The sequence below is a fragment of the Anguilla anguilla genome, chromosome 18 (assembly GCF_013347855.1).
Source record: "Anguilla anguilla isolate fAngAng1 chromosome 18, fAngAng1.pri, whole genome shotgun sequence".
Classification (NCBI taxonomy): Eukaryota; Metazoa; Chordata; class Actinopteri; order Anguilliformes; family Anguillidae; genus Anguilla; species Anguilla anguilla.
This window is the reverse complement of record NC_049218.1, coordinates 18725301-18869479: the sequence shown is the minus strand read 5'-3', so window position 1 is coordinate 18869479 and position 144179 is coordinate 18725301. Positions and strand designations below refer to the sequence as shown.

At 45.8% G+C, this 144179-nt stretch overlaps 5 protein-coding genes across 14 annotated transcripts in view; 2 read left to right on the top strand and 3 right to left on the bottom strand.

The window, feature by feature from the left end:
- LOC118218167 (protein FAM53B-like) overlaps positions 1–6257 on the bottom strand; it is a 23556-nt gene extending 17299 nt beyond the window's left edge. The window contains exon 1 of the mRNA XM_035400620.1: positions 6054–6257. The gene's annotated coding sequence lies outside the window, so the exon portion shown is untranslated. The remainder of the gene's footprint in view (positions 1–6053) is intronic.
- A 2350-nt stretch (positions 6258–8607) lies between these two features.
- On the bottom strand, positions 8608–14844 carry eef1akmt2 (EEF1A lysine methyltransferase 2). The gene is made up of 6 exons (XM_035400414.1): positions 14692–14844; positions 14248–14313; positions 13903–14017; positions 13485–13592; positions 10749–10965; positions 8608–10049 (listed from the first exon to the last, which is right to left on the bottom strand). The coding sequence occupies exons 1-6, from the start codon at positions 14796–14798 to the stop codon at positions 9952–9954; spliced, it is 711 nt and encodes a 236-aa protein (XP_035256305.1). The 5' UTR covers positions 14799–14844; the 3' UTR covers positions 8608–9951.
- A 470-nt stretch (positions 14845–15314) lies between these two features.
- Positions 15315–25252, top strand: LOC118218044 (BRISC complex subunit Abraxas 2-like). 2 transcript variants are annotated; one of them, XM_035400413.1, is made up of 9 exons: positions 15315–15458; positions 17627–17717; positions 18700–18736; positions 18851–18917; positions 19367–19557; positions 20669–20788; positions 21335–21419; positions 21712–21829; positions 22539–25252. In XM_035400413.1, the coding sequence occupies exons 1-9, from the start codon at positions 15387–15389 to the stop codon at positions 23054–23056; spliced, it is 1299 nt and encodes a 432-aa protein (XP_035256304.1). In that variant the 5' UTR covers positions 15315–15386; the 3' UTR covers positions 23057–25252. The 2 variants fall into 2 exon arrangements, with proteins under 2 accessions (XP_035256304.1, XP_035256303.1); XM_035400412.1 differs by having other exon boundaries at positions 20666–20788.
- A 2634-nt stretch (positions 25253–27886) lies between these two features.
- Positions 27887–49839, top strand: zranb1b (zinc finger, RAN-binding domain containing 1b). Of its 4 annotated transcripts, none has more exons than XM_035400403.1 (10): positions 27887–28238; positions 31943–32814; positions 40209–40291; positions 42304–42457; positions 43030–43101; positions 43490–43688; positions 43983–44103; positions 45781–45910; positions 47052–47281; positions 48109–49839. In XM_035400403.1, exons 2-10 carry the CDS (start codon positions 32004–32006, stop codon positions 48325–48327), a joined length of 2019 nt encoding a protein of 672 aa, XP_035256294.1. In that variant the 5' UTR covers positions 27887–28238; positions 31943–32003; the 3' UTR covers positions 48328–49839. The 4 variants fall into 4 exon arrangements, with proteins under 4 accessions (XP_035256294.1, XP_035256290.1, XP_035256292.1 ...); XM_035400399.1 differs by having other exon boundaries at positions 40209–40396; XM_035400401.1 differs by lacking the exon at positions 27887–28238 and adding an exon at positions 28256–30614 and having other exon boundaries at positions 40209–40396.
- A 3290-nt stretch (positions 49840–53129) lies between these two features.
- ctbp2a (C-terminal binding protein 2a) lies at positions 53130–137370 on the bottom strand. 6 transcript variants are annotated; one of them, XM_035400682.1, is made up of 10 exons: positions 137023–137370; positions 101564–101711; positions 66610–66764; positions 63846–63990; positions 61681–61887; positions 60025–60239; positions 58965–59095; positions 57855–57982; positions 56839–56953; positions 54819–54999 (listed from the first exon to the last, which is right to left on the bottom strand). In XM_035400682.1, the coding sequence occupies exons 2-10, from the start codon at positions 101619–101621 to the stop codon at positions 54819–54821; spliced, it is 1335 nt and encodes a 444-aa protein (XP_035256573.1). In that variant the 5' UTR covers positions 101622–101711; positions 137023–137370. The 6 variants fall into 6 exon arrangements, with proteins under 6 accessions (XP_035256575.1, XP_035256573.1, XP_035256577.1 ...); XM_035400687.1 differs by lacking the exon at positions 137023–137370 and adding an exon at positions 56216–56292 and having other exon boundaries at positions 54865–54999; positions 101564–101621; XM_035400688.1 differs by lacking the exons at positions 54819–54999; positions 137023–137370 and adding exons at positions 55006–55466; positions 56216–56292 and having other exon boundaries at positions 101564–101621.
- Positions 137371–144179: the final 6809 nt, after the last annotated feature.

The following is a 144179-nucleotide window of genomic DNA, read 5'->3' as shown; positions in this document are numbered from 1 at the left end:
GACATCCCCCCCCCACAGACGCACGCCCCCCCCCCCCCCCCCCCCCCCCCCCCCCCCCCAAGACACCCCCCGCCACAGACCTGCAGGCCAGGTCAAGGAGAAGTGGGCGGAGTCAGGGAGGACATGGGTGGAGTCAGGGTAATGTAGGCAGAGCCGGTGGGGGGTGAGGGGGTGAGGGGGGGGGGGGGGTGGAGGGGATGGAGGTGCATGGGCGTAGATGCGGGTAGAGCCTCGGAGACGAGGGTGGAGTCGTGGAAACGTGGGCGGAGTCGGGGGGGGAGATAAAGCGAACAGGTTTTTCTCTTCGTCAGCATGTTTGCACCATGCTTCAGTGAAACAGGGCTGGGGATGGAAAGACAGGCACGCGATCCAAACTGAACCCACACACCCCGGCCAGAGAAGAGCAGAACAGCAGCCTCTCACACAGGACGCGCGTTTAGTCATCATTAACGAGGGACACTGGGAAGAAAAACAGCTGAAGAATGCCTCTTTGTCTTTCTTAACGCAAGTCATATGATGAGAAAAACAAGACCATGCCTGAGGAGAAGTGGAGGTCCCCAATTCACAAAACCCTACATAAATGTAATGTCATGTAATGTAATGGAGGGGGGGGGGGGGGGGGCTTTGCGCCATTTTAGAAGCGCGGGACCCCACCGGCGCGCCCCCATCAGCCCGCCCTTTCACACGCTGCGGGGCGCTACCATCCGAAACGATCCAGGTGGCTGCAGCTGCGAGGAAAGAATGTGACCAGCTCAGCCTTTTAAGATTTACAGCAAACACGGGCTACAGTTTAGTGCCTTTTTAAAGATTTTTTTTTTTGTGTGTGTTTTGTTTCCCTCTCGGTAGGTTAAGCAGAGCCAGAACGCCCCCAGGCAGAGCAGCTCTCTCTCTCTCTCTCTCTCTGTGTGATCGTTCCACAGACTGAGTGACAGTAATCAGAGACAGGCCTCTGGCCATAGCCCCCAGCCCCCAGCCCCCAGGCTCCTCACAGATAGTCACTCTCCTGCCACCATAAATCTTCCCAGGGGGAGAGAAAAAGAAAAAGAAAAAGAAAAAAAAAAAAACACACCAGTAGTTGAAGCACCTCCTCTGACAGGACAAGTTCCCTGCATCTGGAACAGCACCAGTGAGAACTCCACAGTGAAGTAACGATCAAAACAAAGTCAGTTAGCTTAAGCACACACACTGGCGATAAGCTTTGCAGGTGTTCTGATTAAAATGACGACCAAACAAAGATGATGAAGTGTACTCCAGTCAAAGAAAAACCAGTGCATAGGAATATTGCAGCAGGATTGTAGCCCGTGTCAGAATATTTGGCCGCTGTGTGTATGCTCTGGCATGTTCTATCCCGCATCGGACCACTGCAGAATGCTGACACTGTCAGTGTGTGAATGTAGATGCCATAAATTTCAAATCCTCACCAAAAATAAAAATGATGCATCTCTGTAAGTGACTGCAGCCCCTATAATGGCCATCACTCTTCATCCCTAAGAGTGAGTGTGACCAATAAGAGATGTCGCTGAGGATACATCCGGGGCTATTCGGGGTCTGCGGGGGTTTGCGGGCTCAGACGTTTCAGACTTCCAGACGCGGCGTTTCAGTCGGCAGCGACGCGCGGCAGAAACTCACTTCAGTCATCACAATACGCCGCGGGGTCACCACCGCTGCCCCGCTTTCAGCTGAACTGAGACCATACAGCTATGACTGGGGGGGAGAAAGAGCAAGAGAGAGAGAACATCATTAAAATGAAAATGAGCTGTGTCCTGGGAGGGTGGGGGGCAGAGACAGGCAGAACCGACGGGCCCCCTTTCTCAGCCCTCTGCATACGCTGGGGGCCCCCCCGAGGGCCCCGGAGCGCCGTGTCAGGCTCACAGGCACACAGCTGCCCCGGCAGAAAGGACCGCAGCGGGGCAGTTTACCATAAACACAAAAGGCCAGCGAGCCCCGGCATCTTAAACACACACCGGCCAGCCGGCCCTGCCTCGCTCTTAAAACAACTCCCTTTAATTACTCCATAAATTCAAAAGGGGGGAAAAAAACTCAACAAAAACGAAAACTTATTTGAATCCGGCGTTTTCTGAAAAGATGGGGATGTTTGATGGAGACACGGAACTTCACAGAAGGGGCACTCGCCAGGGAAACAGAAATTTACATATCAATGCCCAGCTTCTTTTTCATTATTATTGAGCATTATGATGCTGCATGGCTCGCATGCTTATGGGGAGGCTCTCCCTCAATAAGCTGTATGCAAATGCCGAGGGGGGGGGGGGGGATTGGGCTGGGGACAAGGTAGGCCCCAGACTGAGCGTGCTCAAGTTGTTAGCGCACAATCTGTTCATATGAGGTCACTTTCACAAAGCTTTTATGTACTTTAACCCCAGCACCTCCACAAATGAGATCAGGAAAACAGCACACAAAGGCCTCAGTTCTTGAGTTTGTGCTGTGTCAGCTGAAAAAACTACAGCTCGGAGCACCCCTAGCAGTTACACCCGATACGGACACACAATATTATAGGATGCAACACAGCCCGTCACACTTTCTCATAAATCACTCTACAAGTCGTACATGCCCACAATGCACATTCGGTCAAAGACAATCCCCTTTGCAAAGTTGGACACAGATTTGCAATGGTACCAAAGACAGTGCTGCAAAAAAATTGCAATTCTGACATTCTTGTGCCTAAATAAGGCAGACAAGATTGCAAAATATTGGCATAATTTGATCCCCTGTGGCCAGTGAAAAACCAGTAAAATCTGGTATTTCTTTTACTGACAGACTGTGCACAGACCTTTTGAAATAAAAATATTTGGGTTGTGTAGGCAGTATGAGGATATGACAAGAGGTTGTAAAAATAATCTTTATAAAACTTAAAGCTGTGAGTGTCTGCATAACAACCAACGCAGCAACTTTCTTCTGCTCACCTTTGAGCCACGAAGGACTCCTTATTAAACACAAAGCGATCAGGTTTTAACAAGTGTCAGGAATCCAGGCCTTCGTCAGTGATGGGTTCATATGCAGTATGTTAACAGCTCTGACAATGTGAAAAGTATAAAAGCAAAGTGGACATGCCTCTTTGTGAACACAGCGAGTGCTTTTCAGCATTGATACTGTTGAACAAAACTGAACGAACAGCCAACTCAAAACATGCTTCAGTGTCCAAAAATATTTAAAAATGTGAACAAATACAAGAAGGAAAAAGTATGAACCAACGAAAGACATCACAAAAAAAGCTAAGAATTAATGTTGTGATTTGGAGCGGTATGTTGAAATCAAACTCTAATCTGCCTACAATGGAAAAACTCCCACCCCCTCATTTAATACTGACCTGAATTTCAACTTGAATGCGCAGCATCCTTGCTTTTCAAGTAATATACTGGTGGGCATTGGCTTAAAGTTCACCCCAATTGAAAAAGTTCCAAAACCAGTAATCCTGGCCTCACAAACCCAACACCATGAGCCAATCCTGGACACACAAACCCTGCACCATGAGCCAATCCTGGACACACAAACCCTGCACCATGAGCCAATCCTGGACACACAAACCCTGCACCATAAGCCAATCCTGGTCACACAAACCCTGCACCATGAGCCAATCCTGGTCACACAAACCCTGCACCATGAGCCAATCCTGGACACACAAACCCTGCACCATGAGCCAATCCTGGACACACAAACCCTGCACCATGAGCCAATCCTGGTCACACAAACCCTGCACCATGAGCCAATCCTGGACGCACAAACCCTGCACCATGAGCCAATCCTGGTCACACAAACCCTGCACCATGAGCCAATCCTGGTCACACAAACCCTGCACCATGAGCCAATCCTGGACGCACAAACCCTGCACCATGAGCCAATCCTGGACACACAAACCCTGCACCATGAGCCAATCCTGGTCACACAAACCCTGCACCATGAGCCAATCCTGGTCACACAAACCCTGCACCATCAGCCAATCCTGGACGCACAAACCCTTCATCGTGAGCTAATACTGGCATCGCAGGCACTGATCTCCACAACACAGTTCTGCAGTCAGCTCCTAGCTCCACTTGCAACACAATGTTGTACGGTAGCTTTTTGTATGTTTTATTATTCAAGCAATGTTGTCTTGATGCATTTTGAGGCCTTATTACTATTGCCTGGCTAAACTGTTCAAAAATTTATATCCATCCAGCAGGGTTGCTAAAACGCAACCCAGTCTCACCTTCATTTCCTTAAAATAATTCTGATGGAAGTTCACGATGAACACATTGGATTACACTTGGTAAAAACAAATCATTCCATAGCCTGCACAATGAACGCTCCTATCTACTACAGACACAAGAATCGTTAATCATGTTGTATCATAGCTAACTAATGACCAAGATAATGGCTGGGTGATATACACTCACCGGCCACTTCATTAGGTACACCTGTTCAACTGTACCCGTTAACGCAAATACCTAACCAGCCAATCACGTGACAGCAACTCAATGCATTTAGGCATGTAGACATGGTCAAGACAATCTGCCGAAGTTCAAACCAAGCATCAGAATGGGTAAGAAAGGTGATTTAAGTGACTTTGAACGTGGCGTGGTTGTTGGTGCCAGGCGGGCTGGTTTGAGTATTTCAGAAACTGCTGATCTACTGGGATGTTCACGCACAACCATCTCTAAGGTTTACAGAGAATGGTCCGAAAAAGAGAAAATATCCAGTGAGCGGCAGTTCTCTGGGTGAAAATGCCTTGTTGATGGCAGAGGTCAGAGGAGAATGGCCAGACTGGTTCGAGCTGATAGAAAGGCAACAGTAACTCAAATAACCACTCGTTACAACCGAGGTATGCAGAAGAGCATCTCTGAACGCACACCATGTCAAACCTTGAAGCAGATGGGCTACAGCAGCAGAAGACCACACCGGGTGCCACTCATGTCACCTAATGAAGTGGCCGGTGAGTGTATATCAAAGCTTAAGTGTAACGGTCAGATTTGGTGAAGAAGAAAAGCTGTCTGTGTGGTCTGTCCGTCTGCTATAATTCATGCAAACTCTGAGAATGACTTTCCATCTCAGAACATATTGTGGTGAGCAAGAAAGGGGCTCCCAAATGAGACAAGACAGTGACATTACCCACTGAAAAACAGGGGGCTGATGCCATCGATATAAATCTATGAAATCACAAACACATGTTGGCATATATTAGCCACAGTTCCCCAACAAAACACACACTGAGCTCTGCTTCCACAACAAATCGTATTTTAGCATGCACGCAAGGGGAAGCGGAAGGAAGGTTCCACGAGAGAAGCCCAAGTTTTCGGTAGCCGTGCTTTCCCGATGAAGACTCGCAGCAGCAACTTTAGACACAGCGCAGCTTTTGTCCCAGTAAACGTGCGCGGCCCAGTAACAAAGCGAAACGATCTCTTAATCTACTTCTCTCCTCTGTGCCTCATCTACGGGACAGCCGCTGTTATTCAGGACAGACAGCCCAAACACAGCAGTCAGTTTTACAAACACTTTTCTTGTAGCTGATTGAAGAGAAAGAGTGAACAAAGAATTCGCCAAGACGGGCAAAGGTGTGCAGGTATACACTCGCATGTTTTAGCAAGACCATTAGTACTAGCTAAAAGAATGCGCAAACTCAATTGGCATAGATTCTAACTTGAAGTATGTCCAGGTGTATGCTCGGTTTAACTTGAAAACACGAAGTGGCAGAGAAAAAATAATGACACCAAACGTTGTCCATAAAAGTTGCGCAATTAACAAGATCTCAATCAATACATCTGCAACATGCGTCTGAATTGGCCAGGCCTAATTGTGTCGTTAGAACATGATACCTCTCATCGAACATCCTAGAAAACTAACTAGCTAGATCTAAAATAAACTTCAATAAATAACAGTCGCTAGCAAGCTAAGTAGCTACAAAGTACATGCTAGACAGCATAACTTTTCGAGGTGAAATATTGAGGTACTGTCGATAGCTGGCTACACACGCTACTAATTTGCTGTTCACTTTGTGTGTGCAGCAAATTAGCCAAGAGCTCAGAGACCAATTATCTTATTTTAACATGGTGAATACTCACGGGAATTAGCATATTGACATCCCGATTTGAGGGCGTAACTTTTCGGGATAAATGTCTGCCTATCTGTCCAACTGTCAGTCTGCTGAAGTTAGGTCATCCTCGATAGTTGCAGATAAGCGCGTGGGCTCTCAAACATTACTGTACATCCCTCCGTCCTAGGACAGGACTGACGAATTGTCCCAGAGCCAGGATCCTTTACTTAAACATTGTAACAATATCCGCACACAGCCGAACCATTTTTCCCAGAAGAGGGGGGTTTGGTACATTTAGCCATAAGGAAGTACGAATTGCAACTTTACACAGCTAATTCTGCCAATAAAGTTCCTAAAGAGCTTATTATAACTACAAATTCAACCACTTAATGAATAAGAAACAAAGGGTTTGAAACTTTATTAATTTAATGAACTACTTCTTAACCTGCACACTTGGACTAGTCCATCAATGCGTTCAGTAGTGGTCGGTTTACAGTTTGGACCACGAAGTAAAGGGGAACACGCACGTGCATTGTAATGTAGTGGGCAATGGGCATTTAATGCCGTGAATTAAGACGGTTTTTAAGCGGTTTTCTTTCCTGGCATTAATCGTTTCTCTTTCATTTCCACCACTGTACATTTACCATTTGAAACGTGCGTGGTCTTCTGGACTTTTCCCGAACAATAGATCTGGCACTTCCTGTCTGTTTGTTGCGTGTAAATAGTTTACAACTTGAGAGTATGCGCGCCTGTACAATTCACGATGAGTAAATCAATGCGATGCAAGTAAATTGAACATTCATGCTAGATTGTACGTCTACACACACACTGGCTCAAACACCCTGAAAAACAGCACAGCTCCTTGCTCAAGTAATTCAATCAGCACTCGAAAATCGTATTAAGATGTTTCTAACAGTTTCCTTGGATACAGAATGGGAAACATAAATATCACACTTGAGAATGAAAAGAAAGCCCTGTATTCATGGCGCTTGAGTTCAGAGCTAGCCCAAGCGTCAGCTCTCCAGTAACTTTAAATTACCGTGAGTGGATGAAAGTGCAAGCTTCACACGAGTGTCAGAAGCCAGATTTTTTTGTTGTTGCTAAAAGTGTGTTCTGAACAACATAAAAAAATGTATTATTATTATTACTATTATAGATTGTTGAACAATAATTACTAATTTAGCTAGCAAGTGTTCACATCTTTATGACATAAAGGAGTGAAAATAAGACTGCAAATTTCTCTCCAGCACTAAACATTCCCCTTGCATTTCATTGCAGCCACAAGTCACAATTAAAAGATTAAAAAAGAAATGTTATGAATGGATGCATTGCAAAGGGATCGTTTTCCATGTAAACAGCATAACTACCTCAAGACCTCAATCATATGGAACTAGAAAACCCACTTCTCTATTCCCAGTAGCAACACAAGGTTCTAGGCATATTTTAAGATTACACCTTTAAGACAAAGAAAAAAGGAATAAAAACAACACCACTCAACCACTCCCGTGTGTGTTTACCCCTTACGGCAAGTTCTATGACTCAATAATTAGCATATCTATCACCTGAAGATCCCTCTGACAATATATGCACCATAGTACTAAAGACCAAACGGAGACAGGCCATTTTGTTTAGTTTTGTAGAGGTCAGGTGATAGAGGGGAATTTCCAGTCTTAGCAACCAAGCCTTAAAATCCCATAACTTGTAAATTTCCAGTTAGTAATTCTCTAAGCATCTTGCCATCTTGCATGTGTAGCAACAGCAAGCCCCTGCGAAGAAGGTTGCTACTAGGCCATCAGCCCAGATTCCATTTCTGAGCTGTGGTTGAGTGATTTATGAGGAATTGACTTCGGAAATCACATGCGATTCCACATCCTGAATGCCGTTCAATTGCCATTTCATGCGCTGCATGGTGGAAAAGCAACATGTTTTGATGAAACTACGTACCAGAAATATAACACTTGCAGGAGTGCTGCCAACTCAGCCTTAGAGTTTGCATTTTATAGGGCCAAAAACCTACTTTAAAATACAGGTTTTACCTGCATTACAGGTATCTAAAAGTGATAACTAGCCACTTATCCTTAAGGAAAACTTGCAGACCTGATTATATTACTTTTATCTCAGCCATTATTCATTAAAAAAAAAAAATCTAACATTTAAAAAAAAAGTTCAGATAGAAACAAAAAGGACAATTTACAGGCTAATGAGACTAAAAAGCTGAAACCTCAAACTTATTGCAAAGGGACTTGCAATAAATCAGACAGTCAACATTTTCCATTACTTTTAGTTTTTTTGCACCTGTAACTTCTGGTTTACAATACCAACTGGGAAAAAGAGATGAAATGAATTTCAGTGCCACCCAAATGCAGTTTCACAAACTCATCCTGTCAATGATTAATATCGGCATTTAACTAAATAAATCAATGCAAGATGTCCTGCTATCCATCCAATGCATCCATCTCTCAGCACATTGATGGTAGATACTTAACCAATACACCACAAATGCCCTTTTATTAAAGTCATAAAAGCCATGAATAGTTAGTGAAAAGGAAGCAATGGGTCTGGATAACATTACTCACATACTATATGGTTTAGGAATGCATTTTAATCCACAGAATGCAAGTTTTGACACAGAGAGAACACAAAGGCCATTCACCTTCTTATGCCCCGACAATGGAGGATGACAGAGCAACACCACCACCTACTGTTCTACCACCACTGGCAGAGGTACCTGTACAGTCTCTGTCCACAGCACCCAAAGAGAAAGAAATTTGAGGGAATAGCCCATATTTAGCTTACATCTTAGTGAAAATAAGATGAGCAGATTGTTGGTACTACCTGTAGGGTTCAACATGAATGTTTTTCACACTTCCTTATTCAGGCAAGTGTTAAAGAAATCGACTTCCCCAAACTAAATTTATACTCGCCCAGCTATGGCAAAGGTTAGCTGGGGCATTACATTAATTAAAAACATAAAGCTTCTGTAATAATATTTCACTTATCCGGTATCATCAGGTAAAAAAAACAACCACAAAAAGTCATCTGAGATCAAGAATTAGATTTTAAAACTGAATCTACTCCAAACACTAAATAATAATATATGATTGGAGAGGGGTCTCAGAACCCAGCATGACCCCCTGTCTTATCTTCTCTCACAGCTCTGCTCCTGTGCTCATTTACAGGTGACAAATGGAGACTTGTCCTTACTGAACTGTGATTTAACCCTGAGCTGTCATTTCACTTGTTCCACACCTGTTTGTACTTGCCCCAGGCAAACATTATTGTTGAACCCTGAACTGGCAACACTGCTTCTTGCGACTTCAGTTTTTTGAAGTCAACATTGTTGTTTTGTTCAGAAACTGAAGGCAAAACGGCAGATGGCAGTTTCTTTTCCCCTCTCTCTGCATGTTTAAATATGCACAGCAGTAGAACGTCCAACTCTGGTATTTGTAGCACAAAGGCATTCACAGGCATACACAAATGCAATTTTCAGTAATATTAAACAACTTTTAAAATCCCCTGCTTGGTTGCTGAATTTTATTCGTTTGCCAATTTTATTAAATAGGCAGAGCATTATTACTGTGTATGATTCTGGTACCCTCAATACAAAGGTCATTACAAATGGCAGTCAGACAGTGGAAATGTATCTAAAAGGATTTTTCCTGGACTGAAAATCCATCTACCTGTTGTTGTCTTGCCATAACAAGAAACTCAAGCTTTTCTAAAAAGAAACTGCATAACTTAACAGGTTTACAGAAAAGTAAAAATGATGTGTGTGTGTTTCCATTTGATGTATAAATAAATGCCAGCTAGGCACTGTAAACCTCATACTTAATTGTCCAGAGGCACCAATTTTCACATTTTAACTATGTTACTCAAATATCCATGGAAACGTCTCTGTAATGGACGGCACATCCTGGACGTGTCTCTCATTGCACACGTTTGAAGGCTAACGCTGTCACACTGTGGCCGGTCTTCCCTCCGAACATGAAGCTGGGCGTGGGCAGCTCTCGATGGAACGCAAACCCTTCAAGAAAGAATCAACAAAAACCCAGCATTAGTGACACAAAGGACATACCTGTCACACAATCTTTTTTCAAAAGAAATCTGGCTTGATGTCAGAGTATTTGTACCATTCTTTGGAACTGCTGAGCATTACGCTGGAAAGGTTTCCATGACACTTGTTATGAACTACAGCACTAAAATACACACATAAATTACTGCTAAGCCTGCCAGTGCCTCATCTGGTTTATAACTCTGAACGCTTCACAGGCAGAGACTGTCAGGCTGACACATTGGGTTCAGGTGATCTTTGCTCCTGTGCCAACAGAAACTTGGGTGTTACTGAAGGTTACAGCAGCTGAATGTTTGCTTCGGTACTCTTGAATATACTGTTCTCACACAATGACCTAAAACACTTCCAGGAAAGTCCAGCAAGTTTAGTAGAACCTCTTTGTCAGACTTGGGCAGTACGTGTGCTTAAACTTAACACCTAAAGGTGCCTTTTCCTTAGCTATATATAAACAAATATTGTATTTTCTTTTATTTTTATACTAGCAATGAAGAAATGAATGGTCGCAATAGAGTGGCCATTTGTGTTCTGCAGTGTACAGTCACTGAGCATTCCTTCACTGGTGAAGTCCATATTGTCGTTGTTGTTGTCAGAGATAAATGGATTATTGCTACTTAATTTAATAACTTTTTGTCTGCAGAGAAAGCCACCCACCCTGCCTGAAGAAGTGGAGCAACTGCTCCTTGGTCCAGTTACAGGACGTAATGAGGAAGAGGCCTCCCTGTGTGAGCGCGCCCTGCAGGGCCTTCAGGTAGTGCGCCTTCCCATCCGCAGCACTGTCCGGGTTCAGGCTAATGGCATCGAAAGTGCCCTTGTCGATACACACGTCAAACCCAGTCAGCGTCCCAGCACAACTCAGGAAATCCACCTCCTTTGCAGAACAGACAGACACAGACAGTCTTTATGTGCAGGACTGCAGAAATAATTAGGACCAACAAGCTCGACTTCCTTGAAATTTACATTCATAAACTGTACCTCATGCCTTCCTTTAAACAGTAAATCATTATTTTGTACATTTTTAAACAGCTGCATGAATTTAAAAAGCAACTGCCCGTTTTAAATCTCCCCAACTTTGCCCTTCATGCTTTATGCATGGACGATACACTACATGGCCCAAAAGTATGAGAACAACCCTTCTAATTACTGGGTTCAGCTACTTCAGCCACACCCATTACTAACAGGTGCATAAAAACCAAGCATACAGCCATGCAAACTCCATAGACAAACATTGGCAGGAGAATAATTCGTACTTTAAGGTGACTACGGTCACATTCAACGTGGCACGGCTATAGGATGCCAGTTCCTCACATTTTTGCTGCCCCGGTCAACTGAAAGTACAGCTATTGTGAAGTGGCAATGTCTAGGAGCAACAAGGCCACACAAGCCATGTAGTAGGCTATATTTCACTGGCCAAAAGTAAAAAAAAAAAAAAAACGTGTGCATTTTTTCTTTGGCCACTAATTATCAGTATATCATGTATAACACATTATGTTTGAATATATGTTTGCTTACGGTTGAACCTTTTGATTTAACTGGAAGTATTTTACCTTGGCAATATTACGAGCAAGTGCTCCCCATGTCTTATGTAGCCTAATACATATATGAAAGGAAAAAATCTTAGGTTTGTTTTGTTAGGATTTTATTTGGGTGCAGCTTGGAACACTAGCTTTTTCAGCATTCGTTTGAGGCTCTTAACAAAACCAGCCGCACCTGAAACTGGACCCAGATCACATGAATAATGCTCAAAAGTGACTCAGACTTGATTGAAACGGGCAGATGCTGGGATAGAGAGATCACGCACATCCTCACATTCAAATTACATGCAGGTATTTAACAGACCCTCTCATGCCAAGCGACTTACACAGCAGAAATGTTTTGTTCGTTCACACAGTATGCTTTTATACAACCCCCAGCTCAGGGGAGGCAGGCTGCATTTCCTACCCGATGTGCAGGAGGCGCGATGTGGAGGACGGGGATACACACTGCAGCTCTGTTAACCGCACGTCAGTGCACTCCAGCGTACGGTCCCGCGGGTCGGCCACCCGACCACGGTCAATATTTACCTCGCTACCGCACTGCCAGGCCTCAGCTCTCTTTCACAGGGAAAGGGCGAACGCCGCGATCATGAAGGATACGCGCTGCAGCGGCCGCGCATGAGCGAACCGCACGCTCTGACTGGACGTGACAGAAAACAGGGGCCATGACTGTGCTGGAGGCGATGGGCCAGTCTGAATTCAAGGGGCAGAACTGGTGGCTTCCTGTGTTTCCCCCAACCCAAACATGGAAGACCTCAGCCCCCCCTACACACACACACACACAGCAATGTTCTGAAAGATGAATTGTGCTGCTAGCTGCTGAGGCCACTTGATATGGAGCAAACGTACGATGGCTTGGTGCACAGTCTAGATGCAAAAGGCCCTTATGAACGCAGTTATTAATAGCTGAGCATATGCTGTATATATATTGTGCATATATATTTTTTCATCTAATACGGAATGGCAGAAATGTGCTATTTAAAGATTTTTTTTATCCATCTGTCACATCTGAATAAAGCAGGGGCTCTAGTTTGCAAGGGTTTCACACAGTATCCTCACGTGTCAGCGGTGCTCATAGCATGCTCAGGTTTTTACTTTTTATGGTGAATTGCAAACCCGTCTGTACGTATATGACAACTATACATATAAATTGAGACAACTTCCAGTTTATGTTACACATTTAGAACACTGGAAAACATTAAAATTAAGAATCTTTTAAGCTTTACACATCAATTAGCTGCCATGTATGCCCAATATCATGTAAGGATTTATCCAATCAGCTTCTAAAGTGTCCGAGTTTGCCTGGTCAGAGCCTTGTAAACAGGCAAATACACATAGAATTCTTAGTAACCGCATCATGTTCCTACATTTGTTATTTAACATTGGTTATGGTGTAATATTGAGTAAAGTAGAAGAATCACAGGGATATTCAAATGTAATGCGTTCTACAATAATCTTTGTCAAAGACTAAGACTGCCACCAACTGTTAACTTGTGGAATAAATTTTGCCTCTATGAACATATTTGCATGACATTACAATTACAGTCAATAATCATTTCATGTGCAGGAATGCATTTGTGGTCCTGTCATTCCTGTCAGCACATACTTCCATTTTTAATCATAGATCCCAATGTGCAAATGCAAAGGTTTTTTGCAACAACAAAAAAAACTGTGGATGCAATTTGTTGGTAAAAACATTTAACACAAAACTCTTATTTTAACACCCAAAAAGTACTCTAATGTATTGATCCAAATTATTGATCTTAATTACTCTGATAAAGAATGGGAGCACAAAGACAGAAAACCATGCCAGGTCTAAAAACAGAGGACCTGGAATATTTGAGCATGGACCTACCTCAACTTTTATATTGGACAGATCATCTTGCTCCAGCACATTTTTGGCAAGTTCTACAGCAGCAGCAGAATAATCTATTCCAGTAAGGTTTGTGAATCCGGATTTAGCCTGAAAGGATAAGGAAGTATATTTCCACAGTTGGCTTAAACTGAATTTTACAAAGTACACTAACTCCCATAATGTAATACTGATCTTGAGCCATCTTCCCAAAACTCTGAAAGGATGGTTTACTGACGTGTATATGCTACAATACAACAAAACTAACAGGCATTACTGTACAGCAGGTGGTACTGCAGGTCAGTTATTTCTGCATTAGCCTGCAGTACAAGCAAGCGACTTGCTTTCAATAATAAATGCACGAGCCAGTAATGTGATTTAACCTAGGGGAAACTGCACAATAGCGGTCCTAAAATAGTACCAATTCAACAAGTAGACTTCCATTCCCTGTTCCAATGTCGAGTACGGCAGCATCGGCTGGGACGTTTTCTTTCCTTAGGCATTTGATCACGCGGTGCATGCTCTCTTCGCCGAACCTGCAAACAGCTTTGCAAATCAATGTGCTAGGCAGTAGTTATATGCTCACCGGTACAGTTATCGTGCGGAAATGTATCATTTAAATTAGAGAACGCTTTCACAGGACCTATAACAGTATTTCCGAACACACAGAGAAATTACATTTTAGAATTCGTTTGGCCGAGCAAACTATCTTGACATCAATATGTATGTATGACTCTTAAACAAATAACAATTAGAAACACGTTACCATATCTCGCCAACATCCCCGATGTCTTTGTAGGTCCGTAAATCTCTTTGGTAGACATCATCCCAACTAATGAGAAAGGCAAATACATGTCAAGTCTAATTCTGTTTTTAGTCAGCGCTTCCAAACCGAGTTATACCTAACCGGTTAGCTGATCTAATCTAGCTAACATACTGATAATGTGTATATTTGCTGGCGCTAGCTATAGCATCTAGGTAACCAACTTGCATTGCAAAAAAGTACTACTCACTGACGGTAAGTTATTGCGTATTAGAAAATGCAGAAATATTCACAGACCTAAGCATGATTAGTATAAAATGGGTTGCACGATAACGTTGCATTCCTCAATTCACTTGCTTGCTAGCTTTACCTATCATAGCGCTATATTCAAAGTTTTACCCAGCTAATCGGGTAGGGGAGTATGACAGTTAAAACAGAAGTACTCACTACTCTTTAGTTCCTAGCTCTGAAGACGTGAAATCCTGTTCAAGATATTGTTCTTCGTCGCTTTTGATCGTATCCTGATTACCATGTGCACTCCCGTTGGAATCCATACTGACAAGTAAGCAACACTCCTACCAACCACCTAGCTTTTACTACGGTAAGACAAAGGGGACAATTTTGTTGCACGCAAAAAAAAAAAAGTATATTTACAGTCTATGTAGCAAACAGCTGTCCAATGTGATAATTGAATTACTAAAGAGAATATAAACTACAGGAATGTTTAGACATTAAATCTCAATATTCATATTCAAACAGGTATTAGTTTTATCATGTTTGCAATTAATTGCTTGAATATTTAGGTATATCGTTGGACAGTTTCAGTTTATCAAGATACATACTTTTTATATCGACAATATCAAATGCTCACTAGTTAGTTGGATATTGCTAAATTGGGATAAACAAGATGTTTTAATACAATTTATGTATAATACTTGCAGACTTGACGTGTTACCTGTATTCATTTCAAATCACATGTGAATCGTTAGATTAAACTACTAGATTAAATTTCGAGGATCTTTGGATGCCGTTAAATGTAAACCTTCCTACATTTCCCAGGGACGCCAAAGCTTCCGGATTTTTGTGACGCACGTAGTCATGCAGCCGCAAGAGATTGTGGGACAGGTGGGGATGTTTTCATCATGGCGGCTTCCATTTCGGGTTATACTTTCAGTTCTGTCTGTTACCACAGCGCAAACAGCAACTCCGACCACGTAAGTACCCAAAACACCCTTTTTTAAACAGAGGAGACTAAATATCATTGTTTGATTTATTTGGTAGTTCCATCCATCACGGCTGGACGCTATCGAGTTTCCACAGTGTCATCTTCCTGCACCTGACACAGTGACAGAGCTAGCTAGCTACACAGTTAGCAATCTAGCTAACGAGCCGAGATGAGAGATCGCCAAGTGTCCTGTCGGTATTCTTGTTTATCTGTGGTGTGACGTTAATTACCTGGTGACAGTAACTTTACTGGCGACAAAGTAGTGGTATAGTAATTCGTTTCTAGCTGGTTGCATAGCTGGCTGGCTAGCTAACTGGTACATGTTTAAGATTTCAATAAGTATGCAGCTTCAAGTCAAGTCGTTGCTTCAAGTTAGACATTTCCGTAGGTAGTTCGCTAGCCAGCGTAGCAGCAAGGGGAAGCTTGCTAGGTTATGCAAGGTTATTGACTGTTAAAGTGTAGCCGGGGGTGTGCACTGTTTGTGATGTGAAAGAGTACGTTAGCTCGGGGTTTTTACGGTTATGTCCTGTTAAATTGTACGTTAGTTTGGTGTGTGCACTCTTGTCTTCTGTTAAAGTGTAGCCTGGGGTTTGCGCAGTTGTGTTAAGTGTAAGTTAGCCTGGGGTATGCGTGGTGGTCCTGTTGTTAAAGTGTAATTTAGCCTGGGGTGTGTTTGGTTATGTCCTGATATAAGCTGTTGCTAGCTGGTTAAGAACTTGCCTTTGGCTTGGCTGCATTGCGTGATGTAGATGGTAAGCTGGCTTGATGATTTCCATATCCCTAAGATATTTTTCTTTATTTTACATAGATTTTATGTAGCCATCCAGCACTTTTATTTGACATGTACAAGCGGATACCTAACACTGAATCTGGAAGACTTAGTTTTATGTAGCCTATATGTACATCATTGTATCACTTATGTGGCTACATATATAGTCTGTATTTGGCATGGTTTAACCAGAATTACTGGTCATGCGTTGGAGGCTGTTTCTTGCTTGACCACATTCTTTTCATGTCTAAAGAATTGTGGATGCTGGTGACAAAAGTGACTCGATTGTGCATCACTTGGGTGTGGGCAATACGTAAGCTAATGCTTAGACATAATAGAGTATATTGAAACATTTTGGTAGCAGCAAATTAATTTAGCAAAAAGCAACTGTTGCACTTTACTTCCACTGATAGCATAAATGTTTCTAAAACAATTATCAAGTGCATATTTGTTTTTTGATTGGTAAATTAAATGTTGTCATCTTTAGGTCACTGCAGTTGGAAGGAATTGGGTTAATTAATGCCAAAACAAACACAAAATTAAATAAAGTTTATAAATCTATTATACACTACATTTTGACCCGACCATTCAGAATTTCAGAGTCATAAACTACACTATCTGTAGCATTAAAGAGGTTTAACAGGTTCAGAGTTCCCTAAGTAGCGTCTATGACAGATTACTATGGGAAACCTTTGGTTATGGATAACTGTTACGTAATGAGTATTGTGTCTTATCAGACTTGTGTTTTGTAGTTGTTCCAGTGCGCTTCGGTATGCTCTTATTGCTTTGGATAAAACGTCTGTCAAATAAATGTAATGTAATGTAATCTTTATTGTCTGTTTCCTTGATGATAGTTACTGGGGGAAAAAATTAAAGCTTCATTAGTTATTTCTTTTGTTTTAAGTTTCTGTAACCAGATAGGTCAACTGAAAAATGACTTCACATTTTCATTGATGACCTGGGGAATGAAAGTGGGTGGAGAATGCAGGGATTGTTTGTTTGTAGGGGGTGATTAAGTGAGCAGATTTAGAGGGCCAGTTTTGTGAGGATCTTTGGTTTACCCTTTTCTCCTACTCCTTTCAAACTGTGGGATCATGGTTGTATCTCATCCTAAGGATGGTATCTTTTGCTGTACAGTATGGGGAGGGGGGTTGCTTCATTTTATTTGGTACTTAGGGAAGAGTGCCCCCTACTGGCCATCAGCACCATTTCCAGCAGCAGCGGCATGGAGTGAGAAGGCTATGGATGGTCTCGCTACATACGCTGCAGAAAATGCCTTTGAATGTGTTCTGTTTTGCTGCTGTCAGTGTTCATTTTCATGTTTAACATATAAGTTGTGTTTTCAATATGCAGAAGCAATGTTATTTTATTTGTTTATTCTTTTGTAGGAAGGCTTTCTGTTGGGAGAAGTGAGGCAAGAGGAGACTTTTAGCATCAATGATTCACAGATCAGCAACACAGAATTTGTTCAAGTAGTAGGTAAGGACCTGCGCTCATCTCCTGAACACTTGTTAGAAAATTGTTCTTTTTTTGTTTTCAGGAGGTGTTTTCGTATAAGCTGTAAGGTCATCAGCTTTCTGTCCCTTACAGAAATGGAAAAACACAGCAATGTGTTGAAACTACTTAGCTAATAAAGATTTTGCTAGACTACATGGGAGAATACACAACGTTATTGCCATTTTCAGGTAGTGAAGTGTAAAAAAGCATTGCATATATTTGTGAAATATATTTATCATTACATTTTTCAAAACTTTGGGAGGATTAGGAAGGATATCTGCAGTGTTTCATAGGCTTACTTTGAGTTGGCAGTCTTGTCACTGATGTTGGTTACCTTGTAGTATGTTTTGGGCTTAAACTTGCTGGTGCTGGTGACTGGAGTTGTGTTCCTGAATAGTGTCTGTATTGTCATTGTCACTGCATCAGTCTTGACTGTTATGGGCACTGTGACTGTGGATCTCAGAGGGCAGTGTCAGTCCTGACTGTAATGGACACTGTGACTGTGAGTCCCACAGGGCAGTGTCAGTCCTGACTGTAATGGGCACTGTGACTGTGAATCCCAGAGGGCAGTGTCAATCCTGACTGCAGTGGGCACTGTGACTGTGAATCCCAGAGGGCAGTGTCAGTCCTGACTGTAATGGACACTGTGACTGTGAGTCCCACAGGGCAGTGTCAGTCCTGACTGTAACAGGGACACTGTGACTGGTGGCCTTTATGCTTTATTCTTAGGCTTTCTGTGTGACTGCATCTGAATTTTGTTGCAGGTGTACCTTAACTCTAGTAACCAAATCTGTCCAACTTCAGAGTGCATGCCTGTATTGCATTAGTATAACAATGCTCTTTGAGGGTAGAGCCTCAAAGCCTTGTATTATCTGCAAGCATTTCAAGGTGTTGACAGTCAGACTTGTTGTGATATGCCTGGCATGTCTTTCGACAGAACTCAAAAATGCTCTTTTCTTCACAGAAATCCAGAACCATGAGCCTTGTACACATCTTTTTAGGTAAGAGTATTTTTTTTTCCCGTTGACAGCATTATTTAAAGGAGCTCTCTTGTGGTGCTGAGATTGTAGCTGGCCCACCATAATTTAGGCTTTTATTTTGCTTGTTTGTTCCAGCTTTTATGACTATGCGGGTAAAATTAATGAAGAGAGTCTCAACAGAATCCTCAGAGAAAGAAGAAAAGTAAGTCCGCCCTGTCCCCCACTCAGTATTTGATTAAGTTCTTGAAATTTTCCCAGAGCCCACAGTGTGCTTTCCGCTGCCCTCCTGTGGGCTGTGTGCAGTTACAGCCCAGCATCATACTCAAGTGCGACTGTCACAGAGGCCTGTACGGTCCAAACACAAACCTGTGCCAGTTTTGTGTTTGGACCGACATTACATTTTAGATTTTTAGTCCAGATTTAAATTCCTGATCAAGTTGCAGTTTGCTGCACATTTCCACCAAGGTAATACTTGGGCAAAATTGGGGAATGAGCTCATATAATTGTTAGAAGGCTATTTAAGCCGTTTTATCTGGCAAGCTACATATTGCCTAGGACATCCAAGCATTTCTGTGTCAATTGAATCCGTACAAGAAACCAAAACCCCAAGCAAGCCGTGAAGCTGAAGCTCCGTGTCACCGTTCCCCGCAGAACGTGATTGGCTGGTACCGCTTCCGGCGGAACACCCAGCAGCAGATGTCCTTCAGGGAGCTGGTGATCCACAAGCAGCTGAGCCAGATCCTGGGTGTGCCCGACCTCGTCTTCCTCCTCTTCAGCTTCATCTCCACCGCCAACAGCTCCACGCACGCGCTGGAGTACGTGCTCTTCAGGCCAAACGGAAGGTAGGCCTGGGGCCCGGCTCTGAGAATGGGCGGAGTCTGAGCCTGTCTGTCACCCACTGCTTTTGGTTCACTCTCCCTGGCATTATGCGTCAGCTCGGAATGAATATGCATTTGATTTTTATTCATCCTATTTTGCTGCGCAAAAAGGATTGGAAACCTGGCACATTCTTTGCAACTGAAAGGCCTTTTTAAATAAACGTTATTCTAGGCACTCAAAGTATGGGAATCGTTAAATTCATATAGTTCAGTAATTAAAAAAAACAAAACAAGAGGGCATAGGTGGACTTTAGGTCTTGTAGCAGAGGCACCCAATACCTGATGCTTGAAAGTGTGCCATTAGCTAAAGCTGATTTTAAATGCAGGTCGCGGGGCTTACTTTAAGGACGTTGGCAGCATCGCCTCGGTGCAGCTGTCAGCGTCTGACACATCGCCACGCTTGCATTTAAGCAGATGGGCATGGTCGTGTAATGGCACTCTCAGTTTCTTTGGACAGATTACAGAAATCAGGCCCATTATGTCAGTCTCCCTTCTGCTCTCTGCGCGTCTGCGCGTTCATCTTAATAAATCGCCTTCTGCAGACTTGATTAAACACGATTAAGATTGATGCTTTTATGCATAGACCCCAGGATCTCTCCATTTTATCAGCTGTGTAAATGAACACATTAAAAATGGGGGAAAAAGGGGGAAATATTTATTTGTTAATATTGTGGAAGTTTTGGAGGCCGTCCTCACCTGGAGAGAGTCATGGTAACAAACACATGTGATGCTGTTAACTTCGTAACAAGCGCAGGGCAGAAGTTTTACTGCAGAGAGGAAAGATTTGATCGCAGAAGGCTTTTTGGACAGTTTCCTTAGGGAGATTAAAGTGCAGGTGCTCTCAATGTGTGGAATTTTTGTGACAGGACAGAATGGGATAGGGACCTACTAGAAAATAGATTTCTGTTCACAGACATTATTGTTAGTTTCTGTTTTGATGGTATCAAAGTCGGAAAGTTTCCCCAACATGGTGGCTCGTGGCATCATCAGATGCGTAGTGCGTTGACCTGTTTGATTGACAGTGTGTCTATGGCAGTGGACAGTGTGAGACTGAGCTGTGTCTCTCCCCCAGCAGGTATAACCAGAGAATCCCTCTCAGCATCCCTAACCTGGGAAACACCAGCCAACAAGAGTACAAGGTGTCTTCTGTGCCAAACACGTCCAGGAACTACGCCAAGGTCATCAAGGAACATGGGTGAGTGAGGCCACTTGTTTTTGGGCCGGAAGTCACCGGGGCGATGACAGACAGGCGTAACCCGATAGAAGATCTGTGGACCCCACTGAGCTCTCCTGTCCTGACCGCACACCCCATAGCCTGGCCCCTCCCCTGAAACCTTTGGGACAATCCTGGTTAAAGGGATTAATGTCCAGATGTTTTACATGACATCAGGGATCTCTGCTGGGTTCAGTAAATCCAGCGGGTTTGTTCAGAATAGCCGGTGCTGGTGTCGAGTCACTGGCAGTGACATTTTATTCATTATATGTGGTCTTTGAAAAATGTCAGTTTTTGAAAGTTTCATGTTGCATTCTTTTAAAAACTTTACAGTGCTGTGAGTGTGACATCATTTATATGATGGTGTTTTTAAATCAAGTCAGGGAGTGCCTTCCTCATTGGTTTGCTTCAGTTAGTAACATGTTGCAAAGCCACTGGTCATGCTATAATGTTTTGTTTTAGAATTGAATGGGCCTATGAATGAAATTAATAGTATTCACTCGTTTCTGAAAATGTGGAATGTTGCAGGGCAGAGTTCTTTGACAAAGATGGGGTGATGAAGGATATCAGAACAATCTTCCAGGTATACAGCGCATTACAAGACAAAGTTCAGGTGAGTTACGCATCATTAGAATGACATTTAGCCCTTTATTGTGTTTATTGTATACGCAAATAAATGGCACACGTATGGCTGTAGCCTTCATAAGAAACTAGACCAGTTTCAAAATATTAATTATTTGTATGGCTGATTGTGACCACTGGGGTTTTATTTTTCATAGAAAGTGGAGATGTGTAGAGACTAGCTGGAGGGTTATTTATGTTTGCTGACAGTCTGTAAAGTTCTACCGTGAGGGAAATTCCTTGAGCTCTTGAGAAGTTGCTTTGAAAATTCTCTGCCTTCGCAGGCTGTGTGTGGGGAGGTGGAACAGAGCGAACGTGTGAAAGAGAAAGTCCAAGAAGAAGTGAATAAACTCAAACAGCAAATAGCTCTCAGGAAACGAAAGACTGCGGAGGAAGAGAGAAGTAAGCTCTTGTGCACCGCTCGTATCTGCATTGCATTTATTTGGCAGACGCTTTTATCCAAAGTGACGTACAATAAGTGCATACCAAAGGTCACTACAAACACAGGTCCGATAAGGTACAATACTTTTTGTACAGTTATTCATAGCCGTGAACACATTTAGTCCAGTTCACACAGTGAACATTACTCTGACCTAACCTATGCTAAGTCAAACTAGGAGGCATTACAAGCTACAACATCAAGACAATGATACAAGGCACAACAAGTGCTGGATACCTCATTCAAATTACATCTACAGCAGAACGCAGCCATTACATATTTACCTATCCCCCCCATTTCCCCCCAGTTTGACTTTGGTCTCATGGCGGTCCAGCTGCATGACAGTTTCCTAGCTGTGCGTTTTGCTGTGGTAACCCTAACCCTGACCCTAACCTTGACCCTAACCCTGACCCTGACCATAACCCTGACCCTAACATTGACCCTAACCCTAACCCTGACCCTGACCCTGACCATAACCCTAACCCTGACCCTGACATGACCATGACCATGACCCTGACCATAACCATAACCATAACCCTAACCCTAACCCTTACCATAACCATGACCCTAACCTTAACCCTAACCGTGACCCTGACACCTTGACATGACCATGACCCTGACCCTGGCCCTAACCCTGACCATAACCCTAACCCTAACTCTGACCTTGTTCAGGACTCCAAGAGGCCGCGGCAGCGCCGGAGAGACCGGTTCCGGTGGACGACTCCAACCCCTCGCTCCCGTCCCGGATGGCCTTACCCCGAGAGCGGCCCGGCCCGGAGAGGCCCGATACCTCAGACGCCCCGCCCACATACGCTGACGTGGTCCCGGGGGCCTCCCCCGCGGAGCTCCGCCCAGAGACCCACCCGGTCTACCTGCCCCGCCCCCAGGCGGTGGGCTCCCCGGGCCACGCCTCGCCCTCGGCCGCCGGCGTCAGCGAGTACCTGGGCAACGGGGACGGGTCCAGCAGCGACTCCCTGGACAGGCACGCCGCGGGACGGGAGGACGGGGACGAAGATGAGGACGAGGAGGAGGAGGAGGAGGAGGAGGAGGAGGAAGAGGACAGCAGTGAGTATGAGAACCTGCCGAACGAACCCTCGGAGCGGCCCCCTGTGGAGGTCCCGTCGGGGCCGCTGAGTCGCCCCGCCGCCCTGAGGCCGGACGGCCACGCCCGCAGCTCACAGACCTCTTAGATCTCAGCGTAGCGGTGCGGAGGGCACGCGGTCACAGGCCGAACCGGCTAAGGGGAACACCCGTACAAATCAAGGAAGAGGGGCACGCTTTCGGAAGAGGCGGTTCAGTGCTCGAAACTAAAAGGCATGCGCAGATGGTTCTGCTGTTGGGTTTTTTGGTTTTTTTCGTTTCTGTTGTTTTTATACAGTCTGGATTCGGCTTCACTGGAAAGGCCCAGCACTGAAGGCTGACCCTTGCAGCCTGGCAACCAGGCCATCAAGCATTTGTTGTCATGGTGAATGAAGAGAGGTTTTTTTCTTTCTTTCTTTGTGAAGAAACATGATATAGAGCAGAGTGAACTTGCTGTCGGTGCCACATTATCGATTTGATCGCACAAGCGAAACACTTGGGACAGCCTGGCCCTGCCTCTTATGGATTAGTTTGTGTGTGACATCTGCTACCAATTTAGATCATTCAATTGCACCATTACCTCTTGCACTAATTTTCCTTGTTTTGACATTTATTTCAAGAGAAAAGGGAAAATTTGTCTGCGGCCTTCAATGTTTTCTTTCAATGAGCCAAATTAATGGTTATTAAGTGATATCAGTTTTTTTTGTTCAAGCTTAATCATTACAAAGAAAAGAGATATATATTACGATTGCTTTAGCTTGCACGTTTCTCTTTGACACTTGACTAAGGACTGTCATTCGCAGTTTTTCCTTTAACAATCGATTAGTCTTATAATCATGTGGTTGCCTATCTAACAGAGGAAGTAAAATTCCACTTCGTTACAAATAGAAGTGCTTATATTTTATTTTCATGATGGTGAAATATCATGCCAATCAATGTTATAACAACATGTCATCTATTCACTCTTACGTAACTGACATTTGTCTGTTCTTTGCTCAACGTAACTTTGCTGAATTCTTTTTTGTGCTTTACTGGTACGTTTTAATTGTGCCACAGAAGTAGAATGCTTTTAACTTTTGGAGCGGCCGACTCAAACTTAATGTATAGTTTGGAATTTGAGGAACAAACTCTATGTAGCCGACTAACAAGAATCAATAGATTACAGTCTGTTGTCATTGAAGATTAGCGCTAAACAAGGAACTTGCATATCTCCTTTTACTGCTCCTCCTACTAGTCCTACTTACTACTGTTAAATGCTACAACTACTACTGATGTGGATATTAGCTCCTGTAGATTTAAGAGTTTCTGCTCTGTAAGTGCAGTGCAGAGGAAAGCTCTTCTGCAGTTCTCCTTCTGAATCAACAAACGGCATTCTCTTAATAATGAATAGACCTCATAGGCTTAAGAGAGTCAGTTCTCCTAAAGAAACGGCAGGATAACGGTGACCTTTTCACAGCTACGGTGCCTTCCAGTACGGCAGTGGTATCGCCCGAGTTCCTGACACAGGAAGTCAGGTACCGGAAAGACTGATCTATAAGAGGTGTGCAACACCAGACGACAGCACTGAATGGTAAATGCCAAAGGCTGGCGGCCGCCTGGAGACCGGAGCAAAGGCTCCTGGGAGACTGAGTGTGTTGTTTAACTGACTGTAGGCCACGGGTGTGCACTGAAAAACCACAAAACTGCTGTGCCAGCTACTGTCGTCCTGAAACTAAGGTGGTCAGGTGAAGACAGGCCAAAGCTTTTCTTCATCTTTAATGCATGAGGTTTCTCACATTAACCGGGGGTGGGGTGGGATGGGGGGGTGTCATGACCCTAAACCATTTGGGTACAGGTACTGAGTTGATGAGGGTGATAAAAAATCTCATTAAAAGTTAAAAGCGAGTGCTTTTTTTTAACCTCAGAGTCTCGCAACAGAACAAAAAGTAAAGAATGTAAAACTTCCACTCACTTGTCCATTAGCTGTGGAGCTGCATTAGCCGGTACTTATTTATTTCACGTTTGGTTTTTGTTCAGAATCACAGTGGCTGACGGTAGCGCTGAAGTGCAATATCCCTCTGTACAGCACCGCAACTCGGTGTGATTGGACCCCAGGGAGCCGGCTGTATTCCCAAGCACAAAGCCGCATCACCATTTATCTCACTGTTTACTCATTATATCTGTAACAAGGCTGAAGGGGGTTTGGTGCTGGCTGCGAGAGAAATAAAAATGAAACAACTGGAACATGTATTTCCAGATCTCTTTCCACTTCAGTCTTAACCTGGATTGTATCGGGGTAATAAAGTAAATATGGTTGTTTGGTTTCAGACTCGCTTCTAGTCATTTACTCTGTGATCTTGATTACAATGTGATTAGGTTAATGGCATGCTTGTAGCAATCCATTCTGGACTCAGCTGTTGGGATTGTTAGATTTATATTGTAATAGGCTGTAGGTCCTGTGATGTGTGGCTTTTCAATGCAAACATATCTTGATCCCTCAACTGTATACCAAAATATATTTCGTACAGGATTACTGAAAACAGTATACCTTTATGCCACGGTTTTAACGATGAATTCAAGTTGAATATCACTATAATCTAAATTGTTTTGGTTTTAGGTGCTCCCAGAGCTACGGACTGTACATTAAATGACATTAATAGTTCTGTTTGAAAGTTCTGTGCATTTTCTGTGCATATGGTATGTATTATCCTAGTGTGCTTTCATTTTAAGAACACCCTACACACCTGCACGTGCACACACATGCACATGTGTCTGCTCGTATCCTTGATATATGTGAGAAAAGAATTCTATATTACAACATACAAAAGGAAAATCAGTTAATAATTGTCTTGATATCTAATTGGAGCCAAATCTTTATTCAGTATCTCAGTGCAATGCCAAACTGTATGATAACCTCTCTGGCCCTTATGTTACAGTATAAGATACACAAGTGGTGCCCCCCCCCCCCCCCCCCCCAACATATTATAATGTTGAATTTATGTCATATTTTTTTCCTTTTTCCAGTTTGGTTGTTTTAGTGGCCAAGTGGCTTTCACAAGTCAGTAGCCTATTGGTTCACCTCAGTCTTTAATTTGATCAAAAATTTCTGATGTAATGTAGCATAAGAGGGTAAATAATCCCTCTAAACATGAAATTCACCTAATTAAGAAAAAGTTACTGCTTATTAAAATTCTGGGATTGCAATCTTTGTTGAAATAAAAACCAGCATACACAGGGGGCCCAGGGCCGAGTTTGGGAACCACTGAGCTAAACTATGTAGAAGGTCCTTGTGAAAAATAACTTTGCAGCCCATTCCTGGAAATTCTCTGTAATAGTTTGAATAGGAAATAATTATGTATCCATTAGCCTAACTTAAGACCAAAATGGATATAATATACAATAATGCTCCATGACCTTACAGACTACTAGGAAAAGCAATACTGAACTTGCATGGATATAGCTCATATACATATCTATGTATGCCAATGTAGGCCATATATTTCTTTTTGTTAGGGGACAAAAGATCTGGGAACCTACACCTTTCGCATCACAACCTTGTCCTTTTCCTTCATTAATTTGAGATAAACACCAGTGTTGTGTCCAGTTTTTAACACTTAACATTAGAAAATGGAATCATGATAGCAAATTTTACATCAGAAAATTAATGTCTGTGCATCACAAACCTTCAAATTGTCTGTGTGACGTAGCTCTGGAAACAGCATTATCACACATGATTTACGCAACTCAAGAATCATGTGAGGAGTAAACTATTCAGAGACAAATGGACACTACACAACATGTCCTTAACAGCATACTTTTCAGATCTGTAGAAAAGTGTCCGTGCCATCAGGATCTATAAGCCAGGAAAGGTCCTCATGATGTCATATCCTGTACGGACCACAAGCAATATTGGAGAACTATTACAAGAGGTATTGACTGATTAACTAAGTGTCCACATATAAATTTGAACTATGCTGAATGCAAAAAATGAATGCATTTGTGTTTCACCCCAGAAAACCTAATTTCAGTTTGCAAAATGTGATAGTGATATTTTTCAGTAACATTTTGTCTTCCTTTGACTTGTAGTGGTGATAGTGTAGTATAATGGTCAGGGAACTGGGCTTGTAACCCAGGGGTTGCAGGTTAAACCCTGAATTGCTTCAGTATATGTTCAGCTGTATAAATAAATATTACGTAAAATCCATTCACAATATACTAGGTAAAAACTGTCAGTTTCTTTGGATAAGAGCATCTGCTAAATGTCTAACATGAATGTAAATCGGTGGAAAGTTTCATAAAGATGGAACAACCACTGACAATATCCTGTGACTACTTAGGAACCCTTAGCAAATGTGAATACACTTTCAGGTTATTTTCTGTATACCATCAATAAGAAATCACAATAATAAAATTTTGAAACTGGAACCAAATAGTAAATTTACCATTCTCTTATTGTTGCTGTTGTTGCTTTTAATTCTGATACAGTTGAAGAAGTGTGTCTAAAAAGAAGATTTGGGGTTTTTTAATCTCATTATCAGTCATTCTGGATGTTGGACTTGGGCTCAGGTTTCTTCATTTTCATCTTAGAAATTTGTCCTTTCCCTGTCACTTCATTTTAATAAATAAATTCAATCGTTTTTTCATTCATTTATTTATTTATTTATTTATCTCTCACTGCAGATTTACTGCTGCAGCAGTATTTCAGCGATGACATCATCCTATTTGCACCGGTAAGCTTGAGTATGTGAATCGAACGCCATTGCGGCTCTGTATATGGGAAACATACAGCATGTTAAAATTCACCTTTTGAGCCAAGACGGCGACTATGAGCTGTTGTTTCATATCTGCTTTTTCAACGTAAAATATCTTTGAAGAAAACAATTTCTATTGGTAAGGAGAGAACAAGGCTGTGATAGGCCAGTGTGAATCGCACAGTAAAATATCCAATCAGCTTTGTTAGCTGCTCCAGGTGGTACCCCCGTTCCTTTGGTACGGTTTATTTGGGCTTCTCCCGTCTCCCCATCGCCGCCATTAGAGATATAGACGGAATGGCAGAATGGAAAATGGGGATTAAAATCATTTAAAAACCTGGGGAGAAGGAGGCGGAAAGGGGATCCCTTTCCCAGGCAGCCCTTTCCGCTGTCTTTGTCCAGGGAAAAGACGGGGAAGCATGAAATCAGAGAAGGGCTTTAAATAATCCGAGTGAAATTTGGATTTTGGTTGTAAAATCCCGACAGGACTTGGGGACCGGGCAGCTGGCGGAGGGTTTGTTGTGATTGAACGCCAGGGTGAAGAATATAAACACAGGAAAGGGTAAGGCCTCTGATCGCTCTCTGGCTGCCAAACACACATTGCTAACGACTAATAACAAATTACGTAAATTGGGCAGCTAGCTGGATAGGTCAGCTAGTGTTCGAGTTTGCTGCTATTTCCGACTCAAATAGCTAGCCAAGTTACTCGATTATCAATTTCGGGAATCAATGGGACCAACTTACTTCTGGTTGGTGAGCTAGCGTTACACATTTACAAAGTAACAAAGTAAGTGCTGCTGTCTGTCCGCATTTAGCTAACCTTAGCTGCATGACATTGGAAAGTAGACTCCGAGGTAGCAAGCTAGTTGTTAACAATCCAGCCATCCAATCCTCTTGCTAACTGCCTAGCCAGCACCAGCCACAGTCACAGTAGCCACAAACATTAGTTTAGCTCACACTCCGGGCAACCTGAAAGCAGCTTCCCATCCCCATGCTGAATTTCGAGAGAAGCTGTTATCTAGCGGTCTGTCCGTGATGTTCGCCTGCTAATGACCCTGGCTAATAACTTTACTGAGAGTGGCTAACGGTGGATGTTACCACAACGTATCGATAACTTGCTCACTAACAGCTGCAACTAACTTCACTAGCTAGACTACAGTAGACTAATTATGGTAAACGTTATCTCACTGCTAGCTTTTAATACAGTTCCTAACTTACAGTAATTATAAGTAACGCGATCTTATTGCGAGCTTTTAATACTCTCTAATTTACTGTAATTATTAGCTAGAGCTATTATAATTATTGTTAGCTATGAAATAATCCTGTCCCAACTTTATACTGGAGTTTAATGTGGTTAAGATAGCTGCGTATTAATAACGACTCAATTTTTAGTTTTTGCAAAATGTTTCTGATATATATATATTCTTTCCAGTAAATTGCTTGAAGTAAAGTTAAGGTGCATGTCTGGCTAGCTGGCGGTACCAAACGCTATATCTGTGTTGATAAGACAAATGGCAAGTGCAATTTCCTCTGTTCCACTGTCGCACAATATTATCCATCTAAAAACGCTGTGTAGTGATTAAGTCGGCTACAGTAACATTATTTCTCCCAATTTTTTTCCTTCGCTATTTGAACAAAGCTGCTTACCATCCTAACTTTTACTAAAGTTAACGTTAACCAGGCACCTGATTTAGCTATTTTTGTAATCCGCTAGCTGCTTGCTACCACTAAATGGCTACTTAAAATGCCCAAGATTGATTTATTTATCCAGCGATATTTGATTAAACATGATGATAGTCCACAGTGTGTAAATCTTAAAGTTTAAGCTCAGTGCATATCATTTCCCTGTCTTGCACAGCAGGCTGAGGAAATGATATGAACTGTCTGTATGTAACGTTACACGCGAGCAGTCAGAAAGTGACACTGTGACACAGGGTCTAAACTGTTGGAAGGATTCGGCCTGCATATTCAACATTCTTTTTTGTGTATTCTGCCCACAGTCTAGGTCAATACCGCTATTTAAGTTAACTTTAGCTGTATGCACTGTGCATGTAGAAATGGGAGGCCAGAAATGGCTGTTAAACGAAGGTGGGGTTATGTTTTCAGTGGTGTGAGGATGAACTTTGCACGACAAAAGGCTGATGTTCATGGCAGTTTGTGAACTTTTCAAGCCTTTCAAACCCGTTTTGCAAGAAGAATATCAATATTTTGCAATGTATTGTAACTCGACTTTCTGCACAATATGTTAGCCGTACAGCTAATTATCCACACACCTGGTCAGCTGTATGTCCAGTGTAATAGTGTCCACCTTCAAAGTTTTGCAGATGATTCGGCGTCAGGATTAAATTTATTGGAGGGAATGGTTGTGACCTATTCCTGACCTTCAGAATGCCAGAACTGACATGGCCTCAAATCACTTTAAGGTGGAGAGAATTCACAAACTGTATTTTTAAAATGGTGTGAGATAAGGCTTGGGCTATCAGTCTATGAAGTATGAACACGCTGTCATAACGTCACATTTTACTCTAAGTATTCTGTAAGATCGGAACAGCAGTGTTTCAGTGACTGAAATATGATATAAACATTTGCTGTGTACACCATAACACTTTCACAGTACTGTGTTTTGCAGTGGCCTTAAATTGAGCTAGAATGAATCCTGCCAATGTGGTGTGTGTTGCCCTGGTATTTAATTTCATTGTGCCCCAGTAACCAGGTAACACAGATTTAGTCTCCAGCAGTTTGTGGATTGGAGGAAATAGCCTACAAGAATTTACTTTGTCTAACCTCACACACAGGCTTTGGTTTGCTGAAGATCTGTATCGGTTCAAACCACTGTCATTTTGTAATGTAATGTAATGTAATGTAAAACCACTGTCATTTTGGTTGCTTTCACTGGTGTCATTTTTCATGTTGCTGAATACAACTTATCGGAACTCATGTAAGTCATTTTTCAGCAACTGTTTTTTTGCCAACCGTTAAATTGTCTGTTGTCTTTCCTTATCCTGATGAGGTTGCAAGATTCATTTTAGTGTGAAGTTAATCCTTTAATCTTTCAAAGACCAATAAAGTTTTGAAGAACACTCTTGGCTTTCGTAGCAGCGTGAGTTAACGGTATGTAAATGGCTGTCATTACATTCCTGTTTGCCCCTGTGTGTTCCTGTACTGTTTGTGTGATAGTGCTTTAAGTTGCTTTTCCACAGTGTGTTTGGATGCTAATTTGATGTTAACCCCACCGCCAGTTTGAAACTGGTTTGGTTAGCTTTCACACTGGCTTTTGGATTTGACTGTAGGCTTATTTTTTTCCCTCGAGGCATTGCCGTCTGTAGCTGGGTATATCTGGCTGCATTGTCATATGCATTGTCATCGCACTTCACAATGTCGCAAAAAGCCAGTGAACGTATTGGCTATGATCTGCTAAGTTGGCAGGGTGTTCTCTGTCCATTTTAATGCAGCTAGCATGTAATTATTAGACTTGACTAGAAGTATGCCAGTGATGCCGTCAAGGTGTCAGAACCTAATTGTGAACCCTGCAGCTATATTTTATAAATAACTGACTAGCTAATGAAGTGCTACTTGTAATAACAGAAAGCAGGTGACAGCATTTAGCCAGTATTGTTCTCAGAGACATTATCCTGGACATGGTCCACCAGCTCCACCTACCTAACGTGATTAGCTGTAATGCTGGGTTTGTCTCATTTGATATTGATTAGATTTAGGCTGCAGCTTGGTCTGTGAAGTGGATTGGGACTCTTCATTTTTTTAGTGTGAACCCACCTTTAGTCCGTTTGGTTTGTTTATGGTTTTTAAATGTTTAGGAGGAAATATTTTTTCAAGTTACCAAGATATAAAAGAACATTTCTTAACCAAATAATTCAATTATTATTTGGCTTAGAGATGAAGTTGATCTGAGCAGGGTTACAACAAGACTGGAGAAATTATTTTAGTGCAGAATTATCTGTACCGCTTCAGTTTTCCAAGTTAGTTTATTTTAGGGTTTTATTAAAATATATAGTGTGTTTCATGTGTTCAGCTCTCAAGGTGCTTGACGAAATGCTTCATCTCCTAACCGCAAAATGAGTTTACCTGAAATGAAGACTGCTGGTACTGTGTGGGGGTTTCACATCCTAATTTTAAAATGGCAACCCCCTCCCCCCTTCCCCAGTGGAGAAGCGGTTATCTGCACTGGCCTCATATTTAGTGTAGTGTCATGCGTGTGGGCTGGTGGTTATGCAGGCGCTCATGAATATGCATGCTCCTCTGTTTCAGCGGCCTGTTTTGTGCCTGCTCTGGAGACGGTGGCTGCGAGGCGCCGGGTGACCCTTCCACCATGACGGAGCCGGGGGGCAAGTGGTCCTGCGAGTACTGCACGTACGAGAACTGGCCGTCCGCCATCAAGTGCACCATGTGCCGGGCTCCCAAACCCGGCCCGGCCATCATCACCGAGGAGCCCTTCAAGAGCGTCACGGGCCTGGACACCTGCCGCGAGTGGGACCCCTCCAGCCCAGAGGGGGGCAGCACCCTGCTCATCTGCCCGGACTCCAGCGCCCGGCCCCGCGTCCGGACGTCCGGCACGGGCGAGGTCAGCAGCAAGTGGTCCTGCCACATGTGCACCTACCTGAACTGGCCCCGGGCCATCCGCTGCACCCAGTGCCTGTGCCAGCGACAGCGCGCCCGCAGCCCCACCGACTCCGCCCCCCAGACCTCGGGCTCCGCCCCTCAGCGGCCGGCCCCGCCCTCCCCGGACCCCTGCGAGGAGTACAACGACCGGAACCGGCTCAACGCGCGGCCCGCGCTGCACTGGACCTGCGGGACGTGCACGTACCAGAACTGGCCCAAGACCCAGAGGTGTGTGGTGTGCGACCGGCCCAAACCCTGCGGGCCGGAGCCCGTGGAGCTGGGCGAGGCGGAGAACGAGCAGGACCGCGCCCCCCGGCGCGGCGGCGGCTGCAGCGGGGGCCAGAGGCGCTCGCCCCCCGCCTCCGCCAGGGAGGGGGAGCTCAAGATGGACTTCCAGAGGATCGAGCTGGCGGACGGGGCGGTGGGCTCCAGGGAGGAGCTGGAGGTGGACTTTAAAAAGCTAAAGCAGATTAAGAACAGAATGAGGAAAACGGACTGGTTGTTTCTCAATGCTTGTGCAGGTGAGTTTACCTGTGGCAGGGAAAAAGCCTTACTCGCCTCAGTACCCATGTTGACATGTCCATGTGTACATATTACACATGCAAAAATGTGCTTTTAACGGATCCAAAATAGCAAGCAACGTCACCATCGTGGCTGTATTCTCTCTTACTACCACTATGATCTGCTGTTATGTATGGATTGTCACTGGAGCATTTCAGTACATAATCATTTACACACCTTCCCTTTTGTGTTCTGTTTGTTTAGATTAAAAGTCCTGTGGCACTGTAAATGCATTCAATGAATTTGCACGCAATAGCATGAGAGTATTTCTTTTTCCTCAGATTTCCTCTACTGATTTCATAACATTTTTAAAAATTTTCTTAAGCATTTATGCATTGGTCTTTAAGACCAAGGTCTTTAAGTATGTGGCCTGTTTGTAAAACCCGACTCTGGTAGTTACTCTCAGCCCAAAGCTGACCTTTTACTGTTGAAAACGGTTTGGAGACGTGGCCCTGCAGCTTGTTCTTTGTGAGTGTACAGGCACAGGAAATAGAAATGTGAACCGCCAACTGAAGCGCTCCATTTGTAGTGTGGGGTTTGGGGTATGTGGGGTGGGCGGGGCTGAAACTGGCAGCCAGCCAGTATAGCAACACAGTACATAGATCGACAGTGTTGACATGGCATTGTGCTCTTACGAAGCGTTTCGGTGTGGGGGCAGAATGCGTTAAATCACATTGGACGGTGCGGCTGGGAAGCTCCCTGCTTCTCCTGTAAGAACCCCAGCCAGAGACGTCAGCGTGGCACTTAAATGGTCTGCGCGTACATGTTTTTAATTAGAATGAGTTTTTTTTTTCTGCCTTTTTTTCTGCCTAATGATCCTCTCTGGTCAGACCCCCACTTGGTTTCTCAGCCCGTTTTAACTGTGTGTGAACATCACCACAGTGCCTAACTGAGCTGAAGATGCACTGGCCCTAACCACGCTAGGGCGTGACACGAATGACATCACGTCTGCTGCGTGTTCGGTCTCGGGCAGTAAACACGGTTCTACCGCAGACGGGCGTACGGTCAGCCCACGGCTCGCAGTTGAGGCAGAAGATGGCTGACGGTGGTGGTGTTGCGGTTTGACCTGTTTTTAGATTGACAGCGTCAGTGAGTGCACGTCTTCAAATCTTCACCTCTCCCAGCCTTCGAACGGCAGTCTCCTTGGCTTAGCTTAACGACATGAGGGCCCTGATCCAGCCTGCCAAGGGTCCTTGCTGTCACTCACAACTTAATTGACCAAATCAAATCCCCTCCCCCTAACTGGCGAATCATGTGGGTCCAGGGCCATGGTTGGCCATGTAGGCTATACACTGAGTAGCCAGCCTGCAAGCAGAGCAGACAAATCTAGAGCTCTTCTAGTGACTCCATAAGTGGAATGATTGGTGGAGGGGTGATGAAATAAGCTAATTATTTTTTTTCTTGGGGGGGGGGGGGGATTTGGCCTGTGTGGTTGTTTGGAAATAAATATTTAGCCTTTATTTGACCGGGTAGGTGAACTGAGACCTGTGCTCTGTAGTGATGACCTGGGGAATGAAAGCGGGTGGAGAATGCAGGGATTGTGTAGGTAATCAGCAGTAGGGGGAAGTTAAGTGGCCGATGTAGAGAAGTAGCCGCCCCTACCGTGGCAGTGGGCAGCAGGGACGGGCGTGTGGGTGCCCCCGGGTCCCTTAAATCTCCAGGCCTGGCTGCAGGCACTGCCCTGCCCTCAGCCACCTGAGGTAAAAATAACTCCCGTCATGTGCAGGAGACGAGAATAAACCGCCACAAACACGCAGTCCTGACCTCCGTCCCAGCAGCTGTACGGGCTGCGTGATTTCGCCCTGGGATGTGTGTGTGTGTGTGTTGGGTCTGTAGGTGTCTACGCTGCTTTCTACTGTAAACAGTCTCCCTCTCTCTCATTCTCTGCTGTGTGCTGTTATTCTATCCTTGATGTTTATGTGCAAGGGAAGAATGTGCGTAATGGATAATTGTGTCAATCTGTGCAGCAGAGAGCCGCTGGTAAATAGTGGAAGGGAAAGGCAAGAAATAGGCCCCACCCTCTCAGTAAACTTCTTCAGTGAATTCCATCTCTTCCCTCTTGCCAGCCAATCAATAGTTACCCAGGGAAGGCTACACAGAGTCAGTCCTACAACACACACACACACACAGGCAGTCTGGACAAGGAGAATCGAAGGATGAAAAGATAAACATCATTTTTTAAAAGAAAAGACCATTTTAAACAAGTATTCTCATTACATTTAAACACATTACATGTAGAACTGTGCCAGCTATGAATTTGGGTCCATATTTTCTTTTACATCTTAAAGGGGGGGGGGGGGGCACCCTCTTACCAAACTGCTCCCTGGTGTCAGATGAAATGATTCATTCCTTTTCTTGTCAGCACTGTGAAGGGATTTTATCTAGCTCCTCTTCAGCCAGCAGACCGCAGTGAGCCCATTGGAATTGTTTACTGCCGAATGCCTGCCATTCCCCTGGACCAAAACATTAGGGTGCCTTTCATGTTACGCTGCACAACTTCTGTCAACATTCAGAACAGAAAAATTGCAGTTGGGCGAGTGTCGGTTTAGTCTAACGATGTTCTAGTTTGAGGAATGCGTACAGTCTGAAAAATGTGAAGTATGAAATTTAGTTCCTTTAAAACGATAAAGTGGAACTGAAACCTGATCGCAGCACTGAAATATCTGCAGGCCGCGCGGTTGCAGCAGTGTGCGTCTGAAAGGAAGTCTACCTGGGGTTCGAAAACTGGGCGAACGAGCGCGTGTCTCGCAGAAGTAGCCCATTTATGGATGTAATTGCATTTCACGTTACACAAGCCCTAATCCTTCAACAAAAATATGCAGCCCTTTTCACCACAGATCCTTTTCCAAAACCCATAGAGTTTCTGAAATATGAGTAACCAAGAAGTTTCTTTTCAGTTGACTTTGGCACGTGCTCCATTGTGTCATGCCTAGTTAATTTGGAACGCCGTGACAAAACTATTTTCAGAGCCAGGCAATGGAAGCTTGCACTCTTCAGTGCATGAAGATTTAGAGAAGTGTCATATTTATATTCATTTTTACACTGACTAATGCATTGTGTCTTTGTGCTATACGGTCTTCGTCAGCACATTGGGCATGTTGGGACTCTAGGTGCGTTTCTCTTGTCCTTGAAAGGTTGTTTAACCAGAGCAGGAGTTCAGTGGCCTCACTGGTGTGTATCTCTAGCAGACCACCTTAAAATGCAGTCAAAGGTTGTTGCAGGAACCGGTTAGACATTCTACATTTCTGAGATAGGAACATGAGCATGTTGCTAATCATTATCCCACAATGGAAGATTTGCGCATGATCACTGACCGTAGCAGTATGGCTAAAACCATGTTTTTAATGCATGCACTGGTTCAAATGTCTACATTATTCTTTCTCTCTGTTTGATCACCCACACTGCAGTTAACGTACACGTATTTACAGAAATGCATGGAAATTGCAATGAATAACCACCGCAGCTGATAACAGGTTCGTGCGTCAGTGGTTAAAGTTAACCTAAAAACCACTTTCAGTCAACTTTTATTGCTCATCTTTTACTCATGCGTTGCACTTCAGTCCTGGCCTTAGGAATGTCATATTCTGATATTCTGATAGCAGGCAGCTGACCCCTGGAGAGCGGTAATCAGTCTCAGAACTGCAAAGTCCAGCAGTTATGCCAGAAAGATAGTTAAGGACCCATCTTCACACATTTCTTCATGGGATTCTGGATCCCGCTGTGTTGATGCAGCCTTGTCTTCACTAACAGCTCTTCTGTGCTCCGCCTGCTTATAATGAAGTACCGAGTCAAATGGAAAGCCCCTTTAAGCTTGTATTTAGCCTGTTCGGTCAGATAAGTTTTTGCGGGGGTCTTGAAAAGCATTGTTTTGAATGTAGAGGAAGGCAGCTGGATGAAATGAAATGGGGGAAGGGGGTTTTTAGACTAGAATTAAAAAGAAAGAAATTGATTATTGTTCATAGTCACTGTTCTATATTAAGTGTCTAGATAATACTTGTTTTAATAGGTTTTTCATTTAAAGATATATATGTATATTTACTTTTCATTCTTCCAGTCTTGGTTTTGTAGTGCGTGGTGTGTGTGTGTGTGTGGGAGAAAGTAACAGCGCATCTCTGTGTAAATAGTTTTCTTGTTCCTGTACGTGTGACGCACTTGTTGGTTCCTGAGATGGGAAATGCTCAGAATTTCGCTCTGATGATTGTCCGTGCAGTGCTGGCGTGACTTAAAAGGTTCAGTTTGAATGGTAACCGAAGGGAGCGAGTGGGCCGGCCCGGCCGCTGCTCTGTTTCAGGAAGTGCTGCGGTTTCCCGCTGTAATGCTCGGTGCTGTGCTCTGTGGCGCAGTGCCAGCCGGGTCACACGGAGGAAACGGGGCGCCATGGCGGGTTTGCGTCTCTGGCTCCGGCCCACAGGGCCGGACAGCTTGCTTGCGTTTTGAGGTGGAGGCCCACGGGGGCGATCACATGACCTGCGTTCAGGTTCGCGTCCCTTACAGCAATTGGCCGGCTGCTCGGGCGGTTCTCTGTAAGCTGAGCTGAGCCTGAGAGAGAGGTCTGAAAGCAGGCATCAGCCAGGACTGGAGAGCGAGGCATTGTCCCTGTGCAGGGTTTGCCCACGCTAGTCTCATCTCAAAGCTAGTCACTGCACAGCAAACCCAGCTGAGTTTTGGGCCCTTTGATCTGTGCGGTTAAAGATCAAAACAGGTGAGGTGGACAGACTTAGGGAATATTTTCCAAGCACGGTTTGGGTATACTTAAGGTCTATGTCAAATGTTATTGAATGTCTTTCAAGGATGCACTGTCCAGATTTCAGAGAGAGTGAACAGTTCCCTAATGATTTCAGGGGCATGACACTGGGACGATCCATGTGCAATACCACCCTTAGCCACCACATCTGACCCTGTTAAGCATTTATTGGATATTCTGGAATGATGCCTGATTCAGAATTTTACACTTCTATCACCCAGCTAGGTCAAAGTGGACTGCCTTTCCCAGGAAGGAATGCTAAAGCGTTCCACATGCTGGTGGGCACACGCATGCTAAAAGGCTAATAATGTAATGCAATTATTCAACACAGATGTTCGTTTGGAGCTTGAAGCAAATGTTCAGTTTTCTGGAAAACGTTAAAAAGGTTTATGTTTTTTACGCAACTCTGGAAATTTGGTCGACCAACTGCTCGTAAAATGTATTTCCTTTATGCAGCAGGTTTCTGAATCACTGGCACACCCACTCCAGCACTTTACTGTGTTTTATGTTCTAGAACTCTCTATGGGCCTCTTAACTGCAGAGACCTGATAGAACAGGTCCAAAGGTAATTTTTTTTCTTTCCCTAAAGCAACTTGGGGTGCTTATTTTAATTTTTTTGACACTAATTTTTTCTTTTTCCCACTCATGTCTACAAAACATTCTGGCATTTTATTCCACTTGCGTTATATGTTTTCTGTCTGAAATAAAAGGTAAAGGTGTGTAACAAAAAGGCTAATAAAACTGCCACCGCTCGTTTTGTGGAAGTTGGGTGCGGAGGTTAGGCAAACCCAGAGAGCGTCCTCACGGTGTGAGAGGGCCGGGATCATTCCGGTTACATATTAGCAGACTGATAGCACCGGAGAGCCAAACAAACCCTCCCCTGCGGGTACAGGACCCCACAGCTCCCTGACCGACTGAATGAGATTCATTGTCTGTCCCTGGTAGTTGTTGAATAATGACTTGCTTGTACATTTGAACAATGGCTGTCCAGGATAAAGCACAACATGCGATATGAGGCTTATTTGTCGACGTTCCATAAAATGGTGGCTAGCGCATACCAGGAATGTTACTTACCCTGCCCAACTTTTAGCATGTTTAGCCCTTGAATTATTTTTCGTTTCCGCTTGTTATCAGCGTCAGGAAAGGGAAGGCATAGTTTACTCGGACCCTTTGAAAGCTCCGGAGGGCTGGCCCTTTAAATTCTCTCCGGCTACAGTTTCTTAAAATGGTCACATGCATGTGGAAAAAAAACAACATTGTTAGTTAATTTTTTTTTGCTGGTCAAAATGTATCATCGCTAGTGCACAGATGGCTTGAAGCTGGAAAGAGAGCGGCGAGTCTGTCAGTGAAAACACATCTTCATTTTTGTGTCTGTCCCCTGCTGCAGGATGGGTTACACAGCGTCGGATAAACTTGCGCTAATCCTCCAGCATTACAGCGCGATTCGCGGTTCTGTGTTGCCTGACGGCGGAGCCCCCGTTCAGCTGTTGACTGCCTGTTGCTACGCGAGCCCCTCGCTGGCAGATGCACAGTGGAGACCGAACACAAATCTAATTTAGCGGTTTAAGTAAATGGAGCATTTTGTTGGATTTAGTGTGATTAGTATCTCTAACAGCTGAACCAGGTGGGCTTATAAAACTCTCCGCTGGCAAAGTAGCTCGGGCGAAGAACCGGCATGTTTTTAAACGGAGTCACTGGAGTCAAACGCTGCTTTGAATAGCTGCCTTCATGATGGCTAGCATAAATATTTAAATTTTAAAATAAAAACAAAAAAGCTTGTAAAGAACATTGAAGAAAATTAGCTCTTTTTGAGCGATGCATATTGCACGTTGGCGTAAACTTTATATTTAGGAATTTAGCCTACACTCTTATCCACAGCAACTTTTTGAACACATCTTTCATATTATTTTAAACATACTATCTGTTTATAAATCTGTATTTTTACTGGTGCTGTTCAGGTTAAGTACCATGCTCAACTATACAGTGGCAGTCGCCAAGGAGATGAAAATGAAGCTGATCACAAATTTGTGAAAATGATCTCAAACCATGTCTAGAGACATGTGTTTTTGTTCTCGTAAACAAAGGCTGAGAGGAGCGTGACAGGGCCTCTGTGGTGATCTTTAAAACAATGGGCTTTATGTTTTTGACCCCATGACTGTCAAAACAGGTGTCACGACTCGTGTGGCGTCTCATAACCTACATGTGATCATGAGCGAGTTATTTTGGACTGTCTGTGGGCGTTGCCATAGGTATAACTGTTGACCAATCGGATGGTCTTCTCTGTATTCTTATCCTTGAAAGTTCCACATGCCAGCTGCTAGCATTGAAGCATTCTAGTGGGATGTGTATAGTGAAAATTTGTAGAGGGGTTTGTAGCTGACCAAGTGCAGTTTCAGTAGACGTTCAGAAGCCTGGGAAACTCCTGTTACTCACTGGAACCTCTTGTAGTTAAGAATCGTGGAGAATGGAAATCCCCCGAGGGGCCGATCGTCTGGGCAGTCTGTAACAATGTCTGGCGTGGCTGACTGTGATGTATGAGTGGGCCTGGCTGTCTGAGCCTCTTGTGCGTGCGGGCATGGCTTGTTGACCCCGCCCCTTCCCGTCCTGCAGGTGTGGTGGAGGGGGACCTGGCCGCCGTGGAAACGTACAAGTCATCGGGGGGCGACATTGCACGGCAGCTGACGGCGGACGAGGTGCGTCTGTTAAACCGGCCCTCGGCCTTCGACGATGGCTTCACCCTGGTGCACCTGGCCATTCGCTTCCAAAGGCAGGATATGCTGGCTGTGCTCCTCACTGAGGTAAAGCCAAGGGGAGAAAGGGCACCTGCCGAAACTGACACGCCCACAGAGGGATGCGCAGCCCTCAGATTGGTAGTTCATCTTCAGTTAGCTTGAGTTCCCATGGTGATGCTATGGAGCAGCAGTGTTGGATTCCAGTCCTGGAGGACCAGATTCACTGTACATTTTTGTAGTTTCCTTTTAGTCAGCAGCCAGTTTAGGCCTTTGAACCAAGGTGCATGAACACTTTCGCCTGCTAGTGGGTTGGATTAATGACTTAAGTTCTGAATGAAACCAGCTGACCCTCCAGGACTAGATACACTCCTGTTACAGAGTATATAAGGCTCACCAGAATAGCATGTAGCACCATTTTCCTGATTGACATGCTGGAAAGGTGGCTTATTAACTTCACATTTAGAGTAAATCAGAAAAGGCCATCATTTATAATTTTGATACTTAAAACTGAAGAGAAAACTGGATTTTATGGAGGGATGAAGGACGTGTAAGACTAACAGCCTCCTGAAGAAGCAACCCTCTGTAATGCTGTTCAGCCTGAGTGCCTACAGTATGTCTTCCTGGATCTTAGCTGGGTTGGCTCGCGCAGTTAGCGGTAAATACGGGATTACTCAAATTGCTACCTTGTTGGCCCTTAGGAGCTGGCGTTGGCACAGAGTGGATTAGGCCAGTTTGGCAGATGATTATTAGCGAGTGCCTGGAAGGTCTTCTGCCCATTCTTCTTGTCTTCAGTGTGAAAACACACAAACCACGGCTTCGCAAGCTATCCTTCCCCCTCCCCAGGATTACTGCCTGTCATTCTAAGCAAAATTGCATTTCCCCAGGTGTAATGAGCTCTTAATTTATCTCTTGCCACGTCAGTGATCTGCCCTTTGATGCCACATTATAAATAGTTGCCATGGAGAATGAATATCCAGTAATTGGGTCTGTGCCAACGTGCTCATTTTGTGTTCTGAGGCAGGTCTTTTGAAAAGGGGGATGAAAGCAGTGAAATTTGATTGAATAGCAGTCTAACAGGTGTACTTAATGGCAGACACACACACACAGGTGCTGAAAGGTAGGGAGTCTGTAACTTCTGCCTTTGAAAAGTGGTAGAAAGCCAGTGATATAGACCCAAGTGGATTTCCAGCCATTATCTTCATGAAGGTGCTGCAAAATAGCATTTCTGTGTGTGTTTTCAGTTGCCTTTGCTGTAGCTAAAGCCACCATACATAGTGTAATCCAGCAGCTGTTAGCCCTAATGGGGGGGTAGGGAGCTCTAAATGAATAATAGAAGCTAAATCAGGGCTCCCCAACCCTGTTCCTTGAGATCTACCGTCCTGTAGGTTTTGATTTCATTCCTAATTATGTACACCTGATCCTACTAATTAGCAGCTCAACGAGATCTCTGGCTGTTGAATGAGGTGTGCTTTGTTAGGGTTGGACTGAAAACATACAGGATGGTAGACCTCCAGGAACAGGGTTGGGCATCCCCAAGCTAATCCATGAAGAGTCTCTCCTCTGATCTGGTATCGGTGATTGCTCTTATTAGAAGGTCATACGGTTGAGCCTAAACCGCGAAGAGTCTCTCCTGTGGTGACTGCTCTTATTGGAAGGTTTATGTGGTGTCATTGAACCAGTGAATGACCTGTCTGAAAAGTCTGCTGTCTCAGGCACAAAGCACCCTGCCCTTTAACCCTGTTAAGAGTAGGTTTTTTTGGAATGTTTTTTCCCCCCCAAAATTCTAAGTCAGTGTTCTAGAACTCCATTGCTTTCGATTATCAGAAGTGATTATCACATCAGCATTAGAATGTTCAGTTAAGAATATTCTAATCACACATCTGTGATCTCACACCCTAAAGGGTTAAGGGCCCTCCTTACACAGACAGGGGTGCGAGAGGGGGGGCTCACTGCCGTGTCTCTCCCCCCCCCAGGTGTCCCAGCAGGCGGCCAAGTGCATCCCGGCCATGGTGTGCCCCGAGCTGACGGAGCAGATCCGCAGGGAGGTGGCCGCCTCCCTGCACCAGCGAAAGGGCGACCTCGCCTGCTACTTCCTCACCGACCTCGTCACTTTCACCCTGCCCGCAGGTGCCCCGCCCCCCCGGCCCGCCCACACCGCCACGCCTCCTCAACCACAACGCATTTCTGTCCTGCAAGAGTCCGAACTCTTACAATGCTTTCATTATTGAGCCAGAGAATAGGGCCTTGTGTTCGCGAGCGTTTAGCATGCACGTTACACAGCTGGGGCAAAAATGTTTGACAACACTAAAAATTTCTAGTTTCCCATTAACAAGTTTTTGTTTTTTCGTTTTTTTTCCCCTCCTGCGGAAATGTATGTTTCACTTCTGGAAATGATTAGCATGTGAAGTCACAGGAGAAGTAACTGCTGTACTGATCTGGCCAAAAATGTCTGAACTGTCAGTGAAATAACAATGGTGAACATTTAGCTTGCTTTAGCAGCAGGGTTTGATTTAAAGGGAGAATGTGTAAAAAATGCCTGTTTTCCCATTACTTCAGTAAGCCTGCACTCAGGTCCAGAGCATGGCCAGAAGCCAGTTAGAGAGACCAGGCCTGCCTCGTTCATTCATGGACATTGTACATGACACATTTATTTTGTTTTTATATATTTTTAAATGAAAACCATTGTTTGTTGATTGCAGATATTGAAGACCTTCCCCCTGCAGTTCAGGAGAAACTCTTCGATGAAGTGCTGGATCGGGACGTACAGAAAGGTAGGAGGGCACCTAAAATAACACTTAAGACCCCAAATTAACTTTTTTGACACTTATTTGTCACAAGAGCCCCGCCCATTATTTAAAAATGACCAACTGGCACCACCTTTGCATTAATGTTACCCATAAAGAAAAGGCGGCAAACTGAAGCAGTTTTAATTGAGGCCTTACCAATCCCTTGGCTCGTGGTGTAAGTAGGCCAATAGAGTTTTAGGATGTAGGCTTATTGGATATCGCGTCCCTGCCTGGAGCGTTCTGATGCGGCTGGCGTGAGGTACCGGGGCACCATGTGACCCACTTACCCGTCTAAAGCAGGCCGCAGGGGGAACGTTCCGGTTGGTCGGAGGAAGTGAATGGGCGTGTAAGCGATGCGTTCTCCACCCCGCAGAGCTGGAGGAGGAGTCGCCCATCATTAACTGGTCCCTGGAGCTGTGCACGCGGTTGGACAGCCGGCTGTACGCGCTGTGGAACCGCACCGCCGGGGACTGCCTGCTGGACTCGGTGCTGCAGGCCACCTGGGGCATCTACGACAAGGACTCGGTCCTGCGCAAGACCCTGCACGACAGCCTGCACGACTGCTCGCACTGGTGAGGGCGCGGCCGCGGCCAGAGTGCGCCTGTGCGTCGCGTTTTACACACCGCTTCTCCGCCGTGCGCTTCCCAGTCTACCCTGGGATTCGGCTTTCTGCAAAGGCAGGCCTGGGACAGCTGCGCCAGAGAAAAGCCCCCTGGGTGGCTAATGAAGAACAGACTGGCTGTGATGTGCTGTGCTGGGTTGATAGCGATGGCTCTGATTGGGTGAATAATTTGTGCTGTACTGGTGTGACCGCGGTGGCTCTGATTGGGTGGATGAGCTGACTGAGCTGTGCTGATTGGCTGCAGGTTCTACATGCGGTGGAAGGAGTGGGAGTCGTGGTACTCGCAGAGTTTCGGCCTGCACTTCTCTCTGCGGGAGGAGCAGTGGAAGGAGGACTGGGCCTTCATCCTGTCCCTGGCCAGTCAGGTACGCTAACGCACGTGCACGCACACACACTAAACACACACACACACACACACACGCATACACACACATACACACACATGCACACACTAAACACACACACTAAACACACGTACATGCACACACACGCTAAACATGCACAGGCACGCACGCACACACGCCCACACATACACACACACTCACACACACACTCACACACACAAAACACACATGCTAAACATACACATGCACACACACGCAGTAAACACACACAAAACAGTACACGCTAAATGCACACACACACACACACACACACACACACTAAACACGCACACACACACACACACTAAACGCATGACGTGAGCCAATGCAGTGGACTTTACATAGACTTCAGAAAGAGATGAAAGAAGCCCTTGCCTTTGAGAGCACCTCTGACATGGGAGCAGAGCATTGTGTATGACTTTTACAGCACTGCCATGTTGGTTCAGCTGTTCTAAAGGCTAACTGACAGGAACAAGGCTAATTACACTGACGGGGGACTCGGTCCTCTAATGTTACCCGTCTCACTGGTTCTGTGAATCTTTTTCAGATCTGTCTGTCTAATGTCTGGTTAGCACGTGTCTGCTAATCCAGTATGCGCTGGTTGTTTTAATAAGAAAACAATTTAAATGTGACATGATCAACAATTGAAAGATTCTTACTTGATCTAAATTCTGCGGTTGTTGGTAGCCACAGTCGCGGGGGACATGCAAAGCGTAATTTAACTGTAGTCTTCTGAAATTTGAATACAGAGGCTCTTTACAGACCGGTCTTTCCTGAAGTGAACTGGTGCCAGTATAGAGTTGGAGATCACTGGCAGTGCAGCATAGCATAAATCCCTTTTCACACGCTGCTGGCTACTGGGTCAGGCGCACATTTTGTTCTTTAAACTGGTAATTGCTCCAAATCTGTTTTCTGTTTACTTGATGCACAGTCGCGCAATTATGAGACGATGACTCATTTGTACCAGTCAGCAGCTGTTTCCGTCTCCATTGCTGTTTTTCCTCTTATTCAATTTGCCCAAATTGTGCGGCGTTTGCTCGTTAGCTTGCTAATTATTTCTGGATGGGAATGGCGCTCTGCTCAGTTAGCCCTCTCCGTTCCGTCCGCTCGCTCCCTGGCTGAAGACCGGTTAATCTGCAGACTCTACGGGGTTTAAGTGCAGACATAAAATGCGCACGTTTCCCAAATTGAGTTTTAACCGCAGTCTGTGCCCTCTTCGTCCTCGGAGATTGTGCAGTGTTTCATCAGCAGGCGATTAACAAGTTAAAAGCATTGTCTGCGTAATGATAAAATAGATTTTTACTAGAGATAGAGAGGGATGAGAGGGAATTCTGTCACTCACGGAACAGATAAGACAAGTGATTATAAAATAATTAATCGATTAATTTTTAATCTAGCAAAAATAATTAAAACTGGTTGAGAGCAGTAACGAGCTTTAAGGTCCAGTTCATGGAAATGTACTGTCAGCGTGTTTACATCTAAGTGTGGTGTAATATTTTAGTCCATTTTCACTGAACATTTAAATATGTGAATCGTTTTCAAACCAGACTCCATTTAGTATTGTATAAATGTGATGTGTGATTGAGCTAATTGTTGGTATTTATTATTTTATATTAAATCTCTCTTTCTCCCTCCCCCTCTTTCTCTCTCTCCCTGCAGCCAGGAGCCAGTCTGGAACAGACTCATATTTTTGTTCTTGCACATATTCTTCGTAGACCAATCATAGTTTACGGAGTGAAGTATTACAAGAGTTTCCGTGGCGAAACACTAGGGTACACTCGTTTTCAAGGTGAGTGGCATAATTTGAACCTAAATGTTGGGGTATACTCATTTTCAAATTTAGCAGCTTCATTTGAAGCTAAATGTTGGGGGACTCTCATTTTCAAAGTTAGCGGCTTCATTTGTAGCTAAATGCTGGGTTACACTCATTTTCAAAGTTAGCGGCTTCATTTGTAGCTAAATGCTGGGTTACAATCATTTTCAAAGTTAGCGGCTTCATGTATGTTCTTACAGAGAATTTAGCACATTCACCCGTGATCCATGCTGCAGGGCACTCAGAGTTTTAAAATTTGCCCTGCATGTTTTAAAGAGAGTTTAATAAGACGCACCTGGGGATGGGAATCCTAGTGAGCCAATCAGAAAGCAGGCCCTGTGAAAGCAGCCTGGCTCCTAAATGACCCCCTTTAAAAACACACTCTGCCACCAGAGCTCCAAACGACCAGCGAGGAGCTCCAGCACGGGCACACACTGGGCTATTGTTCCCGGGAAACGGGGGGAGGAAACTGCAGTCTGATCTGTCCCCCGATTCTCATCTCTGCTTCAGTTATTTGTGCTGAAAAAAGTTTACTTAAGTGCTTCTGTTGAAAGCCAAAACATGAATGGCCATGTGGTGGGAAAAAAAGAGTTACCACTTCTCTGTGGAGCATTAGTTAAGTGTGCAGGTTTTTCATTTGTTTTTTCCCCAAATATGACTCTTTCAGTGTTCTTTGCTCCAAGACCTTTTTGGACTGCGTGTATTTGTTCTGTTCTGTTGTACACTGTTACTGTACCAAAGCTTTTATACTGCCCACTGCAGGTGAATTTGGCTCACTACAGTTTCTTTTGGAGACTTTGTTTCTTGCATAAGTAACATGGGATTTTATGTTTTAACCAATTATTGAGCTGCCAATCAGAAGTGGGCATGAATATCCATTACTGAACTGACACAGTCAGTCCTCTGGTTCTCATGTTTAGCAGTGACATATTTGATTATAGATTTGGGGGAAAAGTAGGTGCATTTCAGTATTTAGCGTCTTAGTGAATAAAAATGTGATTTTGCAGGGTCTCTAACTTGGTCACAGAATTTGGGAAGAGCTCAATCAAGCGCTAACACTGAAGTCCCAGAAGCCCTCTTGGACTGGATCTAACATTTTTACCCCCCATCCCCTCAGGCGTGTACCTGCCGTTGCTGTGGGAACGGAGCTTCTGCTGGAAGAGCCCTATCGCTCTTGGCTACACAAGGGGCCACTTCTCCGCCCTGGTTGCCATGGAGAACGAAGGCTACGACAATCGAGGCGCCGGCGCCAACCTCAACACTGACGATGATGTCACGGTCACCTTCCTCCCACTGGTGGACAGCGAGAGGAAGTTATTACACATACACTTCCTGTCTGCACAAGAGGTGAGCGCTCCTGCATGAACCTGGGAAGCTAAACAAGGTTTTAATGTTTCAAACATCCAGTGCGTTTCAGCTGTAAGCTGGGAAATAGAGAGGAAGATGGACATCCAAAAGAAATAAATGTGTGAATGCCTTCAGTGTAAATTGAACGCATATCCAGTGCAAGATAAACCATTCATGACACCATTAATGTTGTTTTGAAAACCGTTTTTAACCTTTTCAAATGTTCCCTTAAAAGTCATGGTCCTGCCTCCCTCTTGCTTTTCCCACTGATAAATGTGAAATACGTGACCTCTCAAATAAACAGTTACAGGGGAAATTGTAAATCAGGTCCATTTACAGTTATAAATATATTTGCCCTCCATATTGAAAGCCAGATTCAGTCAGAAGAATCCAGATTTGAAGTTCTCATGGCTGCAGTGGCCTAATGAGATTAGTTGAAATAGTCGTAGATTAACAGTAATTCTGAGCAAAGAGCTCTGCTTGTTGAGCATGACTCTGTCTCTGTGGGTTTCATGAATTGGATGCACCTGGAGTGTATAGACTCACAGTAGTTTTAGAATTTGGTATTTGTACTTTTCGTTCTTGGTTAGTATAGTTCACTTGCTCTAGTGCTTGAGTGACAGTGCGCCTTTACTTGGGGAGCGTTGTTTCGGGGTCTGTTGCTCATATAAGTCAGGTGAATGCGTGTTTTTCCTGTGTTGTAACTCACTGGATGAGAGCATCTCCGAATTGAACGTGATGTCATGCAGTGACCTCATGGTGGGAGTGTAAGAGCGTAACGATCCTCAGTGTGGCGTCGTTTTGAGCGGGTGCGTTGTCTTCCTCAGCTGGGGAACGAGGAGCAGCAGGAGAAGCTGCTGCGTGATTGGCTGGACTGCTGTGTGACGGACGGCGGGGTGCTGGTGGCCCTGCAGAAGAGCTGCCGCCGGAGGAACCACCCCCTGGTCACCCAGATGGTGGAGAAGTGGCTGGACGGCTACCGGCAGATCCGGCCCTGCCCCACGCTCTCCGACGGCGAGGAAGACGAGGACGACGACGATGAGTGAAGGGGAAAGTATCCACGAGTGTGTATCCCCCCCCCCCCCAGCTGGACAAAACGGAGATGCACAGGGGGGTTAAAAAATGGTCATCGTTCGCCATCTTACAGAAGTACTCAGAAAGGAAACTGTACAAACATCCACGCAAACCTTTAAATAAGAGGACAAACTTAAGACTGAGAGAACTATGTTTCTGCAAAACAGAATTTGAAATTAAGGATTCTGATTTCACAGAAATCACGGTTCATCTTTAAAATAAAATCCCTCTCCCCTCCCCGTATATAAACCCTTATCCATTAATATAATGCATGCGGTTATTAAAGAACTTGCATAATAGGAAAATACCAGCATCAGAAGGAACATGGAATCTTTGTATTAGTTCATTGTGGGCACTTAAAAAAAGCACATTTTTTTTCTCAAATAACGTTCTTTAGATTTTGGAAATTGTTTTCCGTTTTAAGTTGACGATTCAGCTGACTCACTTTTTTTTGGGGGGTAAAATCCAGCGTGGCATCCCTGCATATCCCTGCTCTAGTCCACTGTCCCACGAGGATATTGTATAGTATGGACACTTAATACTCGTACTGCACATTTATTAAAGAGGATTTCTATAAATTCTACAACTTGCTGAATCAAAAGGACATTTATGAAGTTAAGAGGAGGAATACCCCATTTCAGCATAAAGATCATATTAGAGATCACCGTCGTTCGATTCTTTCTTCTGCCCACCTTGGAAGTCCTTTTTATTCTGATTATGAATTCCATGAGGAGGTACTCTTTTGGTCCTCTGTGTTTGGTCACCCCCAATTTTATGTTGGTTTAACTGTTAACCCAGATCTTGAAATTTATGTTTCACACAAAAAAAATATAATTCTTGCTGTGACGAAAACAAATCTGTACAAGTTTACTTGCGTTTTGTGTGATTGAGTACCTCATTTTGATGTTACAACTTTTGGTGCTTACTTTGGGCTGGGGGTGGGGTGGAGAGAAGAGTCGCCTGACACATTCTCCATTCAAAACATTAATTAACATTAAATTATAATCACTTCGTGTCCCTCTCGTGTTGTCATATTTCTGCTTTTCACTATTTTTTTAACGTGTTCCATCACCACACCATCCTGCATATTTTTAGTCCTGTTTCCTTTTAATATGCATCCTCTTTGTTTTTGTGTTAGATTGAGTTTGAAATTAATGGATTATAATTCAGCACTGACAACGGTGACATTAACCAAAGCAAAGCCAAATCAGGTGTTTCTCTGTGGAGTGGGTTCAGTGTTTTGGTTCTGGTTCTGGTTCTGTTCCTTCAGCCCGTTCCACAGATTGAACATCACTGGCCTGTTGCTTTGTTTTTTAATGCATTAGATGTAACGTCTGTCTGAGCGCTTGGGTAGTCTATATTACCTGGTCATTTTCTATATTTGGGGAAGGATCTGGGTTAAGGAGAAACGGACGGGTAACTATGAATGACGACATTCAGTGTCATTTTTAACCAAACAATAAAATAACTGCTGTACAACAACAGGGAGAAACCATTGCCTTTTCTTAAACATGTAGATGATTTCTTATTAGCATTCAAAGCCAGAAAGCATGTTGCTTTGATACTTAATTTGGAAATCAGCTGGGTCTTAAAATAGTTTTTGTCACTGTTGGTACGAGATGCGTCCCAACATGCTCTCTGAATGTATTTGGCAAATGTCAGAAACGGTGTGCGGCACACGCTTCTCGTGATAGGCCCATCTGTCGGACACGGGCCGTACATGTGATATACAGCTCCTCAATCACACAGTCCGTACATGTGATATACAGACCGTCTATCAATCCGGCTGGTGTGCTGCCAGATGAGTAGTGCTGTCTGGACTTGGACAGTAGCATATACGATGGTATATGCTACTGTTCTCCCTAGATTGGCAATGTTTACACACTGGTTCTCTAACTCGGTCCTGGGGGATTCCTGCTGGTTTTTGTTCCAACCACAATTGAAAACACTTCATGTTTTCAGGGATTATTTATTCACTTAAGCCACATTATATCACAAATAGCTATGTATGCCATGAAAAATAAAAGTCCCTAATTCACATTGTGCATATTGTGCTATATTGCAAATGATTACAAAAAAATAATTTAACTGATCAAATTAAAGATTAAAGAACCACCATATTAACATGCATGCTTGTCAGCAGTTGCATATCAATTAAATTCGATCTGTGTGCCACTTTTTATAGACACACTGTCACAAAGACATTTTACAGATTTTAGATTTTACGTCTTTCGGATGACGTTAAACCAAGGTCCTAACTTGCTTGGTCATTAAAGACCACATGGCACTCGTTGCAAAGAGTGGGGGGTTCCCTGGCTACATTCCCAACCTGGCTCTCTCAACCTGCCACCTAATCATCCCCTGATTTAATTGACTAAAAATGCTCTCCTTCTCCACCTTAGCTAATGTGCGGGGAGTGTTCTGGCATAAAATGGCTGCTGTGCATCACCCAGGTGGGTGCTACACATTGGTGGTGGGTGAGGTGAGTTTCCCTTGATCACTGTAAAGCACTTTGAGCATCTGGAAAAGTTTTATATAGAAGCAATGATTCATTCATTCTAATATTTTACAGGTAAAGCAGGAAATGGGGAAAGTCTTAACAAAAATGTGAGGTTTCTTCCCGGAGGGTAGAAAGCTGGGGAAGATCCAGATTACGGAGGGGAGCCCATCCTCAGCTGGCCAGCCCAGCATCCATAATTAAAGCTGGGTAAACTGTAATAGAGAGGTAATGGGGAATAGAGTAAGTCACTGTGGTTGGACAAATTATAGCCCAGAGCATTAGGCTCACTGCTAAAATAGACAGTCAAAGCAAAAAATAAATAAATACAAATAAGAGAGCCGGGCAATACATCTACTTAAGGTTATGTCACCCACTGCTTAAACCTGGGATGTGTCCAAAACTGCTTATTTGCCTACTGTTGAGTACACAACTTGTATGCAACTTGTATACTCAATAGGCAAGTAAGCTGTTTCGAACACGGCCATCGTCTCATCGAGATCTTTGCAAGGCTTCAAAAGTTGGCAGTGCTTTGAGTCTTGGTGTGGCCTGCCAAATGCAGGTTAGATTCTTAGTCATGTTCATAGACGACAGAATGAATGTGTACCATGCCAACGCTGTTTGAATGTACATACGAGTGCCAACGCAAAGGAAACGCCAACCATAGTATCACTGAAGTCCCCGAGGGAACGTTCTTGATGAAACTGCCAACTCACGCCCTGGACTGATATTTACATTCAAATTCAGTTTCTTGGAAATTTTGCCTTGCATCTCAAACCAATGTGTGGATGTCACAATGGAGAATTCAAACACAGCTGCCCTCGGCATTTTCCTCTGAATTAACCTCTCTTCCTCATAAACCATCAACAGGTCCCGCAGTCTTAGTCACTTTGAGCATTCTGAGATGTTAATCGCTCAATTGCCCAATTAACCACACCTGTGTGGCGGCACCTGCTTGCAATATTCTTTTTATCTCCCATTTACCCAAGTTTATTTTGGCAGGTACTTATAGCTTTCCAAGAACATTTCTGTCAGCTGTCAAGACAAATAGGAATGCCTCTGTTTGAGGTTCCTAAAGAATAGAAACTGGAAGTTCAAAGGAAGCAGCAGTACTTGTAATTTTGGGCAGAGTTCCAGTAAAAAAAAAAGGCTTATACTCAAGAACAATATTTGTTTTAGGTTTATTTAAATTTAGTTATTGAATTATGAGAGATGAGACCTTGAGGGCTATGCAATACTTGCCGCACATAATCTTCCACCACACCTTGGTAGTTGGAAAAAAAAAAAGTGTGTATACCAACAGTCAGCCAGCAGCATTCTCTGTTGTCCTCTGGAGCACGGTTCCCCCAGCGACGCCCTTTCCCCGCCCTCTGTTTGAGGTTGCCATGATGATCTTGTTATAGCAGTGTGTGAAATCATGAAAAAAACAGCACCTGTCCCAGTAGGTAGAGTGAGAGCTATTTGAACCCACCCATTACTGTCGTCATGGCGATACCTGCAGTGGAGAGCTCCAGTGCCAGGTGTGTTTGCAGCTCAGCTCTGCTCTTTCCTTGTATAGCATGAATCTCAAACTCAAGTCCAGGAGGGATGCAGCGTCTGCTGATGTTTGGCATGTTTCAGAACTTAGCCAAGTCCAAAACTTAAGTCACTGATTGGATAAAGCAGGGGGGTCCAACATTATCCGAAAAAGGGCCAGTCTGGGTGTAGGTTTTTGTTTTAGCCCAGCACTATGACACCTGCTTCAACTAATTAATTAATCATGTTCTTAAAATCAAGACCTTCATAAATAGAATCAGGTGTTTTAGTGCTGGGCTACAACGAAAAAACCGCCACCTACACTGGCTCTCTTAGGATAAGATTGGACACCCCTGTTCTACAGCACCAATGATTATCAAGTTCCCTGTTCATTTCATTGCACCCCCTTGTGGAAAATGCACTTACATAAACCACAAAGTAGGCGTTCATTAAAAAGGCATGGTTCATTCTATTGTCATACTTAAAAGACTATCTCTTATGCAGAGTAAACAAATGGCAAAATAACTATCCTGAAGAATTTAAATATAATAAATGCACATATGTAAAATACCTGGATGCATTGTAAAATGCAGACAGTAATATCAGAGTTCAGACATTTAAATTTGAGGGATTAAGAAATGAGAAATGCTTTACAAAATAAGCAGAAATACAGAAGATCATTACTTGCATAGATGATGAATTCAAACTATATTATCAAAGCTCACATCAGAATAAACCATTAAGACACGGACATGAACATGGTACAATTTAAGAAGTGTATTTTTATTTGAACTGCACTGAATGCTAAATGTTCACCTTGTACAAGAAACAAATACAAATACTCACACTAAAAACCAAACATACTGCCGACGGTCTCCTCGCACTATTGTTGGGACACTAGAAGTATTATGCTATTGCTCAGAGAGTACACAGCGCCCTCCAAGAGCTCCAATGGGCTTTCATTTAGAACAACAACAAAAAAGGGGTGGTTCACATGAGACAATGTTATAAGAACAGTTTAAGCAATACAAATCTAGCAGAACTGCAAAACTTTAAACACCAGAAACATAGGATGTTTATTTTTTTATAAAAATACCACAATGGAGGAACAGGATGTGGTAGAAGAGAAAATATCCAAACTTTTTTTTTCCTTTTCTTTCTCAGACAATATTTTGAAGCAAAAAAAAAAAAAACAAATCTGCAAAATGTGTTTTCCTGAGTCAGTTTAGAAATGAACTTTAATTTAACCCTTTCCTGCCCAGACAGTTGTAATGGTATTTTCAGTGAAGAACCATTTAAAAACCTCTGTGACTCTCAGTCTCTGAAGAAAGAGTCATGCCCACATGTATCTTAAAAAGAAATTGGGGCCATCCAAAAAATATTAAATTCAGATATTTGGAAATTTAGTGAAAGCACCTTTAAAAAGGCTGATACTTCCAAAAACTGAAATAATTCCAACAGTCACTTGGTACATCAATTTCTGTACAAACCTAAACACTGAATGCATGAGAATACCAAACACTGACCACAGAAATCTGTCAATATTCAGAGAGCACACACCTCTTGACATTATAGGATATTTGAGATATCAGAGTTAGACATTTGTGGGTGGAGGAATCTGATGAAAATAAATCATTCTGTCTTAGGGGATGGGAAATCTCCACCCTTAACCCCACCTGCTGTGATGAATGTACATTCATAGAACTACACACTGAGCTCCATGGACAAGGAAAGGGTCAAAGTTCATGCCATAGATTGCCCCTTTACTTCCTTCTCCTGTTGTCTGATAAATATATTTTTTATAACTTTTTTTTCATATTTTTCACATTGAAAAACAAAATACAAATAGTTGTTTTTGGGATAAAAAGCGGAATAACAGATGTGAAATAGACACACATTTACTGGAAAAAATAAAACATGATGAGAGGGTCAGGGGCTCCAAGTTAGGGGCGGGGCTTAAGATTGTAGAGGTGGGGCAAAGTCAGTAACAGGTGATTTTCTTGTTCTGCAGAGCTCTCTGGTTGGTACATAAGGAAACACACACTCACTCCTACAAGGTGGGGAGAAGGTGGAGCATGGCTCATATAGCAGCCTGCCCCAACTGCATGGTATTGACAGGCATTTCCCCAAAAAAGTAATAAAAAATAAAAATAATAATGCATCTTAAAAGAACAAGTATATACTTATGACCCTTGTACCATTGACATGACCTCTTGTGGTGAAACCATGTTACTGCGTCCCTTTGATGGATCCAGATGGAGACAGACGGACATACATACAGACATACGGAACCAAATGCAGTACCCTCGGGGCGAGGGCAAAAAAAAATATATATATCGAAAAGGAACCGATATGAAATAGTAGAAATCTGTGGAACGTGCAGTGTCTCTCAGCAAGAGATTTCACTGTCTCTGGTCCCGCCTTGCTGTGGGAACGGCCCCTGGTTTAGTGCTATTGCTCGGTTAGGTGCTCTCTGGTGTCGCTGTGTTTAGAGGGCTGGTTGGGCGATGGAGCCTGGGACGGGTGTGTGCCGGAGGGCAGGGTATGGGCGATGGGCAGTCCTCCCGGCACCATGCCTTCCATCGTCCCGGGGATCCCTCCCGGAGCCACGCCCACCAGGCCGGGCGGGTACCTGCACGACAAGAATGCAGTCAGGGTCAAAGTGCAAGTCTCAGGGCTGCCGGGTGGCTCATCCTGTTAGGGCACTGATCTAGTGCGTGGATGAGCTCCACGGTCTGGTATGAAATCTGGGCCATGGTCTGGTATGAAATCTTGTGTAAAACTGAAACCTCCCTGAGTAAGGAGGTATAGAGGATGAAAGGCACACAAGGAGCTGACTATCTGGTTACTATAGATGATCTCGGAGCATGCTTATGAGTGCAGGTCAACCTAGTTACTATAGAATAACTGTGTTTGTGCTTGAAGAGCAGCACAGGGTCTTGGGCAGCAGCTGGCCATGTGACTACTATAGGGAATCTGTGTTTGTGCTCAGAGAGCAGCACAGGGACTTGAAAGAGTCTGGAGATTATTATAGACCTCTGAGATGGAAGACATGCCAAGTACTATACCACAAAGCCCAGAAGAATGGTAAAACTGGAGCTAGTTAAAAAAGGGAAAAAAAGAAAGAAAAGTGCTTTTCATCAGTCCAAACTCAAACAATTCTCAGTGATAACACCAGTAAACACCACGGTAAAAAAAAGTCAAAAAGCATTTGGAAGTAGACATGTTCTAGAGAGATAATCACACCACACATGTTCTTCTAGAGAGCTTTTACATCTGAAGTGTACAAAAGCACAAGGGGCAGGAGTAGAGGGGACTGAGCAGATGATCATGACTCCAGGAGTGGTCTGAGTCTGTGCTCAGCTCCAGACCATGTCATGGAAGGTTTACAGAATGGAACTGATGCCTCTGCTGCTTGGGAAGTGTACGGTGCTCTGTATGGTTCAGCCGCTCTTAACATTCGCCCTTAAGATGGACTGTGGTTTTGCAACCTGAGCACAATGGCAGGTCAAAAGGACCGTGTTTGCCATCCAATCTAGAGCCAGAACAAGAGGAAGCGATGGAAAAATGAGCATACTGACGACGACACACTGACCTCAAACCTGAATAACGGCCCTGGTTCTATTTTACACGGGCTCTGATAGACTCTCCAGCAGCAGAGAAACGCTGCATTTCCATGAGCTGCTAATGAATCAGCGTTTGGCATTGTGCTTGCACAGTTCTTTCTCTGTCAGGTACAGGGTGGTTCTGGGAAAGGTTTGGGTTGGAAAAGTAGCACTGGGTCATGCGGTAAAACAGGGAAGTGGGTACCCCCAGCCAATCACATGAGCCCGGGTCACTATATTTACCTGGTTCTGATTAAGGTCTATTGTTATGGTCTTGGACACCACCCGTTGCTACGGCCGGTAGGTTTTGGTTGACTCTGCTGTGTGAAAGAAGAGCCAGTCCATTTAAGACAATGGGTGAGTGGGGGATACACTACCTATGCTGTAAACTCCTACATATCCCATTTTCTGAATGTGGTAGTTGGAGAGAAAGTCCACTAGAGACAGGGGTCAGGGAGATACATGAGCAGGTGCATGTATAAACACACCCCTGTCTACATCAGCCCCCCCAAGTCCTGGAAAAGCCACAGAATCAGCTTGTTATCAGTGTTCAGTTCAGACCCAAGAAATCGGATCGTGTGAGTTAATCCGAGAAATTGGCTTCTTTAATTCATTAAGTGCTGAGTAGTGAAATATAATCTGAAGATTTAAATTAATGAATCAATATAGTAATTGCGTAATTAATTTCAGTGTGTAATAATTCTCAAAATTGATGTAAATATTCAGTGTACTTTTGCCAGAGTTGCATATCTCATGGATCTTCATACAATGAATTTAGAAAAATGCTGTGTGAGAAACTGACAAGTACAAAAGTAACAGGAGAATTCAAAATAAACCAAGTTCCCTCCTGCCTTTCCATAGCCTACCTGTAGGGGGCTCCGTTGAGCTCCGGATGTACTTGCTGGTCAATTACTGCCCAGGGCGCTGTGGTGACAAAGAACTCCTTGTTGACACAGTTTCTCAGGCTGTCGGGGATACGGCCTGTGTTTGAAGAGAGCGCACAGCGTGACTCAACATTGTTACACACTAACCAGACACACCTGGATCAGAGGAACATACTAACTCATCAGATCACAGGCAGAAGGGCCTATTATATGAACATTCAGACACATATATTTGTATTTATGATGTATGATATCTGTAAGATATAATGGGCTTTAAAGCTTTTGCTTCCCTCTCGGCCAGGTCCCAACTTTTAAAGCAGTTTCCTTATCTTAGGGTGTCCTGCTAAATTAAATGTAAGTGAATAAATATGCCTAAGAATGCAATGGATGCGCGTGAAACCTGGAGACAGGGAAAGTGAACCTCACTGCAGGCTGGTGAGTGTTTGAGCTGCGGTCGGGTGGACCGTAAACGCAGCTGATTCCGGTCGGGTGGACCTTAAACACAGCTGATTCCGGTCGGGTGGACCGTAAACACAGCTGATTCCGGTCGGGTGGACCGTAAACACAGCTGATTCCGGTCGGGTGGACCGTAAACACAGCTGATTCCGGTCGGGTGGACCGTAAACACAGCTGATTCCGGTCGGGTGGACCGTAAACACAGCTGATTCCGGTCGGGTGGACCTTAAACACAGCTGATTCCGGTCGGGTGGACCTTAAACACAGCTGATTCCGGTCGGGATGGACCGTAAACACAGCTGATTCCGGTCGGATGGACCGTAAACACAGCTGATTCCGGTCGGGTGGACCGTAAACACAGCTGATTCCGGTCGGGTGGACCGTAAACACAGCTGATTCCGGTCGGGTGGACCTTAAACACAGCTGATTCCGGTCGGGTGGACCTTAAACACAGCTGATTCCGGTCGGGATGGACCGTAAACACAGCTGATTCCGGTCGGGTGGACCGTAAACACAGCTGATTCGGGTCGGGATGGACCCACCTGTGATGGCCCTGCGGATCTCCGTGGCCGCAGCCTCCCTCATCTCCAGAGAAGCCTGCTCACTGTACCAGGCCGTGTGCGGCGTGCAGATCAGGTTGGGCGCGTCTTTCAGGGGCCCCTGCGCAAAGCTGCACCAGAGCGAGGGCAGGGAGAGAGGGAGGGAGAGAGAGAGAGAGAGAGAGAGAGAGAGAGAGGGAGGGAGAGAGAGAGAGAGAGAGAGGGAGAGAGAGAGAGGGAGAGAGAGAGAGACAGCGGGGGGAGAAAGAAGAACAGAGTGAGAGAGTGTGAAAGAGAAAGTGAGAAAGAGAGAAACGGGAGGGAAAGTGTCAGACACAGTCATTTGGCAGCTTCTCCTAGCTGTTGGCTGAAGAAAACCAAGGAGCTGCCTCCCTTTCAGAGGGCTGCTTCTCCGCAGGTCTTTGTGTGGTGCTCTCAGTGATGTGACGGGGCTAAAAAAGGCAGCAGGCTTCCAGGCGCAGACAGAAAGCGGAGCTGAGAGCTCTCCTGCTTCGCCGGGGCGAGTCGGATGGCAGAAACAGGGCTCGTTCTGCAGCTGCCGAATCCCCAGACAGATCCCACCCGAAGCACCAACCCCACGCACCGGCACGACAACACTTCACAACGCCTCGTTATTTTCACTCTGCTCAGTAAAAATCAAAAAGCGACGAAACGATCCCTAACCTGTTTTCAAACAGGTCTGTGGGTAAGGCTGCCCCCTCCCCATTTTGAGTCAGTCAGGCTGTTATTCTGGGATGTTTCTATTGGCTTCTGATGCGAAAAGGTGAAGAAAGAACAACTGAAGAACTGCTAGTTTATAATTAGGAAGGCTAAAAACCCACCTTTGACCTGTTGCCCTGAGCCTTATTACAGTAATGAGTGTGCTGATTTAAGTAAAGAGCACACTACTCCATGTCAGAGAGCTCTGTGTAAGAGGTCAAGGACAAGGTTAATAAAAACTGGGACGCATCTAGTACTAATCTGATGTTCAATTAGCCATGCAAACAAATTCATCTGCGTAGTACTGCTCTGACACCGATACGTGGAGGGGGGTCCAGACTGCCCCAGTTCTGTTTCATTAACCCAGCTCAGTCCCCGCCCCCCACTCCTCACCTGAAGGGCTCCGATTCGTGGACGTCCAGGGCCGCCCCGCGTATCCGCCCCTCCTTCAGAGCCTGGGCCAGCGCCTTCTCGTCCACCAGCCCGCCCCGCGCCGAGTTCACCAGGAACGCCCCCTGCCGCATCTGAGAGGAGGAGCAAGAAGGAGGAGGAGGGGAACAGAAAGAGGAAGGGCAGCATAATGAAAAACAGTAGAAGCCAATGCCACAGCAACTCCAGTTTCTAACATCACCGCCATTTTGTTTGATCACTCCAGCGGTCAGTGACGCTGACGTGCCCACTCAAGTGGTATTATTTATTTGGCTAAGTCCCACTAAAGTCCCACTAAAGCCAGCTTATGCAGCAGCAGACAAGAAAAGCAGAGAACTTGAACAGAAGTGACCCTGTGTGGTGACCAGAGGCTGGAGTATCAACAGAGGCTGTCCCCTAGAAAAGATGACCATCTCTGGTATGCACGCGGAGTGAGTTATTTCATAGTGCGTCGTGACAGAGCCTCCATGTTCTACTGACAGGAGTATACAATTTAAAACCGCCAAAAATATGGAAATATTTTATCATATAGCAGGGCGTGGGGTGTGGGGGGGATTGTGTGCCAAAAATGAAGCGAAAAGAAGAGAAATTAAATGAAAGCGCTTGGATGAAAGTAATCCCTTAATCTTGACAAAAGCTGAAATCCTGGGCATGGAAAAGCCTTTTGCTGCCAAACCCGCTTTTATCAGGTCTTTAAAAAAATCTCAGCTCCCGTCGCCACTCGCGCGACTCTTTGTTGCCGCGGAAACCTCAGACTGCTTGAAAGTGAAAGGGGACAGCAGATCTTTATTATGAGAATAAATAACGGTTAACCAGGTTTCTCTGTGTACGGGCTGCACTTCATATTTCAAAGGAGAGACTGAAGTCAACCTTGAATTGGAAATGAGGAGGTAATTCTGTGGCTGGGCCTGCAGGTGGCACCAGCGAGAGAGCAGGAGAGCGATACAGATTGTTTCAGCTCCAGGGCTCTGTGTGTTCCAGTGCGTTGGTGTCTCGGGGCAGGGAAAACGGGGGTGGGGCTGACCTGTTTGATGGTGAAGTCGTTGATCAGGTGGTGGTTGTGCTCGTTGAGGTTGCAGTGCAGGGACACGCAGTCGCTCTGGTAGAGCAGGTCCTGGAGGGTGTAGACGCGCTGCACCCCCAGCGACCGCTCCAGCCCGTCCTGCAGGTACGGGTCGTAGAAGATCACGTTGAAGCCAAAGGCCTTGGCCCGCACAGCCACCGCCTGCCCAGAGCGACCTGCGCAGACACACGGACAACTGCTCAGTCTGCGGGAACACACCTGCGCAGACCTGCGCAGACACACGGACAACTGCTCAGTCTGCGGGAACACACCTGCGCAGACCTGCGCAGACACACGGACAACTGCTCAGTCTGCGGGAACACACCTGCGCAGACCTGCGCAGACACACGGACAACTGCTCAGTCTGCGGGAACACACCTGCGCAGACCTGCGCAGACACACGGACAACTGCTCAGTCTGCGGGAACATACCTGCGCAGACACACTGCATAACAGTTCAGCAACTCAAGAGTCTGCAGGGGAGCTCACACAGCATGCTGGGAAAATTGAGGACTGACACGGACCTACTCCAACAGTCACACTGGGACATCTCAACAGAACCATACTCCTCTGCAGAAATGGATAGATTCATACTAACTCTGGAGGAATGTACACTACCAGGCCTGATATAGATATAGTACACATTGCACACAGAAAAACTACAAGATTATGATTATTTACATCATTACACTCTTCAGAACCAACACCCCACCACATTTTCTGACATTTGAAAAACAATAAAAACACATCAACCAAAACAAATATTCTGTGAATAAATCAAAAACAGCTCAAACCACAGAAGCTGAAATGCAAGCCAGCAATAAAAACTGCTGGATTTATGGACCGAGGAAGACGTTTTTGTTTCTGCTGTTTCTGCTGTTCTCAGAAATCTCTGTCGTCTCTGACAGAAGCTCTCAGCACTCCGTGTTTCCTGCACGACAGCCGGGGTGAACAGAACGGGCCGGCTGTGGTAATCACCGGGAGACGGGGAGCCAAGGCGACGCTCGTTCCAGAGTTTGGCATCTGGGCCGGTCGGGTCCGATGAGTAATGAGAGCGGCTGATTCTCTGATAACATCCAGACAGCTCCCCCGTGCTCACCCGCGCTCCCCCGCTCCATCTGTAATTAACCAGCGCACTTCTCCGCCCGCCTCGCTCTCAAGACCAAGAGCAACCGTCACCGGGGTATGATTTACCGTGACAACGAAAAGGCCTGGGAGTGTCAGGTGGCATCCATCGATCAATCCCCCCCCGGTGTGGTTGGACAAGCTCAATGAACTGCTAGCCCAATTGTAGCTCGGTGACAGACCTACCCTCCAATGTCAATCAATGGTAACGGCGAATACCGGGACTGGACTCTCTAACGTGATGCGGGCAGCAGCATTCAGCAGGCTTTGTCATTGGTGGAGACTGGTCATCACATCACCACCCTGTGGTGGAGGCCACCACACCTGTCAGGTTTTTTGGGCAGGCACACTGAAGATCAGTATGGCTGAGGTGATGGCTGCTCTGTCATTATGTGTGTGTGTGTGTGTGCGTGTGTGTGTGTGAGTGTGTGTGTTTATGTGTGTGTGTGTGTGAGTATGTGTGTGTGTGTGTGTGTGTGCTGTTGTTCCTCACCGAAGCCGATGAGCCCCAGGGTCTCCCCCCGGATGCGGGCGGCGCCGGACGCCACCTCGCGGATCTGCTCCACGCTCTGCACGCGCGTGCCCTCCCGCAGGGCCTGGTACAGCCAGGTGTTCCGCCGGTACAGGTTCAGGATGTGGCAGAGGGTGGAGTCGGCCGTCTCCTCCACCGCTGCCGACGGTATGTTACACACGGCGATCCCTAGAGGGAGCAATTCCATTATACGAGCAATTCAGCAACTTCTAGCAAAGTGCACTCAACCAAGATGGGTTAGACAAACAGACATAATCATCACAGCTAGTAAAACCAACAGACCGACCCAGACCAGGACCCAGAACCTTTTCAGAAAACACCAGGATGTGAACCCTGACCCCTCACACCTGCTGGCGGAACACTGGTGCTCAGTATGAGAGTACCTGCTCACCCCTGCATAAAACACGTTCCCAAAATACTACGGTTGCTTTGTGAAGAGTCAGTTCTGGAATCTGCCATTATCGCTGCCATCACACGATATCGGGCGCAAATGAATAAATATCCCACTGAGAACATTCTCTGAGTCTAAAAGCCCCTCGCTGTTTTGCCTTCAGTTGGTGAAAATGGTTTCTTACCCGTCTCACGTAGCGTGAGACACTCCCAGCGCTCAGTGCTGCCGGCTGTCTCAGGAACCGACTCCGCTCTACTCAAAGACCCGCTTCAAAATCACACGCCAGGAGCTGAGAGATGTCGATTTGCCGGAAGACATGACTGAGCTACAGTTTTTCCCCCCAGTGTTCAAAAGGATTTGCAGCTTGTAAAACGGTTCTTTTCTAAAACAGCCATCAGCTCCCTTTTGTCACAAGAGACATCAGAGCGCATCCCGGCAGGCTGAACCGAGATGAGAGTCCTGCCGCTAGAACAGTGATCTGGCGGAAACGCTCCTGCCGCGTAGCGACAGCGCCAGGGACTCCGCTCGCAGCGCTCTCTCAGCGACTCTGCTTCTCGCACAGGGGCAGCGCCTCAGGTTGACGTTTTTGCAGACTTCCTGTACCTGAACTTCCCGTTTGGCCAGGGATCCTTTTACAGGCCCCTCCGGAGGAGAGATCGCGATACGGGTTGCCATGCCAACTGCTGTCTTTGCTCAATAGAACATGCATACACCCACTACACTTATTTTATCATATATCACTGTGCCGATGTATTTGCACTTGTTCACATTTTAAAATGAGGATGGTGGAATATGAATCCTTTAAAAAACTGGCCAAATGAACAATGTGAATTGAGGACACACTATTTGACAGAAATGTATTTACTGATTAAATAGCTAGTGTTTCGGCGCCTCTGAGACTTTATCGATTACACACATCACCATTACAGGGACAAAGGGTTTAAGGACACTTTTTCACCACTGGCTCAATGTGTTCTCTGTACCACATACACACACCCTGCACTGAAAATGAAATCTCTTAGGTTACACACTAGCGTAAAGGTGACATTGTGCTTAAAGTTTTGGAATTAGGGAGTTCAGAAGCTAAGAATGATTCCATAGTGCACTGGATTCCAGGAAATGAACTGCAGTTGAATTTATGAACTAATAATATTATGGACATTTTTTTAATTCATAAATTGAATTTCAATTAATTTCCTTCATTGAGTGAAACTGAATTGGCCATAGCCCCTGCTGTGGGTATAGAGGGCTAGATGCACCATGGCTCATACAAAATCCAGGCTCACACAGAGTAACTAGGCCGACCGGCACATGGTGTGTTACAAGCTGCGTGAAGTCACACCGGACCAAATTTGTCCAAATGCTTGATTAGTCAAAATGTTTCTAATTGAAATCATTCATTAGAATAAGAAATAGGTTGTCTCTTTGGTCATTTAAATATACAAATAAACTAGTTTCTGTATCGGCTATTTTGGTATATGATGGACTTTGTTTCATTATAATACCCTACCACACACAAAAAAAAAAAAACGTTTTTCAGGGACACATAGAAACAATAAAAACAACATATATGCAAATAGGCAACAACAATCACATAATATCCTTCGACAGACAGACACACACACAGGCGCACACAAGCACACACGCACTGCACACACCAACACACACACACACAGAATCACAGGAGAACAGGAGACAGACAGACACACAGACAGACAGAGGCGAGCCCTCGTACCCAGATCACCGGCGGCCTTGATGTCGATGTTGTCGTAGCCGCTGCCGATACGAATGATGATTCTCAGGGCCTTGAATTTCTCCAGATCCTCGCGGGTCAGAGTGATGGTGTGGTACATCATAGCCCCCACCGCTTCGTTCAGGACCTGGAATGGACAGAGCACCAACATCGTCATCATCACCACCAACACTGTCATCATCATAACCACCTTCCAACACTGTCATCATCACCGCCACCAACATCGTCATCCTCACCCTCAACAACATCATCGTCATCACAGTCATTGTGATCATTATCATCATCACCAACATCATTGCCACCACTAACACCGTCATCATCATCAATGTCGACCACAAGTGTCACCACTGTCATCACCAAAGCTGCTCTCTCTTCCAGCAGCCAGCCCACAGAGTGCACACACACACGCACACACGCACACACACTAGAAAAAAACGATTGCATTTTTATTCTATGCAAACAAGGTTAAAGCAGGCAAGCGCAGTTCTAAAACAGATTGATGGAAATCCAGATATCACAATATTAAGCAAACGCTGTCAAGCGCTCCGAGTAAATAATAGCTTTAAATTCACCTCCAGCTAACTACATTAGCTCTGCCTGCCAGATTAGCTCTGCATTTCCATAAAAGCCTTTATTAGTGGCCCAGGAATCCCTGCTAAATGCTAATTCAAGGTTAAATCTCTCCCTACACATTCATTTCATTTCTTCAGTCATTTGCCAAAGGCAAGACTTACTGGAGGTGATGCATCCCAGTGTGAGTAATGACTAATGCAATGAAATGTTTTGCAAGAGAAATCATTTCTGAATACTGTCAACTTTAATGGAAAATCTGAACAAATGATTTTTTTAATAAGGATCTGGGACTCAGGAGCTCTTGGTAAGGAGCCAGTTTGGTGTAACATGAAGTAAAGTGTCTCAGTGTATTCCTTTGGTGTGCTGATCCTGATATTTACCTGCCTGCCTGCCGCCCCCCCCCCCCCCCCCCCCGCCCCCCTTCCTCACAGCCTGCAGGATTTCACAGGCATGACATCATCTCCCTGTTGTGCTGGGGGCAGGAGGAAGGTCACCTTCCTGACACATCCCAGGAGTCCATCACACATCAGCACAAATGCTGCTCACACTACTCTTCCACTTTGTCCTGTGAGCACGTCATTCATTCATTCATTCATTCATCCATGTATCCGTCCATCCATTCATCCCATTAATTCCACATGAAAGGCCCAACCCCATGGCCCTTCTGCAAGGCACACTAATGAATCATTCATTTAACAGGCTCAGTCTCTCGCTGTGTGAGGTGTGTCAGTAACTCACAGGGTTTTGTCAGTGCTAAAGTCCTCCCACAAGTGGCCCCTGGGGGCCGCGGGCCTGAAGCTGAATGGATTTGGAGTGAGTGGGCCCCGCCCAGCACTTGAGCAAAAGCACCAGAGTTCTGCCACATGCATAGTGAGAACAGAAACCCTGGGCTTGTGAATCATTTCTGTAGAGTGTCAGTACAGCATGGTCAGTGCTGCAAAGCATCAGAGCTGCACAGTCAGTGCTGCAGAGCATCAGTACTGTAAAGAGTCAGTACTGTAGAGTGTTAGTACTGCAGAGCGCTCCATGTGCTGAAGGTATCTGATGGGAACACTGCTAAACCCCAGACAGGCTACAGCAGCTAGTAACTTTAATACTTCCTTAACAACGAGTCTTCATTCTTAACTGGAGTGAAATGGACTCCTGTGGTCATAAGAATTGTGTAACCACTTTGATTAGAGTGTGGTATGGGGGGGCATTGCATTTCTCTCTCTGTCTGCTTCTCCCTCTCTCCCTCCCTTTCTCTTTCTCTTCACACCAAACAGCTCATTCATTTTGTTCCGTTCCACACCTCTCTCACAGGCTCCTGCTAAACAAACCACATTTGAACAATCATTTGAAAAACACAGAACCTACTGGGAGGGAAAATTACAAATAATGTTTTATGACACGTGAAGAGAAAATATGAAAATATAAAACAGCAGCACACCGCGCTAAACTGGGTTTGAGATCAAAATCCTCCAAAAAAACAAAACAAAAGCAGCGTCTGCACATTTCAGCCCTCCCACAAAGGAAAGGAACGCGGCGTGGGTGAAAGCCCGCGCCGTCACCACCGCGGTTCCGACCCAGCGCGCCAAAGAGAGGCCGAAACAAAGCCGCCGTAATCCCAGTTTCCTTCCACTCGCGTTACGAGGCCCTCCACTGCAACCGTCATGCAGCTGATGCAGGCACACTGTACTTTGGCTATAGGGTGACATTAAATGATAACGATCCCACTTTACTTTAATGCGGAAAGAGTATAAAAGGCAATATACTCAAAAATGAGCTTCGTGTAGCATGTGGTGAGGGAGCTGGGGGAGGAGAGGAGAGGCTATGTTCTGAAACCAGTTTCTGTTTGTCATTCAAGCCCCAGTTTTGCTCAGGTTGCCTTGGCTCTGAGCTCTGTTGCTGTGGCTCTGAGCTCTGTTGCCATGGCTCTGAGCTCCGTTGCCGTGGGACCCATGGGATGGGCAGACCTGCTTTGCCTTTGACAGTATGGTATGAGTCCCCATTATCGTGGACTTGCAGGATGCCAAATGCTATCTGGTCCTGTTGAAGGGTCTGGGACTGTTCAGTTACACAGGTGTGTTCTCCATGTGCCTTGCCCATATGTATGCGTATGCAGGTGTGTGTATGTGTGTGCATGGGTATGTGTGTGTGTGTGTGTGCATGTGTGTGTGCGTTTGACCACTACCTTCTCATGGATCTCCTGTGTGGACTGGGCATCGCAGAACGCCACAGTGGCCAGGTCTTTGAGGATGGGCATCTCCACAGTACAGTCCCGCCCGTCCAGAAGGGCCACCAGGGGGCGTGGCTGCATGGGGCCGTTCATAATCTGGGGCCGGATGCCTGAGAGAGAAAGAGAGAGAAAGAAAGACAGAGTGAGTCACATAGTACAGCCAGGGGACGTGAGGCTGTGGTGGAATTCTAAGAACAGGGTCCAGGAAAATCAAAGCAGGAGGATCAGTCAGACTTCACCCATGTGGAAGTCCACATGATCCTTACAACAACCAAAACAATGGGGGAAGATCAATGGAGCAGGGTAATTTCAGCCCCCCACCAAGACAGTCTCATCAGTAATACCGCTGGTATTCCCTGGTAAGGGGAGGGGGTCGGAACTCTTGTGATTGGCTACGAGGTAAGTTCTAAACGGAGTGCTGCTCTCTCCACCGCACGGCGCTGTCCATGATGTCCCGTAGGTGTTGCGGCCCGCGATCAAGCACCAGCTACACAAATGAACAGCACTCTCTAAATCAATGGGCTGACTGCAGCCAGGATTAGCCTGCGATCTCACTTACCGGCATCACTGCCCTCAACCTGTACTTCCTCAAACAGCACTCAATTACCCAGAAACACTCACCCCCTGCCTGCATAACCCCACCCCCTCCACTCTCACTCACTACCACAAGGAGGGCCCTGTCCTACACAACACAACCAGGAAGCTGTGCACCACCCCCCCCCCCCCCTCCCCCCACAGAGGGGCCCCTGTTCACTCTCACAGGAGCCCCTGGGGGGCCAAGACTGATGTAGCGAGCAGGCAGCGTGCTGAAAATGCGCCGTCGCATTTCCCCCTGCTGGGCTAACAGCGAGCGCCGCGGAACCAGCGCAGGAGCGTGCGGCGAGCGGGCTGCAGCTCAGCCAGGCGACCGCGCCGCGGAACCAGCGCAGGAGCGTGCGGCGAGCGGGCTGCAGCTGAGCCAGGCGACCGCGCCGCGGAACCAGCGCAGGAGCGTGCGGCGAGCGGGCTGCAGCTCAGCCAGGCGACCGCGCCGCGGAGACCAGATTCCAGATCAATCACACTCTCCCCGATCTCTCCCCGAGGCACGCTACACGAGCACCACGCGGGAAAATCACGCTTCGTCTTCGCCTGTTAATGCAACTGTCCTTCTCTGTCCCACACACTACTGTCCACACAGAAATCAGAACAGATCGAACCCACCCACGCCCTCTCACTGTGACTGCCAGCGGCTTCTAATATACAATTTATGAGTATTTAAGAGGAAAATATCAGCCAAAGAACAATTCAGAGTGACCTTTTTTTGCTTTTTTTTAATGGCTTTCATTCGTAATTGATCGAAGAATAGTTCACGGACCAATTTTCCCAACAGGTGGTCACATTTTTACATTTGCACTGGAATAACGTGCGTCAAGATGCAATTAAAAAGTCCCATTAAGTGACAGTCTTGAATCACATGATCTACGCTTCCGACTAGCTGACCCCACCTATCACTCCCCCATACCCCCTCTCCCCCCATCATAAAATGGCTAGAGAGAGAAAGCACTTTTAAGCCAAATCCAATCAGAGTGAGTCAGGCCTGCAAAGGTGCTGAAGTATTTCCTGTAACCACTTCCTGTACAGCTGAATCAGCCACTTAACATAATTCAGCAGAACCCCATCACATACCCCCCCCCCCCCACAACCACCACATCCCCTTCTTCCCAAAGTAATTATATAAGTCTAGTTCCATACAATTTTAATATGACCGGCATCAATATTCATGTCCCTGGCAGATTCATGTTCGGGCAGATTAACCAAGCCTTCCACAGTACATTATCCCATTAAAGTGTATAAAATGCACTCAGAACCCCACAGATTTGCAATGATCACCGTCTGAGAAGATGACCCTTACATAGACAAAGACCTTGCCCCACTCACCAAACGAAATATGAACTTTCCCACTGCCCATATCAACCTAGTAATTTACAGTGGTGCAGTATCACCAATCTATTGCAGATTGTTTCAGTTAGCTGACTGGCAGGGGAACATAGCTCTTATAGATAGAGGGGGGTGGAGAAAGAGTGAGAGAGGGGGAGAGAAAGAGAGGAAGGAGACAGAGAGAAAGAAAGGAAGGAGACAGAGTGATGGAATGACAACAGAGTGATATAGCAGACAGGCAATATACTGGGATAGAATGAAAGAATAGATGTCATTCCAATTATAGCAGAAACCAATGAAAATGTACAAGAAGCTGATTCAATCATTTTCAGAGGAAAGCACCTGTATGGTATTTTCAAAAAATCTTCCTGCAGAGGTCAGTAGTGAGCACTACTCAAACAACACAGAATGGGCAGATGAGGAGGGGAGGGGCAAATGGACAGTTCCAAAAAAGAAAATGAAAAAAGGTAAAGGAGCACATTGTGGCAGCACAATTACAGAACAACAGCCGCCATTCTACTCCCACCGACTGTTGTCATGGTGATTACCTAACTGTTTTTTCGTGAGGATTATAAAACACTTTATTAAGCGACATCTGTGCTACCAGCAGAGAGGACCGCATACATTTTTCTTCTAAATACAAGGCAGGTATGGTGATATTCTGGACTTGAATTAAAAAAAGAGCACAGTCACCAAAAGGTGAGAACACCCAACTCTTCCCTGTGGGGATGGGGGGGGGGGCAGAGGGGGAGGGGGGAAGGGGTGAAGCCTGCCCCTCACGCACAGAGTTCTGCCCCCACTGTGCCCAAGCTGTGACAGACATTGCATGTGGAGGCTGATGCTATGGGCTGGTAATGCTAGGATTGAGGCCAAAGTTCAAATGCCTGTGTGTGTGTGTGTATATGTGCGCGCGTATGTGTGCATGTGTGTGTGTGTGTGTGTGTGTGTATGTGCGTGCGTGTATGTGTGCATGCATGTGTGCATGTATGTGTGTGTGTGTGCGTGCGTGTATGTGTGCATGCATGTGTGCATGTATGTGTGTGTGTGTGTGTGTGCGTGTATGTGTGCATGCATGTGTGCATGTATATGTGTGTGTGTGTGTGTGTGCGTGTATGTGTGCATGCATGTGTGCATGTATGTGTGTGTGTGTGTGTGTGCATGCGTGTATGTGTGCATGCATGTGTGCATGTATATGTGTGTGTGTGTGTGCGTGTAAGTTGTGGAGGCCAAATTAGCAGTCTCCAACCAAATAGGGTTGAAGGGCCCAAGGGCTGGGCACTGCGATGGTGGAGAACCGCATCACAGGAAGTGGTCATTCCACAGCTAAAGATCAAATATGGGCACCACCCCCTCTCAGCATTCTGAACCAGACTTTGTGCTATCTGAAATTCCCTGAGGTGAGGGTTAAAGGTAAGCTTCTTCAAATATGAAAAACAGAAGTAAGACATGACGGGGAGAGCCGTGCGGAGCTCTGGATAATCACAAATCTAAAAGGACGGGCTGCAATTAAACAGGAAGATGAAAGTTACTTAGCGAGCGGTCAGCAGCCATCTTAATGCGCACACACTCATTACCCGGGCCATATGGCAACCTTCACCTCCTGTGGGTAGCTTTCTCTGAAAAACTCCCCGCTCCATCCTGGAAAGCGGTCTGTTGTCTCCGGGCAAGCACTCAGAAGCAGAGATGATATTGTGTAAACACTCAGCACAGGTGCTCAGCAGGAACCCTTAACCACAGGACTCTACAGTGCGTTATTCTGGAGGGCCTGCCCTTACAGATGTGACAAGTGTACAGATGGGAGCTGGGAGAAACGCACACTGAAATCATTCAGTGGACAAAAAAAAAAAAAAACACTGGGGTGTATTCCCCACCTGCAGCCGCAGCAGAAATCAGGACTTGTCACTTTACAGGTCTGTTTGCATCAGCAGTGTTCTGCTGTCAGTCATGTCCCACAAGCAAATGGTGCCGATTGAAATTCAGCAGGTAGACAGACATTTGAGTGACAGCTACCCACAATCCTCCCTCACTCTTCCACAGCTGTTTAAGCAGAAATGTGACCTCTCTATGCTCTCTCTCCCGCTCTCCCTCTCTCTTGCTCCCTCTCCAATGCAAATTCAGCTTTAATCAGCTCTAATAGCATGATAAATGTTACGTGTTAAGTGTAAACAAGCATATAAACAATGATATCAGGGCAATCAATAATGAGTGTAAATGGAATTACCGGTGGAACATTCATTAATAAATAAAAATTAAACTGCAACAGAAACAATGATAATGACTATAATAATTCAAACACTACACAGTAAATAATTTTATGGGCCTTAGCTGGTTCCTCACTGTCCTTCAGGCTATGGCAGGAGGCCAGAGGCAGCTGTGAGCAGACAGCACTGTGTTAGGTTTCTCCTCAATACTATAACTCAACATTAATACTATTAAAACTACATCTGTAACATGTTTTTTATAGATTTAGGCATGTCTTTGTAATTTGGGAGCAAAATTTCAGTCTTATTATTTTGGTTACTGTGCATTTAATGGTTACAGAGTGGGAATAACCAAAGTACCCTAAAACTGCCCCTCACTTATCTACCAATAAACTATGACTCCTGAATTTTATCCTTGGTCCACATTTTTTAATAAGTTACTGTGGGAATGTAGGATGGGATAGCCCTAAAACAGGCCTGCAGCCATGACCGAGTGACAGACAGACAGGCAGACCGACATATAGAGAGACAGCGATTCAGAGAGACAGACCGTGGAGCCCATCCACACAGTGGAACAGCACCTAGATACCAGACCGTGGGGCCTATCCACACCGGCACAGTGACTTAACAGGGTGAACCACCCGGCAACACATATTCGGCTTTTAAAATATTCTCTGACATTTATCTCTGAAAGCCCCAAGCATGAAAAGACACCTTATAGCAAGTGAACAAGGCCAACCTTTCTCACTGTTTCTTCTGGTTAGAATCATCGCTAGCAGAATGGCCTTATAAACGCACACAATCACAGACAAAGAGTCCAAACAGAATAAAGACAGCAAATGATCACAAGGCAAGAGTACTGCACAGCCTCACACTATGTAGGCAATGACAGTCATTTCAAAACAAACACAAAATACCTCTGACAGCCTAGTCAACATCTATCCTTCTCCCGACATTAGTTCAGGTGCCTTTTTCACCATAGAAGTGTGCAGCCTCTGAAGATATCACAATTTTAAATACACACTTATGCGATGTGACTGGATACAGCAATAACAGTTTGGCTGCCACTAACATGGTAAATGGACTGCATTTATATAGCGCTTTTATCCAAAGCGCTTTACAATTGATGCCTCGCATTCACCAGAGCAGTTAGGGGTTAGGTGTCTTGCTCAGGGACACTTTGACACGCCCAGGGCGGGGGATCGAACCGGCAACCCTCCGACTGCCAAACAACCGCTCTTACCTCCTGAGCTATGTCGCCCCAAACAGGTCTTCTTGTCCAAGTAGTTGTAGCTTCTAGTGGTGATGTGAGAGTCAAGGTTTCAATAAACCATAAAATGGGTGGGCTTACTTCACTTTAAGCTGTTATAAGTTGGTGAATGAATGAATTAATTTATTTGACTATTTAAAAATGTTAAAAAAGTTTTTCAATATACTGCATAGCAGACAGTTGACATTGGTGACTTTGAGCCAGTCATTGTATTTTGTAAAGCAGACAGTTGACATTGGTGACTTTGAGCCAGTCATTGTATTTTGTAAAGCAGACTGTTAACAGTGGTGACTTTGAGCCAGTCATTGTGTTTTGTAAAGCAGACTGTTAACATTGGTGACTTTGAGCCAGTCATTGTATTTTGTATAGCAGACAGTTGACATTGGTGATTTTGAGCCAGTCATTGTATTTTGCTGTGATTGGTTCAAGGATCAACAATTTGTTGTAGCTCCAACCAATATGGGGTTAACAATACCTAGTTTTAATCACCACTAGCCTGAGCTGGCTAAGAGGAAGGGGGGTGACGTCAACATCTAAAAGAAGCCAATCCGAAAGTGCAGTTGAATCCAGCATTTTAGCCTGTTTTCAATCAAACATGCATTCTTAGCTTTACCAGCCTTACTTTTTGCCTTCATCAACACTGTTGGCGAGTTGTTCATCTGGCCAAAAATAATCCTGCCAGTTTGAGTCTGTGATGACAAAGACACAAGTGCTTGCATTTAATCGTGGACCAGCATTAAATTGAACCCAGGCTTGTGCTACATCTCTGGTTGAGGCGTGAGTAGCATTATTTAAATGACATCCTCATGTGCACAGGACAAAGAGGGACAGAAGATAACCAGAGCTCACGGAAATACATAGCAGTTAATATGTATGTCTGTCATCCTTTGATTTAGTCACCGTTAAAAAACTGAATCAGAAAAAAAACAACATTAGCTAAACGATGAGTAATGTACTCACCTTTTAGATGAAAAATCAGAGACTGCAGTGAATGTGTTACAGCGTATGAGTCACACTTTTAGGAAACATAGCTTTCCGATTCAAAATGAAAAAATGCAGCTATTACTTTTTTCCCCTCGACCCTCCCTTTTGAAAATCTGTTTGTTACCTTTACATTTCACATCAGGCTGCTCTCCTTACGGATAGAGGGGGGGAAAAAAAGTCCCAGTTTTTTATTTTTAATTTTTTGAGAGGGCGATGCAGTCAGCTTAACTTCAAGCTCGATGACATCATGTGCGATAGCTCCCAACGGCCCAGCCGACAAAAAAAAAAAAAAAATCCAAAAAAACAAAAGGAAATGAGGAATATTTTCCGTAATGCTGGTGGTGTCGGGTCCCAGCGGAGGCCGGGGGGGGGGGGGAGTTTTTGTGGCGGCTCCTCTCTTTCCCGCCAAGCAGCCGGCTGGCGGCCGAGAACGCGGAGTCGGGATCCAGATCTCCGCCAACAGCTGGTTCTGGTTACCTAGCAACCCCAAGGTGCCGTGGCCACTGTTGTGGGTGGCTTGCTGGCGGGTGTGTGTATGGGGGGGGGGGGGGGTGCAGCTCACCCCGATTCTGCACCGGAGCCAGAACTGGCCCTCACAGGATGAGAGGCCAGCACAGAGAGCCAAGACTGTCCACACACTGAGAGTTCAAACCAAATTCACCGCCACAAACGCCCAGCAATAAATATTCCTCTCTGAAATAATAAGTTAACAGAGGGAAATTTGGGCAAAGGCTGTGAATTTACACAGCACATGCACGCACACACAAGCACACAAATACACACACAAATATGTCTGCACACAGACACACAAAAGTATGTACACATACACACACACACACACACAGATATGCATGCAGACAAACACACACTGATAACAAAAAGCCAGTATAATGCACCCGACTTGAGAATTAAGAACCAATGACACAATGCACAGATGTGCGGACGGGTGAAACAGCACTGTTTCTCTTCTCAAGAGTTTCCTCTCCTTACTGCTGGAGTTAAGCCAGTGCTGTCTGGAACACTGAACCAATCCAAGACACACAGAGTTCCTCTCTCGCTCTCTCGCTCTCCCTCTCTCTCACACACATACGCAAACACGCACACAAATATGCATGCACACAGGCACACACACGGGCCAGTTAGCACACTCAAACGCTCACGAGCCCTATCCCCAACGCACCCCCGTTCACACACAGACAGCGCGTTAGACCGACGGGTCGGGATGTGAGACACAGCGTAGAAGCAGGAGCTCCAGGCTGTGTGGACAGCCTCCACAGTGCACCCAGCCCCCCCCCCACCCCCCCCCCCCCGCCCCGCCACCCCCCAACCCCCCGCATCACACAAAGGCCGTTTGTCCTCCCCGCCCCGGCCCCGCCCGCGCCACCCCCCTGCTGCTGGCACCCGTCCCCTGGCTCCCCGGTGAAAGGACCCTTCTGTGCCGCCCCGCTGAGCCGGGCTCTCCGGCGCACACTCGGGGGCCAGAGACAAAAGCGCGCGTCAGCAGCGGCCGCCGGACTCGCCGCTCGCTAACCCACGGCGCTACGGCGCTCCGCTACCCAACAGACAGGCTCGCACCGCAGTACAGCACCCTGCTAAAAAGTGCAGCATCTGGCTGCCCAATCACGCACATACGTCTTCTCCGTCTTTCCCTCCATCTCTCTCTCTCTCTCTCATGCTTTTCCCCTAAGATTTCTCTATTCAGCTGCTTCATGCGATAAGAGGGGTGAAAAAAACCTGGGCAGTTAGAACACCCACGACCCCCCCCCCATCACTCCCCCCCCAACACATGCCAGACTTTATTAGACAAACAGAAGAGAGAAGGGAAACGTGCTCCTTGCCTGGAAAATGTTGTCTCCACATTCTTCTGATTAAGTGCTGCACATGGCAGAAAAAAAAAAAAAAAAGATTCTCAGAGTGAGTCCTGGGGGTATCTCCCCCTCCCTCTCCTCCTCCTCCCCTCTGCGCCCCCCCTCCCTCGCCCTGTTACTCCTCTCTCGCCCTCTCTCTCGGTCCCGTCGGCTAGGGAAGGGCTCTCCGGCTGAGTCCGCACTTCTCCCTGTTTCCTCCCTCCATCTTTAGACAGGTCCCTGTGGGAGAGGCGGAGACGGACGGCACTCCGCGAGCGGACGGCCGAGGGTCAGGAAAGGGCTTTTTTTGGGGTCTTTCGGCCCCCCTCTCCTCAATCCCGCCCTCAGCTCCGTCTCGTCTTCCCTGGTTTAAAAAAAGAAAAGAAACGGCACTTCTCCTTCCCTCCAGCGCCTCTCTCTCCTCCCCGCTCTGCACTTCAGCTCAGTCGCAAGAAAGAAGAAAAACAAAACCAAAAAAAAAAAGAGAGAAAAAAACTGGCGATCGCGGGCTTAGCACTCGGCGCTCGCGCCCTGGCTCTTTAAGGGATCAGCCTTTTCTCCAACCAGCCTTTTGTATGAAGCAGGAGAAAAAGGAGGAGAAGAAGAGGAAGGAGGGAAAAAACAAAGCGCAACGGAAGCACGCTCAGGAGAGCGAGCGACACGGTCTCTGCTCCAGCGCCAGTCTCGGCATGTGCTGCTGCGCTCCCGCCTTGTACCAGTCACTCTGCCATTCGCCTCGCTGCGACTCCACTCATTTTTCCTTCCCTCTTCCCTCTCTTCCTCCCCCCTCTCTAATTTTTTTTTATTTGTGATCTGGCCTCCACAGCATTTTAAGAACGCCAGCCCCTTTTTTCCCCCCTCTCTCTCACTCACACGTTCGATCTCCTCTCTCCTCCATTACACAGCAATTTCTCTCTCGTTCTCTTTCGCTCCTAAAAAAAGAACCCTCCCCGTTCTTTTCTTCCTCTGAACAAATGCAGAAATAAATCAGGCAAACATTTCTGACGGGATTTCTATTCAGCCGGGTGTCACCCCCCCCACCCCCCCCCATTTTCAGCTGGCAAGGAACAGCGCGTATCACAGCGTGGGATCATGCCCAAATACACATTGCGTTTCTTCACACAGTAACACTGCAGTAACAGCAGCATTAAGTCAGTGTGACCGGGTGAGGTTTGATTGCAGGGACAGGGTAAGTGCAAGTATGGCCTATTAAGAGCGTGTTTAACATACCCATGCACTACGACTCTCGCAAATGATCAGCATCAGGGCTGCAAAGCAAACAAACACCAACAGCAATGTCTGTCGCCGTAGTCATGAACAGTTTCAGAGACGTAGTCGGGTTAGTCTGAACCCCCGCCCCCCAAATATGCTGTGGATGTGCATAAAATATATGGGAAAGAAGCCAAAAACCCCCTTTGAAATACAAAGGTAATACAAATACAAAGGTACATCGAAGCCCATTACAGAAAAACTGGAAATGTAATCATTCACCCCATATGGAGTGTGTGGGCAAAATAATTTACACATACAATTTATATAACAATGTATTGTAGAAATTTACAAAAAAGGTGTGTTGCATACAAACACATCCTGTCTTAAAATACGCTCAGCTAATACTTATTATTCTGTCACTAGTGGGTGGTGTGCACAGTCCTGGAAACAGTCACAAATTTAGCTGCATTTGGCTTTTTCTTTTGAATGATAAAGGGGCCAAGAGTTTGTCTATAATGGGTCAAATTTGACCCCCAGGTGAACAGGCTTGGTCTACACTGCAAACCTCTATTGATCTCAATCGTGTTTGAGGACAATTAGAGATTATTTTGATTAACTGACATTGCTGGACAACAGACCAACTGACCGTTACATTAATAAAAGCAAACTTTTGGCTCAAAAAGAAAACTCCAAGAAAAAGAGAGAGAACTCATTTAAATATGAGCAGCGATGCTGAAGTGACTTTGACCTCACCCAGCAGCAGAGGGAAGCTGTGGACATGAGTGTGTGGGGGAAGCTAAGGGCTTCAGCGAGGTGAAAACAGGCCAGCCGGCCGCTCCCAGCCTGACCCCATCAGACCTGTCTGTGCACCGCACGGTAATGAAAGGCACTTAGCGCTAATGCAGAGCTCACAGCTCTGGAGAGGACGTCGCCCGGCACCCCCACAGTACGCACAGAACAGCACAGCAGGCCAGGCCTCCGCCGTGCACAGAGGGCCGTGCACAGAGGGCCGTGCACAGAGGGCCGTGCACAGAGAGCCGTGCACAGAGAGCCGAGCACAGAGAGCCGTGCACAGAGAGCCGAGCACAGAGGGCCGTGCACAGAGAGCCGTGCACAGAGGGCCGTGCACAGAGGGCCGTGCACAGAGAGCCGTGCACAGAGAGCCGTGCACAGAGAGCCGTGCACAGAGGGCCGTGCACAGAGAGCCGTGCACAGAGAGCCGTGCACAGAGAGCCGTGCACAGAGGGCCGTGCACAGAGGGCCGTGCACAGAGAGCCGTGCACAGAGAGCCGTGCACAGAGAGCAGTGCACAGAGGGCTGTGCACAGAGAGCCGAGCACAGAGAGCAGTGCACAGAGAGCTGAGCACAGAGGGCTGTGCACAGAGAGCCGAGCACAGAGGGCCGTGCACAGAGAGCAGTGCACAGAGAGCCGAGCACAGAGAGCTGAGCACAGAGAGCCGAGCACAGAGAGCTGAGCACAGAGGGCTGAGCACAGAGAGCAGTGCACAGAGGGCCGTGCACAGAGGGCCGTGCACAGAGAGCAGTGCACAGAGGGCCGTGCACAGAGAGCCGTGCACAGAGAGCCGTGCACAGAGGGCCGTGCACAGAGGGCCGTGCACAGAGAGCTGAGCACAGAGGGCTGAGCACAGAGAGCAGTGCACAGAGAGCCGAGCACAGAGAGCCGTGCACAGAGAGCCGTGCACAAAGAGTCGTGCACAGAGAGCAGTGCACAGAGGGCCGTGCACAGAGGGCCGAGCACAGAGGGCCATGCACAGAGAGCCGTGCACAGAGAGCCGTGCACAGAGAGCCGCGCACAGAGGGCCGTGCACAGAGAGCCGTGCACAGAGAGCCGTGCACAGAGAGCAGTGCACAGAGGGCCGTGCACAGAGAGCCGTGCACAGAGGGCCGTGCACAGAGAGCCGTGCACAGAGAGCCGTGCACAGAGAGCCGTGCACAGAGAGCCGTGCACAGAGAGCCGTGCACAGAGGGCCGTGCACAGAGAGCCGTGCACAGAGAGCCTCTCTCAGGGATCATCTGTTTGGCACCTTTCACTTTCAATCAACAAACTGAGTACAAACCCAAAGCCAAAAAGCTAACAACTTCAGAGGGTCAGCAGTATGAACAATACCTAGCCACACATAATAATAATAATAACAATAATAATGATTATAAATAAATAAATGATCTGAATAAGAATTAAACTCACTGTAATGCTCTGTGCCAGAGCTGATTTAATACTGTGTACATATTTGCTTTTTCCTCCACTGCGCCGTCGGGGTGATTTATGAGCTGAAGACGGTCGTCTCTGCTTTATTTCCCTCACGCTGAGCGACACGTAAATATTAATAAGCACAGAACAGATCCTCCGTTATGAATATCAGCAGCTCCGATCTCCGCAAATATTCATGGCCACATCTGTGCCTCCCCCCTTCCATCCCCCCCCCCCCCTCCCCTCCCCCACCCTGTCTTCGGCTCCGTCAGACAAAACCACCTGCAGGTCGAGGCGAGCGTGTTCCAGCAGATCCGAGCAGCCCAGCACGCCCACTCTCTCTCTCTCCCCGCTCAGACTGAGCCCCCCCCCCCCCCCCCCACACGCTCAGACCCGCGGCGCGATTGAGAGAGCTTTCAAAGGAAGTGCAGTCGACTGAACTCTGGCACATTCTCGGAGCCCCCAGCGGTGGCCGCTCTTTAGGGTCCGCTCGCTGGGAACTATAAACAGACGCGAAGGTCACGGCTCAGCGCCGCGTCCCCGCCGCCGCCGCGGCTCGCGGGAGGGCCGAGAGGAGGCCGTGACGCTCCCGCCGCCCGCCGCCCGCTCCCATTTCCACATTTCCCGCTAAAACATCTCTATCCGCACAAAGCGCCAAACCAAACCAAACCAAACTGAATTAAAGCTCCAGATTTGCTTTGCTTTATGTTGACGAGTCAGGCAAACGAGGGACGAGCAGCACACACAGCACAGCTTCCTGTAGAACAGCACACACAGCACAGCTTCCTGTAGAACAGCACACACAGCACAGCTTCCTGTAGAACAGCACACACAGCACAGCTTCCTGTAGAACAGCACACACAGCACAGCTTCCTGTAGAACAGCACACACAGCACAGCTTCCTGTAGAACAGCACACACAGCACAGCTTCCTGTAGAACAGCACACACAGCACAGCTTCCTGTAGAACAGCACACACAGCACAGCTTCCTGTAGAACAGCACACACAGCACAGCTTCCTGTAGAACAGCACACACAGCACAGCTTCCTGTAGAACAGCACACACAGCACAGCTTCCTGTAGAACAGCACACACAGCACAGCTTCCTGTAGAACAGCACACACAGCACAGCTTCCTGTAGAACAGCACACACAGCACAGCTTCCTGTAGAACGCCGCTACTGTACCCACCTCACTAAAGCGCGCGGTCGCAGCACCATTACGCTGCTCGAACAGGCTGCTGGTCAGCCTGACTGCATAATAACTGCCCCTGCAGCCGTGAGCCTCCGGAACGCAAACCCATCTTCATCCCGCAAAGCACTTAATAGGATTAAAGGAAATAAAACAAACCGAAAGATGAGTGCCTTGCCTTATACCCTTACAGGTCGCGCCATGAGGATCACATGACCCGTCAGTAACAGGACACTGTTAGAGGAGGTAGCGGAGGAGGCTTGAGCCGCTCCACGCGGGGGCTCCGTTTCCGTAGCGGCGGCAGGCCCGACGCGGGCGCGAGGATCTCGGCCACGCTGCCCTGCTTTAATTACATTTCTCTCCGTGCGCCTCGGGAACCGGCTGGACCTGGACCCTGCGCGCGTGACTGGCCTGTAAAAGGCTACACGCTACGGGGACTCGGTGCTTCTGAATGACAGCTCTGCTCTCTGTGCGTTACGCACGACTCTGTCAAAGCAGGAGTCGGCTTTCTGCTGTTCCAACCTGCTCCAGACTCCTCTCTCAAAGCCCAGAAACATCACTCTCACATAGAACAACACCGGCACTAAAAACACAGTCCCACAGCAGGAAAAGGAGGACCCTGAACCTCACTGAACTTCACCAGCGCTTCCTGTTCCTCTACAGAAAACACTCACTCAGATGTGCCCCTCTAACAATATGCATGGCCAGCTCCGACAGAGATGCTGGTGAAGAAGGAAAAAGTTGTTGTGCTTCGACTCAAACATGTCGGCCTAACTCAGTTCTCACCCAAGCCATTTGTTTTCCCAGTGACCGCCTGGCTGACAGATTTGTGCTGGCGTGACACAGTGGTCAGGGGAACTCCATTTGTTAGCAAGAGTCTGCCAGTTCGAATCCCAGGAGGGACACTGCTGTTGCGGGCACAGTCAAGGAATACACGTTTAAACAGATATCCAGTTGTAGAAATAAAAAATAAATGTCTTTTGTGCAATATGGAAGTGACCCCTGATAAAAATTATTGCTAAGAACAGCAGCATAATTCAAATTACAGATTCAATAAACAGGAAAGAAATGTGAAGTTTAACTGATAAAGTACGGAGTCTACCTCACAGAGAGTGAAGCTCAGAAACACACTGCCTCCATTGGGCCATGGTTGACACAACAGTCTCAGAAAAACAAAGAACAGCACTAGAGGGGCCCTGCCCCCCTCCCCCTCCCCTCCCATCTCCCCACAAACCCCCCACTGGAGGAAGAAAGAGCAAAGAGTAGCAAAGCGCATGTCACAGCCTATTATTACTGTCTGGAGACAAAAAACGCACCATTGCAAATGGAGTAATAAAATACAAGTAATGCCTGAGTACAGTGCAACCCCCCACTCTCTCTCTCTCTCTCACACACACACACACACACGCACACACTCAAATGCATACACAGACCCTGTGCCTTTACTCAACCTGAAGCCACCCCCCCCCAAATGTGGAGACATATGAAGAAAAAGAAAGAATTTCTTCCACAAATCACAGCCTAGAGAGAGAGAAAGCGAGAGAGAGGCAGAGACACAGAGAGATAGAGAGTGAGAGAGAGAGAGAGAGAGAGAGAAAGCGAGAGAGAGGCAGAGACACAGAGAGATAGAGAGTGAGAGAGAGAGAGAGAGAGAGGCGCAGCTGCAGGTGGGCCCCAGATGTGGAGTCACTCTGGGAGCTCGTCTCTGAGCAGCACCCCCGCCCCCCCCTCCATTCTCATGCCTCCCAGACTCCCCTTCGTCTCTCCTCTGTGACACGAGCCATCTGGCCTGGGAGAGGGATCCAAACAAGCCAAAAGCACACCCCCACCCCCACCCCACCACCCCCAGCAGGGTGACACTTCCCCCCTAACTCAAAGCACAGCCCGAAATTATGAACTGCAGTACCCCCCGCCCGCCATTTCTGTCCACCCCCATGCCCCACAACCTACCGCCCCACTATTAGTCCATCTCCCAGCATGCAGCTGGTGTCCATTACTATCCATACAGCCCTGCTCTGGCAAGCCACAGCTACAACAGCAGGGCAAGAGTTCCAGCATTAAAACACTTACACAGCTGTAAGTCTCGACCGTCATCTCAGTGCAAGCAAACACGCTCTACAGGTGATGTAACACGCACACCCCGTCAGCAGATGTGTCCCCTGCATGCTCCCTAACACCCTGGCCAAATTCCCTTCACCACCCCCCCATGCCCAATCAGAGGTGAGAGGGGGAATGTGTCACATGACCTGCAGCTGGAGAACCCCGCCCCCGGGAGAATGGGATTTGCTTCTTGGCTCCCGCAGCTGAGTGGAGAGGTTAAATTACAGTGCTCGCATTCGGGGGAATAAATAAATAAAACAGCAGAACGCCAGAAAGCATACACACAGGGAAACATCAGGGCTGGTGTGAATGTTAGCATGTAGTGCACAAATATACACATGCGCACACACGCATGCATGCAGGCACGCACGCACACACACACACGCATGCGCACACACACACGCACACGTGCGCACACAAACACACAGGCCAACCTTAGAAAACAGTAATTGGATTCATTCTACAATAGGCCACGAAGAGATTGCTATTTGGGTTTAACAGGGCACTTTAACACTCTGTATGGAATCCATTAATGTAATTTAACTGCTCCAGATCTGCACAACCTCCACTATGCACAGTTTTCTATGTGTGACTGAGATAAACATTCAATAACAAAAACCTGCACAGATTCAAGGTTATTTTTTATCCTCAAGAAATATTCTCAATGCATCAATTTGTCTGCAGGGAACAAACATTTCTGGCATTAAAAATAACTATGGAAGTAAAGAAAATAAGGGCACCAAACTAAGACACCACAATTGTTGAATCCATTATAGGAGATTATTATTATTATTTTATAATTAGGGACGATCAAGGAAGTGGTGTGTTTCAACTGCACAAACACAGAAATTGTTCAAAAGGAGCTCTTGTGTGATTGACATTTCCAAAGCTTTGGATCAGAGAAAATTGGTGCTTTTCTTAAGCATGGCAAGCCATTAGCACTTTTCCCAGAAGTCTGGCATTTTGTGCAAAAGAAGACAACCTTGAAAGACAATGGTCCAAGGGAGGAGATTCAATCAACATATTGGGTTTTTTCACGAAAATACCTATATTTACAATGTCATTGATGCTGAGTATTATTATTATTACTATTATTATTATTATTATTATTATTATTATATGATGTACAGTTTGCATGATCTATTCCAGAGACTGTGACCTTCAGTTTCCTCTTTATATTAAGACAGAGCCAGATGCTCCCTGGTTGGTACTGAAATAATCACATAGTGAATGTCCAAAAGACATGCTCATAGGCATGGGGAGGGAAGCGAGGGGGGGGGGGGGGACAGACATCATTTAGGTTTCTGCTCACACCTGCCTGCTTGCAATGATCACCTCACATAGAAACACTGACTGGCCCAAACATTACTTGAAAATTACAGGGTGCTGTGCAATAAAGTAAAAACTATATATACGCATATACGCGCATGTGCACGCGCGCACACACACACACACACACGCACACAGCGCAGATGCCTGTGTGAGACCACGCACCGAGAGCTCCTGCAAGCCGCACCCCGTGACTCTGTTTCACAAAACACAAGGTTAGCCCGGCCGCCACGGCACGGTAACTCAATATCCATGAGGTTTTCATTTTCGGTGAATGAATAATTCAGGGTGACCGGGGAGTGGCTCCGAGAACCAAGCAGAATACAAAGAAAGGGTGTGTGTGTGGGTGTGTGTGTGTGTGGGGGGGGTAGTATGAGGGCAGAAGAGCCTCATTCTTAATTTCTTTTTCATCTTTTTCCTTTTGGGACAATCCCAGCAGTCTCTGCCACAACATGCGTTTTAAAAAGGAAACCGAGACGAGTCCTGCTTCCCGGGGTGCAAAAAAAAAACATCATAATAATCACAGCATGAAATTAAGAAGGAAAAGAAAAAAGAAGAAAAACAGAAAATAAAAAGAACTTCAGAACCTTAAGGCGGAAAGTAGTTTGTGGCGGAGAGAGCACTCAGTGGGGTCAGCTTTAAGAGAGCATGGGAAAAATGAACCCCTAGGAACCCTCTGTACAGGGTCCCCCTCCCCACCTTTGCTCCAGGTCCAAGGATGAGGGGGGCAAATAGCCAGTGTGGGTAGGAAGCCATGTAAGGGGCTGATGCTTCTGTGATCGGTTCGCTCATTCAGGTCCCCAACCACCGACCCCCACCCCAATAATCTCATTTCATCCCACCCCTCATGAGTTGGCTCACTTTGCAAAGCTGTTAATCCCAACACACAGCGATGGAATGATTTGTGGAGATTAACAATGAGAAGGAAATCTGATGAGGTTTTGGAGGAAACTGCAAAGCTAAAAGAAAAACCTTTTCCATGCTTTCTTTGCAACAAAAATTGGACCTCACTTGCTTCTTGAGTAAGGTAATCCATACAGAGGTTCTGCCACCGTCACTCTGACATTTGAGCCGGCCAAAAAATGAAGGACGAATGTCAGATTCCGCTGCTGAGAAGCATGTCCACCCGTGAGCCATCAAATTACAGTCATAATTCTGAAGGGAGGATTATCTGTGTTCATTCATTCTATTGGGATTACACGGTGACGCAGGGCTGAACACCCGTTTCCTGCTTCCGTGACCTCCCTCCCACTCCTCCTCGACACTACAGATGGTCGCTGGGATTTTTCCGCGCTAATCCCTCAGATCTGCCCCTCCTCCACTTCCCCGAGAATACAGCTGATTTGCACCCACAACCGGCATGCCAAGGAAGACACTGAAACTGCTCAATTAGCAGTGGAGGGGCATAGTAAGAATGCTTTCATTTGGCCTCATTCTCTCGCTGTCCCCACCACCCCACTTCCCCACCCTCCCTTCAGATCCAGAAGCTATGGTAGCTATGGTAGCAATGGTACCTTGCAAAACTACCAAAGCTATGCTAGCAAAGCTGCGTTAGGTAAGCAATGCAAGCAAATGTACGCTAGCAAAGCTGCGCTAGGAAAGCCATGCCAGGACAGCCACGCTAGCAAAGCTGCAGTGCAGTTTGCTGAAACAGGTTGGATGCTACTGCATCCCAGCAGAGGCCGGTCACATTCCCTGGGCTTCCTGCTGCAGGCAGGGCTGTCTGGGAAGGAGGGAATCGGTATCCTCTCTGCCCTCTACAGAAATCACACAGTCAGCCAGCACACTCACACATAGATACAGGCTAACATTTAGCCAGAACTCATTCACTGACACGCACTCTCACACACGCACACATAAAGCATTTATATTTACTTGGCATTTTCACATGCACATACAAATACATTCTCTTTCTCATTCACTCTCACACTACCTCTTTCCCTCTTGCACACACACACACAGGTGAAACACAAATGAACACAAGACGAAGAGAAGGAAGTCCAGGTGAAATGTATAGTATGTATTACACTGAACGACAGAAGAGCAACAACATACTGTTAAAAAAGGTATCCTAAAAAAGGTATTCTACCCCTTTCCCCGCTAGCATAAAGATGAACTTTCTTTGAAAAAGAAACCCATATCCAGGGCTTTTTTTGTTGATGTGGACATTATTCAAATTAATTCACTCACGGGCACACGCAGAAATAGGTGCGGGAAAAAACTAACGTGCAATGAAGTACATCAGAGAAGGAGAGGGGGAATGAATTCCTGGACAGGGGAACAATAAATGGACCCCCTCCTCTAGCCCCTCCCCCAGGGATGATATCCGGAAAGGTTATGCAATTGTCAGGCAGAGCGGTGGCTTCCTCTGAGGGGGGGGGGGGGGGGGGGGGGGCGTTGGGGGGGTGGTAGTTGGGGGCGATTAACCCTTCAGCTCCTCCCATCTCCCATAGCCTCCTGGCGTGATGCCAGGGAGGGTTCGTGTACCTTTCCCCCTCACTAAATCCTGGTCTCCCACCCCCATGGCCAGCGAGAGAGGATCGGCAGAGGGAGTGCAGACCCGCTGTTCGCCTAGGCGAGCAGCTGTCCAGAGAAACCGCAGTTAAAAACGCAGGACCTGCGGACACCTGCTCCTCCTGATCTACCGCAGGGGGTCTGAGCACCGTACCGGGGAAGGACACCACACGGCCATACCGGGGAAGGACACCGCACGGCCGTACCGGGGAAGGACACCACACGGCCGTACCGGGGAAGGACACCACACGGCCGTACCGGGGAAGGACACCACACGGCTGTACCGGGGAAGGACACCACACGGCTGTACTGGGGAAAGACACCACACGGCCGTACCGGGGAAGGACACCACACGGGGCTCGGTAGCTCCACCCGGCTACAGCGGGGCACGTTACTAACCTGGGGCGCTCCCTGGGCGGCTGACTGACACGTCCGTGGCCATCGTGAGGACGCCTCCACGTTAGAAGCACCAGCATGGGGGGGGGACCCAACTCAGCCATTTATCCGCATTACTCTTAAAAGTGGCTCACAGAGTTCAGCCAATCAGGGAAGAGTGAGTGGGTGTGGCTTCCAGGCTTTATGGCTGCATACACTCAGCCTTGGCCAACAGCTTGACAATCAGCCAAAACATATCACAGCTAATCACTAAATACCTCACTTCACTTGGGTAACTGGGTATTTCTTTCTAATTATCCACTCATGATATTTAATGAAAATTTTCATTCTTTTTTCAGCTCCACAGGGCTGTCCCGGACCTAAGAATTCATAGATGCAGCCCTGCAGCTACAAAAACATAATCAGCATTTTCCAGACCACCAATGGTGTTAGGTGGTTGTATCTGTTGTTGGTCCATATTCAGAGACCAATATTCTTATTTCACCATTTCTTCTTAGTTTTTTAAAGCACTTACTTAACTGCCCACACACAATCATTGTCATATTGCCTTCTTTATTTTTACAGCTTCAGCTAAAGGCTCTCTTTTGAACAAACAACAGAAAATGCAAATTTAAAGCAATTTCCGCCAGGCCTCACTTCAACTACACAATTCTCTGTTACTTACAAGAGGAGATAATCTTTCTCTGATTATCACCAAAACCTAGGTTGCCTAGCAACAGACAATTAAGGAATTTGCTTTCAGACCAGCTTTGCAGGCTGTCCATTAACAGATGAAATTACCGAAGCAACAAATGTCAGCCGCATGCAAATAGGCCTGTTGTGACGAAAGAATGTTTAACTTGAGAATATCGGCGCAGGTAATCTCGGAAACCAGGAGAAATTTGCCACGGACTCCTGCGGAGGGGAAGTCGCCACGGAGTGTAAACACGGCGGCACCCTTTCCGCACACCGCCACGCTCCGCGCCGCGCGGCTGCTATTATATCCGCGGCCTGGGGAGGTGAAAATACTGCTTAATTAAATTCATCCCCCATTCAGCTAGAACACAAGGAGGACACTTGAACCCATCAGCTCCCAGCTGGATGCACAATGCTAGGTCCATGGCAAGCTGGGTACTCTCCGGTTTAAGACGAATCGAAAAATAGAGAACATTACAGCCGGCTCGCTTCTCATTTCAACAACTTCCGATTATTTGGTAAAAGCTAAAATGTTAAATCACTGAGAGAAAGGAGAGCATTCTCAACCGGAACATGCAATTCCAAAACAGCTTTGAGTGTTATATCTGAATATGATACGGGGGAATTTTTAATGATGAATGTTCTGAAAAATTACACTTTTATTAGGCAGATATGAAACTACTGGACTGTGCGAACCTTCGCTTGGATAGTAGCCTACACTCTAATATTTTATTTATAGATTTTTTCATTAATTAATGAAAAAAACTGTAAATATATAAAAAGACTATTCATAAAAAGGTCTGTAAGTCCTACGCAGGTCACCAAATATGGATGTGAATACCATTAAAATAATGCTGACTGTATGCACTTTGACCTCCTATTCATTCTTTTTTTTCAAATCCAATGTGCATCAGAACGGAGCCAAAACAAAAACCGTGTCACTGTCCCAACGCCTTTGCATTTAACAGTATAATAAACGTCAGTGGAGGAGCCACCATGTATTTTCATCTAAAGCACAAAAGCACACATACTCCCCCACAGATTTTTTTTGTTCTGCTTTATATAAACACGTTTTATAAAATTACGCTGGCATAACAAAACAATATGAAATAGAAGCCTCCTGGAACACTTTGTTTTCAATTAAAATTTCAAAAGAATAAACATTTTCTCACTGTAATACCCATGCATACAGTTAATGGAACATGTATCCCGAGCAGCCAAAGGTCTTCAACTCACATAATTCACTGGCACACCGATGGCGTAAAACATTAAGTGTCTGTAGCTGTCAGACAGGGATACACATAACCAAAGCCCAAAAATATCTGCACCAAATACAATAATTGGCACATTTAACAGTTTCCAAACCTTCCTGTAAACTGCGGTCATTATCAGCCAGACTGTAGACCATGGACTGGCCCCCAAGAGATTTTAGAATTCCAGTCTACATTCTACAACCCTGTCTTTCTTCCACTGTAGTCAAGGCCACTTGTCTATCACATTAGATCAAAAACAGAGAGTGGAAAAGACAGGCTGTCCTTAGCGCAATGCTAAGGGACAGAGCAAAGCGTGCTTTCATACGACAGAGGGAATGTATGCGCCTCAACTGCCCTCCTTAACCAGCAGGAATGTTCTCCCCCTCTCACATTTTACCCCTCAGAGTCACTGAATAGGTCACAAGTGGATGGGGAGCTTATTCATCTAAAAAGCTACCAAATGATAATGTTCACATTATTTGTAACAAGTGCTCTTATGCCAAAATGCAAAGAACTCTTAAAATGAACTCTAACTCAACTAAGATAATGCGTTTATATTTCGATCATATAATATTATACCCATTTAATGCAGTTGCCTAAGAACCAAGGTATTTCTACTGATGAAGTATCAAAAGACCAGTCTTTCTTTTTTCAAAAGACCAGGCTCTTTCAGGAGCTTGACTTCACAGAAAGATTCTCCCTAGCACATCTCTTCTCATCTCATCTGCAGCATTTTCATTCAGCACAAAGGAGGCATTTTTCTGATAATGAAGGCAAATGAAATGTACTTAGTGAATGAAATGTGTCCTTGTCGAACTGTATTATACTATACACCTAAGTTGAAATGAAGTACTCAATCATTACACACAGAGGCTAGAGCTGAGGAAGAGGAGGAGGTAGGAAGGAGGTTACTTGAGTCAGGCGAGGCCATGGTGGAGACGATGACCGGAGGGCCAGTTCTGCGGGTGAGCTTCTGGTTGGAGGCGTTCTGCGCTTGGAAGGAGGAGCCGCCGGGCATCATGGTGTTTTCGGGTGGTGCCCCGGACTTGCGCATGGGCTGGGGGCTGGGGTGGGGGCTCTGCATGGGCGACGTGGGCGGCAGGCTGGGCGCCCTCTTCATCAGCTCCATGGGCACCGTGTAGTTGGTGGAGTACGCCCTGGGGGTGACCACGGCGTTGATGGGCGGCATCAGCGGGTGCTGCTGTGGCCCCATGGCGAAGCCGGGGTTGCCAGGGTGACCAGTGTAGGCCGACATGGGACGACCCTGGGGGGCAGGGTTACCGTAGTTGCCAGGGTTGCCAGGGAAACCCACAGGGGAACGGACTCCGGGGTAGCCAGTAGTTTCCAAAAGGTGCTGAGAGGGGGCACTGTTGGGCCTCCTGCCCATGATCTCCCCCACCCTGGGTGGGCCTGAGATGGCCTGCATGGCATTCGGGGGCTGGGGCAATAGCTGGGGGTCCAGACCCTGCTGCTGCAGGTACAGGTCGTTTCGATGGCTGAAGCTGTTGGAGCGGGGCCGGGCGGGGCCCTGGAGGGCCACTGCGGGGGTCTCGGCAGGCCGTCTGAAGCTAAGGGCCATGCGGGACAGCACCCGGGCCTGGCCCAGGTTGGGGGCCATGGAGCGCACGTCGTTCTCCTCCATGATGGCCAGCATGGCGGCCGAGTCGAAGCCCTGCTGGAGCAGGGAGGTGATGGTGCTCTCCGACAGGCCCTCCCCACGTAGAAGCGCCAGGAATTCGGGGTCCGCGTTCCTCTTCGGGTCCGCAGGCGTAGGCGTCACCGGGGGCAACGGAGCAGGCGCCGCAGGGGGTCCCGGAGCCGGCGTTGGAGGGGGCGCTGGTGTAGCTGTAGGCACAGCCGCTGGGTGAGACGCTGCCGGAGGGAGGTGCGAAGGGCCCACCATAGAGCCGGGCGTGACCATGGGCGCTCCCATGGAAACGCTGGGGTCGTAGCCGGGGTCGTAGGGCAGGTTTTGCATGGGGACGTGGCTGTACGCGGAGGGGCTCTCCTGCCTGAGCACCATCCCGCGGGACACGGTCCCGTCCATTCCCTGAGCCGCCGGGTCCACCACCAGGCAGGTGGGCGCGGGCTGCCGCGGGTCCAGGGGGCGGCCGTTAACGTCGCAGTAGGCGGGCCGGCCTGGCGAGGGAGGGGGAGGAGGAGGGGGCAGCTCGGCAGCGTACCGTTGAGCGGGGGTCTCCCCGGCATAGCGACCCAGAGGCGGGTCCCTGGCGGACATGCGCTGGCCATCCTGCATCATCTTAGCGGCGGCCAGGTCCCTGTAAAGGCGGCTCATCTCGTGCGCCGTGGGTGGAGGAGGAGGAGGAGGCCCAGGAGCGGGGGTAGGAGCAGGAGCAGGCATTTGGGGGTGGGGTCCGGGCCTCCCTTGCCCCTGATCCCACGGTGGCCGGCCCCCTGCGGTCATCCCGTAATGCTGGGCCGACCTGCTCAGCGGGTGCTGCTGCTCACCCCTGTAAAACCCCCGGGGGTCTTCGGCGGGCCGTCCCGCGAGCGCAGGGTCGTGCTGGTAGTAATCCTGAGGGGGGGCGGGAGACCTGGCGGCCACGCCCGGCCTGTCGTAATGACTGTTCAGTTCGGGCACCGAGCTCTTCCTCATGGCTCGCTGCTCATGCCTCTCCGGGTAGCCCTGGTTGTAGAGGGAGTCCTGGTAGGAGCAGGGTTCCTGTTTCAGATCCAAATCGGGGGGACGAACCCCTGGGGGAGGCGGCTCGTACCAGCCGCCGCCGTCGCCCCCGTAGGTCAACGAGTTCCTCCGGCCCGAAATCCTAGCTTGGGGGTCGTAGCTGCCTTCCCTGTCCCAGTGTCCTTCATTACCCCCGAGGGTGTCCCAGCTCTGAGACCGGCCAAGGCTCGACTGCTTACAGGTAACCAGCATTGGAGAAGGAAGAGAGGGGGGAAAATGCAGGGTGTTTTCTTTCAGGTCTTCAGTTACGCTTACATCAAAAGAATAGGAAAGAAAGAAGGAAGGGAAAAAATAGCGATGACGTTCAAGGTATTGCCGTTACACTCGGTTTCCAGCTGTAGTTTCTTTTCCTTTTTTTCTGCCCCTTCCCTAGCGGTCGCGCTATCAAGTGGCCCCCCGCACGCAGGCGATCGCTGAATAATTAATATCTGGAAATATTAGCAGCAGATGCCAAAGAAAGGAAAGGAGACACCGCGCGCCGCGTCCACACAAACACACCTGCTGAAGCCCAGCCTCGCTACTCCATGGTGGCCCGGCCTCTGAGCGTACAGGCTCCTGCGATTTGTGCTGGGGCTCCCAGTGTGCACAGACAGGAGAAAGATGGGAAAAAAGAAAGGAAAACACGGGGGAGGGGCCTCCCATAATCCAGGAGCTTTATCCTTTCCTACGCCGGGACATTTTACTAGCCGCTGCGATTGCGATGAAGGATTACCGTCTAAATAAAACCCGCTTAATTCTGCTGTCCCCTCCCAGCAATTTATTCTAGCCACACACTCACATAATGCCGATGCCCCATCCTGAGGCAGATGCCCCTGGCATCCCCCGATAAAGAACTGTGCATCTTACCTGCTGGAACCATCAATTAGTCTGAAGAACCCGCACCGATGGCTTTATGGGAAAGCATTTTGGGAGAGGAGGGCCGAGGCGAGTCACAAAAGGAATACACACTGTGAGAGTCATGTGGTGTCAGGAAACCTAAAATCCACTCTGATTGAACACTAATCCGCTGACTAGGCTCGGGTTGCCAAGAGCCACACGACTCCCTACTGCAGTCTCCTGTGGGTAGATGCAGTGGTCACCCAGGGCGCTCTCTGTGCTGGATCGGTCATATCCTTACGCAACAACTTTAACAAATCAGCAACCAGCTCATACACTTATGAAAGCATAATGGGGGATTACCAAGGAAACACAATCTCCATCTTCAGCTATATATGCCTGCAAATCATACATTCCTCCACTCCCGGCCTCCACCTGTAACTGTGACAGCCATATGGAACTCCCTGGTGAAACATTTTAAATGAAAATCAAATGCACAAATTACTACTTAGCATAAATCCCTTTGTCCCCAGCAGATCAAATCCACCTGCTGTCACCAGAATTCTCCTCCCAAATCCTCCCTGATCCCCACAAAAGTGCTGGCTACACCCTAAGCTGGATTTTTCCCTTTCCAATCACACAAGACCTCCCCAACAAAGACAGTGGCAGTGGTAGGTGGTTTGCAGTGGTATTTTAGGGTTCACCTTCTTTCAAAGCAAGTCCTGGGTGTCAGAGACGGGGGGTGGGGGGGGGGGGGGGGGGTGGGGGGCCTGGCAGTTCTGGCAGTGCCTCGCTTGCATTGTTGACACTCGATCGTCCTCAGACCATGTCCGTCCTCACTTATTCATGAGAACAGATGTGGAGCAGGCGCCATTTCATTATGCCCGAGCTCGCCCCCCACGTCCTCATTCTGCTTTACTAGCGCAAGCTTCAGTGTTCCCCGCACTACGGAGAAATCATACACCACCGTATGCTCTGAAGTGCGCAAGAGGAACAGCAACTGCAATTAATAGAACACACAGCATTTTGCAAACACTGGAGTAGGAAGAATATAATGAAAATTGGATTTTCACCATTTCATCAATTAAAAATTATTATTATTATTTTTTAACTGTGTAAAAAGTTAAGGACATTACAGTTGGTCTTATGTGTGTGCATATGTGAGAGTAAGAAAGATCCTGACAGCATTGGGTTTTAATCTACAAAGGAGTTTATCATTTCATTCTGATGCTTGAAAGACAGAAAATGAAATGACAGTTTTTGAAAGCTATAAAAGGAGGTTAACAACCAGAGCATAGCACATGCAGCAACAGTGTGGACAATAAACACATTATACATTACACTGTGAATAACAATGTAATGCAATGTAAAGATACTGATAATTAATGAAACTAAACTCAATATAACCAGATTCGAACAGAATTCTGAATGCCAAGCTGGTTTGTGCGAAGCTGCCATAGTGTGTGATTAATGCAGCATGTTCCTGACTCTTAGTGAAACGCACGCCACACAGTCCATTAGCAGGGAGTGGAAGGCAAGGGCATTCACCAGTGAGCCAATGGGCGGCACCGTTTCGATGCTTTATTCTCCTTTCATTATCCAGCCCCTCGCTAACCACATGGGCCATCAGATTAGAGTCCGCACAGCCCCCACCCCCCACACGCAATAACTTTAATCCCAAAGTCCCCCGGAAGGAGGGGAGAATTGAAAAGCAACATGCACTGGAATTTTTTACTGACTTCAGAAATAAGGGTAAACGACAGAGTTGAGTGCTGTTGAGAGAGAGAGAGAGCTCGCAGCACAGGTCAGGTTGTGTTGGGCCCTGTCAGCGGTAAGAGGTGTTTCAGTACTGAACAGCCTCCCAGCTCTCAAGCCGGGCACAGGTTCAGTCTGCTGAACACCAAACTGTACTGAACAGCCTCCCAGCTCTCCAGTCTGGCACAGGTTCAGTCTGCTGAACACCAAACTGTACTGAACAGGAGGAGGAGATGCTGCATTTCCGCCCGGCCATTATTGCCTGTTGGCTCTGGATCCACGAGGAAGGGGGGTAATGGGAGTTAAAGGTCATGGTCCAAAATAAAAGTCCCAAATAACCCTGAGATCTGCAGTTGTGATTTACTGCCAATGTCCTGCCATTGTCCTCTTGAGCAGAGTTTCCCTGGTAAACCACCAGCAAGATGAGAGGACATTAAATTTAACTGGGCACACTTCCAGTACCTTTGATTGGAGGGACAGCATTTCTGCAGCTGGACAGGTCAAGGCCCCCCCCCCCCTCTCCAAAATAGCAGAGGTGTTTGGCTGAGTGACCTTCTCGTGCACTGAATGTTTGAGAGCATTAATAGCGAGTGGATTGGACCGACCCTGAAGTGCAGCTCTGGCGAAGGCTCTCATGCATAATGGCGGATGTAATGCATGCTGTTACAGACAGCGGCATTGGGATAAGCAGACAGAGTGATCTGACAAGCTCTGATGGAGCCTCTCCTTCGTCCTTGAGTCCGGGATCCTTGTGATCTCAAACACACTTCTAAAGCAACAAGAGTTTTTCAAAGCCAAAAACTGGAAAATGATTGACTAGCCAAGCCAGTCACCCGATCTGAATCCACATGAACACACATTTCATATGATGAAGAGAAAACAAAAGACAACTAGTCCCCAAAACAAGCAGTAGGAGAGGATGGCTGCAGTACAGGCCTGGCAGAGCATCACCAGAGAAGATACTCAGAACCTGGGGATGTCTATGGGTCACAGACTTCAAGCAGTCATTACAAGCAAAGGATATGTGACAAAGTACTAAACATGATGACTTTCATTTGCATAACATTAATAAGTCCCAAATAGTATGGTGCCCTGAAAAAAAAAGGGGGGGGGCTGCATATGAAAAGCACTGTAATTTCTACATGGTGAAACCGAAATTTAATTAAAAAAAACCCTCAAATAAAAGCTGAGAATGTGCACTTTAAGTATATGTGTTTGATTATAAATATAAAATTGTGGAGTGCAGTGCCAAATCAAAAAATAAAAAACCTTTGTCTGAAACATCATGGAGCTTACAGATCATCTTATGCCTTGTGCATCAGACACTGAGCAGCATATGAAAAGGACACGATCTGATACAATAATCACAATTTGACTTGAAATGCAAAAAAAAGAAGAAGAAAGAAATCAGCTGTGAGTATTGAGATGTTGAAAAGGTTCACTGGTGTGGATCACTTTGCTTTCTGCACTGTGTCATGAACCACATTTGGCTACATTAGAGTTGATTATTCAACAGGGTGTCCTTGCTCGCTTATTCCGACTGCATGTTTGCCAGCTGCAAAAAACAGCACTAATCAGCCTGTCTCACCTCTCCAAGGCCACCCGGCAGGGATGACTATTTTTAATAAGCCTCCGCGTTGCAAGTCATTCATAGCCACACTCACTGCCAAAACATCAATAATACATCACAGGTCCGTGTCTGCTCGGTAGGCCAGACTGAGCGCCGTCGCATAGCGTTTCCTCGCCGATAACGCCGTGTACTCGTTCCAAATCAGATTTAGCCCTGACACGGACGGCTCTTCGCTTTCCCCCGCGCGGCTGCAGACTGTGATTGCGTAATGTCAGATTATGTTCCCGAGCGCTTTCGCTAGGCCTGATTTTCAACAGCCCGCCTTGTAAATGGGCAAAGTGGGGTTCTGAGTGAACATCGGAGCGGTGCCAGGGAAGCACGGCGTGCCCGCGTCCTTGCGGTTTCTAAAACGCTTCGCCCATCTGCACCTCACAAATTGTTTTGACAAATGCACAGACAGGACAGTGCATTAAAAACGCAACCAGGGTCCTTCCGGGACCGATGCAGTTTAGGGTCTAATTGATCTCACCTCGCCATTTTTTAAGCTGTTCCAAAGAGCCCAAACACTCTAATGTGATTTACACGGTGTCAGCTGCAGAACTAGCTAAGTCATTAAACTTTCATAGAGCTTTGATAAATTAGACTGTGACCGGGAACTTGGAAATTCAAGTCAATTACAGTTATTGTACAGTATATTAAACTTTTAACAAGTCTCTGGGCTGTTTTTATAAAAGGTCTGGGGAGAGGAGTAAGCGATATGCATAGTTCAGTTATGGTTTCCTAAAATTCCACATCTGCAGTAGCACAGTCAAACCCAGTGCCCCTCCCCTCGCCCCCCACCCTTACATCCCATCTCATCTCCCATAATGCATTGGGCTCCCATTAACCCCACCCAGCTTAGAATTGCACCTCATCAAGCCTTACAAGAATCTTATAAGTATAGGACTCCAAAAAAAGAGGCAAAAAAGCAAGAAAGTCTTGTTTTCAGAGCCAATAAACTTTCTGTTAAATTAAATCCATATACTACAGAATTCTTTTTTTAGTTTTTTTCCCCCTGCAGTCTTTCATCCTGCACAGAATCCATGTGTCACTACAGTCTGCAAATAAATTCTTTCCATGATTATTAAATGCTGCAGCGGATTATTTCATTATAGCCTGCATGTAAATTCTGTCCAGTTATTAAACGCTGCAGCGAGTTATATCATTACAGCCAGCCAGTAAATTCTATCCAGTTATTAAACGCTGCAGCGGGTTATATCATTACAGCCAGCCAGTAAATTATGTCCAGTTATTAAACATTGCAGCAGGTTACTTCATTAAAGCCTGCACGCTACATGTAAGTTCTTTCCAAGGTTTTTAACACTGCAGCAGGTTATATCATTACAACCTGCATGTAAATTCTGTCCAGTTATTAAGCACTGCAGTGGGTTATTTCTCTATTTACACGCTGAGCTCTGAGTCTCTAAAGCTGGTCCAGGGTTCTGGCCGGTGTCTTAGAGCCCGGGCTGGGGGCTCACAACCCAGATTATTTATATGAGCTCACGTAATGAGATGAACGTGAGCATTTGAGGCCTAACCACTCCGTGATTCTGGGCATTCGCCCCCTCATTTTTAGCGTTGCACAACCAGGTGAAGCCTGCTTCCATCCCACACCTGACACCTCCGCAAAGCGGCGCTTAGATCACCCCTAGCGACGGCGGCGGCGGGGCGCTGGATCGAGAGTCCCGGCCGAGGCGCCCGGGGACGCAGATGGGGGAGACAGAAGGGGGAGGGCGGAGAGCCGGCGGAAACCGCGGCGCTCGGGCAAACCGCCGCGGTCGCAGAGAAGATCGCGGGAAGAACGGTCGGTGAGGGGACGCAGGGACCAAAAACGGAAGGATTGTCACGGCAACTGGGAACAGAGCCGCAGTTACAGAGCGAGAGGGTGCCAAATTTGGACAGTACCCCGTTTTTTCCAAACCGCCATGCTCCGTGCCGCCCACGCGGTCTGCAGCGGAGGAAGGGCTCTCTGATTGGCTGGAAGGGAAGCAGGCACAGAAGGTAAAGGGCTGGTTCTCTGGGCAGGGATGGTGTATTTCCCTGCCCGGGCACACAGACAGGTGGGCCCGCTGACCTCAGCTGCTTACGAAAGCAGATTGGGAAAGCAGAATTGGGCCCCTGTGGGAATGCTGCAGTGGAAACAGTGAGCCAAGTGCACCCACTGACCCCAAATCTGCGGGCCAAGACCTAGTGACAGGTCATTGGAGGAGGGGGGAGGGGTGAATATGCAGCAAATATATTGGGTAGATTCTTTGTAAACACATGTAATTACAAATAAAGTTGAGTTTAGATTTAGGTTTAAGGTTGAGATTATGGTTACGGTTAGGATAGGGGCTGGGTTGTCACAGACAGAGTAAGTGTTATGTGTACACATATAAGCTGTATTACACAGGTACAGCGCTGCAACTGTGATGAAATCACACAATAATTCATTTTTAATATAAAGAGTGATCCAATATAAATAGTGTAGACAACAGTCATCTTAACTGAATGTAGTTTCCCCTCTGTTGGGAAAAAGTACAATATTCTAGCTACAACAAATAGTAGTTTGGCAGTCAAATATTCATTGAGGTTACTGTATTGCAAATGTTAAGCATGAATGAGTTACGGCTGGTAGCCTGGCTGTTCACACACAGATAATAATGGCAGGCAAAATAAAATCATTCCAGGTCAATCTACCAGCACACGTATGTAATACTTCACACACTTGTACACTCAAAAAAAAAAAAAAAAAAAAAAAAAAAAAAAAAAAAAAAAACATAGTTCTGACTGAGTCCACTTTCATTACCCATAATGCTGGGTTGATGTGGATTGGCTTAAGCCCTGTATTCTCCACATGAGTGGGCGGGGCCTCTGAGCATAGCTGCACCTTTGATTAGCTGCAAGATCCAGCTCCAACTCCGTCAGCTATTCCTAACTGCACTTAGATACAATCAATGCAGCCAGCCATCAACGCGGTTTCCACTGGCACAGCGATATTTAACATCCAAATGTTAAATCCTTTCGGGCCAGCGCTTTTACATAATGTGCTGAGCTGCGGAGGCTGAGCCCAAAACAGCCCATTCAGCTCCCTATATGCCCATGCAGATTCAAATACACATAAATCCAGATTTGAGTTCTGAATACATAATGGCCCATCACCCCTTCATACGGATTCCACACTTCGATTCTGTGTATCTGTTCATAGATCATGGTTTAGGTGTTGATTAAATTTTTCTGAAATTAATTTTGCAGGCAGTCACACAGAAAGTAGCAAAAACAATATTCTTGGCGCACTCTGTTCTCTCGGGAGGAAAAGCCTTTTCACTGAAAGGGTCTTTGAAGGTGGACCCTTTGTACTGTTACATTGCAGACATTTCTGCAGACCCTCTTATTCAGAGTGACTTACATTCTCTACATATAATCCATTTATACAGCTGGATATTTACTGAAGCAATTCAGGTTAAGTGCCTTACTGAAGGGTACCACAGCAGTGTCCCAGCTGGGAATCAAACCTGCAACCTCACAAGCACAGTGCCCTGACTGTTTGAGAGAGTGCATGTAAACCAGGGTTGCAGTCTGGCTGAAGCTGTGTGAAAGACTACCCAGACTTGCTCAGACAACCCTGAATGGAAAACCTGGGTGTAGAAATACGTCTTCATTTTCATTAATTTTCCAGAAGCTACCATAATTAGCTAAGACACCACCACACAACCTGTGAGGTCATTACATGCAGACAGTGAGACAAAACACAAGTGGGAAATCTTTTTTTTTTTTTTGGTACCTGTGGCCTGGAAGCAGTGCTCTGTTTATGGTCTGTATTCACTGGTAGCAGCTCACAGCAGCTCAAATGGCTTTCCTGCTCGAAAATCACATTACATGCACTGCGGCGGTATCAAATATTTGCTGTGAGCTCCATTCTGGGAAGCAGTCACACTGAGTTGGCGACACGTTATGAGAAAAATGGGTATGCAGTAATGGGTACATATCAGACTGACATGGAGAGAATACTTTATGAGGAGGCAGAACCGACCAAAACATTATGTACCGCTAACAGTGGCCGACTACACAGCTTTGTGTCACTGAAAAAATGATCAGTAAATTACAAACAAATCCATTACTATTAATTAGGGAGAAACTGGCATATTACCCATGGGACATTTTTAAATGCTCACTGTTCTGACCCACTGAATGCTGGATATCGTGAGGCTGACGGGACACGGGGCTGTAATTTGGCACAGGTTTCAGCCCAAAGCCCCAGTCCTCACGTGGAACTTGTTCTGCAGTTACCATGGCACTGTGAAACACTGCGGTTACCGTGGCACTGAGAAACAGCGCAGGTTACCGTGGCACTGCGAAACACTGCGGTTACCGTGACACTGTGAAATGCTCGCATCACCGAGCAAAGAAAAGCGACGCTGTCTGAGCAAAGGTGATGCCACTTTTTTGGTGGCAGAGACGGCGGTACTAGCGGTATTAGCCTCTTTGCCCACGGTCACGTCTGCCTCTCCTGGGGGCTTGGCTATAACAAGTCCCCAGGGAAACAAGGCCAGGGCACATTTAGGTTCCACCCCTGCACACAGCGCTGCCCTTCTGTATTCATTAGCCTCTGGAACCCCAGAAACTCCTGCAGTGATATCTGGGGTATTCTCCGGCCCCAAGAGGGTGGTTTCCGATTCACGCTCTATTATGCAGTGCTTGATGGTCCCGGTCCGGTGACCAACCGTGATACGGCCAATCAGCACACCCCTCGAATGCTTGCCCTGAACCCTGAAATGACATCATCAGCAGCGTGGGAGGAAAGGGAGGGGGTGGGGGGTGGGGGGGAAATCACCGGTGCGCACCCAGGGCCGATTGAGTCCCTTTGGGCTCAGCTGGACAAAGCTCTGCCCAGCGTTTTGGCTCCTAAGCGGATTTAAAGTGCTCCTGAATGAGCCAGCCCTCTGTCCCTCATCCTCCCCCAGCTGGGCCGGGCCGGGACTCGCGGTGGTGGTTTGGAGCGAGAGCAGAGGCCATGTGCTCACGTGGATCACCAGCTAAAGCAATGACAGGCCTCTGGAACCGCCGAGCTGGTGTACAGCATGGGGGTGTGTGTGTGTGTGTGTGTGTGTGTGTGTGTGTGTGTGGGCAGGCATGCATCTGTCTGTGTGTGCGTGTGTGTGCATGTGCATGCCTGTGTGTGTGTGTGAGTGGATGTATGTGTGTGTCTGTGTGTGTGTGTGTGTGTGTGTAGTGTGCGTGTGCGTGTGTGTGTGTGTGTGTGTGTGTGTGTGTATTGGGAGTGTGCGTGTGTGTCTATGTGTGTAGTGGGAGTGTGTGTGTGTGTGTGTGTGTGTGTGTAGTGGGAGTGTGTGTGTGTGTCTATGTGTGTAGTGGGAGTGTGCGTGTGTGTCTATGTGTGTAGTGGGAGTGTGTGTGTGTGTAGTGGGAGTGTGCGTGTGTGTGTGTGTGTGTAGTGGGAGTGTGCGTGTGTGTGTATGCGCATGCATGGCCGTGTGTAGAACAGATCCAAAGGGCTGGGGGCAACTCCATTTCAACTCAGTGCATGAATTGAAAAAAATAAACATCATTCTATGAGGATTTCTTTGCAGTTCATGAATTTCCAGAACTGACTGAAAGTGCAATTGATCCCAGCCGTGCAGTTCAACCTTCCTACTGTAAGATCCATTATGCCTCAGCTCTCTGTGTTTAGAGGAAGTGGAGGAGGAGGGCAGGAAAAAGCCTGAGAGCTGCTGTTTGGGATGGCGGTAAGCTGAGGGAACCCCGCCATGCTCGGCAGGCCGCCACCCGTCCCAGCACATGGGCCAGCCTGTGCCCAGGCCTGCTTTTAGGGCCGAGGAAGCTGGCCCTCAGCCAGACCCCCGTCCCGCCCGCTCCCCTCCACCTCAGGTTACCCCGATCCTGCCGCTGCCCCCTTGTGTTGGTGATGATGGGAGGGGGAACTGATTGAATGGCAGCGCCACAATCAGTTCCACCTATCAGGCAGCTCTGCAGAGCAGGTCTGGCTGTGATTGGCTGTTGCCGATGATGGGAAGAGCTTATGAGGAGGCGGCAGACTGCATATGCCAGAAATCTTGGCTCTGCATGCACACACGTGCAGGCAAGCACGCATGGACGCACAGAAACATACGCCAGCATGCACATGTATCTGCGTGTCCTGGCGTGAGCACATTTTTAGAGACGCAAAAACCTTGACAAATGTGACAGCCCCTGACATTCATCAAGGTGTCTGCAGAGTGAAACATGGCTTTGCATCTTCATGTTTGTGGCAACATGAAGTGTTCTCAACTTTTCCCAGAATCTCCGTGCCTATATCGATGTCTCTGTTCCCTACGGTCACAGGGACACAACCAGCCACAGCGTTTCAGAAGGAGCTAGCGGAGTTTCATTAGGTCTATAATACTGGGGGGTGTTTGTCCAGCAGCAGGTTTTTAAAACACATGATAATTAACTCAGATTGCTCGGTAGACTCACATTCATTTATAATGCATGTTTACCTTGTTCTGGTGTCTTGTTCACATGCTAATGACTGACAGTGGACAAACAGTACAATTAACTGCATCAGGAATGGGAATTCTACAAGACAGTGTGCCAAGATAATAGAAAAAAGAGGGGCAAGCTTTAACAGCACAGAGGAGGGGGGGACACTGGAACAGCACAGAGGAGGGGGGGACACTGGAACAGCACAGAGGAGGGGGGACACTGGAACAGCACAGAGGAGGGGGGGACACTGGAACAGCACAGAGGAGGGGGGATACTGGAACAGCACAGAGGAGGGGGGACACTGGAACAGCACAGAGGAGGGGGGACACTGGTACAGCACAGAGGAGGGGGGATACTGGAACAGCACAGAGGAGGGGGATACTGGAACAGCACAGAGGAGGGGGGACACTAGAACAGCACAGAGGAGGGGGGACACTGGAACAGCAGAAAGGGGGCAGGGCCTATACCTTCACAAATCCTGTCCAGCCGGAGCCTTTTAACTTTGTGTTTGTCGGCGAGCGCCATGGTGCCCTCTCTCCTGTGAGAGATGAAGCTGGTCTTCAGGAAGCTAGCACACAGCCCAGGGTTCTCCACGTGGCATTCCGCCACACACACCTGCGTGCAAAGACACGAAGAGCCCTCCATCAGACCCCCTGTGTGCACGCACACGCGCACATGCACACACACACGCCCCGTCATGAGACAAAGACATCCTGTCAGGTTCTTCACTGATACCAGCACACAGGCGTTTCTGGATGGCTGGAGACACACACACACGCACGAACGCACGCACCCATGCACACACACGCGCGCACACACACACACACACACACACACAGGTCTAGGTCTGAACCAGACTTCTCTTTAAATCAATGGGACAGGAGAGGGGTTGAGATGGAGCACAAAATAAAATCATCACAAGATACAGGTATATAATGCTGTACCCTGTGTATAGTTATTCACACTTATCAAACTACATATCACATGGGTGTGATGAACATACAGTGCCTTCGGAAAGTATTCAGACCCCATCACTTCTTCCACATTTTGTTATTTTACAGCCTTAGTCTAAAATGGACTAAATTCATTTTTATTCTCATCAATCTACACACAATACCCCATAATGACAAAGTGAAAACAGATTCAATTTTATTTTCAAACTTATTAAAAATAAAAAACGGGAAATATTATCTTCTATATTTTAACATATCTCGTGTTAACAGTGTCTTTGATAAGCACTGGGTAATGAGTAATGTGCTCACTGCGTATGTGCAGAAGGTCCAGGCCCTAAATCACACTGCTCTGAAAACCTCATCCACTGAAGTCCACAGAGCTCCCTCAGGGGAATCTGATTCTCCTCATGCTGAACGAGACGCGTGTGCGGTAGCTGCACGGCGCGTACAGCGGCTAGCTGTGAGGCGAAGAGAGGCCTTCTCTCCGCAGGACAGCTGAGATCAGCACAAAGCTCCGTCCGCAGCCATCGGTCCGGCTCGGAGGCAGAGGTCCTTTCCCTCAGGGAGGGGAACGTCAAACAAACAGTCGAAGCTGGGACGAAGGGGAGAGGACTCTGAAGAACCTCGCCAAATTCTACGTTCAATTCCAAACTAAGGTAGATCAGCACACACGTATCATTAGCGACACATTCTGTGAAGCTTGTTCAGGAAAGACACCTGAACCAAAGCTGGTATACCCTGTCATTTTTTGTATTTTTCAGGTGTAATAAATATGAATGTCTCCATTTCAGCTTGACCTGACCGTGGTGTCTGACACACTTGGCATGGAACTGGCATTTTATTCCCATTGTGGACAGGTTGTCTTGCCGTGCTTAAGCAGGAGAGTTCCCAAAAAGCAAAATAATAAGGAAACAGTGTGTTCTGCATTTTTTCATGCTACATTTATACAACATATTATATTTTCTGAAATGCAATGATTTGTTTGTGATATATGCATATTTGCATCATTCACAAGACTATGTTGGGATGTTTTTTGAAAAGACATTTTAAGATTCTCTGAAGAATTCATTTTAAATTTACGCCAGTTACATTGACGCACTTTGCCCATTTAGTGGTGAAAGCTGTGGTGTGCTGCAAACTTTCTCAAAAAAATTAAAATGTCACCTGAAAATTTAAAAATGTCAGAATAACAAGTCTGACAGCTCTCAAACACTTAAGAGCACATGGTTGTTCCCTTTTCTAATACAATTCAATTAATAAAAAATCTAAGCAATAGAAAAAAATTAACAGTAATAATTTTATATGTCCATTAGAGGGAGCCCACACCTTCACAGAAACCAAAAAAATTCTGCATTAAACAAGGAGATGGCAAATACTTGCATTACAGCACTTTATAGCACTTTGACTCCCCAAATGAAGTAACACAAGTTTGACCTATATTTAATCAAAGGTCATATGTAGCGAGAGGGTGAGGGTGGGACTGAGAGAGGTGGAGTCCAATGGGAGGCTGGGGAGGGAGGGGAGGGGAGGGGCCTACCATGTGCAGTGGCACCCTCTCTGTGGAAAAACAGCTAATTTCAGACCTGGGCTGAATGCACAATAGCCTGATGACTGTATAGACACACAAATACCAGCAACACACACACATGCAGGCACACACACAAACACACACCCACACACACAGAAATAAACTGTGCCAGTAACACACACAGGCCAATGAGACAGCCCCTGGTAATGCTCCAGATTTCTACTGTAAAGGCAAGCCCGCATCCTCAGAAAATCTACAGGAAACTGTTGACACTGGTAGATGTTCCATTCGATGCGGTTGCAGTCTTTCTGAAGTGAAGCTCTACAAGTTATTCCTTGTCAAGGAAAATTTGTGGCAGTAATGTTAAGTATTTAGTGGGCAATGTAGTCACACATATTCAACAGTACATGGTAGTGGGAAATTCTGAAACTAGCACACACTCATACCAATGACAGAACGCCTTTACATGTACAGTGTGTCTCTGGTTCAGCATACACAACAACATGTGCAGAACAGTTTAGAGCTACGGGAATTTGGCTGCTGGATGGCTCATCCTGTTAAGGCACAGCTCCAGTGTGTGGCTGGGCCCCACGGTCTGGTATGAAACAGGGACCTTGCCAGTGCTGACTGCAGCCAGCAGGCCTATTGGCTGTCATCTCGCCTTGAGGGGGTGGGGGTGGGGGGGAATTCAGTAGGTGGAATTATGTGCTTGAATGCAGTCTTCCAAACAGACAAAGGAGGGACATAAACACAAACACTTGTATTCCAAACTGGAAGAGAATAAAAGAAAAAGAAAAAATGATCATTTATCTGTCTTTGAATGAATCTCGTGTCATGGTCTCATCGCTCCTGTCTTGCAGCCCAGCTCATTCACGCACTGCAGCTACCTGGGCAATGGTGCTTCTGGGCCATGTGCTAAGGCCAGCACTTCGCTAGGGATGACAGTGGGTGTGAGTGGGTGGGGACAGCGTGCAATCGGTGTTTTAAAATCCTGCCTGGAGGACAAACCCCAAATGCGTGCCTGTTATTACCTTTGATTCATCTTCCCTCCTGAAGCCTGATCTCTCTCCATGTCCATATGAGTCATCAACCCCCCCCCAACCCCCCCCCCCCAACCCCCCCCCCCCCCCCCCCCCCCCCCCCCCCCCCCCCCCCCCCACCGCCCCCATAGAGAAGACAAGCCTCTCTGACCTGTGCACCTACACCTAATAACAGCCGTCTATCCCCCCAAAGCACTGTGCATAATGTCTGGCACTCAGACAGGAGTACCACTCACAATCTCACAATCAGTTTATGGTTATAAAGCAAAGGTCTAGCCTTCCCACTGTCTATGGACTCAGCTCCTCTCACTGAAAAATCTATATTAAAAAACCAGATAAATCTGACTGCAGCAGGGATTGCTAGCCAGACTGCAGCCAGTCTAAAGGTTTAACCCTTTCCTTTACAGAGTAATGTCAGTGGGACACTGGTCTTGGTGTGACACCCCCAGAAATGTACCAGTTTTAGCAGTTCTAGGTACCACTTGTGAACGCTCTTGTCAGACTGGTTAGTAACTGTACTGCCTTCTCGAAGCAGAACTTGAGCTTGGTCTCTCTCCTCTCAGGAGGCGCAGTGTTGTTTCCTCAGGCAAACACCCACCCCCCCGGGGACTGTCTGATTACTATGTGAGAGCAGTGACTCCCAGCTCCAGAACAGATACTGTACCTCTATGGGGCTGAAAGAGGAGCTGCAGTTTGGGTTGGCGGTAAGCTTGGCAGGTCGTCACCCGTTCCAGCGCATGAGCCGGCCTGTGCCAAGGCCTTCAGCCACACCCACATCCCTCATTAAGGAGGAGTTACCTTCAGCCACACCCACATCCCTCATTATGGAGTAGTTACCCTCAGCCACACCCACATCCCTCATTAAGGAGTAGTTACCCTCAGCCACACCCACATCCCTCATTAAGGAGGAGTTACCCTCAGCCACACCCACATCCCTCATTAAGGAGGAGTTACCTTCAGCCACACCCACATCCCTCATTAAGGAGGAGTTACCTTCAGCCACACCCACATCCCTCATTAAGGAGTAGTTACCCTCAGCCACACCCACATCCCTCATTAAGGAGTAGTTACCCTCAGCCACACCCACATCCCTCATTAAGGAGGAGTTACCCTCAGCCACACCCACATCCCTCATTAAGGAGTAGTTACCCTCAGCCACACCCACATCCCTCATTAAGGAGTAGTTACCCTCAGCCACACCCACATCCCTCATTAAGGAGTAGTTACCCTCAGCCACACCCACATCCCTCATTAAGGAGGAGTTACCTTCAGCCACACCCACATCCCTCATTAAGGAGTAGTTACCCTCAGCCACACCCACATCCCTCATTAAGGAGTAGTTACCCTCAGCCACACCCACATCCCTCATTAAGGAGTAGTTACCCTCAGCCACACCCACATCCCTCATTAAGGAGTAGTTACCCTCAGCCACACCCACATCCCTCATTAAGGAGTAGTTACCCTCAGCCACACCCACATCCCTCATTAAGGAGGAGTTACCCTCAGCCACACCCACATCCCTCATTACGGAGTAGTTACCCTCAGTCACACCCAGGTGCCCCACATCTAATAGCAAAACTGAAAAGCCTTGATAAATAAAAAATAAATATAATGTAATGCATCTGCTGGTCTGGGCCGCTTTCTGTCTGCTCCCTCCTGGAAAATTCTACTGAATTACTAAGTCATGCAGCAAATCCCAGTATTGGTTAGACAAGCTGAAGTTAAGCATTGGTGCAGTAAGAACTGAGTTTTCTGTGAGCATAAACAGGTCAGCATTGCAGGGGAATGACCACAGACATGTTTCCAGTGTAGTTCTCACCGCACTGACAACAGCAAAAATGCCCCTCTTCCTCACCCTCCCTCCCCATCCTTCTCTTTCTCCTTCTGCTGATCCTCACATTCAAAATGAATCCAGGCCTCAACACAGTGTGTATAAACACAAAGCCACACCTCCGTCTTCAGGCCAACCTTAATCCCATCTTTTTTTCTTTAAAGGAAAAGAAGAAAGCGACCCGTTTTGGGGTGATTAAAGGAGCTCAGTAAAGTAAGACAGAGGGAGTAATTTGGTTTTTAAGTAGATAAAGACGTCGTCCCTCAAGAAGCTAATTAACGCAGACCGATTAGAATCCGAGCCATCGCTCCGGTGCCAGACGCACTGATGACAGCGCTGTTACTTATTAATATGAGAGGGGAAGCAACCTTTACAGACTCGCACTGCTTCAGCAGTGCTGGGAGATCGCTGCTGCATTCTGAAACCATTTTGGCAGCTGATAAAGGTACTGCACAGATTGGCAGCATCGTGAATTACTTTGTGCGTGGAGATGTAGGCCCACGATAAATTATTTTACAAGCCATAGCACAAAGGCTCTTCAAATGAGAAAATTAAAACCGTGTTCACAGTTAAATTAACACGTCAGTTTAAGATATGTGCCTCTGAATAATTTATACCCATTAAAAGGTCGGGCAGCTTCCCCGCTGCCAGACTCTCCGGTGCAGATTACAAACACCGCCCAGCCGGTATGCAGACAGTTCAAGCATCTGAATATCAGTTAGCAAATTACCTTCCGAATACTCTTTTTACAAAGTAGATACACGCATTTAATGAAATCAAAAAGTTAACATCTTAATCAATGCGTGTGGGCTTTAATGAGGGAAGTCGAACTACTAAGAAAAGAACTATGTGAAAAAAAGAGTACAGAATATAAACCCAAAATTCATTTCATGTGCTTCAACAAAAACTTGTCTGTGGTTTAAAGTCTTAGTCATAACTGACATTCATACCTCTGGAGGACCACAGTGACGTGACAGAACAGGGCTCCTGTGCTAAAATTACACACCGCACTCACACCTGATGACAGGCAGCAAAACCAGGGCCTGTTGGGATGCAAGTGCAATGATTATGTGACATGCGGTATTGTCTAGACCTTGTCATGTAGTCTTGTCGTACAAGTCGTAATTCATGGCCCTTGACTGTTTTATGAGATATGATTTGATTTCAGTTCAGTGTCTAGCTGATACACACACACAGACACACACACACACACACACACATTTGGCTCTGTACACTTGGCTCTGTACTCCACAATTTCAGATTCAAACAATTCACAGGCAATTAAAATGCAGATTCTCAGCACTTTAAATGTTGACCTTACAGCACTATTTATACATAAAGGAGCCAGCAGAGTTCTGGAAAAAAGGTCCTGTGGACAGAAGAGACAAAGATTGTTTTGTATCAGTGGAGGCCAAAGGGAACTGCCCAAGAAACAAAGCACCCCTCATCTGTGAAACATGGTGGTGGGCGGTTTATGGTTTGGGCATGTATGGCTGCCACACACGCTGGCCCTTCATTGATGATGTAACTGGTGATGGCACCAGCAGAATGAATTTTGAAGTGTACAGAAAAATCTTCAACCAAATGCCTCCAAACTCACTGGATGGTGCTTCACCCTACATCAAGACAATGATCCCAAACTTACTGCATAAGCAACAGAGGAGTTTTTCAAAGCTAAAAACTGGAAAATTTGGCCAAGTCATTCACCTGATCTGAATCCAATTAAACGTGCGCTTCATATGCTGAAGAAAAGGCTTAAGACAACTGACCCCCTGAAACAAGCAGGAGCTGAAAATGGCTGCAGTACAGGCCGGGCAGAGCATCACCAGAGAAGATTTGAAGCCAAAATCTCTTCAGCCTGGCACACCTCCAATGGGAGGCTGTCAGTAATAGTCAAACGTTAGCAGTCCAATAATGATCAATTATCACAATCAGTTTCATCCATTAGGGCAGTCTTTTATATTTTTATAGCACCTACAAACAATTATATTGTGCCAGCTCTGACAGGTAGGCCTACAAAATACAGCGGCAGGGCTCACACTTCCTCCCTAAACATTCTCCTCACTTTGAAAAGGTGACAGCGCTGCTGCTGCTTGGCCGGTGTACGTACCCCTAAATCAGCTTCTCTGGCCTGCTTTAAAGCCGCGGGCCGCTTCCTCTAACAGCGCTCTCCAAACAAGGTGAAGTACAGTAGAGCGTTGGCGATTAAACGCAGGGTGAAAGTGCTGATCGTAGACAAAGAGGAAAATAACTGCTATTCATCATCCTGGCACTCGCTGGCTTGCTCCAAGATTTAGCTAAACCGTTTCGTATTTGGGGTAGAAGTATTGATAATGCCGTAGAAAAACAGAACTGTGATGTTTACAGCTGCAAAATAAATAAATAAATAAATCAAAATGAAAATGGGACAGAGACCTCTTCAAAGTTTTGTTTTCTGCAGGACCCTTAAGTAACATTACCTCTCGCTATCCAGCTAGCTATGTTAGGTGGGGTACTCAAGGTGAGTGGGTTGAAGACAAAGGAGGAACAGGAGAATTCTTTGATTGTAAGCACAAGATCAGAGCAAGGCTAAAAAATCCTGCATAGTGTGCTTTTAATTCAAGCAACGCCTCTGGTAGAGGATATCACAAAATGGTTTCCTGATTAGTGACCAGACATATACATGTATTTAGTTGAGAAATCTAGCACATACATATACAGCCGTAAATGCAACATTTTCCGCATTTAAGTAGTTGCGAAAAAGACTGAATGAACCAATTCCCTGCCTGTCACTCCGGCTTCCAAAGCCATACTTCCATTGCCAAAATGTGTGTGAATGTTTTTGACGAAATATGCCATGAAAGGGTCTATAACAGCAGCACTTAACCATGTCAAAGTCACTTAGGGAGTTTTTCTTTGGGTTCTCTCCTGACATAGACAAGTGCACACACATACAAGATGCATGAACTTGCTAAAAATGTGCTATCGATGCTTTTGCTAAAATGATGAGGCACCAGGCTGAGCACAAGGATATATTTGGGATGCATATTGCGTGCAATGTTCTTTTTTTTCTCCCCCTCAGTGTATTGCTTGAAGCAGAAGCCTTGCAGGGAACTAGCTTTGAATGCATGGCTGAGTATGTGTGAAAATGGACCGCAGGGATAGAACAGACGCTGTGCTATTCTCCGGCTTATTAGGCTAAACCAGACTGAGGGCGGGCTGCAAAAAGAGAGCGCCGTCCCGCACGTGTGTCCCCTTCAAAAGTCCTGAAGAAATGGAGCACCAGTTAGGCATACTCTCACTGCACGCAAACATTAATGTTGGTAGGCTAATGCTATCTGACGTCAAGCAAAGATTTGATGACTTATCCATTTCCCAGCCTGATGAGTCACTGGTGACACAGGCACACACTCCGAGTTAAAGTGCAGTATCTCCTATGAGCACTTGTGTACGTCACCAGTCATTTTTACCAGATCACAGCCAAAAGGCCTTTCAGAAAGATTTTAAAATGAATTACACAATATATAAATAAATAAACAAAGCCATTTTTCCCCTGCTCTTTGGGATCAAAATGTCAGTGCTCTTAAGATTAGACCGGAAAAGAGTTATTGATCCAGAAAACGCCCCCATCAAACATGCAACCAGGGAGAGATGTTTTTCGATCAAAGGGGAGTCAAAACATTTTTAAAAGAGGACACAGCTGTTCAATATCAGATCCAACCTAAAAGATGAGAAGGAGAAGTATCTCTGACACAGCCCTGGCTTTCTTTACTGTGGTCACAGGTGAAGTTAAGCACATTTTGGGTGCAGATTTCACTTTAGCTTCTGCTTTGAAAATGAAGAAATACGAGATTTCACGAAAAACACACCAGCCTACCGACAATGCCTCATTCTCCACTTCAGTACCTCCAAGGATTTATTTACCTATTTATTTATATATTGCATTCCTTCTACCTAAAAGCTTGATATTGATGCTTCTTCACCTTCACAGGGAAGTGTAAAGTTTTTTCAAAAAGTGAAAGCTCTGTCGTCACCGATTCAGATTTGCACATTTCTCCCTACCACCCTCCTTCTACTTCCACAGAAAATTTCCTGGCACAGTGCCCGGTTCAAATAAAAGCACCACCACCAACGAGACATGAACAAACAAACACATAGTTGCAAATCAAAATAATGCCGCCCTCATGAGAACAACCTTAGGCGGCGAATGCTGTTTTTCTCCTCAAACCGGAATAACTAGCATCCGTGCCGACCTTGGGTGGCGGATTCAATTTTAATCTGCAGCTCTGCTCCCAGCCTGGAGGGAATGTTCCTGGCTTTTTTATTTTTTATTCTTTTTTTGGTTGGTGCAACATGCTCCATCTGCACAACACCACTGCCACAAGGGAAGTCACAACCTCTCAGCGCACGTCTTTCTCTAAAAATGTAAGCACACGAACGCACCGTTTCCCTTTAATTTGCCGTTGATTTATGACAGGTTCACTGTTAAATTCATCGAATGAATCACATGAAATCCTGATGGCGCAGCAGTGCTCCGTTCTGCAGCAAAAACAAGCACAGGTTACAAACCTGTGAGCTGAGCCAAGGTGAGGGAAGACAGTGGGCGGTTCACACAAGGTTGCTGAGCAACCAAGTCTTCATTTTCATCCGATTGGTCACCAGTGGTCTGGGTCACGGGGCAGTGTTTCAAGAGTTAGAATTCGTTTCACCACTAGTGTTCTCTGTACACCGCACTATATTCCCCTCAGTATAAAATGAAAATAATCATTTCTGCTGCCTCTGAGTAGCAGTACTGTGAACAGCCCCCAAGACCAGCAGGCTGAATTATTATCAGCCATTTTGATTTATGCCCCAATTGCCTCTGTTATTAAAATTAATTTTCTTTAATCTCACCCTGGCATCTTGGTGTATAGAACAATAATACACAGAAACAACAACATAAAGGACAACTCGATAAGCAATGTCATTTTTAATGCCCCTTTATAATAAAAAAGATATTAGGCAACAAATACTAATCTGGAGACTTACCAATTCAATATTGGATTTAGACACAAGGTGAGTGTCATTGCCAACCTAGTCTCCCTAACACACAGAGGAGGCTCATCTGCAGAGGCCCATATGAACAACGCTGAGCAATTTAATTTTACAGGCCAGGGGGCCACATGTGACTAGCTTTAATGGGGCTTTAAAGCGGCATTTAGAGATTAACTGGTACTATAATGAAAAAGTCTGCTGGGCATTTAAAGTGTTGTGTAGTGGGTAGAGAACTTGACTTTGTAACAGAGAGGCTGCAGGTTCAAGTCTTTGAATCACACAAAAATACTTTTTCGGGAGGAAAAGTAGAAGATACTCTGCAGAAGCTGTGGAAGAGGAGGTAGGAGGCTCATTGTTTACTTACTGCAGTGTCCGAACTAAAGCAGTGCTCCTAACTAAAGATGCAGGGTCTCCACAGGAGAAAATGCCACAATAATTACATTTCCAACTTAGACAGAACCTCTTTAACCACTAACAAATACCATGCATACCACCCAGTCCTGATATAATTATGCCCATAACCCTTCAGAACTAGTGCATAACCAAGGCAGGCCAACAAGTAGGCACAGTCCGTTATCTGAGGTTAAGTTTATTTTTTATCCTCCCAAACTCAAAATTTGTTCTTTAGCCAGAGGAGATCTGGTTTTGTCCTCTGAGATTCCAGATCTGTAGTCATGGAGTCAGTACACTGGCAGCCTGACCCAGTTCAATCACAGATGCTCACAGCAAGTCTTATAAACCATTCCTGCCATTTTAATCCATTCGGAATTTGTGCAACATCACGCCAGGATGAGGTCAGGAAGCACAGGGTTAAGTTAGCAGTGAGGCCTTATTTGGTTTGGTTATTTGGACCCTTTCAGTCTATAAAGCAGAACCATGTGATCCCAGCACTCCACGGACAAAGGAGGTTGAAGGAAATGCGCAACACTGCTCTCTAAATTTTCAATCAATGGGGAAAAGCCATAAGCATGCGAGGCCTGTGTTTCTCAGAGCAGAAAGGCCATGTTTATTGAGCGTATCAAATGGCTTTGAGGAGGTGACTGCAGATTCACAGAAACTGATAGCGTTGCCAATGAGCGTGGAAGGAAGTACGGGCTTACAACACAGCTACAGAGCCACTCAAGAGAGCGGCGGCTGGGAAATAGAGGACATTTCCAGTGAGCACCCAAACAATACAAGTTTGAAATAAGAACACATTTCAGAAGCATGAATATAAAAATAAAAAAAAACACTTGTGGCACTCGTTTTGTCAGCATGCGAGCTGAAATAAAGCGATGTTGATTCGGCGAAGACAGATTTTTGCAGCGTGCGGTTAGCATTTCTATTTTTCTCGATTCATTTACGGCTCTACCCACCTGCAGTACATTTAGAATATTTTTGACTAAGGATGAACATATAAATTATAAATACATATTGAAAGGCAAACACAATGCATCTATAGGGACAATTCTATGCATTTAAATGGGCATTTTTCACAGACCCTCTCACTACCCCCCCTACCCCCCCTCCCCCCGACAATACTGTTGAACTGGAATTCAGCACGTTCTCCTCACCATCATGGAATGGGTGGTTTGAAATTCAGAATTATCCTCAGGACCTACTCTGTGATAACTGATTGACCAAGTGTTTCAAGTGGTGAACGAGCACTAAACAGCTTCAGGGAAAAAAATGCAGTTTAAAGGCAGCTAAACTCTGGCGGCGATTCAATTGCAATTAGCGAGAACGAATGTGATTGTGTCACACAGAAAGTACGATTACAAGGTTATCTGCGTTTAGTGACCGTGTGCACGGAGGGTAAAAAGGCTCACATGACCATGAATCAGCTCCCCAGAGCGTGACGCCTTCGGACAGCGAACCGTTTCACGTGATTTGCTCAAAAACAGAAAGCGTAAGTAGAATGTGCCCATTACGTGTTTAATCAACTGGATGAAGTAACGAGCACAATCAATGCAGGAGGACTGCTGCAGAACCACTGAAGTGCGCTTAGGGTGAAAATACATTCGCTTTGATTGTAGTGCGGCTACGCAATTATTAATTACATGTTTAAGTCTGTATCTAATCAGGGGACATTAATGAGGCACAGAACAATGTCAGCAAATCATTACTGCAGAGAAGTTTGAGAAACACCAGCTCTGCTAACAGCAGGGAAAGCACTGGCATACAAAGCAGATCAAGCAATATTCAATAAGGGGTAAACAAAATTGCTAATATGTACAACTTGTATTTCCATAGGGAGCTCGGCCCTACACTTGTCTTTCCTTGAAGGGGTTGAAATTTGTCTTACGCAAAGATATTCTACAATTGTACATATATGGATGGACAAAAAAACCATCTCCCTAAAATGCACAGCCTTATACAGGCTGACTGGTGATCCAGGCGAATATGTAAGAACCGGCATCTGATTTCACACCTTAGAAATGAGCAGCTGTACCACAGAGTGCAGATATCAGACAGGATCGGCCGATAAATGTGGGGGGAAAGCGCCGAGCCGTGTCGCGCGCACCGCCGCTGAATGTGGAAATAAGTCTGCTAAAATGAACGGAATATAAAATAGCATTTAGATCATATTTATATTTCATAAGATGAAGCCGCTCTTATCGGGTGAAAGCCCGCAGAGATAGAGAGAATGCGCTTTCAGTGTTTCAGGAGAGTGACTTTCACTGGATATTAATAAGCCTATCTATCCAGCGCTCTCATATCCCACCGGCTCCCCTGTCCATCTCGGGGGTCAAGGGTCATGCCAGATAAACAGGAGGGAGCTGTGAAAGATATGGTGTCGTGAAAGATTTGTACTGAGATTGTACTCAGTCTTCTGTTGATAAATTGATCCCGGGGGTATTTTAGCAGGAGGTATTCGCAGTAACAGAGTACAAAAAAATACACCAATGCACAAACATCCATCACACTGTTTCTTTTCCTGTGTCACACCCACTGACTATCACATATCGCCCCTGATCACACAAATACTGCACACTACCACACAGCATCCCCAATCACACAAGCACTATACTGTACACTGTCACACAGCATCCCAGTCATGCAAACACTATACACATCACACATCATCCCCAATCACACAAATACTGCACACTACTGCATAGCATCCCCAATCACACAAACACTATACTGTACACTGTCACACAGCATCCCAGTCATGCAAACACTATACACATCACACATCATCCCCAGTCACACAAATACTGCACACTACTGCACAGCATCCCCAATCACACAAACACTACTAGACACATTTAACAAATAATGCATGCAAAGTTATCTACTGTTGGCAATACCACTGCACTCTGACAACTCACTTATCTTTTACAGCATTAGAAACCAGCTGGAAAGATATCCTGCTTTTCAAGTACTAGGAAGGGGAGAACAGACTGCAAAATATGAGAAGCCAGTCTTCTGGCGAGATGTGTATATATGTATGTACACTATATGACCAGAAGTATCCGGACGCCCATTGGTCTGGGGCTGTTTTTAAAATGTGTAATGCTACAGTATGCAGTACAATTGCATTCTAGACATTTTTGTGCTTCCCCAACAGTTTGGGGAAGGCCCTTTCCTGTTTCAGAATGTAAATGCCCCCGGGCACACAGCGAGGTCCATATAGAAATGGGTTTGTCAAGAACAGTGTGGAAGAACTTGACAGGCCTACACAGAGTCCTGACCTCAACCCCATCCAACACCTTTGGGATCAATTGGAAAGCCAACTGCAAGCCAGGCCTAATTACCCAATTAGTGTCCAACCTCACTAATGCTCTTCTGGCTGAATGGAAACAAATCACTGCAGCAATGCTCCAACATCTAGTTTAAAGCCTTCCCAGAAGAGTGGAGGTTGTTATAGCAGCAAAGGATGGACCAACTCCACATTAATGCCCATAATTCTGGATGAGATGTTGGATGTCAGGCGTCCACATACTTCTGGCCATGTAGTGTGCGTGTGTGTGTATATATATATATATATATATATATATATATATATATGTATGTACAGACATGCAAACTAATAGTTTAGCAGAAGCAATAGACAATTGTGCAAGTGCTTGCCAAAGAAAAAAAATATATATTTTTTAAATACCAGCAGACCACTTACAGTGCTCTCAAGTAATTTAACTGAATCCTCCAGTAATGGCAACATTTTGACGCCCCCACCAGCCCCACTCCCACAAAACAAAAGGAAACTCTTGAGGAAACTACATATGAATGAACAGGAAGAAAGTTATTTTTTCTCTGGCTACTTAAAGTGTGAAGAAGTTGCTGACTGGTATATAATAGAGTACCTCCTTATATGTGGCAGAATTAAAAGTGCTCTATTGCATGTTCAGTTGAAGCCCAAGGGCGGAGAACATTTGTACAAGTTACACAGTGCATACTTAGTGCATTTCCACAAGAAACGCCACCTCCCTCTCTCTCTGTCTGTTTCTCTCTGTCTCTCTCTCTCTCTCTCTCTCACACACACACACACGCCCATGCACACACACGTGCACAAACATGCTCACACACGTGCACACACACACGTAAGCACACACACACTCACATTCACACACGCAGCTCACTTAAGCAGCCAGTATCTCTCGCAGAAACACGGGGCTTCAGCAGGGGGGTTCCAGCTGGAGGGCTGCACTTTTTGCCGCTGTCTCACCTAACCTGTCAAATTAACTGTCCTGGGACATGGGGGGGGGGGGGGGGGGGGGGCAGAAAAGGCCCGTCAGCTGACCACATCACAGTGGGATGGCACCCTCTATGTGAAAGAGCTCAGTCACTCTCTCTGTTCAGTGAACTGGGGCTCAAGTGGTTAACAGCACAATGAACACATGGCAGCACGGAGCAAAATATCTTACTCCCGATTTGTGGTATACAGCTGTGCTAAGCCACAAATCTGGAGGGGGATCACACTGTATGTGGTAATTACTTATATTTCCTTGATTAACAGCAGCTTCATTACAGTCAAACATCATCCATTCAATATCACTACAGAATGTGAGAACAAGGATGTCTTTTTTTGCAAAATAAACAACGCAAATAGATTGTATTCAACTGAGCTGAGTGCTCAATTGCTGAATCTTAAAATAGCGAGCATAATATGGTGTGCAACCAAACTGTCCGAACACCAACCAAACTGCCGGTTTCTGAATTCATACAGAACCCCTGATGTGAGTTTAAGTTTAAGCAGAAAGTTTAAGCTGTGCAAATGACAGAAAATGGCCATTTTCTAGCCTAAATGCACATCAAGCTAGTTCTCACTTCCATGTTTCTAACCATAAATATATCTGTAATTAATTAATTAAATATTCACCCTTATCATATACTGTCCGATCAAATGTCACTGTCTTTTAATTAAGTCATGACAGCCTAAGGCTATTCTTGTTTTCTCGTACAATACATTTTAGTGTGATTTGGTGACAGCACCTGGCAAAGAAAATAACACAATAAATATACACAAAACAATAGCTATAAGATTTATGAATGCAGACATCATGGCAATGGAAGGAAAAGGCTCTGCAGTGGTTATTTAGATGGTGCGGTGTGGTGAAGCCTTCCCAGCCTGTATTTTAATATGTGACTAAAGTACCATGAGCCAGTCCTCCAATTCTCCAGCTGTACCGAAAATCCTCAGTTACACAGTTTCAAAATGTCAAACCCTCTGACCTAGATTAATATAACCCCCCCCATTCCCCCTACCCCCACCCCCCACCCCTCCACAGGCAGGGATCCTCACACTTCCTGCCTGTGAAGTGATTCCATCTGTGGGGTTCACCAGGGCCGTGAGAATAACACTGCCACAGAGAGAGAGAGAGAGAGAGAGAGGGAGAGAGAGGGAGGGAGAGAGCACGAGTGATAGAGAGCACGAGAGAGGGAGAGATGGCACATTTGGGAAGAGGTGTTGCCCATCAGAGAGAATCTGTAAAGTACTTATTTTATTGTTACAGCTGTTTTGTAAACCCACATTAGAGCTGCAGCTGCAGTAAAGAGTGGAAATGAGTGCAAATGTACAACTGCTGTGTAACGACTTCGCAGCACAGGCTGATGACCTGCGCTGACCGCACAGTCTCTTCTGCACGTTGACCATTCCGCTGCTTCGACCCTGTGCTTTACACTGCACTATGGCATGCTCAGGCAAAAAACCCACACCAAAAACCTGCGTCAAAAACCCAAAGGAGTGCAACACTGCATCCCACCACACTCATGCAAAAACCCACACCAAAAACCTGTGGTAAAACCCAAAGGAGCTAGAGCAAATAAGCTTGCTCTAAAAAAAGGCAGGAGAGTATTTCATAGGGCGATATCGAGGAGGGGTCTGCTGACAGTGACTGTTACGATGGGGGTGCAGCAGAGGGGGGATCCCGTCTTTTTCGTCGGTAACTTTGTGCAGGGGTATAATGGATTTCGCTCCCCCTTTTTCGAGCACGGATGAAATTTCCACTTCAGGGGGGAAATAATCAGCCAAATCCACTTTAAAGGGACACAGGTGTCCGTGACGAGGCGCCGTGCGGAAGAAAGGAAAAAGAAATAAATAAAAATGCCGCGCAGCGACTCTGCTCTGTCGTTCATTTGCACCTGAGAGGGTCTCTCTCCCCCCCCCCCTCTCTCTCATGCTGTAAATAAAAGACTCACCCCAGCCCGCGCGGTGGTTCGGTGCCGAGTGTCGGCTCACAGAGTCCCCTCTCCAGTGAGGGTTAATGAATGCTCTTACAGGGCCTGCGTTTTGGGCCATGAAGGTTAATTACAGCAACGCACCGTCTGATGGAACCGTCAGAGTGAATGAAATGAAGGCCAGGCGGGAGTGGGTGGGTGGGGAGGCGGGGGAGGGGGGGTTGGATGGGGAATGTAAGCTGTCGTTTTTTGGGCCCTCGCCGACCGCCGAGGCCTGGCAGTGCTTCTCCCGCCTCTACGCCCTCGTCACAGGACACCGGCGGAGCGACATTTATCCATATTTCATGAAGCGATTTCAGCGGGTTTAAAGAACAAACAAATCAATTTCCCAGCGGTGGGCTGCTTAAGAGACACAATAATAAGCCGCTGGATGGGGAGGCGGGAGCGGTGATTAATTACACATGCAGGATGCAGATTACTGGCTGGGCCGGCAGCTACTGCTGCTCCCAGAATCAAGAACCAGTTTCCAACAAGCAGCCTCTTCCCCGTACATCGGGTCTCCTGAGGGAAACATGCCGTATGATAAACTCGGCATTAGCAGCTCGGTGCATCTCAACTTTGAATTATCGACAGCATTAGCACAAAGGCAACAGGCTACATAAAGAACAACAAAGCATGAATCCATTCAGTATCATTACTACATATGAGAACAGCGGGGGGAAAAAATGAAAAGACCAATAATAATGGATCATATTTAAGTGTGCAAAAGGCTCGATTCCTTTTAAAATAGCATATGGCCAAGGGATGGGCAAGAAGAATAACATTAACTTGGTATTAACCTGCCATTACCTAGGCCTACTTACTTCATTATTTAATTAGTCCTTTTACTGACCCATAAAATGTAATTAATCTGACACTTTAGCCATGTTTCTTGAGAAGTTCAGTAATGATCACTGAAGACCGTGCTTATGTACCTACATGGAGTGTTTAACTGCCATCTATGTGTGAACTAGCAGCTCATTTAACTGAGCAGATTCAGAGTAACTTGTGGAAAGAAAAACCTGAAAGCACACCACTTCTCCAAGGACAGAACTGTCCACGGCTGGTATAGCCTATAGAATACAACAATGCTCCAACTAGCAAACAGTCTACATTATAATGTCCGGACATTAATTTCCAACACGCCATTTCTGGCACAGTAAATACTGGACACCTCACTGGAGCGATGTTGTACAAAGCTTGAACTAAAGTGCTGGCTTGCAACCACATTTATTGAGAAGAAAACACAATAACAGTATGAAGAGCAATGAAATAAATCAGCATGTCCATCTGTCCATCCATACAAAAGCATGAGGTCTCAGCAGAACTGCAATTTAATCAACCAGTGATGTCAACCAGCCAGCAGTCACCATGAGTCAACATGAATAAAACCAGCACAAACTAAAACATACCTAATATCTTCTTAAATTCAACATAATAACTTGTGAATGAATAAAAAACCATGTTTCAGCAAAGCAGAAGTAATAAAAGGACACTGAACGGCCGCAGTGTGTGTGCGGATATAGATTTTGCGGTACAGGCAGCTACCACTAACAGCATTGTGTAATATCAGGAGGCTCTCAAATATTCTCTGCCTCACAGTCTCTCTATATGAAATCCATAAAGTGTGACATTCAGGAAAACAGAACAGTAGATGAGTTTATGAGTATGCTTTTTTTTTATTTATTAATGCACATATCCTCTGTGATTACAGCTTTGCTTTCCAATAAAAGATACACAAATTGGGAGGGGGGGGGGGGTTCATGTATACATGCCTGCATGTGTGTCTGTGTATGTGCACATGCATGTAATTAATTATGTGTGTGTGTGTGTGTGTGTGTGTGTGCGTGTACATGGTTCTGCAGGATTCACCACTTGCCCCTTCTATCAGAAACTGCAATATATCATAGAAAAACAGTATAACAAGAATGTTAAAAAAAAATGATTTCCATATTCTATGTAATTGAATATAAATGGGTATTGTCCTGCCATGCTTTAAGACCACTTGAGAACCCAACAGGCTCCACAGAGATGAATTATATGGTCATGAGGGCCTCGAGGCCATAAAGTTGAAGATTGGGAGGTTGGTGGTTTGCTGGCTGTACACTGTAGCGGATAATACAGCTTCCAGCATTCCAAACAGCATACACGGCAAGTGGTTTAATGCAAAACTTCACATCAAACTCATGCACAAATCTCATACAGAAGATAGCAGGTGGAGTCATAATCATCACTCAGGGGCATATGAAAGATTGTATTGTTTGGGGTGTGTATGTACAACAACTGTATTAGATTGTGTGCAGTATGTAAATATGACAGGCTCTTGTGGGATGGTGACAGAAGGGACATTCTTGGCTGGTGGTCATATAGAGTGGTTGTGTTGGAAGGTGAGTGGGTGAGATAGATCGCCCATTCAGGTTTGTGGTTATATAGAGTTGCAGTGTTAGGAGGTGAGTGGGTGACTTAGATCCCTCATACTGGCTGATGGTTATATAGAGTTGCAGTGTTAGGAGGTGAGTGGGTGACTTAGATCCCTCATACTGGCTGATGGTTATATATAGTTGCAGTGTTAGGAGGTGAGTGGGTGACTTAGATCCCTCATACTGTCTGATGGTTATATAGAATTGCAGTGTTAGGAGGTGAGTGGATGACTTACAGTAGATCCCCCATACTGGCTGGTGGTTATACAGAGTGGTTGTGTTGGAAGATGAGTGGGTGAGTTCAATTGTCCATACTGGCTGGTGGTTATATAGAGTTGCTCTGTTAAGAGGTGAGTGGGTGAGATAGATCGCCCATTCTGATGTGGCTGAGTGGGCCACTAACTACCCTACAGAACTGCCTAGATAAACCACACACTCCACATAGGAACACTCCGTCTCAACCTGTCAGGACAGTGCACAGATTTATCTCACACACATAAACCTGAAGGACTGTCTTCACCTCCACCATAGGCACGTATATCAAGGATTACATCGCATTATCTCGGTTTAGCACCCCGTAAAGTCCAGAGCTACTCATAAAGTATATAAAGGACATGGCAGAACTTTTTTTGTCATTCACAGCCTTGAGGACCTGACATAAAGTAAAGTAGTCAGACTGAGTGGTAAGACGCATGCACAATCACACGCACGCAGACACGCACAGACCCACTGAAACCCCTATACGCCATTTAAACATGCTCATTACAGGTGGCAGAGAAGCAGAAATCATGGTGAAAATGACAACATAGTACAGCACAGCTGCCGATGCCTCCCTCCAGTTCTCCATTTAGTTCTCTTCACAACTGAGTTGTGGCTTCTTTGCTTTAGGGAGGGTGCTTTCATGTGTCACATTTTATATGTAAAACCTCACAAAATGGCAGCTCCAGTGATACAGCCCAACACGGAAGCTCATAAATTAATTGTATTAAGACTAAATTCCAAACCCTATCACACTCACACTAATTGTTTTAATACATTGCTCTTCTGACAGATAGTAGTGGAGGTCTAAATGGAACAACTACCAGGAGAATTTGTGAAATGTTTTACACTTGTTGATCGGGCTAAGCGCGCCTGAAAGTTACCACGGTAACTACAGAAGGGTCAAAGATGATGCAAACAACAGGGAATTCATTGTTTTAATTAGCATAAAACTATTGAACTGAGTGACTTTTATCCTAGGGGGAAATACCAAGAGAAATTGGGATGGAAACTTCTTTGTACTTTCAGAAACAGTAGTGCTGTGTTACTTAAATAGTCATTAATTCAGTAGCTATCCATATCCAGGGAAAACTGTGTAAACATGACTTCCCACAGTGATTGAACTCTCATATAAATCCATTTTAAAGCATTAGGTTTTTTCTCTTTGATTTCAAGCCGAATACAAAACAACTTTGAGGGCAAAAAAAAAAGTTTTTTATAAATCAATGAAGGAGACCTTTGAATAATTAAACTTCTGTTATCAGCGGCATTCAGGGACGGCTCTCACTGCGTGGCGGTAAACCCGCGGTCGTTCTGTGAGGGCGAGCGTGAACGGCGGAGCCGCGCCGTTTCCAGGGAGATAAGGCGTCACGGGGGGGATGAGTGGCTGACACGGATGGCGTTTTCCAGGGGACGACTGTAACCGCCGCGGGTGCATAAGGCCGTATCTCACGCGTTAAACGCTCAGCGCCCCGCTAACGGCGGCGGCGTTCATGAGCTGAAAAACCTCCCGGCCTCTCGGAGCCAACCCACCCAGAACAGAATGATGTCATCATTTTTCGACTGTCAGTAAAGACCGGGGGGACCATCGTCTCTCTGACTGTTCTGATAAAATAATTCTGCAGTCCACAAGCCTTCTCGTCCTCTGACATTCCAGCATTTCACTTTCATACAGGTGGGAACACCAGCAGCATTTGAAACTCAATCGGCTCCTAGCTGTGCACAGTGCTGTGAAAAAGTACCTGCTCCCTTCCTGATTTCCTCCAATACTGCATTTTGTCTAAAGATCTGAAACCATTCAGTGCGGCAAATATGCAGTAAAAGAGGAAATCAATATTAAGATTACACAGGTCACAACAGCACCAGCCGGTCACCCATTCACTAATGTCACCCAGGAACGAGACCAGCGTGAGTGAGTTTACAGAGGTTCAGATGTTTTCAGAATGATTTCACCACGTGCTGTGCATTCTCCACATCTCCGCTTCTCCCCATGTCCCTCCTTAGACAGAGGAGTGTGTATATCCGCGCATTAATCACCCCTCTCCCCGCCCGGCTGGGAAAGAATGACTTCATTAGATGAGGCACAGGGGAAGGGCACCGACAGGTCACCCTGCCACCCTGTCACTGACAGACGGGCACCTCTGGCCCCCGGTTCACACTGCCCAGATTAGCACTGGAGAAAGATAAAAAGTGTCATCCAGCCCTTTACTTTGCTCAGGTGGTCTGGATGCCTGAGGACTCTCCCTTTTCGGGGATGACACCGAAATTCAATTAAACGCACACCAGAGACATCTTTTTTTAGCTGGCTGTATCAATCCTGAAGGGCTGGCTAGAGCTTGCTATTGGTTTAAAATAAGACTAATTATCCCCTTTCCCTGATCTTTCAATTTTTTTGGGAGAAGGACAGCACAGTTGCACAGGACCGGGCCAGCCAATCTGAATGGCTTAGTTGTGCGATGTGCTCATTACTGGCCCCATCCTCTCTGTGGTAGCCTGTATGTTTTGTCTATGTTTTTTTTTTTTTTTTTTTTTGGTCATTACTGTTTGAATAATTAATAAGATGTTATTCACAAAAGAGTGGTCTGGTGTCAGACCCAGACCTTACCAGTAGCCCCGCCAGGTGAAGTGTAATTGGGTATAGTGTCACGTGGGGGGGTAGGGATGTGGGGGCATACGGTCGGTGTGAAAGGCTGTGTCTCATCACTCACTAGCGACACCCAGCGGCCAATTGGGTATCCACAGTCTTCCTTACATGGGTCTTCTGTAAAAATACTGCAGGAGAAAGTAGCTACCGCTGGTTCCGGCTGATTATCTTAATGAAGAAGCAATACACTGAAGCGCGGAACAACCTGTAGAAACAAAGCCACCTGCAGAAGCGTCAGGGCGGAGACTTTGGCATCTGGTTTCCGTCTGAACAATTGTTTGTTCAGCTGTGTGTGCAGTTAATAACATGTTTTCACCACGGGTCTCATAGACACAGCCAGCACTATTAATTAAAATATGAACCCCGCCCCCCCCCCCCATCCTTCACCCCTCCCTTCTCTTCTAGGAATGTACTGAAACATATTTAAAAGCTTATCATGTCAGTGGTGTCACATGACAAATCGTTGAAGAAAACGGATTATTAAATGGCAGTGTATTCATTTTCGACCCAGTTGTTTATTATTTTTGGCTGCTGCAGAAAATGCTTTCACAGCATATTAAAAGGGCTTCTTGCTAAACAGGTTGAAGTGATTCCCAGAAGAAAAAGATGTCTGTTCACCTCATCAAACAAGTATTAACAACACATAAAGCAGAGAGCATTCTCAAGCTTTGCCATAATTGACATATGCATGCCAAATCACATAGCAAACAATCAAAACATCATTATCACAATAACATGCATATGTTAGGAATGGATTGCAGATATTTGTAATTGCATAATTAATCAGATAATTATAGAGAATGCAACTCCCTTTTGGAGAATAACTAGATTTTCTGAGGAAAAGAAAAGGAAACTGATCTGAGTTGGGATTCATAACTGGATAAACTGCAGTCAGTTCTTGTGTTAAAACAAACCCTGGACTGCTGGCATCCCAGGGACCAAATTCCTCTGAAAAACCTAACCCTAACCCCCCAGTCTCGCTCACACACCAGTCACCAGAAAGCCCAGGTATATTTACAGAAAAATGAGGACTCATTTTTAAAGGTCTCATCACATTTGTCAATTTCAAAAATGCTCTAGCTAAAAATACACACACAAGCACAAATGCACACACACACACACACACACACACACAGACGTTTTTCTCATCTGAAGGGACTGAGACATCAGTTCTTGGTGATTAGAAACTCTGATGAAGCGGCTCTTCCCAGCTTTGAAGCTGCTCTGCAGTGACTCACAAACATTAGCTGCTGGGGTTGGCTCTCGTTTCATTACTGCCAAAGGGCAACCTCACACAGCCAAAGTGCTCACCAATCGCTGCTTCCTCCTGACAATTCACACTACTGACAAATACTGACACTGATCAATAGACCCCCATTCTCTGACACTTGACAGAAACAGACAGACACGACAGATGGACAGAGAGGACTAAATTAAACCTAAGACAAGACAAAAGAACATTTCAAGTAAGTCGGTTCAGGAAATGAATTTAAATTCAATTGCTGTACTGAAAAATCTTCATAAAACCATAAAGAGATTTTCAATTCATGTATTTAATTAAAATTTTTTCTTTGGCGCTCTTGAAATGGACTTGACTCCAACCCCGTCTACTATATAAATAATTTAAAGTGCCTTTGAAAACTCACATTCATGCTAAATTACTCTTCTCAACAGGACCTTCACTTTGTCAAAGTCAAACCTGCAAAATAAAACCACCAGTTCCCTTGGGTGGTATATCTTGGTTCAGTACAGGAAAGATAATGCATGTGTTTGCCAGTTCATGCATACAGAATACGCTCTTTCAGGACTTTCCTAAAGTCACACAGTTTGTGAAAGAGCAGAGTGAAGTCAAGATAGGGCCGCATTCCAAAACTGGGTGGAGCCTGGTGTTTGGTGTGCTACACAACGGCTTCAAAGGACAGAAAGGGGACACTCAGGTGGGTGGAGCAGCTTTGTAAAAGTGAAGACCCCAAGCAGAGACTCTCAGAGATCTGTCCAAATAGCTCTCAGCCCTCTCGCATTGGTGCCGTCTGCCCTGGACGATGAATGACAGGAGGCATTTCTGCATTGTTAAAACGCACTTGTAATGTGTTTAAAAGGAACCCTGTTCACTTTGTTGAAGTGACATTTCAACAGGCAGGAGACATTCATCCCCCTTCTCTTCTCCATTTTTCATAGACTGTAATTTGAAGCTGTCAAAAACAGGTCTTAATCACAGACCTTTCCAAATGTCAGGTTCCGTCAAATGGACAGTTTCTCTGAAAGCTGTTCTTCAGAAACTTCTTTAAAAAAAAGTCAATGAGAAGTTAAGAATTTCTAATTTTGTGTATTCTGATCACATCATCACACATGAAACGTCTCGATAAAGAGCGAGAAGCAAAAACCTGAACCTTAATCAACATTAAACTTCTTCAGTATAAAAGAAAACATGTCAGTGGAGAGTCACATGGCAAAAAGAATGTATTTTACAGTCAAACTGCACAGGTGTTGGACACAATTGATATTTTATGTGTTCATAACGACTGACACCTCATCCCACAGAAATAATAAAAATACATACAGTCCAATCAACTGGGACCATCTTCTCACTCGCCAAAATACTTTTCCCCCTTTTTTGTGGAAGAGAGTAGACAAGCACGCAGTCTTTTTTGCAGCATGTGACGTCACCAACTGCTTCCTTTCCCACCGCAGTTCACAAGCCAATCAGAGTCAGAGGGAGATACTTCAGGAGCAGCTTTAGCAAACAGACCGCAGGAACCCAATCGACCAGCTGGGGTTAGTAGAGAGCAACAAAAGTAGATACCGCCTGACTGAACCCTCCCTACTGGGTGATGCTACCGCCATTACATGTAGCCCTGTGGGCTACCAGCCACATTCGGCACTGTCCTGGTCAGGATTTGAATTCGATTCACAAGGCTCATCTTTTCACCAGAACAGTGCCTTAACAGGATGAGCCACCCAGCAGCCTCAAACGAGCTCTTATCTTTTTATGCAAGAAGGAGATATCATACTGGGTGACGGGGAATAAAACTCACAAAAATGATGCACAGAAGATACCCTCGAATATATTGGACAGCAGCAGCATTTTCTGATGCCCTGGTGAAATGTGAAAGTCAGGTGTTGAGAGAGCCAGAGAAGAAGAGTGTTCCTCTGATAGGGGCAGCAACTGTCAGAGCTGAAGGGTACATACCCAGCTCTGACACCCCACTGAGAAAGCTCCGCATTCAACTTCATTTGTGCAGAGATGCTGTCATACAGACGCTTTACAGAGAAACACAAAATAAGAAAACTGGAAAAGACACAGTATGAACTCCCCCCCCCTCCCCAAAACTGGTTGGCTCTAGACCCAAAGAACCATGATTGAACAATAATAGAAGGTAGGCTACATGTGTGAGCTGTCAGTAATTCACAAGGCACATTCCTCGTACTGATGAACTTTATGGAAATTTTGGTAATGCTCCCTGAATATATTAAATGCAAAAAAATAAAATAAAATTTTAAAAAAAGTGCAATTTAAACCATGCGTGAACTAATTTACTCAGCAGCTATGAGCTGAGCAATACCCCACAATGGGACTCTGGGATTTTACAAAATGCAACGGTCTCTTGGAGGGGGCCTGAAATCGTCCCTGGCTCTGCATTATTCTACATTCACAGAGGAGCGGCGGTTTTTGTTCTCGGCGAGGTTTGTTTTGTCAAAATTACACATTTCACTTTCGGCACGATAAAAGCTTCAAGCTGTAGTGAAGACAAATTTACAAGAACTCACTTCCAGTTTCATACTGTAAACAACTTTCCCTGATTCAAAAAAAAAGAAAAAAGAAAGAGAATAGTTTTAGTTTTTTTCTGGAATGGAGATTGTGAGGAGCGATGAGAAACGCAGCTCAGCAGATAAGGCTCTCAGCCATCAGCCCTGCCGAGAGGACAGCCCCGGCTTTTTATTTATCTCGGGCAGGTAATTATTCCCAGTGTCAGCGCTCGTGCCTCCTGCGCTAAATCGATCCCGCGGGCTTTGTGTCCTCCACCGCTAAATCTCAGTCTCTTAAGGTGCAGCCGCCGCACAAAAAACTCATCTTTCAGCTTCATCTTTCAGCCGCAGTAAGTTGCTGAGACAGTTAATGGTGCTGAGGGAGGGGTGCAGCGGGGTGGGGTGGGGATGGTGGGTGGGTGGGGGGGGGGGGTACAAAATCCCTCTTTTATTCCTTTTCCTTCCAGAGGGGTGTGTCTACCGGGGGCCAGATCTGCCCGTGCTGCAGCTGCGGGCCGCGGGGGCCTGGCTGCGTCGAGCTCCAGCGCCCTGCCTGCGCCGGGGCGGGCGGTGCGGCGGCAGCCGTTTATTAGCGGCGCTAACGGGCTGTACCAGCGGCGGCTCCGCGTCACTCAGCTGCCCTGCTGAGCACAGATGGCACATTGTCTGCGGCGTCCCGAAACGCTCACACACAGCGCGGTGCATTTGGGCTGAAACGCTCACATACAGAGCGGTGCATTTGGGCTGAAACGCTCACATACAGAGCGGTGCATTTGGGCTGAAACGCTCACATACAGCATGCTGCATTTGGGCTGAAACGCTCACATACAGCATGCTGCATTTGGGCTGAAATGCTCACATACAGAGCGGGGCATTTGGGCTGAAACGCTCACATACAGAGCGGGGCATTTGGGCTGAAATGCTCACATACAGAGCGGTGCATTTGGGCTGAAACGCTCACATACAGAGCGGTGCATTTGGGCTGAAACGCTCACATACAGCATGCTGCATTTGGGCTGAAATGCTCACATACAGAGCGGGGCATTTGGGCTGAAATGCTCACATACAGAGCGGGGCATTTGGGCTGAAATGCTCACATACAGCATGCTGCATTTGGGCTGAAATGCTCACATACAGAGCGGGGCATTTGGGCTGAAACGCTCACATACAGAGCGGTGCATTTGGGCTGAAACGCTCACACACAGAGCGGTGCATTTGGGCTGAAACGCTCACATACAGAGCGGTGCATTTGGGCTGAAACGCTCACATACAGCGCGGGGCATTTGGGCTGAAATGCTCACATACAGCATGCTGCATTTGGGCTGAAATGCTCACATACAGAGCGGGGCATTTGGGCTGAAATGCTCACATACAGAGCGGGGCATTTGGGCTGAAACGCTCACATACAGAGCGGGGCATTTGGGCTGAAATGCTCACATACAGAGCGGGGCATTTGGGCTGAAACGCTCACATACAGAGCGGTGCATTTGGGCTGAAACGCTCACATACAGAGCGGTGCATTTGGGCTGAAATGCTCACATACAGAGCGGGGCATTTGGGCTGAAACGCTCACATACAGCGCGCTGCATTTGGGCTGAAATGCTCACATACAGCATGCTGCATTTGGGCTGAAATGCTCACATACAGAGCGGGGCATTTGGGCTGAAACGCTCACATACAGCGCGGGGCATTTGGGCTGAAATGCTCACATACAGCATGCTGCATTTGGGCTGAAATGCTCACATACAGAGCGGTGCATTTGGGCTGAAACGCTCACATACAGAGCGGTGCATTTGGGCTGAAACGCTCACATACAGAGCGGTGCATTTGGGCTGAAACGCTCACATACAGCATGCTGCATTTGGGCTGAAACGCTCACACACAGCGCGGTGCATTTGGGCCAGGTACTGTTCTGCCTTTTGTGCGTGTTTTTCAAGCTTCGTCAATTTCTAACATCACCATAAGACTTGCTGAACATACAAGCAATTCCCTTGAAGTACAACAACAATTGGACAGAATTGGGCGCAGACGCATTGGCGGCCGCAAGTGAAGTGTCGTCCTCTGACTTCGCAAGCACAAACTCAATAAGAAAGCGCAGTGTGACGAGAGGCACGGGGAAATGAATCACAAACGAATAAGCAGACGAAGGAGAGCAGGAGCGTGGCCTGAACACACTCAAACACAAGCACAAACACCAGAGGCCACCGCACCAGGGCCGCCGCACCAGAGGCCACCGCACCAGGGCCACCGCACCAGGGCCGCCGCACCAGAGGCCACCGCACCAGGGCCGCCGCACCAGGCCGCCAAACCAGGGCCACCGCACCAGAGGCCACCGCACCAGGGCCACCGCACCAGGGCCGCCGCACCAGAGGCCACCGCACCAGGGCCGCCGCACCAGGCCGCCAAACCAGGGCCACCAAACCAACCCGCTGCCGGGTCAGAACAGGCAGTGCTCATTTAGATGAAAATAGCCCCCGGTTTCCAGGAAGGAAAAATCTTCAGCGTCTCAATTCCAGCAGGTGGGTGTTCATTAGCCAGAAGAGCGGGGGGGGTCTTTCTAATAGAGTGCAGTCGATCCCTCATATTTCATTTGTTCGCTACGTGGACTCACCACCCAGAATTTAACAGTAATCTCCATTCCATTCCTACCTGTCCCACTTAATGTTCCCTCAGTTGGGAAAAAAAAATCTGCAAGTCTGTCAAGACGCCTGAGAGGGGCGCAGTAGAGTGTGCCCCACAGCTGGAGGGAGGGGTGGGGGACCTGAGAGCGGTGCTGCAGTGTGTGCCCCACAGCTGAAGGGAGGGGTGGGGAAACAAGGCTTGGCTCAAAGGCAAAACTGAGCAATAATTAAAAGTGCTGCAGACGAGCCGGCGGCGGCACCGCGATGCTTTATTTCCGTCCCGCGGCCAGTGCGCAGGCGGAGTTTGGCCCCGCCCCCTCGCTGCAGGTATTGACTCTGCCGATCCTTTGAGGACGAGTGCCTTCTTGCTTCTCGGGCGTGACGAGATACAACCTCCGTGACACGGCAGATGTCCACGAACTTCAGGATCACCTCTCAAAAGATTATCTCCAACTCAGAGTGGAAGTGAGGTGATCCGGAGCCGATGGCACGCAGCCTGTTACACACCGAGCGGTGCTTTCACGGGCTGCTGGAGAACAGCGCTGGCTTCTCCCCGGCGGCTGGGGATCCAGGGACTGACAATTATGACAATGACAATAATGACACAGGTGCTCTCTGGGCCCTGTGGAGGACTCGACAGCAACAACCACAAATACCTGACTCCCATGACTACTGCGGGCCTACCCAGTACCTTGCAACTGATAACAGCCCTGAGGGGCATCATTTTAAAGCCAGCTCAGTTATTGAACGTGGCTTTCTCTGCATTTTTCATCCATCCCTCAAAAAGGGAGACTTTGGAGCCAGAGAGCCAGCAATCACATACTGCAACGCTCCATTACGTTTATAAAGGCCAGAGTCTTTTTTTAATTTATTTTTTAAGAAATGAATACGTAAACAGTTTTGAAGCAGGAACCAAATAAAAGATTCATTTTCTATTCTCTCGTGAGTTTTTTTTCCCTCCAGTGGAGGCTCCCTTTAAAATCAACCACACTTTACTTCCCTGGATTCTGGATTTGTGGATTCTGATCCCTGTTGATTCCTTTTCATTCAAAGAACTGGGAATAACACATTGATATATTGTCGATTTGAGCCGTTTACCCTGCGTATATATTTGTGGAGTACTCAATCCTGTATTGGTTCAAACAGCTATCAGTTAGGGCTGTTTCTATCTCTGTATTTGTGTATGCTTTAAAAAAAGGAAATTTTGTAATCATTTTAACCCAATCTTTTAATAAAATAAATAAATAATAGGGTTGCACTGTTCCACTCTGTGGACGGGCCCTACAATCGGTATCTGTTTAGGCACTGTTCAATAGTGTGGAAAAGCCCCAAGGTCTGGTATAGAATTCAATCCATGCACAGTGCCGACCGTGTCCAGCTGACCAGCAGGCCGACACATAACTGGCCTGCAGGGACAGGAAGAGAGTGATTCAGTTGGCCAGGTCCACCATGGCTCGTCACTCACCAGTGACCCCTGCTGGTCATTCTGGAACCCACAATCTGCTTGTTCAAGCTGCACTTGAAAGGCCTTGCTCCGACATGTCTACCAGACAAACTTGCAAACTGTGGTGTAAAAAGATCCAGCAGCTTTCCATTGTGTGGTTTAATGGAGGACGTGCTTGTATGAGCTCTCTCTAATCACTAGTGGAGGTCGGGAAAGTGAGTGAAAAATTCCAAAAAGGGGAAGAAGCTTAAAAATAAATAAAGCATGTACAGATAAGCTTGCTTAAATGATAACTGTACCTAACTCCATTTGACCCTACCCCCATGATATAAAAAAAATGTAGCCATTGAATCTAGTAACTGTTGATGACAAGGCCCAGCCATGACAGTGACACTGCTGGTGCTGTTTACAAGCGTGGCGATGAGGGTCACCATCTGGCCCGTCTCACTGGGGGTGCAGTGGCACTTTTTGCTCAGTTTTGGCAGGAATAACATTCCCAGCATGCTCTGCTCCACAATGTTTTAAAGACAAATAAGAGGGGGGGGAGAGCTCTGGCATCCTTCAAAAAGACAGAGAAAGGCATCTTGACACGCTGAAGAGGGCGTCCTCCGGGAGGAACAAACTTACAACTTCCAGCTCGATGCAACAGAGGGCTGGGAAAAAAACAAGAGACAAGGAGCTTCCTGCGCTAGGAGGGCACCTTTCCATGGACGGCACACACAACAGGCTTTTAAAGACAGCAGCCAAATCCAATCAGGAGGGCCACACGGACCTGGTTTAGTCCCACAGCCCGTATAGGGCAGCTGTACAGCAGCAGGTAAGCGTGTGGCCACCACATCCTCCTTTCAGTCCCCGCTCAACCGTGCGAGCGCAGGCGGAGGACTGCGCGGCTCAGCCCCACATTCCCAAACAAGATCAGATCAGAGCCTCTCTCTGACGTTCACACCATTAAAACTGTAAAAATACTTTTTTTAAAACATGAGGGGTGAGTCAAAGAAAATGCACTTACTCATTCATGGGTAAAGCTTGTGAACTCCTAATCACTCCGTACCTTTGTAGCCCAATAAGGCTGTCAGGCATGCAGACCGCAAGCTTAAATTGATACTGCTGTAGGTGACGTAGGTGAATTGATTCCTGATTTGGTTTCATATATAAAAAGTTCATATTAAAAACTGGACACGGACTCAAACAACTCTTTTTCATACACAATTATATCAATGGCTCGTCAACCTCTGGAAAAGAAATACAAAAAAACAGGAATCTTCCCTATTTGCTCTTGTCAGGAAGGTGGTCTTCCCTACTTTAAACTCACACAATCACATCTGAGCCAACTGTAATCATTTTATCTCGGTCTCCACATCAAATGTCTTATATTCTGTCCTGGGCATTCAAATGCATGAATTATTAAATGGCATTCCTAAAGTAGCCTTCATTCTTGTCACGCATTAAAGAGTCTAAGAATAGTTTGTGTGGCAAAGTGGAGAAAACAAACGGCTCCTTTATTTATGGGGAAGTATGTATACATGCCCTGCGTTCTAGACACAGTAGAGCAGGGTGTGCATGGATGCATGGGGCTGTATGGATGCTGAAATGATGAACTAGCCTGCAGAAGTGAAGCGAGGGACCCTGGCCCAACACAGCAGGCTGGATGGGGGGAGAAGAACGGCTCATGGCTAGGTGGCCCTTCCTGTTTCTGAAGCAGCGTGCATTTACCAGTCTCCATTTTCCTCACGGTTCCCAGCCCAGAATTAACGTGCAAGATCTGCATACTACCCCAGTAACTGAAGAATTTTCTTTCTGTATAAACTCAGATACTGAAAACGTTGCAAAACATGCCCCCCCCCCCCCCCCCCCCCCCCCCCCCCCCCCCCCCCCCCCCCGAAGGAATACTGAAATATTTATTAATGAACTAATTGGTTAATTTGTTAATGACGTGGTGTCTGAGGCATGGCAATTTCAACACATTCACCACATTCTGCATTTGAGATGCCATGCTATACCAGGGTAGACATGTACCGACTGTGACTTCAATCGTCTAACCCTGGTCAAGAACATATTCAAGTACTCAGCCTTAAAACAGCACACTCTTCTCATCTAAAATATTACAACAAAGCCAATCTCTCTCACATTCCACACACTTTCAATAAAAACTACTAATTACATTAAACTATAAGCAATTTTTTAGAAAATTATATGTTGTAATTTTATACCAATTACATCCTCTAAATAATCGCAATATGTGGCAGCAGTGTCAAAACTGTCTCTGAAGACTCTGCGCTTAATAAAAGCTTTGATGATTAGCCTTAGAGAAAGCCTTTGTGGATTATGCAAGTACAAAGTCAGAGGAACATAAATGAATGTGTGTTAAATAGAGTATTAAGATTTAAGAACATAATTAATAACTATAATTATCATGCTTCTCAGTCACTTGACTTAAAACACAACCCCTGTGAGATAATCAAAGGAACCCAAACCTGACTCTTGTGAATACGGGTTATGACACAACAGCTATGTGTAAGGCTATTGAAAAAATACACACGTCCACATAGCTAATGGAAAAAGCAGGGGAATCAGCGCTCCCCAGGTAAGCCACAGGTTGGGACCACATAGTGTTACAGCCCCAATTTAGCCCAACCCCCTTTCACTCCGCTGCCTATCAAAGAGTAGTATTATCTAACCGCATCATTCGTCCTTAGCACTTGTCATAGGAAGTATCCAATGACACGCCTGACATGAAAAGTAGGTTGCGCACAGGTGCCTTCCAAGCGCATGCCTCCATATCCAGCAATCATAATGCTCAGTGTAGCTCAGGCTGCACCTTGAACAAGTGCAAACCAAAAATGTGTTAAATGGCACAGGACGCCTCGTCTTCACTGCACCTAAAAACACGTAAACTGCAGGAAGTGAATCAAATGGAAGCCTGCGATCTTAAAACGTAGCCGTTTGCGCGACTAACGGTGCCTAGCGGCGTGTAGGCTGCTCTCCGGCTCCGATGACAGGGCCGACGATGAAGAATGCCGCTCCGCAGAGCAGCACTCACGCTAGGATTAGACCTCCTTGTTTCTACATGATTACATGATGCATACTCCATCCCTCGAGACCTTGACATCCAATGTTACCGCCACTGCGACACAACCAATACATCACAATGAAGCACAAGAGAATGTACAAGACTGGAGATTTTATTACCGTGAATAACCAGAGAAATACCTCATTTAGTTCAGCCTGCGTCCAAGCTCCAGTTTCATTTTCTAGTACTTACAGGCCAGCATTTGCTTTAAATAATGGGTTGAAATGTCACATTGTGCACATATCCATAAATATTTCAGGGGGAAAAAAATGCAGAGAAGGAGTAAAGCATTGATTTCGGGCATCTTATTTATTTTGTGAAAATAATTAAATAAGTTTCTCCAAACTCCGCTGCTGGTGGCTAAGGCTAACAGACACAGCTGGATCTGGCCAGATTCCTATGAGAACGCATTCTCCTTCCATTGCATAGCCTAGCTTCAGCGGAGATACAGACACCCACCCCCCCCCCCCCCCCCCCCCACCCCCCCACCCCCCACCAGGGTTCCCGTGGAGATGAGGGCCCGCACTCCTCTGATGGCGAGAGCAGCTGCATCATAAATATTAAAAGTGTTGGTTTGCATTAATCCAACGCTTGTGATAAATCAAAATTACCTCAATTAATTGCCATGTACGGGCTTGAGTCCCAACCTGAAGCATTCGCCCTGGGGTAAAGGGCGTTCCTCTCATATCTCAATTCATGAAGGCAGGGAATACATGCAGGGACTCAAACCCCAGTGAGGGGGTGGAGGTACAAGGAGGCCCAAAATAAAGCACACAGGTTCTCACGGTTTCCATCGGACGGACAGGTTTGCACAGAGCCCTCCCGGTTGCCTTTAACCATTTCACCCAGAGCGCGGGGGGCTCACATATACACTCACAGGCGCAAGTCAGAGCCCATGAATGATGGACTCTAATAAATATTGCAGGGGCTAAGGGACATCCCCTCTCAAACGCTGCGCTGCTTTGATTGATAGCTCGCCGCTCTATGCTACGCAAACTACGGATGTGAGCGGGGGTGCCGCAAGGTGCGGATCGAGGGCTCCGAGGCAATTTCTCAGTACAAATACGGGAGAGGAGCTCTGGATGTGACAGTTTACTAGGGGGGACAGGAAGCACAGCATAAATGCACTCTGATTTCCCTGCAAGACAGTAACCACTTACAGTGCATTACATTTCAATGAAGAGCAACTTCAACTGAACAGTCTCCAGAAATACAGCCACGGTAGTCAAAATAAAATGTGCTTTAAACAGTTTGAGAACAACTTAAATACTGCTACTTTTTCCAGTTACATAATCTGACTGACAAAACAGAAAAAAAAAAACACTTTGGGAAAGAAATCAGCTAAACAGGAAATTTCCCATTAAAAAGAAATAAACACATGAACACAATTTCTGTGCATGTAAGATTAGTGAAACAAAGGCTCAGTGTTGCAACTGACTTATGATAGCTCGTCGTGAGCTCGAGTATAGGGTATCTTACAAGAGGTGATAAATATTTTCATGCAAAGTGTTATCAAATGACAGAATTCGCCTCTGAGGGATTAGCAAGAACAAATACAATGGGGAGTGACTCTTTATTAGACATCTAAATAAACAAATAAACACTACAGGGAAGTGAATGTGTTTCGATTACGGACCCCCGTAAGCATCGTCAAACTTTTACTCATCCCCCCGTAGTTGCAAAGACTGCTAACGGCAATTTAAGTTCCAAATGTCATCTGCACAACCTTCCTTAAAACACGACATTACTTTAAATGACGTTTAATTACATTTTATATGGTCATTTATGCTATCGACCGTGTGCTTTAGCGAAGCCTGAACGATCAGGAAATCTTAGAAACTATTCTAAACCAAAGCCAATAAGCAGCCTATATTTCACCTTTCCCCCCTTCATGAACTTGTATGTTCCTAGAAGTGCACGTCATTTTCCGTCTGGGTCGCTGCTACTGTAGGCTAGCTGATGCCAATCCAGCCGCTCCAGATATTAATAAGCACTTGCAGTAAGTAAACCATTCAACCAGAAACACAGACAATCCAACACCATGCTCTTCCTTTCTGTTAATAGATAACCAAGTTAGGGTTACATTAACATGTTTCGAGAAATGAACATGTTTCCGGAAAATCTGAAATTCGTGCGCTTCCTAAATTTGACATGCAAGCAAAACAAACACGGCGGTAAGCGTGTTTAAACATTCAACAAAATACAGTTTGCTTTTATCTTGCAAGCTCAACAACTGCAGTACTGGCTTTCATTTATTTTTCCCAAGTCACTGTACCGAGTTGATCAAATCAGATGACGATATGCCATCAAGGGAACAGAGGAAGATTCAACGGGGGCTAACAAGGAAAGGTGGCTAGCTCTGGTGGAATTTCTTTTATTCATAATTATCAATTATTTTACCTTAGTATCATTTGTGGAAAGCCACCTCTTAAGTCCAGTATATCTGTGAAGATGGGTGTCGGACAACAACCAAGAGCAAAAGCATGTAAAAATTCTTATTCGTTTTCACAGAGAACTGAGGTTTTGTATGACCAAAGATGTCCTCGGAGCGGAATACAATTCCTCTTCTCATTCCTTTCTTTATGGCGCAGTGAGACCAGCACACATGGACGTTGTGGACACGCTATCGGTAGCGAGCAGGCTAAAGTATACACACATTATGCGATCACATCAGCTTTAATACATATTTTCTTTTTTAAATTAACTAAACCTTACCTTGATGTATGATGTTTATTGCAAGTTCAAGGAATGACTTTAGGCACCCAAGAATACCATCATCCGCGTTTGAAGATCGCTTCCTATCGATCTTGCATTCGAGATTAGTGATCCACCTTAAAAATGACACAAAAACTTAATCCTCCGAAGCTCTTATAACGGTGCAGCTACAGAGAAATTTCCGACGTTGAAACAACTAAATCGCCTTTTCCCTAGTCTCCGACGCGTTTCAGTAAATATGTGGCGAGTTTGTATGGCGCACCCACTGGCTACAATGTTGCGAGATTTAAGATACTCTCTTCTATTATTTGAGGATTGAGAGGTGTGTGTGTGTTTTCTTTTCTCTCTCTCTCTCTTTTTTAACTAAGGCGGGGCTTTAGTTCATACAAACCAATGACACAATCCCACATGAGCCAGCCTCGCCCCCCTGCACACATTCATCGAGCAGATTTTACTCGGGCATTGGGTCGTCTTCGTGGGAGAGTGTTCTAGGGGGCAGAAATTGCCGTAAGGAGGCGAGCGGGATCACGCAGAAGATACTGCAGCTTGTAGCTGCTCTCAGACAAATGCACTTGCAATCGAACACTAAAAAGCAGCATCAAAATAAACATTGTCATTAGGCTTGTTGTTCTCGTAACAAAAGTTGCAAATAATAATAATAATGTATCTTCATACCTGGGGTATTTCGTATCGTCAACCCAGAGTGCCCCTATAAGTAAACATAATTACAACGAAATTATCCATCTGGCTCGTCAAAACTAATGATGTAATAAAAATGAAATTAAAATAAGTATGAGAATTATTATAAATATAAGGAATTTATAAGTAAATTTTTAACTTAACTCATAACAAACATACACGTTTTCCTTTTTAAAAAAATTAAATTTTCACCATTATAGCACTCCCAGCTCACTACACAGGCACAGTGAAAGAAAGCAAGTGGAAAGTAAATTACTGACAGTTGATTTTCCCAGTGAAAGTTTTGCTGCTACACTATTTTCAAAGATCCAACTTTTTTTTTTCAAGCAGTCCAAGAGTGGGTGCTTTTTAACAGGAATAACATAGGCCTCCATTACTTATGGCAGATTTTTTTCTGGACTTTCCATGTTCACAATTTCTGTACCGCTTGAGTCCTATCTTTGGCGTGTTCAGTAGAGCTAATTCTGAGATGAACAGTTCACCATGTCCTTCCCAAAGTGTTGGTGCGGGTGTGGCCCAGCCATTCCCTCTCCAGGGAACTGATCTGACCTGTCTTGTCCTAGACAGCATAGATCTTAAATATGCACTTTTGTATTTCCATGTAATTAATGTAATTAAATGCTACTGAATCTGTTGGGAAATAATACAAGCCTGTAGTTATATATTATTTTTAAAATATTTATATTTGATATTTTTATGCATACTTTCATTTCTAAATAAAAAGTTTATCTGGTCAGAGATTAATAAGCGACTATATATATATATATATATATATATATATATATATATATATATATTTCAGAATGTTATTTTATGCATGGATTTATTTTGTTCTTGAAGGTTAAACTGGATTTCATTTATTAGCACAGTTAAAGTAGATGTAATTAATTTTCCACAACTTGCATTAGGATATTAATGCATTATTCCCTGTGGCAAATACACAGAGGGAAGAATATTTAAACAAAATATTCTGCTGTGTTACATGCGCTTGTTCTGCATTTGTGGCTGGAAATTGTAACAAGTTTCATTTACGAATGTTCTGCCAAGAAAACACAGTCCTTGTGAAAATAATATGATGTATCATTCTTATTCATATGCATGTATTACATGTTATGCATACAAAATGACAATTTAACAAGACCAGGTCAAAACCTAATATATGGCTGGACCTCTCCGGCCGACCAATGGTGTAACTTCATAACTCGGCCGACCAATGGTGTGACTTCATCACTCAGTCACTTAGTCAGTCACAGACATTCGCATTTGTAAGGCTGGCCCCGCTGTTGCGGTCCAGCCAAAATAACTGCTAGTGAATTTCATGGTTTAACTAGTCTAGAATAATCCCTACAGGCATTATTTTGACGCAGGGATTGATTCCAAGTGTATTTTCTGTCATTTGTTTGCTTTGGATTAGGCCTTATCTAAGGCAAATTACAGAGCCTGCATCTGACATATGGCCTGCTTACTACATACTTCTGGATATTTACTAAAGCAATTTGGGTTTGGTACCTGCCCTGTTACAAAGACTGGGAATTGGACCTCACCATTAAAGATGCATGCATTGTTTTTTCACCTGTGTTCCCTTATGAAAATGGAATATGCTGCAATATGTGGTAAATATGTGGACTTTTAACCTTTTAGGTAGTGCAGAAACAAAATATTGTCTAGTCCACTTTGTGATTTCTGCCAGGGGGATATTGGAGGCCCTTATTAAACATTCTGAGAATGCCCAGAAGTAGCTAAAATTTGGAAGTAGATGTCTTCCTTTCAATCCATTATTTTAAATTAGGATATTCACTCCTAATATGCAGCATTTTTTTTTTTTTTTTGGATGGTGAGAAGCAAATATGGTTGGCTGGCTGCACTGTAGTGGCAAGGCTTTTGGAATTGTGACGTTAGCCTCCTCATTCCCTCTCGGCACCACTGGGTCCGGAGCGATCTTGATGTCACACATATGATACTTTCATCAGCCTGCAGGACATGTGTTTCCTGTAGGGAAATGCTGGAGACGGGAATGCTGCTACTAACTCGGTTAAAGCCTTATTACATGCAGGTTGGGCAGTGGCTGTCTAATATTATTCAGTGGTATTATTCTGTTGGTTGCAACATATACTGTAGCAAAACTGGGGGAGGGGGGTACACAGCAAGCGTGAATAAGTGGCAGTCCTGCTTCACCACCAATAAACATCAAATGAACATTAACAGGGAGGCTAATTCATAGCTGAGATTTTACTCCACTTCTGAGGTTCAGTAGTTCTTAATGAATTGTCCTTGAAATCTCCATTAATATGTAAATAGGGCAGAATTTCAGATGAGTATTTGCTGAGGTGAAGCTACACACACCACCAGCAAGTTGTTAAAAAATGTTGCTGAACAAATCCCAACAAACTGTTCAGACTGAACAAACAAGGGTGCTTGGAAAATAAGAGACTCATTTTTCTTCTTTTTCAGTTGACAGAACTGAGCGAGATGCATTCAAGTATTGATCTTTACATCTCTCGCTGTTTGTGTAGAAATAGAAAAGAGGGTCTCTCTCTCTCTCTCTCTCTTTCTCTCTCTCTCTCTCTCTCTGTGGGTGACACACCCTTGTCATTATAATCCTCAAATTATTGTACTGTCAATCTTGTTTTATGGCAAAATGCTTTTTGAAAGGATTAGGGAATATATTTGCAAATTCGCAGTTTCGTTTCATTCAATGTATATAAAAAATATTTACACAAAATGTGAATTCTGCTCATGATTTCTATATTTCTGCTGAATGACTTTCTGCAATGTGGAAAGGTCAGTATTGGGAGTGACAGTTACCCACTTGATTGACATAAAGGTGAAGAAACTGTAAAAGCCTTTCCAAAGACGACTAACATACACCATATAATACAAGCACTCACCTTGGCAGAGCAGCACTGGCCAATCCAGGTCCTGCTCAGAAAGGATTCTGCATAATGTATTTTAGCAATCAAGGGTGACAGCCCTCTTCCTTTAGCAGATTTCCTCTGCAGTTTGTGAGCTCGAAATTTAGTTTTACAGAGTCAGCCAATCGCACACAGCACAACAGCAAACAACGTAGCTAGATTGGCTCCTCAAGGTGACCACTGAGCCTTTTCTCTGCATCTGTGGAGTAACAGCACATTTTGCCAATGGCACACGGTCCTAATGTAAACCTGACCACGTCCTCAGAGATGGTCAGAGTTTCATGACTGCACCTTTCACCCCTGATTCTCAAACTCACACCTTCACAGGTGAGGCTCAAAGTCGCACCTTTGCATAGGCAGCTCAGTGTATGTGAGGATCGCTGTGCTTTTCTGCACTCTGCGGAGGGGGCTGAAATTACGCTAAATCAGGAGAACAGCCCATAAAAAACCTCCCAAAAATCCAGACTTATGGTTCCACTTGTGTGTCCTTTCACTGTGATGAATCATATCAGTCCATCATTAGACCAGGTCAGATCTACAAATGATTGCTTTCAAAAACTTGATAGAACCAATTAGATTGCAGGAAGATTTAAATGGATTAAGATTTTGCACAAACTGTAAAATCCCTTTACAGCCATTCTGTCGAGAGCGTGTCTGAGGTCAGAACTAGTTTTAGGGTCACTGCTTGCACAGACGTAAAGGGGAACTGCACATTCCCTTGTGACAAACGGGGGCGTCTGGCTTCGTGTCCCTGACTTGCTATCGCTATCGCTAACGTGCTGCTTCTCTCTCACTGCCAGAAGCAGCCTTCCACAAGCAATTTGGCATCAATTTTAGGTTCGTTTGCTATTTTGTGAGAAACTTTGTAAATTTGAACATTGTTCAGGAGTGCAATATGCTTAATTTGGTGAATGATTTTTTTTTTTTTAACAAGTCTGTTATTTCCTTGCTTTTACTGCAACAAAGTATTTCGACAAGAAAACAAAGGATCAACAAAATGGTGTTATTTAGCAGCTGTTAAGGTGCACCAAGTGTCAGTTTTGCTCAACTAGACGGCTAATAAGCAAATAGAGACACACAGAAAGAGCAGAATCAGCAGAAAGAGCCTCGTGGATCATCTTGAACTTGAGACTGGATTGACAATGAGTTTGAGTTTGAGTCAGAGGCAGCAGTCTACTGTAAGCCCCTCTGGACGTTCACTGGATTCCATTCTGCTAATGATGGCTTTAATTTAAGAGCCTAATGAGATACAGGCTGTGCTGGAAAAAAAAAATATATATATATATATATATATATATGAGCTCCATAATGTTTGGGACAAAAATATATTTTTTCTTTATTTGGCTCTGTACTAATTTTAGATGTATAATCAAACAATTCACACATGGTATAAGTGCACATTCTCAGCTTTTATTTATGTTATCTCAGTTTTGGTGTCACCATTTGGAAATTACAGAACTTTTTACACATGGCCCTCCATTTCAGGGCACCATTTAGTTAAATTATAATTTAAATTGTTTGGAACCTACAAAAAATATATGACAATATTTTTTATTTAATGAAAGAATAGTTTTCTCAGAAGGTATGGACAGTGATAATGGTGTTTATTTATTCAAAATATTGTTGCATACAACAACGTCAAATCAAGTACACTTGATATTGCCATTTTTTACACATATATTGTGGAAAGGAACCACCACTATCAGTGAAAACCACAGACAAAAACGTTCTGAATTGTAGTTCTTTTAGAGTCTTCTCTGCAGAATATGAGAGTAAAAGTGCTGTGGAGGAATTTTACAACCTGCTTAATAATGAATAATAACAAAAACTCTTCCTGCTTATGTGTGCTGCTTAAGGTCATTGTTAAGTAACCATATCTGTTTTTAGGAATAAATTATGACCTTTAATAATTGTCCTAGAGATACATTCCTTTATTAGAGATGTTCACATTGAATCTTGATCAGCTTCCTGTGTACTCATGTCATGATGAAGAGAAAAATATATTATCGATGAACTTTGCTTCATTCCCCCGATTTAGTCATTCTGTGGTGAGAGGCCAGAGATGTATGAGTGAATCCATTTCACTCTTAGTTGTTTTTGGCTATGTCCTTTGCTAAATGTTTATTAAATAAAATATTGCAGTCTTATACTGTAAATATGGTCACTGAATATAATAACTTGGCAATATCTGATTTTAATAAAGCATGTCCAGTTATTATTGTTTTATTTGAAAAAGGTAAGATAGATAAAAAATAAACATTTTCTGTGATGAAAAGGTTTTGTTCTCTCAGTGCACTGGTGCACAGCTTTTTCTTTACCGTGCCACGTTTGATGCTGGTCTGTGTGAGCAGTGAGGATTCGGGTGGATAGAGAATCTCTTTCTCAGAATTCCCAGTCCTGACAGATGCTGTCTGACCCTGCAGAGCAGCCCCGGAGCTCTGAAGCTGTGCATTGTGGGTTTTCCTGGAAGGTGTGCCGAAACAAAGCCTACCTCCCGTACTGCAGTTTCCCTGCGGGAGCCTGGTACTGTGTGTGTCCGTGTGTGTGTGTGTGTGTGTGTGTGTGTGCATGTGTGTGTACAGAAGCTCTGCCAAATTATTAGGCACACAATACTTAGAAAAAAGAACATGTGTTTGTATAGGGGAATGAGGCACTGGGAAACATATTAATATGATTGATGCTATAGCCCTTTGATTGTGACTATGTCAAACCTTTGATGCTGAACAACCTGAACCCAAGCCCTAATCCTAATGGATTATTAAGATGCCCTCAGGTTGTTTTGGCTGCTATTGTATCTTCTCCTTCCTCTTCCCTCATACTTCGATGAACTTTTTACCTGACTAGGCATCCCTTTTGTGATCCTTTCAGTATTGTTCCAGTATGCAACGCAGCATGGTTTTGTGACATGTGTCACCCAGATGTTGTGGCAAATCAGCAGCCTTGTCTATAAAGAAGACAAAACAAAAAAAAAAAACAGTTTATTTTGCTAGATATTTCTGTTATTCTCTGTGGGAGAGAACTGAATTCCCAAAGGAGGCTGATGATGTCACAGATGAACTGTTCATACAACTAGTATTAAATAATATACTTGCAAAGAACTATGGACCTGAAATGGTATATCAGAAGAAAAAAAAAAGCAAGAAGCAAGATGAGACACTGAGTGAAAACTGGTTGCATATCTGATGGCCACAAATCACAGGAGACTGAAGAGTTCTTGAGGGCATATTCTGTGGTTATCTAAAAAAAAAAAAGCACAAGTACAATTGGAGCCAATATAGTTGAGGCTAAGGTTGCGGAACTCATAAAGGACTGCATTTAATGACTTACTGAGGAGAGTACAAAATCCAAACACACCTCAGAGACACTTTGGAATGGCTGTGGTCACTGGCGGCAAGAACTTTGACCCCATACTGCCAGGTCTTTGAAAAAAAGATTAAATTGATGTTTTTGATTGCCATGCCAATGCTGTTTAGAAGAGGATGTCTTTTCCTTGCCCAAGAAGTGCCTGAAAAAGTGGAAACATCACTTCATTGCAGATGTGCCATA

Excerpts from the sequence above, each read along its gene's own strand:
- eef1akmt2 (XM_035400414.1), bottom strand. The coding sequence starts at position 14,798 with ATGGATTCCAACGGGAGTGCACATGGTAATCAGGATACGATCAAAAGC. Across the intron at positions 14,018-14,247 it reads GGGGATGTTGGCGAGATATG|GTTCGGCGAAGAGAGCATGC; the intron begins GTAACGTGTTTC and ends AGCTGTTTGCAG. Across the intron at positions 10,966-13,484 it reads TGTCCAATATAAAAGTTGAG|GAGGTGGATTTCCTGAGTTG; the intron begins GTAGGTCCATGC and ends TGTTCTGCAAAG.
- LOC118218044 (XM_035400412.1), top strand. The coding sequence starts at position 15,387 with ATGGCGGCTTCCATTTCGGGTTATACTTTCAGTTCTGTCTGTTACCAC. Across the intron at positions 18,737-18,850 it reads CCTTGTACACATCTTTTTAG|CTTTTATGACTATGCGGGTA; the intron begins GTAAGAGTATTT and ends TGTTTGTTCCAG. Across the intron at positions 20,789-21,334 it reads AAGGTCATCAAGGAACATGG|GGCAGAGTTCTTTGACAAAG; the intron begins GTGAGTGAGGCC and ends GGAATGTTGCAG.
- zranb1b (XM_035400399.1), top strand. The coding sequence starts at position 32,004 with ATGACGGAGCCGGGGGGCAAGTGGTCCTGCGAGTACTGCACGTACGAG. Across the intron at positions 43,102-43,489 it reads GGATCGGGACGTACAGAAAG|AGCTGGAGGAGGAGTCGCCC; the intron begins GTAGGAGGGCAC and ends TCCACCCCGCAG. Across the intron at positions 44,104-45,780 it reads TCCTGTCCCTGGCCAGTCAG|CCAGGAGCCAGTCTGGAACA; the intron begins GTACGCTAACGC and ends CTCTCCCTGCAG.
- ctbp2a (XM_035400682.1), bottom strand. The coding sequence starts at position 101,621 with ATGGCGCTCGCCGACAAACACAAAGTTAAAAGGCTCCGGCTGGACAGG. Across the intron at positions 66,765-101,563 it reads GCTGGACAGGATTTGTGAAG|GCATCCGGCCCCAGATTATG; the intron begins GTATAGGCCCTG and ends TTTCTCTCTCAG. Across the intron at positions 57,983-58,964 it reads CACGAATCGGAGCCCTTCAG|CTTTGCGCAGGGGCCCCTGA; the intron begins GTGAGGAGTGGG and ends GCTCTGGTGCAG.